This window comes from Trifolium pratense, linkage group LG2 (genome assembly GCF_020283565.1).
Source record: "Trifolium pratense cultivar HEN17-A07 linkage group LG2, ARS_RC_1.1, whole genome shotgun sequence".
Classification (NCBI taxonomy): domain Eukaryota; kingdom Viridiplantae; phylum Streptophyta; class Magnoliopsida; order Fabales; family Fabaceae; genus Trifolium; species Trifolium pratense.
In genome coordinates, this window is record NC_060060.1 from 73,498,028 (window position 1) to 73,642,206 (window position 144,179).

Sequence of the window (144,179 nt, forward strand, 5' to 3'; positions counted from 1 at the left end):
TCCATACATTGGGTATATGGGTTGTAGGGGCATCGGCTGAATCATCGGATGTACCATAGGCATCATAGGATACAGTTGTTGATTCATATTTCTGCTTGTGCTCTGTAATTCCATATGTGCAGGTGTCGTAACGGTAGCAGCGCGGTATCTCGGCGGATACGAAGTTTTGTTTTGCACACTTCTTTGAACATTGCAAGCTTCTTTTCTTTTCCTTTTCTGAAAAATCAACATAATTGGTTATATAATTATGCAATATTTAAACCAAAACCAAATCAGCAATTTGGCTTTCATAATATAATAACCAAATAACAAAAAATACAAATATAATACCTCAGCAATTTGGCTTACAAAATCAGAAATCGACACCGAGCACAAATCGACATTTGGTTCTGCCACTTGTTCTGTCGTTTGTTGTGTACCCTGCAAATTTAACAATATCAATTACAATGCTCGATAACCAGTAAAACATTATATAAAACTAACAAACAAATAATGATTTATTAAAATTACCGAACATCTCTTCGAATTAGGAGTTGTATTTTTGGTATTTGAACGGCGCCTGGCATATTTTGCGACATTCTTCTTTTTCTTTGGAGCACCTTTACACTTAACCATAACTGGATCGCCTACTGCTGACTTTTGTGTACCGATTGCATCATCATCTTTACTGCAATACTTTTTTTTCAGCTGCATCAGGTCTTCCATTATTTGTGCATAAACACCATCTTTTTTTGAAGCTTCTTTGCAGAACTCTGTTAAAACAGTACAATATGAACCAAAACGAGCTTCGGCAATCGTATTCAAATCAACATTATCATTAAAATTGTTGCTGTTCAAAAACTGAATTTTTGCATCCTTGGTCCATCGCGTCAAAACCAAATTTCTATAATCTCTCAAAGCCTGATCAAAGTTGTTCATAAATTCAAAAATGCATCCTTGCTTCCTGACATAACTCTTAATTATTGCATTAACAGCTTCGCACTGCGACGTAGTTCTTATACGTCCAAAAAAATTATCTCGTAGATATGCAGTAGCCCACAGTGACCTATTCTCGTACGTTTTGACTACCCAAGGATGTCCTTGCACTCCATTTTCTTTAATCATTTGTGACCAATACTCTTCAAATTCATCTATTGTAAAATTTGAGTACATGGCCTTTGAAAAACCGTCCAAAAAATTATTTCCGTTCTTCACATTCTCACCTGCATTCTTATTCAAATGCCAAGCACATAACCTATGGTTAGCATCGGGAAATATCTGTTTTATGGCCTCTCTCATTGCCCCATCCCCATCTGTTACCACCACTTTTGGTTGTTTACCATCCATGCATTCTAGGAAACACCTCAACACCCACTTATACGTCTCCGTCGTTTCATCTGACACCAATGCAGCACCAAAAATTACTGTTTGAGAGTGGTGGTTACACCCTGAAAATACAACCAACGGATAGTTGTACTTGTTCTTCTTGTAAGTCGTGTCAAATGCAAGCACATCACCAAAACAAAAATAGTCGGTCCTACTAATCCCATCAGCCCAAAAAAGAGTCTTCATTCTTCCATTAACGTTGTCTACAGCATACTCAGCATAAAGCATGGGATCACTAGACGACTTCATATTCAGGTAGTTTAAAGTTGCGGCAACATCACCATCTTTAATAACAGCACGCATTTTTTTATCAAAATAGTTGTACAAATCTTTCTTTGTAAAACCAACATCAGCATATCCACCCTTCTGTGCAACCATGTACCCCATTATATGACATGTTCTAATGCCACGTTTCTGAAGACCATCCACCTGAGCCTTATCTACTTCAGAAATTTTACGATATACGGGGTGTAAGTGCACAAACCTAGCTGGGGTTAATTCATGGTTATGAGTCTCTTCAAAAGCTGAAACTACATATCTATCCTTTTCAGCATTGTATTTCACACGAAGCCTGGCTCCACATTTAGTGCGGGTCAAACGTCTATGTTCTAATTTCCTATCTATCCTAACTAAGTGTCTCTTCTCTCTTACACCGCGTTTGTTGCATACAAACAGCTTCATTTTTATTACTTTATTACCTTCACTACCTCTTACCCTACTATCACCTTTCCTAACAGCAAAACCATTATACTTACCATAACGGTAATAAAAGTCATAAGCTTCATTAAGAGTGGCAAATTCCATAGAACGAATTTCTTCAGCAGTTATGGTATCAAACCTTATCTTCCTATTGCCTCCATCTGCATGTCCATCATCATTGCCATCATCAGCTGAATGATCGCCACCCACTGAACTTTGATCCATATTAGATACTGAATAACTTTCTTCATCGTCCAACTCCTCGTCCCATGAATCACGTTCACTTGAATGAATGGAATCAACATCAACATCAGCAGACTCATCATAGTTTTCCATTGTTATCCTGAATTAAAACAAGATGTCACCTGAAATTCTGGTATCACTAGAATGATGTTACCGAAGATGTCCCAACAACCACTTTATGAATAATGTTGTTTCTATTGTTGGCACATCTTACATAACATATAAAATACTGACAGAAAATAAATAAAGTGCACAAGTAATTGTTAACCCAGTTCAGCCAACTGCCTACTCTGGGGGATACCAATCCAGGAAGGAAATCCACTAATAGCTCTAGTTACTAAGACCTCCAGCAAACCCTAGGATTTACGCCTTAAACTAAGACCTCCAGCAAACCCCTGGTTTACGCCTTATAACCTCGACACTACTCATGCAACTTCTGCCTAGGAACTCCTAGACATGAGATCCCATCTCACTTCCACTCACACAACACAACCTGTGTTGTTTAAACAATGTTGGGAATGATGTGGCGACAACTTGCCAAGACAACACTTCACTTTTGCTTAAAAGCTTCAAGTGAATCACACACGGTACACTCCGTACTTCAAAGCTTAGGAGTCACCTTAAAATAATAAACTACTTCTTAACTCGTGTTATAGAATCCACAAGCAAGAATTACAATCAAACAATAAAAGACTCAACAAAGACTCAATATATGTAACTAATATTTTTCAATAAGATACCTAGTCTTGAGCTTGGTCTTCGTATATATAATAATTAGGCACGCTCCTCTTTCTTCACAAATGCTCAGACGCTCCTTGAGAATCATAAAGGATGATCTGATACTTTTTCAATCTTCATTAAGGATATATCAAGACTTTCCAAAAGTGTTTAAAGGACTTTATAAGATAGGATAAGTCATCCAGCTATTCCATTAAGTTTGTCTTATCCTTAAAGCTCCTGATCAGATCAAATCTCCATTGAGCGTGCTCTTTAAGTGGATTTCCATATATAGCATATGCTCTCATAAATGCGCGAGATTTCCTTGAATAAATATGATGTTGTAACATGTTTTCCAACATCTTGTTAGTATATTTGTTTTAGCAAAATTAAGCCAATTCAAATATCCAACAATCTCCCCCTTTGGCAATTTTTGGCTAAAACAATTTCAGGCCATTACCTTTGAGAGATATAAAAAGCGCAATCCTTCAAATCACCATGATCACACAAAAGAAGGAATGTTAGAGCATCATTTAAACAAAATTTCACATAGGTGAAAAATATATGCATCAGAGGCAGCAGCAGCGGAGTTATCATCAAATAGCCTCGAGCAAAATAAAACGTGGTTTTAGAGCAAATGATTACTCATATATCATATGTCATATGTCATCAAAGATGTTGTGACATATGGGAGCACATCTTCTAGCACATGTTCGTCCAATCAGGGCGGCATCCATTCAGCAGCAAACTCCCCCTGAATTCATCAGCTTGTGCATCATCAGGGTAAAATTTTACTCCCCCTGAATACTTGCTTACTGCTACTTAAAAACATGTCATCACAAAAGACACAACAACATGTAGCAGAAACAAACCAATCAAACTACTACTCCCCCTTTTTAGCCACAAAATGTGCCAAAACAGGAAAGTAAAGTATCCAAAGTGCAGAATTTAAACAAAGTACAGACCATGCACTCAGAAGGTGCTAAAATCCAGGGCACAAAACACCCACAAACCAAATAACAAAGTACAGTAAAACATTAAAAAGATTACAAAATCATTCATCATCACTGCTATCAGAGTCTTCATCCTCATCTGTAGCAGTAGCATAACCTTCATCCTCATCTGCATTGTTTTGTTCACCTGTAGCAGCCACATTTGCACTAGCTTTCACAGGTACCTCATCAGCTTCCAATCCTTCAATCATCTGCAAGAACACTTTCTTCCTTTCCTCAAGCTCAGCCTGCTGTTTATCTATTTCCTGACATTGAACCTTTAAACCAGCAATAATCTCCTTTTTGGTCATAACACCAGCTCCAGCAGCAGATGTCCCAACATGATCAGTAACATTGTGATTACCAAAAAGCTTATGATGAAAAGTAAAACCAGATTCTCTCTTCTTTGGTGTGTCAGTCACAACCTTGATGTCTGGATATTGGGCCAAGATAATTCCACATAGCAAAGATGGAAATGCTATTGGCATCTTCACAGCAGTTGATCTAATATGCTTAATGGTTTGATCAAAAATAAAGGTCCCATAGTCATAGTCAAACTTGGTTCCTACAGCATATATAAATCTACCCAGGTTTGTAGCAACATTGGTTGCATGCTTGGTTGGCACCCAATTTGTTGACCCTATCCTATTGAGGATGGCATATTTGACATTCAATTTACTAGTGGGTATCAGCTTCTTTGTGGGCCAGACCTTAACCTTACCAGCAGTTATTTCAGCACTCACAACATCATTAGCAACCTCTAATTCAGCCTTAGGTTCTACAGATCTTCCTAAGTAATTATTGATCACTACAGGAGAAAAATTGATACATTTACCTCTGACAAAAACTTTGTGGTAGTCCTTGCTCAGTGGGTTATCACATTCTTCAGGGATGTTCACAAGAAACTCTTTCACCAGCAGCTCATAGCAGGGACTGAAGTCACAGACTGTCTTCATCAGACCAGCTTCCTTGATGTAGTCAAAGATGTCTTGACATTTTAGAGCATCTTTGGCCAATTCCCTTTCAACCGCCAGCCTCCTCTGGTAGATGTAATCCCATCTCAGTGCAAAGGCAGCACGGTGGAATGAAATGTTATCACATGGGGCTTCTTCAACACCTTGAGGAGCCTTCTTTGCAATAGACTTCTTAGGGTTGGGAGATGAGATTATGGTGACATCTTCAGCAGCATCATAATCTGAGTCACTGGATGACTCCTTCTTCCTCTTCAATGTATCCTTTTTCTTGCCAGGAGGGGAGAGAACCTTGCTCCAACCTTTGACTGGTCCAACACCTTTTGTTTTCACTCTTGGTGCAGGAGTTTTGCTTGCAGTGGCCACATCCTTCCCTGTACAGCTTCTCAACCTTTTTGTTATACCACCAGCAGTCTTGGTGGTGACATAATCATCAACATCTACTACATCTCTTTCTTTCTCTTTCTCAGCTTCTGCTTGCTTGTCAGCTTCAACCTCTTGCCTTTCTGTGGGTATTGACTGGTTGCTTTCTTCAGACTGAGTGTCCTTTTCATCATCAGAGGTACTCTCATCAGCAGTTCCAGTTTCTTCATCTGTGAACTCAGATGTTGTGACAGTTGTCTCAACATCTTTTTCAGCAGCAGTTTCCTTCACAGGTTTTTTCTCAGCAGTTGCAGTTTCAACTTCTTCATTCACATTCAAGGATGTTTCAACATCCTCCATGACAACTTCTTCAGTAACAACAGGGGTTGATTTTTCAGCCACCATCTCAGCAATTGTTGGTGATTTATTAGCAGTTTCTGTTTCAACCTCTGTAGGAGTATCTTCCATCTCAGTTTCAACAGGAATAGAATTAAGATCTCTCTTTTCAGCTTCAGATCCCAAATTTTCTTGACTAGGGTTACCAGCAATTGAAATAAGTGTTTCAACAACTTCAGACACAGATTTAGGGTTCTGAGATTCTACTTCAGTTGTTTTCTCGGATGTGTTAACATTCGATTCAAAAACCAAATCAGACATAGAAAGAGCAAACTTAGATTTATAATCCCTTCTATTCCTTTTAGAAGTTCCTTTCTCAGATTTATTATCAGATGGAGAGATAGCATCACTTACTTTTGAAGTTTTCTTCTTTTCAACCGATTTTCCCTTCCCTTTCTTCTCAGCAACACTTGATTGAACTTTGGGTTTGGAAGCACGAACAGTTGTAACCGGTACAGCATCCTTGATGATTTTTGAGGGTTCGATCTTTGCTTTTGATCGAGTAGAACGACCGGACTTTGTAGTTTGGGAAGATTCAGACATGTTTGGATGATGATTTTTGAGTTTTAGGAAGTTGAATGGATGAAAGTTGAAGTTGGAAGTGGAAGAATAGGGTTCACGATAAAAAATTAGGATTTGAGTGGAAGTGTATTGATAGCGTGTACAGACACATTTAAGGGAAGTTTGTAATGATTTCCCTAAATTAGCGTGCATTGATTGATGGGAGAGAAAACAGTTTCCTTTTGCACGCCTCAACTGCTGTAACTGCTATGCTTCTTCATGCAGGAAAATTCCCAATTTGCCCCTTAAAAATTCAAATTGATTAGCATCAAGCGCCTTTGTAAAAATGTCAGCTAGCTGTTCACTTGTACCAATGTGCTTAAGTTCCACACAATTTTCTTCAACAAGGTCTCTAATGAAATGATGCCTGATGTCTATATGTTTGGTTCTTGAGTGTTGAACTGGATTTTTTGATATATTAATTGCACTCAAGTTGTCACAATATAATGTCATAACATCTTGGTCAACATTATATTCTTTCAGCATCTGTTTCATCCACATCAACTGTGAACAACTGCTACTTGCAGCTATGTATTCAACCTCTGCAGTGGATAGAGACACACAATTCTGCTTCTTGCTGAACCATGAGATCAAGTTGTCACCCAAAAAGAAGCATCCTCCTGAGGTACTCTTTCTATCATCAGCACTTCCAGCCCAATCTGCATCACAATACCCTACCAAAGTAGAATTCTTTGTCTGGGAGTACAGAATCCCATAATCACTGGTGCCCTTTATATACTTCATAATCCTTTTGACTTGTACAAGATGGCTCATCTTTGGCTTGGCTTGATATCTTGCACAAACACCCACAGCAAAGGTGATGTCTGGTCTACTAGCTGTAAGATACAAGAGACTGCCAATCATGCTCCTGTATAGGCTTTGGTCAACATCAATGCCATTCTCATCTTTGGTTAGCTTCAGATGTGTAGCAGCTGGAGTTCTCTTGTGTGCTGCAGTGTCCATTCCAAACTTCTTGATCATATTCTTCGCATACTTGCTTTGAGAAACAAATATGGTGTCTTCCATTTGTTTGACTTGCAGACCAAGGAAATATGTCAGCTCACCTACCAAACTCATTTCAAACTCTGATTGCATTTGTTGTACAAAATGTTGCACCATCTTTTCAGACATTCCACCAAATACTATGTCATCAACATAAATCTGGGCAATCATCAGCTTCTCTTCTTGTTCTTTAACAAACAAGGTTTTGTCATGGCCTCCTTTTCTGTATCCTTGACTAACAAGAAAATTTGTCAGCCTTTTGTACCAGGCCCTTGGAGCCTGTTTCAGTCCATAAAGAGCCTTCTTTAACTTGTACACATGATCAGGATTGGTAGGATCTACAAAACCTTTTGGCTGCTCCACATAGACTTCTTCATGTAAGTACCCATTTAGAAAGGCACTCTTGACATCCATTTGGTACAGCTTAAATTTAAAGATACATGCTATACCAAGAAGTAGCCTAATAGATTCCAGTCTTGCAACTGGCGCAAATGTTTCATCAAAGTCAAGTCCTTCAACCTGAGTGTACCCTTGAGCCACTAACCTTGCCTTGTTTCTTGTTACAACACCATTTTCATCTGACTTGTTCTTGAACACCCATTTTGTGCCTATGACATTAACACCATTGGGTCTAGGAACAAGATCCCACACATCACTTCTTCTAAACTGAGTTAATTCATCTTGCATGGCTTCTATCCAAAACTCATCAGTGAGAGCCTCTTTTACATTTTTAGGCTCAACTTTTGAAACAAAACATGAATTAGTAACCACTTCATTAGTCCTTCTTGTAGCAATTCCCTGGTTAGGATTCCCTATGATGAGATCCTTGGGATGGTTCTTCTGTATTCTTATTGAAGGAACTTTACTCACAGAACGAGGTGTAGGAATGGTTGATTCATCATCTGAATCTGATTCCTTTTCTGCTACAGCTTCTTCAGATGTTGGCAAAGTTGTTGCAACATCATCTTCAGTGTCAGATGTTTTAGTAGATGTCAAATCATCTATCACAACATTGATAGATTCTACTATTACCTTGGTTCTCTGGTTGTAAACTCTATAGGCCCTGCTGTTTGTTGAATATCCAAGAAACAACCCTTCTTCACTTTTAGGATCCATTTTTCTTCTGTGCTCTCTATCAGATAGGATATAGCACTTACTTCCAAACACATGAAAGTGTTTGACAGTTGGTTTTCTGCCTTTCCACAGTTCATATAGTGTAGTAGAAGTTCCAGTTCTGAGTGTGACACGATTGTGAATATAACAAGAAGTATGCATAGCCTCAGCCCAGAATTGATATGGAAGATGTTTTGCATGCAACATCACTCTGGCTGACTCTTGTATTGTCCTGTTCTTCCTCTCAACAACACCATTTTGTTGAGGTGTGATTGGAGCTGAGAATTCATGCTTGATTCCTTCAGAGATGCAGAATTCAAGAAAGCTTGCATTCTCAAACTCTTTACCATGATCACTTCGTATCCTAACAATAGCAGAGTTCTTTTCTCTTTGGAGTTGAAGACAACGTTCTTTGAATGCATCAAAACTTTCAGATTTGTCTTTTAGAAATTCAATCCATGTGAACCTTGAAAAGTCATCTACCATGACAAACGCGTACCTTTTTCCTCCAAGGCTCTCCACTTGCATTGGCCCCATCAGGTCTATGTGCAGTAATTCTAGAACCCTTGTTGTGGTAAGATGTTGCAACTTTGGATGCGACATCTTTGTCTGCTTCCCTATTTGACATTCTCCACATATACTTCCTTCCTCTATTTTGAGCTTTGGAAGTCCTCTGATAGCCTATTTAGCTATTGCCTTCTTCATGCCTTTGAGGTGCAAGTGGCCAAGTTTTTGGTGCCACAACTTTACCTCATCTTCTTTGCTAATAAGACATGTTGATACATCTTCTTCTTTAGGGATCCAGAGATAGCAGTTGTCTCTTGACCTTACTCCTTTCATCAACAGCTCTCCTTGCTCACTTGTAACTAGACATTCTGCTTTTGTGAAGTTAACTTTCATGCCTTGATCACAAAGTTGGCTTATGCTGATAAGATTTGCTTTAAGCCCTTTTACAAGCAGCACATTATCTAGCTTTGGTAAGCCATGGTTTGCAAGTTTACCAACTCCCTTGATCTCTCCTTTGGCTCCATCTCCAAAGGTCACAAAGCTGGTAGCTGATGCACCTAAAAATATGCTATTTATTTAGTTAATTTACTATTATATTTTAATTATTTTTATTTTGATTCCGAAGTTTTATATTATGAATTGTTACTTATTTCTCGTATTTTAAATAAACAGATAAAAATTGCACGAGTTGAAGAAAGGAGCGAAAACGGACCAAAAAGAAGCAAAACCGGACAAAAAGGCCACACACGTGCAACCAATTGGGCCACACGTGTGCAGCCCACTCAAAAGCAATTCAAGCCTGCCAGCACAAACAAAGTGGCGCCTGCCACAAGGAACCAAAGTGGCGCCTGCCACTTTTCCATCATGACCGTCCCTCAAAATTCAATCGGACGGTGACGCGTGTTGTGAAATTAGTCCCACATCGGGCAGATTTCAACAGTAGTGCTTTGTATTTTAGTATAAATAGGTCCCTTTTCTCCACTTTCTAGACACACAACTTTGTAAGAATTAACTTGTAAAACGAGAATATAACTCGTATAGTTAGTTGGAAAGAATTCTTAAGCCTTTGCGGGAATTCTTTCTAAAGTTGAATATTATTTTCTTTTGTGCTGACGTTATTCCTTGCAGCTTTTATCCAGGTTTCTATTTTATTTTCTTTCTTTTATTTTTCTTTATTGTTTTTATTTATTTATGCTTTATTTATTTATTTGCTTTATGTTTTTATTTCCCGCTTATTTATTTATTTCGTCTTTAGTTTTAGTTTTAGTTATGTCTAGCTAATTTAATATTGCTAGGATGTGTGATTAGTAGCTAGTAGGGTTTCGATAGTTAGTTCGCGCGCTAGTTTCTTTTAAGTTTTCTTTAAGCAGTTTTTATTTTTTAATTGACTATAATTTGTCACGAGAGTGAGAATTAATTAAAGTAGGATCAACATAGAACGCCACTTAGGATTAGAGTCGATAATTATTTCTAATTCGGAAGAACGCCCACTTAGGATTAGAAGTAATTTAATTATATTTGGTTTTCAAAAAGTACTTTATTAGCGGATGTGAGACGAGAGTTTAGCATCACCTTTATAATCTACAACATTAGTCAAGATTCGCGATAGCTGAGATTAGTGTTTTTAAACCAATATAATTCGAAAACTTAATTGTTTACACCACTAAATATCTAGAAGTAATGCAACTACTTTGTAAAGTATTTTATTAATTTCATGATGAGAGTTGTGAGAGCTGGAAGTGAGAACGGCTTTCGCCTGGAGCATCGACTTTATTAAAATACGACAACTAGGTGGTGTAGTAATTTTACTTAGCACGAAAACTACTTTGATAAGTATTTTATAATTTCATGATGAGAGTTGTGAGAGCTGGAAGTGAGAACGGCTTTCGCCTGGAGCATCGCTTTTATTAAAATACGACAATTAGATGCGGTAGTAATTTTACTTAGCGCGAATTAAATATCGAACCCTGTGAAGCAACTAAGAGCTCATCCTAGCAATACGCTTTATTATTCTAAAAACCCAAAAAAATATTTTCTTTTGTTTTATTTAAAAATTCTACTACTATTTACTATTTAGCCTTAGATTTACAACGTAACATTAGATAACGGTAGGTCGACTATTGGTCTCTGTGGGATCGATAATCTTTTAAAACTACACGCGGCAAGGCTGTATACTTGCAGCGCATCAAGTTTTTGGCGCCGTTGCCGGGGACCAATTTAGTCGATATCGTAACTCCAATGTTGCACCGTAGAGACTAAGGCACTTTTATTTTAAAATTTTTAAAATGGATTACTCATATTTCCTCTACGACCACCACCCCCATTATTATGAGGAACCACAAAATCAATATAAATTCAATCTCGAAATATTAATGGAGGATTTCATTGAGACTCAAACACTCTCTAGGCTAGAATCTATGATGGAAAGGTTTGTGGAAACACAAACTCGCATAAATAAAGAAGTAAATGAAGCTTTCATGAAGATAAACACCAAGGTCGAGTCCCTCGAGGCCGATAGCAAGGCAATAGAGACTCAAATCTCTTTGCTTGCACAAGCATCTCTAGGATCGTTCACTAAGAGTCATATAGACGTCATAACAATTAATGAAAGTCAAAATAAAAATCCTAAAGAGAGTGATAATGAAATCAATGAGAAATCTAATGAGAAAAGAATAGAGATTGCGAAAATTCCACCGACACCGCCTCAAGAGGAGGTTGTCAAAGAGGTAGAGAAGGAATCAACTTACATTCTCCCTCCCCCTTACAATCCACCGACCCCTTTCACCCAAAGGCTTGTGGAAGCCAAGGTAGAATTCCAATCTAAAAGGGATGTAGAAGAGTTGAAAAACATAAACACTAATGCCCCTTTGTATGAAATCCCGTATAAAAAGAGAAATTTAGAGGACAATAGGAAAATTATTAGTGTTAAAAAGGGGAGAGTAGACTTTGAGGTGGCGAATGAAGAAACTAAACTCAGACCCGAAAAACTAATAATAAAAATTGATCCAGAACCACCACCACACGTTCAGACCTCTGAATCTCCCTATAGGAAAAAGAAAATAAAGAGTGAAGGGTATGGGAGATGGGTTGACAAATGGCGATGGAAACCAAAATTAATTAGGAGTTTAATCGGAGATTCAAGAAAACACCCTTAGTGCTTACATTTCTGAACAGTCGAGCCAACGACGTTAAACAAAAGCGCTACGTGGGAGGCAACCCATGACTTTTAATCACTTTCTTTTATTTTTGCTTTCTTTTTCTTTTAGTTATTTCCCTATTTTTCCGTGTGATTTTATTTCTGCATATTTTAGTATTTTCATTCAGACGTTTTCTTTTCCATTTCAATACGTTCTTAAATATTTTCATTAGTATTTATTTTAGTCATTATTGCGAAATTATTTTCAAAGATTTTTAATTATTTTCGTAACCGTCTATTAGTCGATTAGTATATGCACTTATAAATGTTTATTTATTTGGTCAAATGTGCATTCAATCAAAAGAGTAGTCTTTGGTCAAAAAGCCTTTCATGAGCAAACAAAAACACAACTCCCCACACTCTTACAAGAGCATGGTTCACGCCACGCATATGATTCCCTAGGGAAGATGTTTTTGTTTTCATTCATTTTGGAAGAACATGGCATGCAAATTTGATTCACTTACCAATTTTCTTTTACCTTACATGCAATCAATGAAATTAAATTGGTAGGACCTTATGTTTTTCAAAGAGATTCTTTCTTTTTGACTATAAATACATGCCTTGCAAACACAAACTATCTCACCATTTTCATTACTTTCTTTCATAAGCTTTACATCTCTATTTTTTTCAAAAATAAAAAAAAAAAAAAAAAAAAATCACAAAATGGATTATGAGTTAGTTTTTAGAAGAAACTCCAATCAAGCTCAAACTTATGAAATCTTGAGAAGAAGGGAAATTCAAGCCACAAGATACGCCGACGAATCTATTTTAAGAAAATTAGGATTGTTAGAAAGTGTGAATTATTTGCTTGACAATTTAAATCTTAGACACTTCTTATCTCAACATAATCCCGTCTATCCTAAATTAACTCTCGAATTCCTTAGCTCTTTAATTGTTAATCCCGTTCCCGAAACTAGGAGTTCTCTTGGCACTATTTACTTTAGAATGTTTAATGTTGAGTATGAATTTTCTTTTAATGATATGGCTGACCTTTTACGTTTCCCCCATGGCAATGGAGTTAAATGTGAGGTCCGTGATGATGAACAATGGAAAAAAACATTTAGCTTATTTTGGAGAGCTATCGCCGATCAACAAATTGATAGTCATGAAGGGAACGCGGCCTCATCTATCCATAATCCGGCGTTACGTTATTTTCGCCACCTTTTGGCAAACACTATTTTTGGCCGTGCTAATTTTAGCAAAGTCAACTCTAAAGAATTGTTTTATATGTTTGCCGTCTTTAAAGAATTAAGAATTAACACCGCCCCCTTTTTCTTTTCACATATGCTTTCACAAGTTAATTCGAGGCGAAATGGTGTTATAATTTTTGGAGGCTTAATCACGACCATAGCTAAAGCCATAGGACTAGGACCTCGATTAGAAAATTTAGACCATACTCCACCCCGTTTTATCAATGAAGATATGATGAAGAGTATGAATTTAGTGAGGCTAAGGGAAGATGGTAGATATGATTTAATGATTAACAACCGTGTTTTCTCTAATATCACCCTTCCTAACACATGGCTTACGGATGTACGTAATGAAAGGAATCTTCGCTATACTAATAATTCTGTGCCTAATAGAGCTCCCACGCACATTTCTCCAAATGTTGCCGCTGGTGGGGGCGCAAGCATTGTTCCACCTGCACACACTACACATTTTTCTAACACTTTTGCAGGTAGTTCCTCCTCATCAAGACAAAGCTCCATCGATGATGTACTCCATGAGATACGCGCCCAAAATGCATTAAATCAAGAGCGCGATGGATTATTCTATGCCATGCATCAACAACAAGAGGAGATGATGGAACGAATGACATTCATGCAAGCCCAGCAAGACGAAATTCTTCAAAACCAACATGAGATGCAGGGCTATTATCATAGGTGGGAGAGCTCCGAAGAGCACCGTCAACAACAGCTCGACAATGTCATACAAGAGCTAGGCGGTTTGAGGTTTCAGTTCAACAATTTCCAAAATTATCAACATCCTCCCTCATGATCTCTCCACCAGGTTTTGTGCTCCAAAGCTACACTTGAGTCTCAACAGTGAGGACACAGTTGGATTTAAGTTTAGGGGAGTATTCTACCATCCTTACTTTATTTCTCAGTTATTTTATTTTTTAGTACAATTTCCCTTTTCGCAAATAAAATAATAGCACTATTTTTGGGTAAATTTTAAATTTTTCCTTTCCTTGAATCAATAAAAAAAATTTTCCAAAGACTTAGGACAATAGCTCACTTAGAAAGTATATAGGTTAAGTAAAGACGAGAGGCTAAGTTAAGGAAATTAGGGAATTTCACAACAAAATCGGTATTTTTCCAACACCCAGAAGTCTCCCTAGTATAGATATCAATTTGAATAACCATTGTGCCAAAATCTCCTGATTTAAATTTGTGGAATCCTTTAGTAGTTTATCTATCCAGTCGGACACCATCTATAAAGTCACACATTAAGTAGGTTTGTCGATGAATATAAGCGAATCATCTAAGCAAATTCTTAAGGTCATACTGTGGTAATACGGTTAAACCTTAAAGAAAAAAATATATAAGGTCATACTGTGGTAATACGGTTAAACCTTCGAAAAAAATATATTTATATGATTGCTAATACAAAAATTTGTATCATCAAAATTTGTATCATCAAGCTATTTGCGAGTTGAAAAAGATGAACAAAGACGCTAACCGGCTTCCTTACCATGTGTGTGACATAGATAAAGGGTCTTAATGTGACTGTCTAGAATGAAAAAGGATGAAACAAAGGAGAAGACTTAGATTTTAGTACAACGGCATGATCCAAATTCGATATGTATAAGAGGGAGAACTTTGTGTGTCGTTGAAATACCCTTCTTGATTGTGTAAAGAACCTAACTAATTAATCTTAGCCGATCTAAATTTCTGACCACGTATGAGTACTTGTGATGTTATTTTTCTCTGAGTCTGTGTGTGTGAGTTGCTTCGCATTTCAAATGTTTTCTATATGCAAGCTAAATTGCTTGAGGACAAGCAATGGTTCAAGTTTAGGGGAGTTTGATGCACCTAAAAATATGCTATTTATTTAGTTAATTTACTATTATATTTTAATTATTTTTATTTTGATTCCGAAGTTTTATATTATGAATTGTTACTTATTTCTCGTATTTTAAATAAACAAATAAAAATTGCACGAGTTGAAGAAAGGAGCGAAAACGGACCAAAAAGAAGCAAAACCGGACAAAAAGGCCACACACGTGCAACCAATTGGGCCACACGTGTGCAGCCCACTCAAAAGCAATTCAAGCCTGCCAGCACAAACAAAGTGGCGCCTGCCACAAGGAACCAAAGTGGCGCCTGCCACTTTTCCATCATGACCGTCCCTCAAAATTCAATCGGACGGTGACGCGTGTTGTGAAATTAGTCCCACATCGGGCAGATTTCAACAGTAGTGCTTTGTATTTTAGTATAAATAGGTCCCTTTTCTCCACTTTCTAGACACACAACTTTGTAAGAATTAACTTGTAAAACGAGAATATAACTCGTATAGTTAGTTGGAAAGAATTCTTAAGCCTTTGCGGGAATTCTTTCTAAAGTTGAATATTATTTTCTTTTGTGCTGACGTTATTCCTTGCAGCTTTTATCCAGGTTTCTATTTTATTTTCTTTCTTTTATTTTTCTTTATTGTTTTTATTTATTTATGCTTTATTTATTTATTTGCTTTATGTTTTTATTTCCCGCGCCACTTGAGATTTCTACTAGATAGTAAAAACTGAACATTGATTCTAATTCGGAAGAACGCCCACTTAGGATTAGAGTCGATAATTATTTCTAATTCGGAAGAACGCCCACTTAGGATTAGAAGTAATTTAATTATATTTGGTTTTCAAAAAGTACTTTATTAGCGGATGTGAGACGAGAGTTTAGCATCACCTTTATAATCTACAACATTAGTCAAGATTCGCGATAGCTGAGATTAGTGTTTTTAAACCAATATAATTCGAAAACTTAATTGTTTACACCACTAAATATCTAGAAGTAATGCAACTACTTTGTAAAGTATTTTATTAATTTCATGATGAGAGTTGTGAGAGCTGGAAGTGAGAACGGCTTTCGCCTGGAGCATCGACTTTATTAAAATACGACAACTAGGTGGTGTAGTAATTTTACTTAGCACGAAAACTACTTTGATAAGTATTTTATAATTTCATGATGAGAGTTGTGAGAGCTGGAAGTGAGAACGGCTTTCGCCTGGAGCATCGCTTTTATTAAAATACGACAATTAGATGCGGTAGTAATTTTAGTTAGCGCGAATTAAATATCGAAACCTGTGAAGCAACTAAGAGCTCATCCTAGCAATACGCTTTATTATTCTAAAAACCCAATAAAATATTTTCTTTTGTTTTATTTAAAAATTCTACTACTATTTACTATTTAGCCTTAGATTTACAACGTAACATTAGATAACGGTAGGTCGACTATTGGTCTCTGTGGGATCGATAATCTTTTAAAACTACACGCGGCAAGGCTGTATACTTGCAGCGCATCAGTAGCATATGACTTCAAGTCTTCAAGATAGTGTTCAACACCTGTCATGTGTCTAGAACAGCCACTATCAAAGTACCATGTTTCTCTTGAAGAAGCTCTCAAGGATGTATGAGCTATTAGACCTGTGATCTTCTTCTTTTCTCTCCATTCCTGTCTTGTTGTAACATTAGGAAAGACAGGAGTATAGAATTCTTGATGAACTCTCCTTGGATATCCGTGCAGCCTATAGCAGAAAGGCCTAATATGTCCTTTCCTTCCACAATGATGACATGTCCAGTTATAGAATCTGGGCACAGGTTGTTCCATAAGATGTTGCAACAATCCTCCTGACACAAACGTGTTGTTGATTGGAGTATGTATAGTGGCATTGTTGAACTTCATCTGTTGCTTTACTCTTTCATGTTCAAAACCAATGGGCTTAGGTTTCCCGTAGTTTTGTCTTTGTAACATCTCTTCAAAGGCATCAGTACCTTTGGTCATCATTTTAGCCACTTTTGTGACTTGATCCAAGTCAGCATTTAACTTGGTCACTTCTTCACCTTGTTTAGCAACTTTACACAGGAGGTTAGACTTCTCCATTTCCAACTGTCGAATTTGACTACTCTGATCTTCAACCTTAATGTTGAGATTATTAATGTTCATGAGTAAATCATTTCTCTCAGCTTGTAGTTTGCCATTGATCTTCTTTTGTTTCTCCAATGCTTTGCAGACTTCTATACTTCTATTATGAAGATCTTTGTAAGTAGCAGCTAGTTCCTCATAAGTTACCTCCTCATCACATGATTCTGAGTCAGATACACAAACTCCTGTTAAAGCATTAACAAATTTGGCAGATTCTTCCTCCTCTGAATCTGTATCAGACCATGAAACCACAAGACTTTTCTTTTTCCTTTTTAGAAAGGTTGGACATTCAGGTCTGATATGGCCAAAACCTTCACATTCATGACATCTAACTCCTCTTTCATCTTCATTTGCCTTTTTCTGAGAACTGGACTGTTTGTTGTTGTTGAATCGACCATTTGGCTTGGACCTTTGATCTACTTTCTTCATCAACTTGTTGAATTGTCTCCCTAGCATAGCCATAGACTCAGCTAAGCTTTCTTCTCCTTCAGATTCAACTTGTAAGTCATTAGCAGTGCTTTTTGAGGAAAAAGCTAGATTCTTATCTTTCTTTTCATTTCTCCTGTTCAAGCCAATTTCATAGGTCTGAAGTGATCCTATGAGTTCATCTAAGTTTAGGCTGGAGAGATCATGAGTCTCCTCAATGGCTGTCACCTTCATATCAAATCTTTTAGGCAAAGATCTGAGTATTTTTCCAACTAACTCCTCATCTGAGATAGGTTTTCCAAGCGCATCAAATGAATTTGCGAAATCAAGCACATTCATTTGAAAGTCATGAATGGTTTCTTCCTCCTTCATTCTGAGATTCTCAAAATTAATTTTGAGCATCTGAAGCTTAGATAGCTTCACTTTTGATGTTCCTTCATGAGCCTTTCTCAGAATTTCCCAGGCATGCTTAGCAGTAATACATCTCTTTACAAGCCTGAACATGTTAGCATCCACACCATTGAAAATTGCATACAAGGCTTTGGAGTTGCCAAGTGCCAGATCATCCTCATCTTTTGTCCATTCATCATGTGGCTTCTTAACATCAGTTTTATTGCCATCTTTGTCAAGAACCATTGGTGGTTCCCATCCACGTAACACAGCCTTCCATGTCCTGCTGTCAATTGATTTTATGAAAGCCTCCATACGAGATTTCCAATAATCATAGTTCTCAGGACCTGTCAGTAAAGGGGGTTTAGACACTGACCCTCCTTCTTTATTCATTGTACCAGAAAGTACTCTCCCTGGAGCTCACCCAAAATAACAGAACAGGGTGCCTGCTCTGATGCCAATTGAAATTCTGGTATCACTAGAATGATGTTACCGAAGATGTCTCAACAACCACTTTATGAATAATGTTGTTTCTATTGTTGGCACATCTTACATAACATATAAAATACTGACAGAAAATAAATAAAGTGCACAAGTAATTGTTAACCCAGTTCAGCCAACTGCCTACTCTGGGGGATACCAATCCAGGAAGGAAATCCACTAATAGCTCTAGTTACTAAGACCTCCAGCAAACCCTAGGATTTACGCCTTAAACTAAGACCTCCAGCAAACCCCTGGTTTACGCCTTATAACCTCGACACTACTCATGCAACTTCTGCCTAGGAACTCCTAGACATGAGATCCCATCTCACTTCCACTCACACAACACAACCTGTGTTGTTTAAACAATGTTGGGAATGATGTGGCGACAACTTGCCAAGACAACACTTCACTTTTGCTTAAAAGCTTCAAGTGAATCACACACGGTACACTCCGTACTTCAAAGCTTAGGAGTCACCTTAAAATAATAAACTACTTCTTAACTCGTGTTATAGAATCCACAAGCAAGAATTACAATCAAACAATAAAAGACTCAACAAAGACTCAATATGTGTAACTAATATTTTTCAATGAGATACCTAGTCTTGAGCTTGGTCTTCGTATATATAATAATTAGGCACGCTCCTCTTTCTTCACAAATGCTCAGACGCTCCTTGAGAATCATAAAGGATGATCTGATACTTTTTCAATCTTCATTAAGGATATATCAAGACTTTCCAAAAGTGTTTAAAGGACTTTATAAGATAGGATAAGTCATCCAGCTATTCCATTAAGTTTGTCTTATCCTTAAAGCTCCTGATCAGATCAAATCTCCATTGAGCGTGCTCTTTAAGTGGATTTCCATATATAGCAGATGCTCTCATAAATGCGCGAGATTTCCTTGAATAAATATGATGTTGTAACATGTTTTCCAACATCTTGTTAGTATATTTGTTTTAGCAAAATTAAGCCAATTCAAATATCCAACATCACCAAACAAAACTCAGCTCAGCATCAATTACAAAACCACCATATTACCTAAACACTAAAATCAAAAGGTATCTAACCTAATTCCCAAATTAATTTACGAGTTCCACTAGAAAACCCTAATTCACAAATTGAAATCAAATTTAACAAACCCAAATTAAAATTTGATATCATTATATCTTAATACCTAATTACAAATAAAGTTGTAAATCGTTTACCTTAATACGAGACGAGCATCTGATTTTTGAATGTCGAACTCGAACTTCGTTCAACAATGGTGGAGGAGCATCTGGTGAACGATAGAGTCTAAGATAAATGAGGTTGGGTGGTGAGAAAAAAAGATGTTGATGAACGATGAAACGACGAAGTTGAAGAAATCACTTCGTTCAACAATGGTGGACGAAGAACAAACAGGTTGGCTGGTGAATGGGGAAATACGAACAATGAAACAACAGATATTGTGATTTGATTATTTGATTTGATTATTTGGGAATTATGATTAATAAAACAATATTAAGTTTGGGGTAATTTTGTAAGTTTTAATTTGGTAGGGACTTATTTGCAACATGAAGATGTATGGTAAGCCTTTCTACACCATATAATCCTATGTGGCAATTGACTAATTCAACTGTTTCATTAATTGGCCACAGTGGCGACTTCTTTCAATAAGTCAGTTTTTTGACTTCTTCCTAGAATTCTCCCCAAAATATATTCAACACTCACTTTTTCACTCCATATCATTTTCTCTTTCTTCCACCTAATCATTCAACACACATTCAACTTTTACCCTCTCCAATGGTTTTTCTATTCAACACCCTACCCCACCACTTTCTCTACCCCACCACTTTCTATTTCATATATATTCTTATTTAAATTTAAATTTTTGTTTTTATGATTAAATAAAATTATAATTATCGATTAAAATTAAATTAAAATAATTAACACTTAACGATTTATTTTTTAGTTTTTGTAATAAAAACAAAATTTATTTAATGAAATTATACGATACAAATCATCTTAACTTAATTTAAAATACAACACACAAGTAACGTAATTAGTACGATACAAATATTTTGAAATGCAATACAACACACAAGCAACATAATTAGTACGATACAAATAATTTAAAATGCGATAAACACACGAGCAGCAACGTAATAATTAGTACAATACAATAATCTTCAATCACGTCCCATTCCAAACTTTGTCCATATGTGCTTTACTAAATCTGCTTGCAAATCTTGATGACCTTTTGGATCACGGAACTCGGATCTAGCACGCACATGATTTGCAAAAGCGGGTAACACCTCGGTCGAGTATGGTTGCGGTGCACTAGATCCACTTTCCTCAGATTGCTCAAAATCGGTCCAACGTTGAGCATATGAGTCTCGTTCATCCTCAACAATCATATTATGTAATATGATGCATGATCTCATTATGATACCCAAATCGGCTATGTCCCACAAGCGAGCTGGTTCAAGGATGATTTTAAATCGAGCTTGAAGAACTCCAAATGCACGTTCGATGTCCTTCCGATATCCCTCCTGATATTTTGCAAATAACTTATCGGGTTCACTTTGAGGAAGTCTAATCGATTTGACGAAAGTTGGATAAGAAGGGTAGATACCATCAGCTAGATAGTATGTCATATTATAGGGACGCTGATTCACAAAGAAATTAACAGTAGGAGCATTTCACAAAGAAATTAACAGTAGGAGCAATTTGACCCCAATATGTTTCACCTTTCTGGTTTCTCCCGACAACACTGCTTGTTCCAAATTTGATCCACCCACTAATTAGCACCAAATTTTGTTCAGTGTTCCATGATGGTTGCTGGTTTTTCTTGCTCTTGGGTGTTGAATCTTCATTAGCAATAGTTATTTGTGTTGAAAATTCGGGAAAGTTAGGTGTACCGCCACTCGGAAAATTTTCATTAACCATCTGCATGTAACTATTAAACGGGGGTGTTTGAGATGGATTTCTCAGCATAAATCCATAATATGGATGAAAGTTTGTAACAAAGGATGATTGGTTGAAATTTGGTGTTAAACCAAAATTAGGTATGTTTTGAGGATGTTGGTTGAAAAATTGATTTGAATTTTGATAATTGTTGGGATTTTGATAATTGTTGGGGTTTTGATAATTGTTGGAATTTTGAGAATTGTTGGGATAATTAGAAGAATTGTTGGGATCCATTTCACTAAAAAAAAAAAATTAAAACTTCAAAAGAAAGACTAATTAGAAAGATAATAATAGATTAAGATAGTGAAAAACTTGGTTTTTTTTTCTGAGTCCAAATGAAATAAACCAAGTCTCTATTTGTTGCCTCATTATTATATTTGCATCATTGTAATTAATGGCTTAATTAATCTTTTGGTCCCTTAAAGACATTTTAGGTTTCACAATGGTCCCTTAAAGAAAAAAAGGTCCGGATTGGTCCCTTAAAGACACATCAGTTTCTCAATTGGTCCTTTCCGTCAATTTTTTACAAAAAAACGTTAGTTTTAGTTGACTGGATTATGGATGCCATTAAGTGTAAGTGGTCTACCAAAAACCTTATTAATTTTTAAAATTTTAACCATTGGAATTTTTTGTTATATTTGGAGTTAAAATTTAACGGAAATGACCAATATGGCAAACATATATGTCTTTAAGGGACCAATCCGGGCCTTTTTTTCTTTAAAGGACCAATCCGAGCCTTTTTTTTCTTTAAGGGACCATTATGAAACCTAAAATGTCTTTAAGGGACCAATAGACTAATTAAGTCGTAATTAATCAATTATAGAACTTAATCATGTAAATTTTTTCAATTTAATTACTATTGAATGAGATTAGCTGTATAGGAAAGGAAGGGACAAAAATTCCTTCCTAAAAAGCAAAAGGGAGAAGAATGAAGGGCAGGCATCATGAGTTGGGAAATTGGAATTTGGTAAACGAATAGATTTCACAATGATCGCATCGCACCACAGTGAATAAGAAGAGTAATCAACTTAAAAATTATTTTTAATCAAAGTTTTTTTTATGAAATTTCACATATTTAATTTTTGTTGAAAAAACCGTGAACACACAAAGTAAATTCTTTTTGACTTTTTTACTTCATCCATTTAAGGGCTGAAATCTGCCGGATCAATTCAATTTAATTAATAATTTATTTATCAGTCTTAATTCTTAAAGATGAAGGTTGACATTATTCAGAAAATCAATCAAATTTATAATACAAAATTTTACTATAAAAAATTCGAAAAGCCAAACCGTGTTGTTCTCAAGTCTCAACCAATACAACTTTTCATAACCAGCCAACAGCTTAACCAAAAGCCATTCTCGAAGGAAGAAGTAAAAGAAAAGGTGCGATCTCTGTGTGAAAGTCAAAACTGGCATTCTTTTTCTTTTTCTTTCTCACTCAATATCTCAACAACAGCACAAAAATGGACCCCACATAAGATACGCTTTGGTCCTGTCTCATTATCAACACTGTTGTTAACGTTATTAAACAAAAACAGTGACATAGGAAGCGACAATTGGAGGTGGGATAATCCTCTGTGTTCGATTTTTTGCTTAAAAAAACAAACAAAATCACTCACATTTTGATTCTCCGTATCTCTCTCTTTCCCTTTTTCTCATTCTCCTTTATTTATATACTTTACCATTTTCTTCATATCTTTCACCATACCAACCATTTCTCTTTTCAACTTCATCTCTTCTTCTTTTTTTTACTTCCTTTTCTTCTTCTCATGGCTACCACCGGTGATGTTGGTGTTGTTGGTGAGTTACACGTCCTTGCTGTGGATGATAGTTTTGTTGATCGTAAAGTTATTGAAAGGTTGCTCAAATTCACTTCTTGCAAAGGTAATACAATAAAGATCACAAATTTTACAACCCTTTTGATTTTTTGTATGGATTTTGGGTTCACTTGGATTCGATTCTGAGTTTCTGGTGGTTATTGGAAATTGGGTTTTTTTTTTTTTTTTTGCAGTGACTGTGGTAGAGAGTGGAACTAGAGCTTTACAGTATCTGGGATTGGATGGTGATACGAGTTCCATTGGTTTTGATGTAAGCAGGTTTTATAATTTTGTTTTAATTTTTTTGAGGTATTTTTCAGTTTTGGTGTATGGTGCTTATGTTGTTGTTTTGATTGATATGGTTATAGGGTGTGAAGGTTAATATGATAATGACAGATTATTCCATGCCTGGGATGACAGGATATGAATTACTTAAGAAGATTAAGGTATCAATGAATTCTTCTTGTTATGTTTTGTGTTTCTTTTTAGAGATTAAGATGAATTTTCCTGATTAAATTGTAGTTGATGAAATTTGATTTTGTTATTGATCTTTACTTATTTCTGTTGATTTCAGCAGGAATCATCTGTTTTTAGAGAGATTCCAGTGGTGGTTATGTCCTCTGAGAATATCTTAACCCGAATCGATAGGTAAGATCTTGATCAGATTAACAATCTCTTTCCATTTAGTATTGCTTTTTAGCTGAGATTTTGAGCTTGATCTGTTGGTTATATTTGCATATTGGATGATATGTTTGTTGATTAGGTTAGTCTATGTAGTTCTTTTATTTTAAGCCTTTGGTTTTTCTGTTGAACACGTGTATTTTTTTGGGCATGAATTCCATCTAGACTTGAAATTCACTTGTGAAATATGTGTGGGATTTGTGTGATTAGATTATAATTAGATCCCTCATGTTTTTGCCTATTCTAGGTTGGTTCTGGCAATTTTCTAGATGTACATACTCAACCACCAAATTCAAAAATAGCCATGGTGAGTGGATCATAGATTCATAATCATAATACTCAAATTATATTAGGGAATCACTTATTATTATGTCAAAGATCTCGAGATCTCAATAGTTAATTAGGTCTAGGCTGGCAATGAATGGAGATTATAACTGCAAATATTGCATTAAACCTTTCTTAATGATTTGCAATATGAAGTTAAGAGTTTTGTAGATCTAAATGGAATCAATCAATCTTACCAATTTAATTAACCTAGATATTGACCTCAAGTGGTTAACGAGCTCCCCCTAGGGTGAATTGTTCGGGAGAACCCAAGTTTGATTCCTGGTGGGAACAATTCTTTGTCAGACTTTACTTATATATCGCAGTCGAACTATGGATTACTAGGGCCCTTAGTCATTAAACATCCTAATCTCTTCACTTCTCTCACCAACACATGACCAAAATCTTTTCACTAAAATTATAGGCTATCAACAATCTTGCAAAATCTTTCTATTTATGGACAGAATCAACCCATCAAATCAATAATATCATCATATTAGACACATGGGAAGAACATGTTACTTTTATCTTGCAATTGTGGCTACAATAATAATTGAAGCGTGATGAAATCCAATTTCCTTTAAAGACCTTGTTGGCATGACAGCATTATTGTAAATATTATAATTGCCACACAATTATTCACTTTATCAACAACTTCTATAGTGCTTCCATTTATGCCTGAAATTATTGGCAAACACCATTGTTAAAATCTAGCATAGTCTTCACCTTGCAAATTTGATGATCCATGAATGGAAGTTTCTTACTTATTTCCTTGCTTGTTCATTTTTATTGATCGTCGACTTTTGATGATTGGCAGTTGTTTGGAGGAAGGAGCAGAGGAGTTTCTATTGAAACCTGTCAAGTTATCAGACGTGAAACGCTTAACAGATTTCATCATGAGTGGTGAAGGGAAGAAAGTTGGAGGAAAAAGATCTCAAAAAAGAAACCGGTCAGATGATTGCATTTCATCTCTATCAACGACATGCTCAACCGTTTCTCATCCATGCGATCTATCATCACTATCACCGTCTGCTATGTCATCAAAGAAATCTAGACTATGACTATTGATTCATTAAGAAGTGCCCTTTATGTCTCCATTTTTGCTGAACTATATTGTTCATATCACGATGTAATTTGTGTTTTTATACTAAATATTGCTGACAATGAGTATAGGATTAGGACTAAGGAAGAGGATCTCAGAAATCACTTGCTTTTGTTTGTAAAGAAGAAATTTATTATTAGAAAAATTAACAAAATCATCCATTTTGCCGGGTCTACTTTTGTGTTTACTCTGGATCTGATTAATTATTTTCAGTAACATTTAAAATGATGTTAAAGTTTTGAATCCCTACTTATTAGATTATTGCTTCTTATTTTGTTTTTTTGTCTTTTTTGTGCATATGAATGAATTATGGTTGTTGCCATTGATCAATGATCATCCTAACTAGCATTCCAATCTCTTAAATCAATGTTTGGATAAGTTGTGGCAAACGGCTTAACTGATGAGGCTGCGTCTATGTTTGGTATTACGGTGGATACGCCAGAGTTATGATGAGTAACTGTGATTTCACAGAAGCTATAACTTTTGAAAAATTACGGTAGATCGTCGTGATTATGACGTACTTACCAAAGATAGGCCGCAACTAAGTCCAATGATTTTTGGTTACAATTTGAGTCAAACTTGTTCATAGTACAACAAAGTGTATAGTCAAAGCAGGTTTCATTTGAAAAGGTCAGAGACACGTTCAAATAATTTTGATCAAAGAATGCTTGTCCATCATGTTTACAGCGTAAGGCTCTATTTTGTAAAAATAAGCTATAAAATTAAAGTGTTTGACAAATTTAGTTGTTGTAGGTACAAAATGACAAAAATACATGATTAGTGGGTAATGTTTTTTTTTTTTTTTGTAAGTGTTAGTGGGTAGTTATTATAATTTTTAAAAAATAAATAAATAAAATTAAATATGGAATAAAATGAAAAATCTATAAGCTATAAGCTCATACGCTACTTGAAATAGCATCTCAAAAAACGCTATAAGCTAGTTAGAGAAGCTTGTTACCAAACACTTCACATTTTTTTCAAACAAACTTATAAGCTAGTTTAATAAGCTATAAGCTAGTTTATTGGACATACCAAATAGTGCCTAAATCATGCAACAATGATTAAGTCAAATAACAAATTGTTTAAAGTCAAACTAAGTTGATAAAGTTTACTCCATTTCTTAATACTATCATAATTCACACGAGTAACCAATTAGATAACTTGCCATCAACGAATATTATTATTTTCATATTTTTTGATTGCTTGCATTGGATATATTGATTTATTAGTTATGAATAATAACTAAAAAACCATGTGTCAATTAATTGACTGTTACTTAAAGCAGCAAGTTGGTTACAAAAATCTAAGGGCTGAACTTTTCTCCACCGGGTGCATGTGCATTTTAGATGACATATTTTGCTAATCCAACGTGTACGACCGCTGTAAATAATTTTTCGAGTCTTGTGAGACTCAAATGAGCGGCTTACGAGTTTTAATTCTAGTGTATATCCAAGCTCAGGTTCAAACCAACTTTGATTAAGCTAGTAGAGACTCATATTGTCTCATTCAAACACTCTTCTACCATTTTCGTTGATTATGTTATCCGATGTAAATAATAAAACAGTTTAGTTGGTAGAGAGACATTGCATTCATATGTAGGGAAGTTTGAACCCTAATACATCCACTTTTTTTTTGACAATAACACCCTAGTACATCCACTTATTTACTTTAAAAGGTGAAATTCTAGTGACTAGGACTCTGTTTGGCAAGATTTAGCTATAAGCTAGCTTATAGCTGATAGCTGAAAAGCTACGTGATTGAAATTAAAGTGTTTGGTAAAAATTACTCCCTCCGTTTCAAATCACTTGACTTTTTAGAATTTTTTTTTAAAATTACTTGTCTTTTTGATAATTTATGTTATATTTTGTCAATTATACCCTCCTTATTTTAAATCTTTTTGTATTTTTTTTACTAAACTTCTTTGTATAATTTGTTTAAAAAAAATTGATACATAACGTATTAAATTTATTGGAAAGAGAAAGTGCGTGCAAAAAAAAAAAAAATTGGTGAATTAAAATAAGGATATAATAGGAAAATAAGGTGCGAAAATACACTTTCTTAATTTCTTGTTTTTTTCTTTCTAAAAAGTCAAGTAATTTGAAACGGATGGAGATGGAGTAGCTTTTTAAATGATTGATAAATATAAAAAAAAAATATGACATAAAATATAGTGAGTAGTTTTCTTCTTTAGTGGGTAGTTTTTTAGTTTTTTTTTTTTTTGGTAAGAGAGTTTTTTAGTTTTTTATTTATAAAAAATAATAAAATTAGAAGTTAGAATGGAAAAAACCGTAATAAGCTATAAGCTATAAGTTCAAATGCTACTTGAAATAACATCTCAGAGAAAACTATAAACTAATGGGAAAAACTTTTTACCAAACACATTTATTTTTTTGGACAAACTTATAAGCTACTCCAATAAGCTATAAGCTAGCTTATTAGACTTACCAAACAACCCTAAGCTATTAAAAAAAAAAAAAAAAAACAGTTTAGCTAACAAAGTTATAGAATGCTCTTTAATCATGCCAAACGGCAGCTTGCAAAGCAAGTCCAAAAAAAGAAACAGTTTAGCACTTTAGCTAACAAAATTATAGAATGCTCTTTAGAATGGACCAATTCATGAATTGGTGCATAATGGACAAATGATGACAAACCGTTGGATTAGGTGAACACAAGAATCTTGTGATGTACTGTCTATATAAAATAATATTCTCTTATTTTTATCTCTCCCATGTTCACTGTCTCATATTTTCCTGTTTCAACAACATCAATTTACGGCCATGGAAACTCAAACACCGTTCAACAAAACAACATAAGAAATCCCAAAACAAAAATCTTTAGCCTAAAAAGAGAAGAAACTTATCTTCCATCATGGTAACATGCATGAAAAAATAGACAGAAAAATCATAAAAAAAAAAAAAAAAAAAAAACTTAAGATCTACCATTTCATAGATATTGGAGGATGGCAAAGAAGATAAACATCAAATATACCCAGAATAGTGAAAGAAAAAAAATGCATTTTTAGGACTTATAATGAAAGGATTTGAGAATTTGTGAAGTGGGTCATCAACTCAACAAGTACAATTTCTTAACATGTTATTACACAAAAATTGAAGATTTTTTTTTAATAAAATTAAAGGTTTGAGGTGAAGTTGAAGCAACCCAAGAAATGGAGGGTTGAGGAAGATTTTTTTATTTATATATTCAAAGGGTTGAAGAAGATGATTGTTTGTGTGGGAAAGAAGTATCTGAGGAAGAAAAGCTAATAATCAAGTGCAGAGGGAGTATTGTAGTAGTGTGTAGATCAGATTAATCCAATAGTAAAAATAAATTTGTCCATGATGGACCAATAGTTATATGAGTCTACTAGACACTTACTCGTGCGATGCACGGATCTTATGCGCTAATTTATACCATAACGTCAAAACATTATTTGTATAAGTAGTAAATTTAAAATTGAAACAACGGGTATTATCAAAATAATAGTAACAATAGAAGTTATCTAAATGTGATATAGATGTTAAATATGTGTTTATACATTTAAAAAACTTATTTATACATCACATTTGAAGTTACTTTGGTATCTTCTTCGTTAACATTGGTTAGCAATATCTTTAACTCAATCTTTAAAATAACTCTGGAAATGACAACATATAACTGAAAACAATTGATATTGAAACATAAGTTTTTTATTTTTATATTATAAATAAATCTCATTGAAAGATTCTGCATTGGATAAACTACTTCATTATCGAATTTGACATTTGTATTAATTTGAAACTTATTGGAGTCTTCATTATCCCTTACGAAAAAACTACATCATTATCAAATTTGAAATTTAAATTAATTTGAAACTTATTGGAGCAAAGGTAAACCAACTTAACTGATCATACTCAAATATCGAATATGATAAAAATCATAAAGGGAATAACAACCATTAGTAAATTTTATTTTACTAACATTAGGAAGTAGTCCTGACAATCGACCAACTTCTTATATGGGAATGGATTCTCTCAAGTGTAATTTACACTTGAGAGAATAAAGTGTGGTTTGTTACCATTGATCAAGAGAGAGAAACATATAAAAATTTAGAGAAAATGAATTTAAATGGTGTTAGATTACACTTTATTCTCTCAAGTGTAAATCACATTTGAGAGAATCCATTCCCTTCTTGTATACACAAAGATTGGACAAAAAATTATTAACAAAAATATTAATTATTTTGAAAAAAAAAACAAAATACACAAAATAATAAAATGAACAAAAAAAAACCCAAAACAACAACAACAACAATAAAAATAATAATAATAATAATAATAATAATAATTACAATTAGTACCTATTCTGGGCCGAGCATAGATGCTCGAGCACCAAAGGATGTCGAACAAATATAACCCGAGCTAACCTATCACGAAGAGTTCGCGAGCCTTGCTCGATTCACCAACGGTCTGATACTCCCGCGTATCGTAACGGCCGTAAACAGGAATGATGAGCATTTACTGCACATCAAGGCCTCCAAGCCGTTTTTCGGCAGCCACTTGATGGTCATTAATGCCATCAAGGGCCTTGGCCCTGCGCTGGGGGCTATATATATGTGATGCCACTCCATTCACAAGGTACGTATTATTTTAGCACAAGAAAACCTTCACTTCACCTCACTGACTTGAGCGTCGGAGTGTCTGTAGGTACACAACCCCTCTCCGTTTCAACAGGGGCTTTATCAACATCAACGCCGACGCGGTCGCATTTCTGATCCGGTAAGATCAGTACCCCACATTAAATATATATAAGTGGATGATGTGGCTAAATAAAAGGTTTTCATTGGTTTGTGGATTAGGGTTTAGATAGGCAATTCCACAACTATCTAGGATTTATATATATAGATATTATACGGAACCCTTCATTGATAATTTAAGTGTCCTATGTGAACCTTTGTAAACAATAACATTAATATATTGCATCAAGGGGTGTGCATGGTTTAAAAACCATACCAAATCATATTTATGGTTTTGGTTTAGATCTAAAACCATTTTAATGAAAAATTGGTTATTTTTTGCAAAACTACTTTGGATGTGGTTCATAACCAGTTCAGAACTAATTTATAATCGGTTTATAATAAAAATTAGGTTACTCATTTATAACCGGTTTATCTTAAAATTTATTTTTTTAAAAAATGCATTATTATAACTTTTAATTCATATATATTTAAACTTTTTTTTTACAATAATTAAGCCAATTTTTTTTAATTGATTAAAAGAACATATTTAATAATTATTGTTTATTAAAAAAATATAATTTTTCTTTAATTTATGAATTATTGGTTTATAATCAACCGATAAAAGTTTTTTTTTCTAAGCCCAAATATATTTCAAACTAAGCCCAGAAAATCATATTTTTTTAAACCCAAAATAATTAAAATGCAGATTTTTTTTTTAAGAATAAAACCATCAAAAATCTTATTTTTATAATTATTTTAAAAATAAAAAATTTTTGTTAAATAAAAAAATAATTAAATATTAATCAGAAGTCCGCTGTCGATCGCCGGAAAATCATCGTTCGCCGTGTACCCACCAGAGCTCCGCCGCTCCGGCCGCCGGTGGTCCGGCGTTGACCAATTCCCTCCACCACCTTATTAATTATTTATTTATTAAATTATATAATTAATTGAATTTGGAAAATTGGTTTTTTTTAAACAAAAAAACTATTCGGCTTTTTCCTTATTGGGCCTCAATTTAGAAACCAATTTTAAACCAATTATAAAAAAATGGATATGGTTTATAATTGGTTTTTTTGTATTGGATTGGTGTGGATTTTTTTTAAAATGGATTTAGTTATTAATTTTAGATATGGTTTGGTTAATGATGTGGTTAAGGATACTTGGATTTTTTTCACACTCCTAATTGCATCTACCAAAAGAGAAAAGGACAATAACAACATGAAACCAAGATCTGCATTTCCAAACCATTTTTAGTCTGTTGTAGTACACAATAAATAAACGGTTTAACATTACTAGTAAAAGACATATATGCTAACTAATGTTTTTTTTTTATTACAATGAGTTGAGAATCGAACACAGAACTTATAGCGTACTATCCAAACCCCTCATCACTAAACCAAACTTAGTGGCTTGCTAACCGATGGTTTTAAGACTCAAATTTCTATTATAATAATTTCTTATAATATAAAAGTACTATGTGACATTTTTAATAAAAACTTATCAACTCTTCAATACTACTAGTACTCTTGATGTTACAAATTGATGTTAACCATATATTATCCATTAATAAAATCAGTATTTGATCACTTAAAAAGCTTAAGAAGCCAACAACCTTTCCTCAATGCAACAGCTGGAGCAACATTGTCACCTCATAAGTTACCATAAAGACGGCATATAAGAGATACTATACTTAGTATTGTAGAGAAAACCAACATTGATAAGACCATCATTTTTTATTTTTAAGCTAAACATCAATTATTGGCTTCTTAATTAACAATTGCATTAAAAATTGAGACGGACGGCTCAACCATTATATCCACCATCAACAAATCAAAACATTTGTCACTCACCATTTCTTGTTTCATAAGTTATTAAAATTGTTAAAACATTGATTCATCTGTTTTTTAGTCAAGTTAAGTCCTTTTTTGGCAAAGATTATTAATTTAATATTGGAAATAATAACTCATACCTCACCCCAAACTGATAAACTTTGATACATATTAAATCGAGTTTAACCCATCATTATAAAACTGACTTGTAAATTCTCATTCTTTATAAACTAATTTTATTCATTATCTCTTTTCGATGTGCGACTTAAGTTTTTTTCGATAAAATATGATTATTTCATTTATTTCCATTGTTTATTACTTCTTGGCTCTTTTCAATTTATGGTCTGAACATAACTTACAAGGCAACATTTCAAATTAGACCAATATTTGGTTAAGTTTTTAATATAAGCTCACCATCCAAAATTCTATGACCCCTTGCATAATTTCTTTGGGCATCAATTTGGAATTGCCATTTAATTCCAATTAATTTGTGTTTCTACTCACATCACATGGCACCAATAGACAACTACCTTATTGAATTTGTCATCAACCATTGTCACTACATTCAAAAACCATACACTAAATAAGTTATACACTTTGGAGTGCAATATTATTCTTGTCACATTTATATTCTTAAAAAAAAAAATCTCCATTACCCTTTTGTGAATTATTTTCAATGTCAGCTATTATTGCAATGGCTGTGTTTGCCACAGCTCTAGCTATGTTACTCATTGCAGGAATTTTCCTTTACTTCTACCACAAATTTGTTCTTGCTAGATTCAAAAGTAGAAGAAACAAAGTTACTACTAGAGGTTTTGTTCATGAGATGAACCATTATGAAGATATAAAAAGATTTGGTGGTAATGTGAAAGGACTAATTGTTGAAGAAAATGGTGTTGATGTTATTTATATGATGGATAAAGAAAGTAGACAAATGATATCTAGATTTCCAAATTGTATGTTCAATCCTAGTTTTGAAGAAGATGAAGAAGAAAAAGAAAAGATAATAGATGTTTTGGTTCATAGGTCTAAAGTATCTAATCCTCATGAGATTCCATTTGCATGTGAATCTCCACTTCCACTTCCACCACTACAAAAATCTTCATCAATGAATCTTGAAAAGAAGATTCACATGAGTTATTATAATCAGCCACTACTTTCTCTTCCTCTTTCTCCTCCTCCACCACCACCTCCACCACCGGCTCCTGCAAAGAAAGAAATTCCGAAGGCACCACTTCGTCTACCGCTACCACCTGGTCCACCTCCACTTCCAAAGTCTAAAGGTTTTATTTCAACCATGAAACCACCAGCAAGACCTAAAGGAAAAGCAAATATGAAAGAGGGTATTGTAGGAGAGAGTTCAAGAGATAAAAGTGGTGGCCAAACAAGGCTCAAGCCTTTACATTGGGATAAGGTTGCAGCTGATGTTGATCATTCAACTGTGTGGGATCAGATCAATGATGGATCTTTTAGGTAATATATCTTCTTCCTTCATGTTAATTTTGACTAGTGTCTGTTTTTTCATCACTCTATATATATATTGTCAACTTCATTGAAATTTGCATTTGAGTCTCAAGCAGCAAATGTTTCTAAGTTGTGTAATGTTTTGTGTGTGCTTGAACATCTTCATTCTTTGAGCTAGCTTTCGAGAATGAGATTCGAGCATATTTAACATGGCATCGGTAGGTCTAAAGTCTGTCCAAAAAAACAAAAAATTGAACCGAACTGTGATGAGAAGTTCACCAAACTAAATCCAGTTCGTTAACTTTCTGTAACTGTTCAATTCTTTTCGTTGCAGTTCAGTTTTTGTTTCTTTTTAAGAGTCCTAATATCAGTTATAATAATAATTTGATACAGCTTTGGTACTTAAATATACAATTCAGTTTTCCGTAAAGGTAATTCTAGTTCGGTTTAGAAAACACAGACTCGGTGCACCAAACCTTTATACCAGTTCGGTTCAGCTTTCTCTCTTGAATCGAACTATGAACAGTCCTAGATATCATACCTAGATTTGAAAACCTAGTCAAACAGTATTGGGGTTACATTTGAGTCTCACATTGTCAATGTTCTTAAGCTGTTAAATGATTATAAGTGTGCTTAGACACACTCATATTTCGGAGTAAGATCTAAGGAAGGACAATTTACAAACTTTACAATTTCCAATTTCTTTTTACAGGTTTGATGATGAACTCATGGAATCGCTCTTTGGATATTCAAACACCTATCATAGAACCCAAGAAAGAAACAGGTCTCTTTCCAGTTTGTCCAAGTCCAATTCCAACACACAAACTCAAATATTCATCCTTGAGCCAAGAAAATCTCAAAACACTGCAATTGTGCTGAGATCACTAGCAGTTTCTCGGTGCGAAATATTGGATGCAGTACTTGATGGTCAAGGACTCAGTGTTGAGACACTTGAAAAACTCACTAAAATAGCTCCCTCTCAAGAAGAAGCATCCAAAATTGTCCAATTCATTGGCAACCCAAATAACCTTGCAGAAGCCGAGTCTTTCCTATACTACATCCTTAAAGCAGTTCCAACATCATTCAACCATTTGAAAGCAATGCTTTTCAGATCGAATTACGATAGCGAAATTCTTCGGCTTAAAGAACACTTACACACACTTGACTTGGGTTGCAAGGAACTGAAAACTAGTAGTCTATTCTTGAAACTCCTTGAAGCAATTCTCAAAACTGGTAACAGAATGAATGCTGGAACTTCAAGAGGTAATGCACAAGGTTTCAACTTGAGTGCTCTTACAAAACTTTCTGATGTAAAAAGCACAAATGGAAAAACTAGTTTACTTCACTTCATAGTTGAACAAGTAGTTCATTCAGAGGGGAAAAGAAAAGCTATCTATGAAAAATACAATGATGAAAGTGAAAAAGAATATATAATCCTTGGTTTACAAGTGCTAAGTGGTCTAAGTAATGAATTATCAGAAGCAAAAAAAGCAGCTAGCATGCACTATAATAGTTTCATCACAATGTGTTCAACTCTTAGTTCTCATGTTAATGAAATTAGACACATTATAACATGTTGTGGAAACACTAAAGGTGGATTTATCAATGAGATGAAAGGGTTTCTAGAGTTATGTGAGGAAGAACTTAAGGTGGTGAAAGAGGATCAAACAAGGATCATGGAACTTGTGAAGAAAACAAATGAGTACTATCTAGCAGGAACATCTAAAGACAATATGTCTAATCCTTTTCATTTGTTTGTTATTGTAAAAGATTTTGTTGACAAGGTAGGTCAAACTTGTATTGAACTAAAAAAGAAGGTAGAAAAGAAGAATGTAGGAATGGATTCTGTATCAACAACACCACCTTTGTCTCCATCAAAGAAGGTGCCACTGAGATTTCGTAGCATTGATTTCAATTTTCTGTCAAATAAGTTAGAGTTAGAGTCTACATTTTCCAGCCAGTCAGAAGATGACTTCTGAAGCTTGATTTTGCATTTGTATCTCTTTGATTTATGCAAAAAGTTGGCTATTTTAGTTCCTTCTTTAATAATATACTTGTTATGTAAAATATGTAACTTGGACAAACTTTAAGGTGCACATAAATTATTAGTGTATATCCGTTGTGTTATTGGAACATCAAAATATTGACACAGTATGTAACACTGTATTTGTTTTATCTTTAATTTTTGCCATTTAAATTGTGTGTCATAAACGCCACCTAAATTTTTGTCTTAACCCTTTTATATCTTGAACTAATTTGAGGATCAGTCTATGCAGGTAATATAGACTTACTCTATGTATCAGAAACTAAAATGTAGAGTTGCTCTATAACCTTATTTTAGTTTTTTTTTTTTTTCTTATACAAAGTCATCACATAAACAACAAAATAATATTCCTAGAAGATAGTTGCTCTCACTAAAAAACACACTACCGAAAGATATCTTATGGTAAGATTTGTACTATCGGGAGATATCTCCCTATCTCCCATGGAGGAGATATGGGGGGATTCTGATCAATTTAGGGGGTGACGAACAACCATCTTTCTAGAAATATCTTCCATGGGCCCAGGCCCAATCAGAAAGTGTGAAGGTATGGGTTTGAACCTCACAGCCCACATTCCACAAACCCAATAGCACTTGCAGACACTTCCATCATTTTCTTATTCATTTTTTATTATTGTACGGTCTCCATTTAATAAAACAAGTGGCCAATCAGGTTATAGTTTTGAGTCAACTGCTCAAAGTCTTCATAAACAATAATCTCAACAATATTATAAAAAAGGCACTGTATTCACCTTGGTTAGCACCTAAACATTGTCATTAACCATACTTTCCAAAGACCAAAGAAACAAAGGAGTTGAGAAGCAAGAAGAAGAAGAAGAAGAAGAAGAACTGAGACACACACACACATGGCTGCATCAAAAGGTGGAAGTGAAATCATGAAGTTGAGTGCAGACCGAATTGAGAAGTCACTTGCTGCATCCTTGAAGGTTCATAAGACACCAGAGAAGCCTTACCTTCTTGAAAAGAACAGTAGAAGCAACCCAAAAGAAGTTATCATCAGTTTTCCAGCATCAGGTGCTTTCAAAGATTGGTTTTCCAAAACTACCTTTGGTGAAACCGAAATAGATCTTAAACTATTTCCATCACTTAGAAGCATTGGTAACAATATACCTGCTTTGGTTAATAAATTCTTTCTCCAAAGATTCCAAGAGCTTTTGGAAAAGTCATCACTTAAAACTGAGGTATTTATTACACACACCTCTATCTTACCATGTACTATGATGATCTAGTTATGCATAATTCACTTTTCTGTTTTCTTTCCATTTACTGCATACTTACTGTTCAATTTGTGGGATTTTAGATGAAAGGATGAGAGAAAATAATGAGAATATAATTTAAATCATATACATATCTTAACATATATTACAAGATATTTTCTATATTCTAACACATACTACCTAACTTTTGTAACCAAAAAAAACATACTACCTAACTTTCCTATTTGTTATTGCTAAAAATAACCAAAATAACTGTTATTGTATCCAAATAGTTTGCGACTCAATTAGGCAATGTTTTTGTTCTAACATCGTTCATGAATCAAATGAGTCTGAAAATTAAATTGGTTAAATAAATAATTGGCTTGAACTGTATATAGTTAAATTTGTTTGATTCATAAATTGGTTCGATTTATTACACCACCATAGTCAAAGATCACATGGATTTCTTAAAAAGGTAATAAATGTTTTTATTCAGAGTTCGAATGAATATGCAAAGTGAACAAGTAGTCATATTTTGCGTACCAAAATATCATTAAGCTCATGCTATTATTCTAAACGTATCTGTTGGATAATAGTCTATAGGATTTATGTTATTGGACTCATAACAGGAGTTCCACATAGAATGAGAGATGCCTTAGAAGTATGATTATAAGCGGGGGCAATCCTCCAAGCCGGTTTTGTAAGGTCGAGTTAAACCCAACCCAAAATCCGTTGGGCCACCTACTATCATATTTTTACTACTGGGTCACTCACCATTTATATCAACACACCAAACCCAATAGTGTAGCCGTGTGGGTGTGCGGGGTGTTTTAAGAGAGTCCCACATTTGATGAGAGATGACCTGAAAATATGTTTATCAGCGGGGCAATTATCACCTTACAAACCGGTTTAAGGTTGAATTAGACACAACCCAAAATTCTAAGAATATCATTCAATGACACAAGTTCTCAAACAGAATAAAATGACAAGTAATGGAAATAATTTACAAAATACAAATTAAATGAGGCTAACAGAAATGCGGCTAACAGCTTTTTTTAATATGTGTGTAATTTGTTATACTTGCTTATAAATGAGTCTGAAAGGACTAGTTTATTTATTTAAGGAAAGAATATATATTTCAATGAATATGCAGGTGGATGATGCAATGAATAAGAAGAAGCAAATAGTGTTTGCAGGACACTCATCTGGTGGACCAGAGGCAATTCTGGCAACCCTTTGGACCATGGAACACTACCTAACTCCAAAATCTCGTGGTGGTATCCATCCCCTATGTATTACTTTTGGTTCTCCTTTAGTTGGAAATCACATATTTTCCCATGCTACAAGGAGAGAAAATTGGTCTGAATACTTCTTCCAATTTGTGTTGAGATATGACATAGTGCCAAGAATCCTCCTCGCTCCTCTATCTTCTCTTGACCAAGGCTTTGAAGCAGTTTCAGAGATCATAGATCCCAAAAACAGATCATTCATGAGCGAATCGAGTCTCAAAAGAATCGCTTCACCTTCAGTTTTCTACTTTGAAGTGATGTCAAATGCTGCAACTGTCACTAGACATGCTGCTTGCAAGCTAATGGGAACAACAGAAGCAACACTTGAAACACTTGCAAATTTTGTTCCTTTGAGTCCTTACAGACCCTTTGGAACTTACATTTTCAGCACTACAAGTGGAAATGAAGGAAAGCAAATTGTCATGAAAAACCCTGATGCAATTCTGCAGGTCATGTTTTTCTCTGCTCAATTAAGCTCTGAAGAAGAAACTGCTCAAGTTTCCTTTGAAAGTCTGCGACAACATTTAACTTATGGCATTGAACTGCAAAAAAACTTAGGATTACAGAATTTTGTGTTATTGGACCAACTAGAGAAGATTCCTTTGTCTGAGCATACTACTCCCGGCAGCGACATTGCAACCATTAACATAGCCTTAAATGATCTTGGACTGGTGTGTAACATTTTTATCCTTCCCTATTTTTCTCAAGTTTAAAGATTAAAAAAACTTAAGCATGCATTCAATCATATTTGTGATTCCTTTTATATTAATTACTCATAAATGGTTAACCAGTCTCTGATAGCATATTAGTACATAATCAGATATAATCGAACGGATGCATAAGATTAGTTTATACTATCTGTAATAACCATTAAACTCATTTTTCTCCTACCATACATAATACATGAGAAAGCGGACATAGACAAATATGTTATTATACCATGTTATCTGCATAACATTATTATGTATTGGTTGGACCTAAAATTTTGAAAAAATGGAATTAATCTACTATACTATACTTATGAGGCCAAATGATAAAACTCTAGTAATTAACATTAGTAGCAGCAAAGAATATGGAGAGTATATGATATGATATTTATGTGATAATGAATTGTTGTAAATAATTTTAGAGTACAAGAGCAAGACTATGCATTCAAGCAGCTGCAGCATTAGAGGAACGAAAAAGGATCAACGAGAAAAGTATAGAAGGGAAGAAAAAGTTTATGGATGAAAAGATGAATGCACTGGCGAGTTACAGAGAAACACGGGGGCATCAGAAAAAGGGTTACTATGATGCGTTTAAGGATCAACTAGACGCCCAAGATTTCCATGCAAATGTGTGGAGGCTAGAACTTGCAGGAGTATGGGATGAGATAATCGAAAAGCTATTAAATGATGAACTACCAGATGAATTTGAAGTGAATGAAGAATGGATTGATATAGGAACAAAGTTTAGAAGACTAGTTGAGCCTTTGGACATTGCTAATTACTATCGACATTCGAGGAACAGCAATGGACGTGCTTATATGGATAAAGGAGGAAGGCCAAAAAGGTATAGGTATACACAGAGATGGTTGGAACATGCTAAGCCTGAGAGGAGGGGAAGAGAAAATGTTTATTCGGAATCTTGTTTTTGGGCTGAGGTGGAGGATCTTTGTTATAAGTCTTCTAAAGATGATAAGGAAAATTTTGAAGATGTTAAAGAAAAAGTTTTGGAGTTGGAGAAACAGATGAAAAAGTGGAATGAGGATGATGAAATTGGTAAGGATGTGTTTTTGGAGGATTCTACATTTGTTAAGTGGTGGAAAAAACTGCCAATACAGCATAGGCAAGAATCATGCATTAAGAATCTTGTTGAAGTGTGATACTATATCATTGCAGTGGACCTATTTCTTTAGCAGAGTCACATATTTGTCTTGTTTTGTAATAAACATATTACTTGGATTTAGGTGTAAGGTAGTCAACTTGAATCTTGCACTTTGTTTGGTTTTGTAATAAGGATGATTTTCTTTTCTATATTTTGGTCCAAAGAACAAACGGTGTTATAGACCTGCATATATATATATATATATATATATATATATATATATATATATATATACAACTATAATTTCTTTTCATTTGGCTCAAATTTTATTTTACTATTCAAGTCTTCTTTTCCTTTAACAAATTTGCAAATCCTTCTGAAAGTTTGTGAGGAAAAAACAGAGTAAATTTATCTCTATCTATACTATCTCTGTGTGTTTTTGGTAACTATACTATCTAAGTTTCATATTAAAATCTGTTTACCTAATAACGCTTAGATGAAATACTACAGGTCTCTTCTAACTTAACTAAGGCCGTGAGTTCGATCCCTGGCTTGGCCATGCAGCAGCCTTAAAACTCTTAAAAAGAGTCTACGGCTCATTTAAATCCCACAAGAATCGAAATATCAGTCACTCCAATTGCATGCACAGAATAGCCGGTTTACAACACAACACAAAGATATTAAATCTGTTTCTTTTTTATACTGTCTCAGTAAATTCTATACAATACTAGTATCTAAGTTTCATATAAAAACAGAGTAAGTGTTGTTGGTTACTTTTGACAAGTGACAAAGTTATGCCATTGCAATTATATTGAAACCATAGCCACTCTTTTGTCTTTGTTAGGAGTAAAAGACATGACAGGAGCGGGATTCAGTGATTTTGGTGCGGAAAAGGCAGATGACTTTGAGTGAATACAATGTAGTACCAAATTCTACCACTTGTGTTGTGTTGTTCCTTTTTTGTAAATTAAAATGAAAGCGCAGAAACAAAAAACGCAGAAACCTTTGGAAAATTAAAACGTGGCACACCCAGTGGCGGAGATGCCACCCGGCATGCCCTGGCACGTGCCCGGGCTGCCCCACCCCAATTTTTTTTTTTTTAAAAAAAATTAATAAAAGAAACAAGAGAAAAAGAAGTAACCAGTTTGCGTTTCTCCTTCTCTCCGTTTCATTCATTCCTTTCGCCATCGACCACCGCAGCACCGCTCTCAAATCCGCTCTCAAATCTCTCTATTTCTCATTCTCTCAGTCTCAGGCCGCTCTCCGCCGCCGCTCTCAGCCTCTCTCTCTCGCAGTCGCAGCGCAGACAGGTAAAGTAAGCAACCCTAAAATTGAGAAATTGCATAAAATACTTAGAAATTGGTATTCCAATTATTATTCTATGTCTAACTTGATGATATTAATCATTATCCTTTGATGTTGGGTTGTAGTATGAGAAAAAATATGATTCCTGTTTTAGGTTATTTAGAAAAAATTGGGATTTCAATCAAGGTCTAAACTTGGTGGATTTGTTAAGAATTATCCACAAGTTTTGCATGCTAGTGTTATTGTTGAGCTTGCTCCTGTTATTAAGTTTCTTAGAGGGCTTGATGTGGAGAAGATGATATTGGGTTTGTGTTGCAAAAATCTCCTGAACTTTAGGCTATGCGCTATGCTCCTGTTATTAATTAAGTCAATATATTTGCAAAAATATTCTTAGCTTGAAGGTACTATGAGTACTTCAGTAGCTTATCTTGTTAGTATTGGTGTTAGTCCTAGAGATATTGGTCCAATGGTTACACAGTATCTGTGATAATGTTGTTTCTTTTTCTGCATTTTCTCAGCAGTATCCTAACTAAAATTGTTTTAAAATTGTTATTTTGTGCATTATCAGTTTGGCTAAATTTTGTATCATTTAATTTCAGAGATGAGGAGGTTTTTGGTTCATTCTTCAATTCAATATATTTAGCCATTTTAAAAAAAAAAAATTCATCTCTCTTATTTGATTATGTTTTGCTGGTTTTTTCTTATTTGACGCGCCAAAAAAATATTGCGGTTAAAATTGTGCCCAGGCTCCAATATAATCCTGGCTCCGCCACTGGGCACACCTTAGGATTGATCAGACGGTCTATAAAATTTTAAGGCAGGGGGAGACTTTCGCGGATTAAACTCGGACAATCTGTATTCTTTCTTTTGTTCGACCCATTCTAACTTCTCACCGTTCCGCCGCCTTGTGCTGCCGTTGTCCTCTCGGCGCTAGTATTCAGTTCACCACGGCTATTGTCCCCTTCGCCGTCATCTTTTACAATGGTAGAACTTGATTGCTATTTCCCTTAATGCTCAGTTGAAATGCATAGGTTTGTTTGTTGAGTTTTGCTGCTGTTACTGGTTTTGTTTTATTTTCTGTTTTGATGTTCCTGTCATGTTTAGCCTTGAAGAATTGTGATTCTCAGATCTGGTCTAGAATTAAAGAAGAATTGAAATAGGAAGACAGTGGTAACAGTGGTGATCGGAACAACGACAAACGACGGCGGCGAGTAAAAAGCATACATATTTTTCTCTTACATGTGGCATGATCACGAGCGTTCAATCGATCGGACGGACTTGATTGGGCCAAAGGCAGCTGCCTTTCCCGCCCAAAAATCACACAATCCCTGTCCCAACCCCTAACGTGTCAATCTACCAGCTTCTCTTTTTAACTCTTTCCTGGTAAACCCAAAACATCTTCATCTTCATCTTCATCTTCTCATCCCTCTCAAAATCCCAAAAACTATGAATCGTGTATTATCATCATCATTTTACAAACACTGTAACAGAGCAATTCACCAAACCATACCAAAGCACCGAAACGAAACCCAACTCCAAACCGCCGGTCCGGTAGCTTCTCTCATAAAATCCCGCTCCGTCATACGATTCCGAGGACCCGACACCGTCAAATTCCTTCAGGGACTATTAACCAACGATATACGCAAATTTGGTGAACCTATTGGCGATAAAACTGCCAATTTTCCTACACCCAATGTTCCCACTACTTCTGTTACTCCTATCTATGCTGCCTTGTTAACACCTCAAGGTAGATTCCTCTACGACCTCTTTCTCTATAAACCGCCAAACTCTGATACTAAACTTGATACTACCGGTACTGGACCTGCTTCTGATCCGAATCAACCCTTTGAATTGTTTGCTGATGTTGATGCTTCTGTTTTGGATGAATTGTTGGCAACGTTTACCAAGTGAGTTAGTGTCACTGCTTTTTTCATTCACTTCTGTTTATTTATTTCTTCTGTATCATTTCATCATGATTTTAGTGTTTATTTATTTGCATTTCTATTTGATTTGGGTAATTTTTAATTAGGTGGTGGATAGATAGATAGAGATCATTAGTATTATATACCCGAACTTATAATTCTTGCATTTACTTTCATTTAGCTTAAGCTAGTCTAGTAGCATTCATAAATCCTAGGTAACAATACTGATATTGTTATTTGGACAGCTTCATCTCGGTTCAAACCCGAGACCTTAGTGATATTTGCCACTTTGTCTACCGACAAAAAAATCAGTCTAGTTGTAGTAACTCGTGTTGAACAACATCACTCTTTAGAGAGTGCGTTGCATGTTAATTTACTAAGTTGTTATGTATCATTTCATGATCATTTTAATTTGCATTTCTATTTGATTTAGGTCATTTTTTATTAGGTGGTGGATAGATAGAGATCATTGGCATTATATACCTTAACTTAGAATACTTGCATTTGCCTTCGGGCCCGATTGGTTCGAGGTAGAGGGGAGGGGAGGGGAGGGGAGGTGACAAAAAAATATTTCTTTTTATTAAATCATTTTTTCAAAAAAAAAAAAAAAAACGTTTTTTATTCTTGAAAAAAAGAAACAAAATTTAAAAACAAATTTTTTAAAAATGTTCCCTCACAATTTAAAATGTTCTATGAATTTAAAATATTCCTTTTGCCAATTTAAAACGTTTTTTTAACCAATCAAATCTCTCTAATGATTGAGATTTTTTGTTTTTAATTTTTTTTTTCAAGAATAAAAAACTTTTTTTTTAAAAAAAAAGATTTAATAAAAATAAATATTTTTTTTGTCAAGATTACCCCCCTCACCTCCCCCTCCATCTACCTCGAACCAATCGAGCCCATTTACCTTAAGCTAGTCTAGTAGTGTAGCTAAACTGGCAATACCAATACCAACATTGTTAAGTTAGACACTCACGGTGTTAGTTTTGGTGGTATTTGTCACTTTGTCTACAGACCGTAAAAACCAGTCTAGTAGTAGTAACTTGTTGAATAACATCATTCTTTAGAGAGTGTGTTGCATGTTAATTTAGTAAGTAGATAAGTTCCAACCTAGAACCTTTTTTAATGTCCCTAACTCACCATCTGTTTGGATATATATCACATGTTATTTAAATTAAGGCGGTGATAACAAGATGCAGAGCAATAACACAATTTTCTTGTTAGGAATTAGTAATAGAAAATAGATTGGTAAATAGAGTTATTAGTAACAATGATAGATTAATAAGTAGATTGGTTGATATATTGTTGACTATTTCCTCAGCTTTGTAGGCAGCACCTTCCCTTACTCTTACTCTTTTTGTTTCTCTTATTTATGAGATTTGCTTGTGGAGACTTTAAAGTTATTAGTGCTGCAGGTACCGGTTGAGGTCGAAGGTTGAAATTGATAATGTTGCTAGCGAATTCTCATGTTGGCAGCGTTATGGTTCTGGCCCTTCTGCCAATTCCTCGGATGTAGAAGAACCAGAAGCAGCGTCTGTTGGGTGGGGAGCTGGTGAGGATGGTGCTGCAATGTCGTCCTCTAGTGAGGGTAATCTTGGATGGCAATGGTTTAAGGATCCCAGATTGGCCTGTCTTGGTTTCAGAGGGATCTTTCCATCAAATATCATTCGTTAGTATCAGCCCCTTTGCTGGCTAATTAGATATTTTGGCTGTAATTTTTTATAAATAATTTGGTCTTACTAACTCGTTTGTGTTTCAGCACCTCTAATTGAGGCTGACAAAGAGACTGATGAACAGAATTACCTTATGTGGAGAATAGAGAAGGGAGTAGCAGAAGGATCAATTGAGATTCCAAAAGGTTCATAATTCCCTTACTTTTAACAAACTTATTCTAAGAAGAGTGAGTACTTCTGAGGATGAAAATCTTGATTTATTTATCGTGTTCAGGTGAAGCAATGCCACTTGAGTATAATCTAGTTGGCCTTAATGCAATCAGCTTTGACAAAGGTTGCTATGTCGGGCAGGAACTCATAGCACGTACACACCACAGAGGGGTGATTCGGAAGCGATTAGTTCCTCTAAGGTTTCAAGATAATGATGGGAAAGGTAATTAGTAGTAGTTGTCTTCTTTAGTATTATGATATCTATTGCCCAACTTTATATAATGATGAATGAACTCTGAGCCTTTCGTTTCTGCTATTCTAGAAGTCATAGACAAAGTCATTCCTGGCTCCGAAGTAGTAAACAGAGAATCTGGGAAAAAAGCTGGTTTAGTGACTACTGCTCTGGGATGTCGTGGGTTGGGGCTCTTGCGGCTGGAGGAAGCTTTAAAAGGTTCCACTGCTTTGTCCATTCAAGGACAAGAGGATGTGAAGGTTGTCGCTAGTAAACCAGATTGGTGGCCTTCTGATTGGCTTCAAGATCTTCAACAGCACACTGCTTTTGCATAGGATGCTCAATCTCATTCAAAAGACAAGTATCTTTTAACAAGTAAGTGGATAAGGAAACTGTGACGGCGACGGTAGTGGATTTTCTTGCTGAGTGAGTTATGGAAACGACAGTTAAGTCATATTTCCTCCTTAGAAACCTTAATGTAGAACAATTTTGTTTTCGTTAGAAAAGAATCATTATGTATTTTATTATAAATTTGTACAAAGCCCTGCCGTCAAATTCATTTTGCTTGATGAGTAGTATAAGCTGGAAAAATATAACCAGTGTAAACTTAATGGCACAGAGAGACCATTTGTACCAGATGAATAATGAAAGGCTAGAAAGTTTGGATATCTATGTTCCTAATATCAATGTAGTAGACAGACTTGTTACTTTATCAAAAAAATAAAAAGCAGTAGATTTTTTATTTTAAGCTGCTATATTTATAGGAGGAGTGCTAGCAACACACTCCAATAACAAACACACTCTAACACACTCTCTTTTATTGGTTAAAATTTATATGGGTCCCATAAAAGTTATATGGGTCCACATTTTTTTATGGGACTCATGTGAATTTCAACCAATAAAAGAGAGTATGTTGGAGTGTGTTTGTTAAAGAGTGTGTTGCTAGCATTATTCATATTTATAGTTGTTAGGGAAATATCATTGATCCTTAGTGACTTTAAGAACAAAATGTAAAATCAACTGCATTGTCTGCCATCTATGATGGAAATATCGTGTATGATAATACTATCATTGGAGTAGCTCAGTTAATTACAAGGCATCACTTTTGTTGTAATTAACTTAACCGTCTGAATAGTTATAGTTTTGTTCCATCAGTTCCATCAAAAGAGGCATCTTGTTGTATCATTATAATAATTCATAATTCATTCTGACTCTATATATGAATATGAAAGAGAGTTTCTTTCTCTTGATGTATTTTTCACATATCAAACATGGGGGATTCTAGTGTGGGTAAGTGGATGATGTCTCCCACCGGTGAAGAACTAATTTTCCACCACTAGATGTGTTGGAAATACAATGAATGGTGTGGATGATTTACAGGGAAATTGTTGCTACGGTGTATTAGTAGGTTTTTTTAAAATTTATCTTTTCTTTTATACTTTTATGAATGATTTGATTGAAGTTAATAATTATTTTTTGGAATTTGATATTACTTTCCCTGTGAATTATTTTAAGAGTGTGTTTGGATGAGGGAATTTTTTGGGGTAAAGTAATGTTTTGAGGGAATTCAAATGATTTGAGATGAATTTCATTGTTTGGATGAAAATTTGAAGAATTTTCAAAATGATTGAAATTTATGAAGTATTTTGTTCAAGTTTAATTTAGAGAATTTCAAAATTACATCTAAAACCAAATAATTTGAAATTCTTTCTTCTTCATAAACTTTTAAAAATTACTAATTGATCGTAAAACCTAAAATTAGCCGAAAAACTTAAAATCTACGATAAACGCTAAATCGGCCGAAAATCCAAAAATCGGCAGAAAAAACCTAAAATCGGCCAAAAGCCCCAAAAATCGACTATAAACACTAAAAACGGCCGAAAACTCAAAAAATTGGCAGAAAAACCTAAAATCGGCCAAAATTTAAAAAATCGTCAATAAACCCTAAAATCGGCTGAAAATCCAAAAAATAGGCCGAAAAACCAAAAATCGACCGAAAACCCAAAAAATCGGCCGAAAACCTAAAATCGGCCAAAATCGAAAAAATTGACTATAAACCCTAAAATCGGCCGGAAACCCGAAAAATCGGCAAAAAAAACCTAAAATCGGCCAAAATTAAAAAATCGACTATAAACCCTAAAATCGGCCGAAAATCCAAAAAATCGGCCGAAAAACCAAAAATTGACCGAAAACCCAAAAAATCGGCTGAAACCCTAAAATCGGCCAAAATCCAAAAAATCGACTATAAACCCTAAAATCGGCCGGAAACCCGAAAAATCGGCAAAAAAACCTAAAATCGACTATAAATCCTAAAATCGGCCGAAAACCAAAAAAATCGGCCGAAAAAACCAAAAATCGACCGAAAACCCAAAATCGGCCAACATCCAAAAAATCGGCCGAAGAATCTAAAATCGTCCCTAAACCCAAAAAACTCAATTTTTTCGGATTATCGGCCGATTTTATGGTTTTCGGCCGATTTTAGGTTTTTCGGCCGATTTTATGGTTTATAGTCGATTTTAGGTTTTCAGCCGATTTATGGTTTTTGACCGATTTTTTCGGTTTTTCGGCCAATTTTTGGGTTTAGGATCGATTTTATTAAAATAAATAAAATTAAATGAAGGAAATTCAATTACATTACCCAAACAAAGAAGTTTACAATTGATGGAATTTCAACACTTTATCCAAACACTGGAATTTGAAAATCAAGGGAATTCAATTGAATCAATTGAATTGCTTAGTATTTAAAATCCCTTGAATTTCTAGAATCCCTCATCCAAACACACTCTAAGTTTTTAAAATCAAAATATATATAAAGAAACTGTATTAATTTCAAAACTTGATGCACCTTTATTATTGTAATTGTAAGGGTTAAAAAAAAACCAATTTTATTTTTACGACAATGTAATGATAATAATAACAAGCAACATATTCTTCAAAAAAAAAAAAAAACAAGCAGCATAAATTTGAAAACCGTCGTCACTGAAACTATGTTTCGTCACTATTAGAAGCACTTAGTGCGTCTGTTGGTTATACGTCGGGAAACTCGAAACGCGAGTTTACCACACCCAAAACGCGATTTCCGCGTCTGATTATTTTGGCGGTGGAGAACGGCAAACGCGAGTTCCGCCCCTTTATGACAGTTTGCACTATAATTTTGGCTTTATTTTATTTTAGAGTTGTTATGGCATGAATCATTTTTGACATTTTTGGGCAAAGGAAAGCAGGATGTGCCATGGCTGCTGCTCCTGCATTTTTTGGTATGTGCTACAGTAACATCTCCAAGGTTAGAGCTGATACTAGGATGGGCTCTATATTGTGGGTTAAAACAGATTAAGAGATGGGCTCCAAAACCAAAGTCCAAAGGCCCATTGTATCTTTTTTATGTTTTTTTGCATAAGAAATTACAAGTATAATTGATTATGCATTTTAATCTAAAAGAACATAAATAATTAAACTTAACAATACACTATAACTATCGTAAAAAAAAACACTAATTTTTTGGGTTTAATATGTTTTTAGTCCCTACATTTTGTCATATAGTCAAGAATAGTCCCTACATTTTTCTTATACAATGCAAAAAAAATTCTACACTTTTTTTTTGGGGTCCTTAACTACTTGTGTGTTTGACTACAATGCAACTTGGCGCCTATTATGCTTATGTAATTTTATTTTTTTTACATTTGCTGGGCTTCTTGCTGTTTGTTGGTCTTTTCTGGGCTTTTTGCTGTTTAATGGCCTTTGCTGACCTTTTCTGGGCTTTTTTGTTGTTTGTTGGGTTTAAGGTACAATGAAATGTTTATTGTAATTTTGGTTGCATCGCATGTTTAACCCACAATGGCTAAGCAATATATATTAGTATTGGTAATATAATATCATTGGACCTTTGTTAATCACATAATTTGCTTCAAACTGTCAACGACCACAAATACATACATTGATCGAACTGGAATAATAAGCCAATTGGAACATCCAATGGATTCGTACGTAGCTTATCTCTGATTTTCGCTTCTTTGTAATACACTTACTTAACTTTTTTTTTTTTTTACAACAATACACTTACTTAACTTTTTTTTTTAAAGACAAAGAACGATCATTATATCTTCTATTGTAACAATGGTAACAAAAAAATGGATTTGTGTTGAACCTGAACCATGAAATTCTATCTCAGCGTAAATATATCAAATTCTTCTTATTCAAAAATAACTCGGCAGAATTTGCTATTTTATTTTCTGCTTTTACACAAATAACTTGCTACCATGAAATGCTGCTTGTACACCATTTCCAACATAAGAGAAACATGGTAACAAAGAAATAGATTTGTGTTGAACTTGAACCTGAATATGAATATTATTTTTTCCGTTCGGGGCGCCAAGATAGGCCTCGTGCTTCCATAACATTTCCGGCCCTTGAAAGTCCCACAATCATTGTGGTATAGGTGTAAGTATTGGGTTTTAACCCTTTTTCCTGCATTTCTTGCCAAAATACGAAGGCTTTATTAAACTTTCTAATCACACAAAGACCATTTATCATAATGCTGCAAGTCATTCCATTAACTTAATCATTTATATAAATAAATAAATACAACCTCAGTGAATAACAACAATCAACAGGCTAATCACAGTTTCAAAATAGATAAATAAATTCACCAAATAACCACAAGCAACAAGCTTGGTTTGTTACAAAACATAGTACCTTACACAACATAGATAACCATTAATACTTTAGTTCACTAACGATCATGAAGTAACACAAAATGAAACCAAAGTCAACAACGTAAATTTTACAACACATTAACTAAGTCAGATTGAGGCAAATAAATTGCATGAAAACATGTCCAGCACCTGAAATAAAATCAAACGCAGTAATATAAGCTACAACACGACAAAAACATTGCACAAAAAAAAGTTTAATGTAATGTACTAAAAGTTAAGGGCGCCAAACTTACTAGTATCATATTCAAAACCATCATATGAAGCACCCCATACACTTTCAATTCTGTCTTCCCATTACCTACAAAAAATTATTCCCATTTGTCAAATATTGAATGAATAACTAACTAGACATACTGAAAAAGAATTAAAAAATACGTGTCAACTTACAGTTTGATTAAGTAAGTCAGACATGCCTTGTGTACCAACAGTAGTGGTCAATGGTGATTGGATATGTATGAGTTTTAATATCTAATAATAATTACAATATTATATTCTCAATTAATAATTACCAAAGAGAAAAAACCGGAACAACCTCTAATAGCAGGTAAAAATCACTCTTCACGGGTGTGAGATATGTTTCACTCTGTCACCCTAGAATCTGCCCAACACCAAATGCTAAAGTAAAAAGAGTGACTATACAAATAGGCAACCAGTGCATCAAATACTAGTGCAGACCATGCAGCATAACGGCATAATCATGCATAAAAAACCTACTCTATCAGCAGAGTTAAAAACACAGCATAACAGAAGGCTATATAAACAGTATAACGCTCTGGAAATATTAGCTTTCGACCCACACAAAACTAATCAGCTACATACATTATTACTCGAAGGCACTGGAAGCGGAATGAGCTTCAGAATTTTAAGTTTTAGTGCTTCTATACTGTAAGGTACACAAGGGTAGTCAAAGGTTAGACAAAATGTACAGCATAGGTACTGAAGACGTGCCTCGAAAGAGCTATCATGGGCACGGCAAGTGACATGGCAGCTAACAAGGCTCAGTCTAGCGTGGGAGAGTGAAGTAGGTCTCCCACCATGGGTGACTTTGTTTTAACCATAGATTCAATTATGTCATACCATAATATTCTACACCACTCACACTATATCACATATTCTCTACTTTCACAATTGTTTCTCTCTCCACCGTCTCTATCACACTCACAAAATCCATCACAACACACTCATTGGCACCTTCACCACATCACAACAATATTTGACAGCAGCAAGCAAGAATAAACTTACTAAATCTTTAAATATATTTTCAATAAGAACACCATTCAAAACTCAAAAGTCAAGAACATCACCATCTCCAACAAAGATCCAACAAAGAACACACTACTTCCTGGAATTTTTTATATTTTTCAAACAATGAAGAAGGGGAACAACATGATAGTTAATTGAAATTAAAGATTTAATCTTACTATAATTTGTGTGATAAAGATTCAAGCTTCAATAATTTAAGAAAGAAAAAATCACTACTTCCTGGAATTTTTTATTTTTTCAAACAATGATAGTTCAATCTTGACAAGTAAGAATTGAAATTAAAGATTTAATCTTACTATAATTTATGTTATAAAGATTCAAGCTTCAATAATTTAAGAAAGAAAAAATGAAGGTATGTGTTCAAATTTTCATTTTGTGTATCAACCACTCCAATGTTTGAAACCACATAATAAGTGTAACAATTCCCTGCGAAACCATCAATATGTGATCTCCATCGGGAGGCTCGGGGGGTGGTGTAGGAACGGAAGATGCCCGTGTCCCTTGGAACTCCCCGTGTTTCAATTGAAAATTGTGATCCGGTGGTTTTGGCGGTGGCGACATTAAGTTGTTCTAAACAGCTGCATTATTAGGTGGTTCAGGTGGTAGCAGAGGGTTCGATGCTGCAGCAACTGGTGTGGTGGTTTAGGTAGTGGTGTCTCATACCATTCTGTGAAAGTTGTAAGGCTTGTAAGGTCTGACTGAACCTGCTTCCCATTCCAGCCATTAACTCTAGCCACAGAGCCTAGAATTAAGCTAGTCCAAGAGGGCGGAGGCTAGGGTGAGGGAGCCTCTCATATAGCTCACGGGTGAACTACCAAAAGATTGAATCTGGACCATTCGTTGGTGAAAATGCATGATACATACGCCACACTGTATCAATGTCCCTCTCTTCTCTCTCTACCTTTACCTTGACATTTTTCTCAATATTCATTAATGTTCTTTCCTAATACACCTAATACAATGTTTCAGAATTCAGATGCTTCCCCTAATGTTCTTTCCTTCATTTCTCTATTAATCTCACTATCACTTTTTTTTCTTCATTCAAATTCTAACACTTTCTACATCCTCTCAAGATCAATTTTTTAAAAATTTATTTTAAAGTTTTTTAATTGAATTGAAGGCTTTTGAAGCTGAAGTTTCTAAAAATTCATGATAATCAATGGAGTTTCAAGTCTTAAATCTATGTTCCATCACCTTGGAAATTTCAAGAATGGTCAATCACCACTTCAGAGGAATCAATAGAAGTTATGGAAAAGGTTGAAATTGACGAAAAAGTAGAGTCATAACAAATCAAAAAAATACAAAGAATAAAAAGAAATCATGAACAATAATCAGGAAATGGAAAAAATACGAAGTAAAATAAAATCCAGGTTAACAAGAGCATGGAGAAGAAAGGGAAAAATATGGTATAAAAACTTACACTAAAATATATAGACCTCTAAATCTAACAGCCATTAAGAGTTGCCACTGGTGAGAGATATGATAGGCTCTCTCACCCTAGCATGAGCCGTCCAAGAGAGAACACATTGCTCACACATTTCAGCAAACACTTGGTGGGCAAAATTGAGTAAACCAGATTGTGCATAAAATTGTATTTGAGAATTCCAACAATGTAAGTTTTAAAGGGTCATTGCATATAAATTTTAGAGTGAAGACTCATTTTGATCCTCACAAATTTTTTACCGGACAATTTAGTCGTTAACAAAAATAAAATCCAAATTTTTTATAGGGTCATGCTAACTAGTGCCCCCGGGGCACTAGTTAAGGATACAAAAAAAGCAATTTTTGCATTGGAAATTACACTTTTTATACTTTACAAACATTGACTACACAAGTTTCAATGTAATTTTACTATAATTAGTATCCTTAACTAGTGCCCCGGGGGCACTAGTTAGCATTTTCCTTTTTTATATAAACAATTCTCCAAATAATATGTAGTTATATGACAAGAAAATTTTAAAATTTTGATTGAATGTTACTATTTAAAATACTATCAAAATTAAAACATAATAGCAACATTCACTTACTTCCCCTGAAGCTACGTTCACAAACAATGGATTTTGACTGTTTGGTCTACCCTCCATGACTCAAAGCCTACATATTTAACAGACATAGCAAATGTTTAACCATCCCTCTATGAAAATCTTTATGAATTTGAGGCGGATTCTAGCGTGAATAGTCGACAAAAAATGAAGGATTTAAGGGAAATAATTAAGCCGGATAAACTTACCTCAAAGAACCTTCCGTTGTCTTCACTTTGCTCTGCTTCTCGATCGATCCAAACCAGTTGTCTTTGCTCGTTTGATTTGCTACAATGAAAGTATGAATGTTGATTTGCTACAATGGAAGGATTTGAAAATTTGAGGTAAAGAAGGGTTTGTCAACTTGTTTAGCCAATTCAATGTCCTCGTCCACACCAACTTGTTAGATCTTAAATATGTTAATTTTATTTAGTTCAATGGTTATGGACTGGAGGAAGGAGCAATGCGGTGGATCCTGCGGTGGGGGGAAGGAAGAAGATGGAAGGATTTGTTAGGTGAGAAAGTATTTGTTTTTGTTAACAATAATAATTAAAATATTATATTCTCAATTCTCAATTAATAATTAATAATTACTTAAAAAAAAAAAAAAAAAAAACAGGAGCAACCTTTGATAGCCGGTAAAAATACTCTCTCACCAGTGAGAGATATGTTACTCACACCCACGCTAGCATCCGCCATCAAACATGGCATCTAGTGCTGAAACTTCTTGGGACTTTTATCATCTTCCATTCTGTTTTGGCTCTGCAAACTCTGCATCAATGGCAGGTTCCTTCACTACACCAGAAGAATATCAACAAGTTTCAGGCAAATCTGCAATGCTACAGTACAGGCATATCTATAGGAGGTAGCAATCAAATTTCACTACCACATTTATGTCTTAGTAACATTCGCCTTTATTAAAATGTCACCAAATTACCAATGAGTTTTAAATTGAATCTATTGTTTATAGTTGAAGCTAGGGTGACAGGTACTATTACTTATGGGCAAAAGTTATTATCCATAAGCCAAATCTTTATGGATGGTACATAAGTTAATCCCAGCCATCAGATTCATCTTCATCATCGCACTGTTCATAACACTATTCATCGCACTGTTCATCATCATCATCATCGCGCTGTTCATCTTCTTCTTCTTGATCACTGTTCATCTTCTTCACGAAAACGAAACAGTGAAACGCGATCTTCTTCTTCTTTTTCCAATTTCGAACGCGATCTGGAAAATCGAAATCGAAAAATCAAATCTATTTCGATTTCGATTTGATTTGATTCATCTTCGCGAAAAATCAACTCCGATTTCGAACGCGATCTGATTCATCTTCGTTAAAAAATCAATTCTGATTTCGATTTGATTTTCCCTTTCGATTTCGATTTTCCCTTTCGATTTGATTTTCCCTATTTTTCGAAGAAGAAGATGAACAGTGATTTGAGTTCCAGATGCCAAAACCATTAAGTACATCTAATGGTTTTACAGTATGACGCTCTGAAACCATTTTTTCTGTGGAATGGTTTCACATTAAATGTACTAATCGTCAAAACCATTAATTGGTTTCAAGATGTTATACACTGAAACCATTTGTCTAGTTAAATGGTTTCATACTGTTATACACTGAAACCATTATTCTAGTTAAATGGTTTCATAGCGTTATACACTGAAACCATTAGTCTAGTTAAATGGTTTCATAGCGTTATACACTGAAACTATTATTTTAGTTAAATGGTTTCATATGGGCATTAGTGCTAAGATGTTATACACTGAAACCATTGTTATTAAGTAAAACATCACATAACCATTTTACAAAACCATGCTACATAAAGCAAAAAATCATATAAAGCAATTAGGGTTAGTTTAGTTGAAAAAAATTTAGATAGTATGCATGAGATATTGGATTCGATCATTTTTTTATTGTAAAGAAAAATCGATATATATATATATATATATATATAATTAATGTATGAAATTTTATTTATATTGTGATTATGATTGATAAAACTTAAAATTAAATTGTATGTTTGACAAGTATGCTTTATATATACATGAACCATTCGTTATTATGTTGGGCTTCGAGGGGGTGTATGACGAAAATTAATTAAAAATGGATTTTTATAATATATACTTCAAAGGAACAAAAGTTATTATTTAATTGGAAACGGGAGGCGCGCTAGAAATTTGAGGGGGTGCGCTAGAAGTTTGGAGGAGGGAAAAAAATTGGGGGCGCGCTAGAAATCTAGGGGAGGAAAAAAAAATTGGGGGCTCACAAGAAATCTAGGAGAAAAAGGAAAAAAAAACTGGGGGTGCGCTAAACAAAAGAGGGGCGCAAGTAATGAGGTAGAATATGGGGGGCGTGCGAGTAATGGATTGCCTAATTTTGGGCTTGGGCTGACCTTTGGTTGACTTTTGGTGTATGAAGCAAATATGATGGGTGTAGGAAGCAAGTTTATGCATGGTGCATAAGTTTGGGCTTATGCACCATAACCACACCCAGCTATGTTGTTGGCTTGTTGCATAAATGTGAAAATGATTATATTCTCAATAAAAATCACAACAAATGTAGATCAGTGCGTCGTCTGGCTCACAATTTAATTATTTGAATTCCTAATAATTTACGGGAATCTTATTAGCACGAAGGCTAATAGTATCAAGAGTGGAGCAACCTCATCTACTAATAATTCATAATGATCATATGATATTCTTAATATTAACTAATTAAGGGTTCTTCCATTAATATTGGATTCTATTAGCACAAGGCTAAAAACACTTGAGTGATTATATTATTCTCAAAATTGTAATTCATGTTATTTATTGTTAATTAACAAGAATAAACCAGTATTATCCTACATGGTTTTCCTTACCAGAGCTTTATAGGGGATTCTAGAGTTAATGAGTTAGGTCTAAGTTATTTATACCTAACCTTGTGTAGAAAAAAGATTCAGATTGTGTAGAAATTTTCAATACTAAAACATTTCCAAAACAAAAACATTCAGACGTACTAATAGTGGTTCTAATTTTTTAGATTGCCTACTAAAGACCGGTGTTTTAAAAAACCGGACCGGACCGGCCGATCGAACCGTGAACCGGAGGTGGTTCGGTCTGGTTTAAACGTTGGATCGGATAAGCTGTTAGGCCGGTGGGAACCGCTCAAAACCGGAAAAACCGGTGAACCGGCCGGTTCCCCAAACCGCCGGTTCGATTGCACGCGTTGATAAAACCATTCCTTTTTCGCTAAAAAACAACAAAAGGAGATTTTTTCTAACAATTACTGATTTTTTCTCGCTAAAAAAACTTTTCAATTGAGCCAAATCGATGATGAAACAGATCAGAGGGGTGAGAAAGAGGAGAAGAGGATGATGTAGATCGGAGGAGGAGAAAACAATAATTGAATTCAGATCTTAAAAGAGGAACTTAATATCAAAAGATGAAAAAATGATGAATAGATCTAAATCTTGAAATTATAAATGGTTTAATGATCATATCCTACCTTGTTTTCTTAGAGATGTGGGGAGTATTTTTTAAACAAAAAAAAGAAAAAGAAAGAAATGTTTGAAGCTGCATGTGAGGCACCGGGAGTAACATAGGTGCGGCCAACCCTAGTAGCAGTAATAACTACAAAAGATGCTATTTTTTTCATAGTATACGGTTATTCATTTTTATTTTGGACTAGAAATATTGATTGGGCTATATTAATTTTGGTAAGTTTATTATTAGGCCCAATGAAGAAACACCATTCCTTTTTTTTTTTTGTCAATCGACCGAGTTAATAATGGTATAATTTTATTATAGAGACCGGTTCATTTCATCGGTTTAATTCGATTTATCGTGCGGTTCAACCAGTGACTCAGTGGTTTGACCAATGGACCAATGAACCAGTGTCGTGCTGGTTCGATGTCCGATCCGGTTTTTAAAATACTGCTAAAGACAACTTGGTCAGTCATGGTTCCCCAAATTAGCTTTTATGCACATTCAACATTTTAAATCTCTCATCCGACTTTGTAAAGACTTTTAAAGGTGTTCTTCAGGCTATTTGATTATCTTGTGCTTGGGTGATTTGTAATGAAGGAAATAATAGAATTTTCAATCAACAATTTTCCACTCTTGCTCAGGTGGTTGATCGGATAAAGATTCTCGTTTGGCGGTGGTTGAAATTTGAATTTTTTGTCACTGGCACGAAAGTTAAATAAACTGAACTGCTGAAACCTCAACCTAGAAATTGAATTTTTCCAAATTTCTTTTGTAGAATCTTCTATTTCAATATATAGAATAAATATGTTGATCCACTATCCACTATGTGGATATTGAATTTTTTTGTCTCTGGTATAAAATTGCGAAAGTTCAATAAACCAAAACTACTGAAACCTCAGCTTGAAATTGATTTTTTTTTTTATAGGTGGGCATGTCACTTTGTTTGAGTGCATATTTTGTCTAATCTTTTGTATCAAATTAGTTGTTTCTTGGCAATTTTTGACACATCTTTTATCAGAATAGCTTTCTTTTCTTTTCTAGTTTAAAGACTTGTGCATTCGCACGGGTCCATTGACTTGTATTCGATATTTAAGTTTGTCATTATATTAAGATAAGATAGAAAAATTATTATATAATAGTATTTTTTTTATAAGTGTTACTATATAATATTGTTAAAATATAAGTGAAACAATTGTGTTATTTCTTGTAAAACTTACTAAATGAATAAATTTGATTATAATTATCAATGACAAATATTTATCCAATTTTTTATGTGTTAATGACAAATAATGGTCCCGTGTATATTTTTTAGGGTAAATGCCTGTTTCCCCCCTGCAAAATTAGGGATTTTTCGTATACTCCCTGCGCGGATTTTTTTTCCTGTTTACTCCCTGCAATTTTTTTTTTTTTCATTTTGCCCCCTAGATGGACAAGTGGACATCTGACTGTGCATCTTTGCTGACGTGACATGCATACGTGGAAATGCATTAAATTTATATTTATTTTTAAAAATCCACGTCAGTTAATTTTTTTTTTGTTAAAAAAGTAAATTATTTTTTTGAAAAAAAATTCTTAAAACTTTAATTTTTTTTACTGCCAAAAAAAATTCAAAAAATAATAATTTTTAAAAAAGCAAAATTCTTAAAACATTATTATTCTTTTTTTAAGATTTTTATAAAATAATAAAAAATAAATATAACAAATAAATTTTAAAAATAATAAACTTATTTTTAAAAATTTACTTTCTATTCTTTTTACAAATTCATAAAAATTTAGTATTAATTTTTTTCTAGTCAAAAAATATTATTAAAGAAAACATAATAATAAAGTTTTAAGAGTTTTTTTTATAAAAGAAATTTTTTTTAGAGTAAAAAAAGTTATTAAAAAAAACATAATAATAAAGTTTTAAGAGTTTTTTTATAAAAAAAATTATTACTCTTTTTGACGGTAAAAAAATATTATTAAAAATAATAATAATAAATTTTAAGAATTTTTTTAAAAATTATTATTATTATTTTAATTATTTTTTTTTGAAAAAATATTAACTGACGTGGATTTTTAAAAATAAATATAAAATTAGTGTATTTTCACGTGTACATGTCACGTCAGCAAAGATGCACAGTCAGATGCCCGCTTGTCCATCTATGGGGCAAAATGAAAAAATCTTGACATTGCAAGGGGTAAACAAAAAAAAAATCGGGCAGAGGGTAAACGAAAAATCCCTAATTTTGCAGGGGGTAAGTAAGCATTTATCCTATTTTTTAATCAAAAATTAAAGTTTAGAGTAATTTAGTAAATTTGATAGTAATAATAAGAAGATAAGGTAAATTTGATTAACTATTTTAAAAGTCTCTTAAAAAGGAACAGATGGAGTACTGTGTCAGGCTTTTCATGGGATTTTAAAAGACTTTTTTATGACAAAAAAATCTTGAGGTATTCAATCAAGACTTTTAAAAAAGTTAAATAAATCTTGTGGTATTCAATCAAGACAAATAAGATTTTTTTTTCAGGACAACAAAATCTGTTGGTATTCAATTGAGATTTGTTCCTACTTTTAAAATGTCCATTGATATTCAAAAGTCTACCGATTTTGATGGATTCTTGTTTGGAATGGATTTTGAGAGACTTTTTAGTTGAAAATACACTTGACAGACTTTTTCAACAATCTCACCAAAAGCCTTGAGACATTTTTGAACTCTCCAAGACTTTTTACTTTCATCTGTATAAAATTTCTTCTTCTTCTTCTTCTTTATTACTTTCACAGTTCATCATCACTGCACCCGATTTTTTCTTCTTTTCTTTGTTCACTTTTTCAACAATCTCCCCAAAAGCCTTGAGAATTTTTCAAACTCTTCAAGACTTTTTACTTTCATTATCATTATACTGGTTTTCTTCTTCTTTACCTATCAAATATGTTTTTTTGCAAAAAAATATTTTAACAAATTCTACATCTTTTTTACAAAGTTTTGATTAATTACAACAGCAAACAAATTTTTTTCGTCACCCATTCATCTGCTTCTATTTTCCATCAATGGTGGTGGTGATAACCTTTTTATCGGTGATTAGAAACATATACGTAAAAATGTACCAAAAAATAAAGAAACATATACGTAAAAAAAATGTAAGGTTTTTTTTTAAATCTTTGGATTCCCAAAAAAAAAAATTTTATTAAAATTTATTGATTCTTTTAAAATTTTCCTAATATACAAAAGTTTCCTAATATATAAAGTGTTATGAAATCTTGATTGTAAAAAAGTCTTTTGAAAAAATCTCTCAAAATCCATTCAAATCATGTGTTAAAAATCTTGATTGTAAAAAAGTCTTTAAAATCTCACAAAATCAATATAGTCCAACAAAATCTCATAAAATCATCAAGACTTTTTTTGCCAAAATTGTCTCACAAAATCTCAATCCAATACACCCTCCTTATTAAATAACATAAAACCTAATCTTTTACAAGTAAAAGGAATGTATTTTGATGATGTGGCACTCTACAAGAAAAATTTACAATCTCTATTAAAAAACCTTTTCATCATCTCCTTTAATTAAATCATTTTAATTTTAATTATCAATATATCAAATTATCAAGTTTACAATCTCTATTAAAAAACCTTTTCATCATCTCCTTTGATTAAATCATTTTAATTTTAATTATCTTTAATTAAATCATTTTAATTTTAATTATCTTTAATTAAATCATTTTAATTTTAATTATCAATATATATCAAATTATCACTATATAACTTCTTAAAAGGGACCAACTAACTAAAATGAAAAATTATTAAATTAAAATGGACCAACTAATATATAAGATTTATATAACCACAAAATATTCATGACTATTGGAATTCTTTCAATACTAATACTAATAAAAAAAAGGAATCATTATATTTCAAGCAAGTGAGTCACTTTGATATTCCAAACCTCTTTGATCAATCTCTTAAAGAGCTGAATTTAATTATAAAATAAATGTGTGTCTCTCTTCATTGCAAGTTAATTGGTTCCTAAATGAATTAAAAGGGACCAATATAACCACAAAATATATTCTTTCAATACTAAGAAAAAAAAAAGTGGTATGTGCTATGTATTATGATAGGTTTTTCTTTCAAATTCTAGAGCTAGAAAGTGGTATGAGCTAGAAAAACACTTTACTATAAAATGAGAAAGTTTAGTAACTAATAGGTTCACTCTCACTCTTTATAACCACCACCCCACATTCTTTTTCTACTTATTATTTCTAAATCTTAATAATTGATATTTTCACTCAATCTTTGAGCGTATTTCTACCATGGTGCTATGTATTGATATCCAACAATATTCATTTGTACTAATGTTTAGTTTTTGTTCTTCATGTGTAGGTTGAAAGAAATAATTTTTCACTACAATAGAATGTTAATGGATGAAAAGGCCGGTATACTCAATTACTCTTATCAAATTATATTGTTCATTTAAAAGTTATCTTTAAAATATATTTTTTATCATAACAATGATTGTAAGTAAACAATCTTATTTTTCTCATTTATTTATTGATATTGGTTGTTCATTTGTTATCGAGAACATAGAACGTTATATTATTTTAGTCTACTTACTCTAGATCCATGTGATAGAACCAGAGGAAGAAAAAGGTATTTACTAATTTATAAATTTTTTGTTTGAGTCATCGTTTACTTTCTCCAAAATAACTCTTAGGTACGTATTCTTCAACTTTTAATAATGTCTTATGTTCTTTTCTTACTTTCCATGTATGCCTTCACTAATTTATTGATTTCTATGGCAGAATATTGACTAAAGTATCTATTGATTTTCATCATCCTTACGAGAAATTTGTAAAACAAATAGTCACTCATATAAGAATATTTTATCATCTATTGTATATTCAGTTTCACCCTTTTATTATTTATCCATTTTGTATTTCATATTCTTCATATATGTTAATCCATATTTTTTATGGTTGGATATCTATTATATTGATCGGCCAAATTATATCTTGAATTGTTTTACTTGACATAACATCTTTTACTATTAAAAGGAAGCTTGAATTGTTTTTAGGCCTTCTTTGTGATGATGTGGCACCTCTAAGAGAATTTCTTACAAAAGAATATATCAATAATGAAAAATGAAAAATTTAATTAAAAGTGACCAACTAATATTATAAGACCTACAAATTTATATCTCGGTTATGGTTTAGAGACATAAATGATACTATGACCATCAAATTCTCATGATTGTTGGAATTCTAAAATGAAATTCTCACAAGAAGATATATCAACAAACAATGATGTATTCTTATATTATTTGTCTCAGCTTTCTACTAAATTTGGACTTATAATGATAAATGATAGTATATAATGTAATTGAGAAAAAACTGAATTGCGCCATATTGACATTTTTGCGTCCAACTTTACTAAAAAAATTTCTGATAAAAAAAAAATAAAAAAATCTTCCTTAGAGATTTTTTTAATAATATGCAATTTTACTAAAGTTATTGTATAACTATGAATATAATTTTATATTTGATACCGGACTTTTTAGAAAAGAGAATTGATAAATATGAGAACAATAACATGTTTATTATTGGTCCATAGAAGAAAAAATAATTGAAATCAGTTATGAGATTTATTTTATGCTTATTTAATTGCAAATAATTTGAAACACCAATTAATAGTGTGACTTTTGATTATCTGCAAAAGAAACAGCACACTAAAATGAAAAGAATTAAACTTTATGTGTTATTGTGGTTTTTGCATAAAGAGATCTAATTTCTTATGCTATAAATTAACATTTGCATAGTTAATTTGTAAAAATATAATGCAATGATAACTAAACACTCATTACAATTAAATCTTATGACTGTTGGAATGCTTCTCAATGTAACCATGATCCTTATATAACTAATATCTATTCACATGTATTACATACTTTTTGTTTAGTCATGCTCTCTCATTTTTTGTATTTAAATTATTTTGTATGTTTTCTATGTATAGATATTTTAGCAAATTATTATGTCTATATATATGAATGTTATTCTATTTTCAATATCCATTTTTCATCTTTTTAAGGACTGAAGTTTAAAGATTGCTTTATGCAATAAATGTGGTCATTGCAGTGTGATGATTGTGGAGCACGTCCATTTGATCGGAAGTTTTCCTTCTATTTAAACCATGGATTTGGTATGTTTTGTAAAAAAAAAAAAATGTATGTCTCAACTACACGTGTAGCTTTGATTCCTCCATTGCACCCGGGGATACGTAGGAGCAAGATTCAACATCTTGTCAAGCACACTAATAAAAAAAACTAATTTTTTTTCCCTCTTGTAAATAACTCCGATAATTAAAAAAAACAAGCAAATAAATTAAAACACTCTCTCTAACTCTAAAAAAGACGGACTCGCACTTGGGCGATGATATCCGCTCGAGAAAAAATAATTTAACGCACACGGGCGTGAAAATAATGTTTGATGGGTTGAAATTGATTTTATTGTTTTTTAAGAGAATGACGATTATCCGGACTACGAGTCATACATCAAGAGTCCAGAAAACCGGGAAGTGGGGTAGTCATACGTCAATCCACTCCTTTTTCATTCGTTTATTATTTTTATCATGTTTTTTATTATTTTTTTATTTTTGAGTTTGAATTAAATAAAATAAAACAAATTACTTAAATAAATAAATAAAGTATTCACAGGGGGTGCAGAAGGTAAACAGGGGGGGTCAGAAAACAACAGAAACAAATAATTTTAATAATTTGACATTTAACAATTTTTATTAATTTCTTATAATCCTATTCTTTTTTAAAATAATTTTAATGAGTGTTTTGCATAGTAGTTAATATTAGAGATAAATAAAAGTAAATTCTTTTATTTGTTGAATTCTTTTATATATATATATATATATATATATATATATATATATATATATATATATATATATATATATATATATATATAGAGAGAGAGAGAGAGAGAGAGTCAGGATCCGTTGACACCAACTAGTTTGACACCAAATGTTACACCTCTCAATAACGTTTTAACCGATATAAATTTTATAAAATCCACCGTTGGATTGAAAGTTTACATCATATAGATCATTTGTGTAAAATTTCAGACAAATCCAAAATCATTTGATATGCTATTGAGACACATAAAGATTAACGGCATTTAAAAAAATACAAAAACCGTTAATTTTGATGTATCTCAATAACATATCAAATGATTTTGGATTTATTTGAAATTTTACACAAATGATCTATATGATGTAAACTTTCAATCCAACGGTGGATTTTATAAAATTTATATCGGTTAAAACGTTATTGAGAGGTGTAACATTTGGTGTCAAACTAGTTGGTGTCAACGGATCCTGACTCATATATATATATATATATGGGGATGCTAATTTAGACCCAGTTGGGTCTAAATTAGCAAAGTGCACCTTTTCAGTTGGACCAAAATACCCATTCTTTTTAATTAATTAACCAAATTACCATCAATGGACGAGGCTCCAGTGTCGCGCGCGTACCGCAGGACCATGGTTAGAGGCCGTTGATTTCCATCAGACAGCCAAGATCTGATCTCATCAAGACTGTCTGATCAATCAGACAACCCAGATCATCAGAATCCATCAGATTCCAGCGAGTGCACCACACTGGATTACACCCTGGAGAGAGAAGAATCTTTTTTTTTTGAACAAGCCAAAATGAGATATATATATATATATATATATATATATATATATATATATATATATATATATATATATATATATATATATATATATATAAATAGTCTATTAGCACAAGACGTGCCAAAAAGACTAAACAAGGTTACAACTGAAGTCCAAAAAACAGGAACCAAAAGAAACTAAACAAGGCCCAAGCAGAGCAAAGGACTAGACCACCACCTATGGCAGTTCAAAGCTAAAGTACAACTCGTCACTTTCAACCACCTATAAGAAAACGTCTTGATCTTGTCCAACATATGATGTATCGTGTTTGCTGAGCCCTTGAACAAGCGATGATTTCTTTCAGTCCACACAACCCAAACACAAGCAAGCCATATGAGCTGCATAAAAGAACGGCGTGCTCGAGAACCACCTGCTGAGTCTGTAAACCGAACAAAGTGATCTGAAAGAGTCTGAGCAGTCACCACAGAAGAGCCAATCCAGGAGCTGACAAGAGACCAAAGGGGGCCAAAGAAGCTGCAAGAGAGGAACAAGTGGAGAGAGAAGAATCTACTTTTTAAAAGCAGGACACGTGTCGCTGTCTGATTGGCTGGGCGTGATTTTTTTCCATTTAATACTTTGAACTCAATTATTTCGTTGTAAATTATTTTTTTATTTTTTTTTTATACCAAAATTCATAATTTTTTTTTCTCTACAAATAGAGACTTGGTTCGTTTGATTTGGACACAGAAAAAAAACCCAATTTTTCACTACCTTAATCTCATTTTTCACTACCTTACATCAACTCACTGAAATCATTCTACCAGGAAAATGGTTTCAGAGTACAAATCTCTGAAACCATTCTACCAGCTAAATGGTTTCAGAAGCAAACACAATTAATAAATTACTCACTGAAACCATTCTACCAGTAAAATAGTTTCAGAGTACAACTATGTGCAACCATTCTACAAGCTAAATGGTTTCAGAAGCAAATAACTAATAATCAACTTACTGAAACCATTCTACCAGCAAAATGGTTTCAGATTACAACTCTCTGAAACCATTGTACCAGATAAATGGTTTCAGAAGCAAACACAATTAATAAATTACTCATTGAAACCATTCTACCAGTAAAATGGTTTCAGAATACAACTATGTGCAACCATTCTACCAGTAAAATGGTTTCAGAAGCAAACATTAGTTTTTAATTACCGTTTTATCTCATTTCATTAACTAAAAATAGTTTCAGGTCTCCAAAAATTTCATAAAATATACCAAAAGTTCCAGAATATTATCTACTATTTTCCTGGTATAATGGTTTCAGTGAGTTGGTTGAGTGGTGCGTGTTAAATTACAACACACAAGTAACGTATTTAGTAGACAAAAAATGAGATTAAGGTAGTGAAAAATTGCATTTTTTTTTCGGTGTCCAAATCAAACGAACCAAGTCTCTATTTGTAGAAAAAAAAAATTATGAATTTTGGTATAAAAAAATAAAAATAAAAAATTAATTTACAACGAAATAATTGAGTTCAAAGTATTAAATGAACAAAAATCACGTCCAGCCAACCATTGTGTGACACGTGTCCTACTTTTAAAAAGCAAATTTTTCTCTCTCCAGGGTGTAATCCAGTGTGGCGCACGCGCTGGAATCTGATGGATCAGGATGATCTGGGCTGTCGGATTGATCAGACAGTCTTGATGAGATCAGATCTTGGCTGTCTGATGGAAATCAACGGTCTGTAACCATGGTCCTTCGGTACACGCGCGACACTGGATCCGCGTCTATTAATGGGTATTTTGGTTAATTAATTAAAAAGAATGGGTATTTTGGTCCAATTGAAAAGGTGCACCTTGCCGTTAATCTTTATGTGTCTCAATAGCATATCAAATGATTTTGGATTTGTCTGAAATTTTACACAAATGATCTATATGATGTAAACTTTCAATCCAACGGTGGATTTTATAAAATTTATATCGGTTAAAACGTTATTGAGAGGTGTAACATTTGGTGTCAAACTAGTTGGTGTCAACGGATCCTGTCTCTATATATATATATAATTGTAAAGCAAATTTTTTTTTGCTATGTGGCAGCCTAACAAAGCTTCTTTTTTTTTTTTTTTCTTTTTTCTAAGCAATAGTTGATGCTTATGTGTCATATATCATTACATTACATGCTTATGTATACTTTCTAAATGATGATGTGTCATTTTAAGAAACATGGTATGACATATGAAGTGAGGAGAACAAAATTAAATTGCTCATTTATGACTTCCAATGCTAACCGTAGTTTTCTCATTTTTTTTCTTAATTGTTCACTTAAGTATGCACTACAAGGATAATAAAAGGCCAAAGCAGTTACATTTCCATGAGGTATTGATAGTAGGAAATTTTCATGAGCAACGGCTGTATATTTCATCTTCCATACATTGAAATTAAAACACATTTTGGTGTCTTGAATGTATTAATTTAAAGGTTATTGTGTGTTTATATATAGTTACATTTCAAGCATTGGTCTTTTTGTTCATTATCAATTGCTTAGAATGTTCATACTATATGGTCGTTCTTTTATTTTTATTTTTTTGTACTTATTTTGAGTGTCAAGCATTTGACATGAAAAAACAATTCTAACATTATGCTTATATAAAATGAAAATTTATCTTCTATAAATTCTTGCTAGGACATGCATCATTGCTTGCATGATGCTTCATTATCTTCGTTTTCTCCTTTAATTTATGGATTAGTTGGTTCTTCTTCATTCTTTTCATTTTTATATTAAGCATGTATTCATCAATTGCCTAATAAAGAGTTTATTGTTTTCTTAGAATGTTACCCTCTTTTCTTTTTTTAATTTTGCTTTCAAGTTATCTGTATAACAATAAGAATTAAGAGGATTTTATATTATTTTGTGTGTGTTTGCAGATCTCAAATTCATTCTTGGTGTCTCAATCAACATTAGAAGAAAACAGGAAAAAACCAGGTAATTGAAGAAATATTGCACTTCATTTATTTTTTATATCTTGGGTTTTTTTTGTTTGTGTGTTTGCAGAACATAGATTCGTCCTTTGTGTCTCAATCAACATCGAAAAGACCTGTTGTGTCACGATGTCATGCCTTCTGGAATATTTTTAACGTGTGTATTTGATATTGGTCTATTCAATTTTCAAGGTTTTGTGCTTAATTTCTTTTAAAATACTTTTATGGATAGATTTGAATCTTTGAAATAGAATTAAGAGGATTTTATATTCTTTTGTGTGTGTTTGCAAATCTCAAATTCATTATTTGTGTCTCAATCAACATTAGAAGAAAACAGGAAAAAACGAGGTAATTGAATAAATATTGCACTTCGTTTATTTTTTATATCTTGGTTTTTTTTTTTGTGTATTTGCAGAACATAGATTCATCCTTTGTGTCTCAATCAACATCGGAAAGGCCTATTGTGTCACGATGTCATGCCTTTTGGAATATTTTTATCATGTGTGTTTGATATTGGTCTATTCAATTTTCATGGTTTTGTGCTTAATTTCTTTTAAAATATTTTTATGGATAGATTTGAATATCTGACTATCTTTGAAATACTTCTATGGTCTTTTTAGGATAATTGTTTAATTTTATATGATATTGAGTGGATTTGGTAATTTCATGTATACTTTAAGTATTTAATGGATATTTGTGTATAATTATATAAATGCAAAGTCATTGTAGAGTCATTGCATTCTTTTGAATAAGAAAAATTGTAAATTGCTTCGAGGAGAGTAAGAGTAAGCAGTTACACTATTTGATGCATTTGATTCATAATTTAAAGGAACTGAATCAATGGATTAGAAAGATAAAAAATGTCCAAAGATAAATTACATTTTAACAAGAGTTTATTCAAACCTTTCCGATGAGCAATGCTAAGCGTATTTTTGCCTCTATACTAAGATTAAAAAAAAAATCATATGATTGTACCAAGACGATCCACAAAAAATAAAAAATTCTTACATATAATTACAACGTCAAGATAAAGTATGATGTATTTCTTAAAGCTTATGCAAGCATTTCATTCATTTTTAGTTCATTTTTTTAAAGTCTCCTTTCACATGCTTAGTGAATTGATAATCTCATCATTTTGTTTCAGTGCTACTCATCATTTTAATAATGTCGTGACTTTATTTAAAATATATTTAGAGGGATTAAAAATATATATTTAACCTTATAAAATATTACTTACACATGCATGATAAAGTTGTTTTAAAAGCTCTTTTGAAAGCTCTTTATAACAACTTTATCATGCTCTACTTAATACCCACTCATGAATTTGATATTTAATTATTAAAATAGATGTATTTTTTAAAAAATAATTTTCTCCTACATACCTTTTGAATTTCCAACTACCTATCTATACATTAAAACAAACTACATTAATACTGATGTGGCAGCTCTAAAACATTAAAAAGCTTATGTGACAGCTCCAAAATTAACTTTTGATTATAACTTTTGTAAAATAACTTTTGATTATATTTTTCTATACAAAATTAACTACATTTTTTAGTTTGTGTGAAATGATTAAAACAACTTATAATTTGTGACGAAGGTAGTAATTTTTTTTTTTACTAAAAACAGTGTGATCATATTGAAAACTTTATAGTTCAAAGAGCAAATTTATATTTACCTCCCGATCTAAGACATGTATGTAAAGCCATCAGACCATACTATAGAAGTTATCATCATAAAATGTCTGAATGATATATTTGAAAGTTGTTTGATTTTGCTTTTTTATTTACATGATTTCATTTTTTTTAAACAAAAAATAATTTCATAACTAAAGATAGAAAAAAATTGTTGATAATAACTATTTATAATTGACTATTTTTATCTGTCTCTCTATATTATATAAATTGACGAAAATAAAATGTTTAAAAATATTTTAATTGTATTTTTAAAAAATAATATATTTATCAAAATTATTATTATTAATAAAATTTTCTTAAACATCATTCTAAAAAAACAATTTTTCTTAAATTATTTGAGTGATTTCATTTATTTAAAAAATAATAATAATTTCATAACTAAAGTTAGAATAAAATTTTGATAGTACCTATTTATAATTGACAATTTTTTTTCCTAAAACCTAAAAATATGTTAAAATAAACAACAAATAAATAATTTTTTGAAGAGTGAAATAATTGTCTATGTCAAAAGCAATTTTTTATCCATTTTTTTATATTATATATTCAATTGACGAAATAAAAATGTTTGAAAATATTTTAATTATATTTTTAAAAAAATATTTATCAGAATTGTTATTACTAATGAAATTTTCTTAAAAATCATTCTAATGAAGCCCGTGTAACGCACGGGTTGAAGAGTACATCTTTCAATATTTAGTTTAATATAAAATGCCTCTTTAAAGTATAAAAAAATTAATACTTCAAAATAATTTACGATTAATTAACATGTCATCTTATTCTTATAAATTAAAGGTCAAGACAAGTATCAACCACTTTTTCATATATAAAATAATAATGAGATTGAAGTATAATTAAGATAAAATCAAAAAATCAAAAAATACATTAAAATATAAATTACACTAATTTGATGATATATAAATCAAACACAGAAAAAATAAGATTAATAAAACAAATTTTTAATATAATACACTAATCGACTGCACTTCTATTAATTTCTATATACATCTGAATGACACATTGTCTGTGTTTAAAACAATTTTTATCTATCTATCTATCTATCTATATTATAGATTCACTTGAATGGAGAAAAAAATTAAAAATATTTTAAAAGTCACTTTTATAATCGAAGAATAATTCAACACATCTAAAAAAATTATCATTTTTAATACAATTTATTATAAAACACAACTTTTTTTAAAAAAACATTCTAATCAAACCCGTGCAACGCACGGGTTGAACACCTAGTTATATTTATAATTAGTATCAAAACTTAAGAAGTGAGAGCAGTATTTTAGAAGAAAAACAAAAGTAAATGGAAAAAAAAGTGAGATTTTATAGGCTTTTTATAGCAGTGCGGGTCTTATAGGCCCAATATAGTTTGATTTTAAAAGACCCGGTTTACCCATTAGTATTGTCGGTTTACCCCGTTTTTCCATTAGTATACCACCGGTTTAGCCCTAACGTTGGCGAGCGAGGGCCTGCGTGCGTGTTTTCTAGGGTCTTCCTTCAATTTCACTCTCGTCCCACACTTGTCCTCAATATATTATTGTGTGTGTGTGGAATTTGTGAAAGGTATATTCTGATTTGAAACGGTGCCGAATTGTTATTATTAGGGTTTTGATGGGTACAGAAAGGAAAAGAAAAGTGAGTTTATTCGACGTCGTTGACGACTCTGCTGCTTCTAAGATGGTGAAAACCAACGGCAACAGTCTCGTTAATCACTGGAATGGTAAACCTTACTCTCAAAGGTACTTCGATATTCTAGATAAGAGGAAAACCCTTCCCGTTTGGCACCAGAAAGATGATTTTTTGCAAGTTTTGAAGGATAATCAAACTTTGATTCTTGTTGGTGAAACTGGTAGTGGTAAAACCACTCAGGTATTGATTTTCTTTTTCACTCTGCATCTTATTTATTTATTTATTTATTTATTAATGAATAAACCATCAATTATTTAATCCTATCTATGTTAGCTCATTAGTGTTTATATACATTAAGAATAAGTTGTAGTGTCTAATGTATATGAAATCCCTTAATTTAGTCCCCAAAGTATATGAAATTATATAAACACTACCAAGGGCTGTGAAGTCATTACTTAACCATGTAGTGAATACCACTTGATGTTTTATGGGTAGGATTGGTTGTCTAAGTGTGTAGGTTGCTAATTTTATTGTTTTTGTTGTGTACCTTTGGGTGACAGATTCCTCAATTTGTTTTGGAAGCTGTTGATTTAGAGACCCCGGATAAACGCAAGAAGATGATGGTTGCATGCACTCAGCCTCGTAGAGTAGCTGCAATGTCTGTTTCACGCCGTGTCGCTGAAGAGATGGATGTCACTATTGGGGAAGAAGTTGGTTATAGCATCCGTTTTGAGGATTGTAGTAGTGCAAGGACAGTTTTGAAGTATGTTTTTATTTTGCTTGAAATTACTTTATGTATTTGAATTGTATTTGTAGCTTGTAATGCTGTTTTATATAACATTGTTTTCCCCACCTCTTTGATTCTCAAATGGAATGTGTTTTGCATCCCCACCGCAGGTATCTAACTGATGGTATGCTTTTGAGAGAAGCAATGACGGATCCACTTTTGGAGCGATACAAAGTAATTATTCTTGATGAGGCACACGAAAGGACTTTGGCTACTGATGTGCTATTTGGTCTTCTTAAGGAAGTTCTTAAAAACAGACCTGACTTGAAGTTGGTGGTTATGAGTGCAACGCTTGAAGCTGAAAAGTTTCAAGGATATTTTTTTGGTGCCCCACTTATGAAAGTTCCTGGAAGGTTACATCCAGTGGAAATTTTTTATACTCAGGAACCAGAAAGGGATTACATGGAGGCTGCTATTAGGACAGTGGTGCAGATTCACATGTGTGAACCTGCTGGAGACATACTTGTTTTTCTTACTGGAGAGGAGGAGATAGAAGATGCATGCCGCAGAATATCGAAAGAAGTTGCAAATTTGGGTGACCAGGTGGGCCCTGTGAAAGCAGTACCATTGTATTCTACTCTTCCCCCAGCAATGCAGCAGAAGATTTTTGAGCCAGCTCCACCTCCAGTTAAGGAGGGAGGCCCCCCTGGAAGGAAGATTGTGGTATCAACAAACATAGCAGAAACTTCGTTGACAATTGATGGTATTGTCTATGTTATTGACCCTGGATTTGCTAAGCAGAAGGTTTATAACCCTCGAGTTCGTGTTGAGTCTTTGTTGGTGTCTCCGATATCAAAGGCTAGTGCACATCAGAGATCTGGGCGTGCTGGAAGAACTCAACCGGGGAAATGCTTTAGACTTTATACCGAAAGAAGTTTCAATAATGATCTTCAGCCTCAGACCTATCCTGAAATTTTGAGATCTAATCTTGCCAACACAGTTCTTACATTGAAGAAACTGGGTATAGATGATTTAGTGCATTTTGACTTCATGGACCCTCCTGCCCCTGAAACCTTAATGCGTGCTTTGGAAGTGTTGAATTACTTGGGTGCACTGGATGATGAAGGTAACTTAACAAAGCTGGGTGAAATTATGAGCGAGTTTCCGTTGGACCCTCAGATGTCAAAGATGCTTGTTGTTAGTCCCGAATTCAACTGTTCAAATGAGATTCTTTCAATTTCTGCCATGCTATCAGGTATGACTCTCTTTTCTTTACTTTTTATTATTATTGCTTTGTGTCTGTCCAGAGTCCCGCCATAATAGTTGAGTTGGGATTCATTTGAAATGAATGTATGGCATCTGTTCATGTGCACTGGTAATGCAATGCACATGATGGGGATGTTTGACTGCTTACATGTGTGCCCAGTTGCACATGAATGTGGTTAGTGTAGTGTGTCCTGTTAGGTAGTCATCAGCAACTGTGTTCTCTGGATTTCATGCCCCCGGTTGGCATGTACCATAGGATTCTAAGTAAGTGCTGATGCAGATAGTTGCAGTTTCTCAGTTATTCTCTCATGAAGAAAATGGTGTGCTCTCGCCTCTATGCATCTGCTGACCTTCCGTGGACCTCGTCTGTGATAATCAATTTCTTTCTTTAGTACCCAATTGCTTTATCCGGCCTAGGGAGGCAGCAAAAGCTGCGGATGAAGCGAAGGCTAGGTTTGCACACATTGATGGAGATCATCTCACGCTCTTGAATGTATACCACGCCTACAAGCAAAACAGTAAGTGCATATTTCTGCTGACCTTTTTCATTTTATTCTCAATATCTTGCTGTTTATTTTTTTCCTGATGTTGAAGTTCATTAAATGTATGTTAATGGCTTTTCAGATGAGGATGCTTCTTGGTGCTACGACAACTTCATTAATAACAGGGCACTCAAATCAGCTGATAATGTTCGACAACAGCTTGTTCGTATCATGGCTCGGTTTAACTTGAAGTTATGCAGCACAGACTTCAATAGTCGCGACTACTACATCAACATAAGAAAGTCAATGCTAGCAGGATATTTCATGCAGGTGGCTCATCTTGAGCGGACAGGACACTACTTGACAGTGAAAGACAACCAGGTTTGCTAAAATTATTTTATGTACCTTTACTTTTCATTTTGTATTGCCAAAATAGCTATTGTCTAGGCTGAAGGATTGCAATCAAATTTATGGTTCTGCTCTTGTGTAGGTGGTAAACTTGCATCCATCAAATTGCCTGGATCACAAGCCCGAGTGGGTTATCTATAATGAATATGTTCTTACCAGTCGGAATTATATACGTACTGTGACAGATATACGCGGTGAATGGTGAGTTTATATTTTGTAAGTTGTAATAGTCTTGAGCTGGCAAAATGCTTTTTACAAGCCTTGACTAGGAAAGAAAACTTGAAATCGTTTTGAAATAATTTAAGTCTTAGAGCTTCTTACAGAAGGTTAAATCAGTTTTATACCTCAAGTTTTTTCCTCTTCTAACTTTTCCACAAGTAACTATATACATTTTTCATTTTCTTTTTTGTTAAGTTAGAAATAATACATTGTTCAGTTAAGCTAAGCTACATGCTATTGAAGTGGACAATAGTTTATAAACCTAAATTACTAAATATCTTGCTGTGCACGTGAAAGAAAATTCCTCTCATCAATGAATAACATTTGAAAATATGAAGTACATAGATGCAGACACAATTCGTTGAATGCCACTTATCTTGTCGTTGACCTTGTGATTCTATTTTTTGTTGATGTTATTGAGATGTATTTAATTCGATGATCATTTGTTATTTGACAGGTTAGTTGATATAGCACCACATTACTATGATCTGTCTAATTTCCCACAATGTGAAGCAAAGCGTGTTCTTGAAAAGCTTTACAAGAAACGAGAGAAAGAAAAGGATGAAGCCCGGATTCGTAAATGAAGGAAGCCTTACCATACCTTTTCTGCCTTTGGATTGAAATTTGATGTTTCATCTCCTGCAAGTTGACATCATAATATCGTCATGGGAATGTTCACTATACTACTTCCTTATTTCCTTTGAAGGACATGCTGATTGTCAGTAATTTTAGTGAAAGAATTGGCAGAGTTCCTTGTACCACTAGAGTAGTAACATTTTATATTCCTAGACCTTGTTCTGTTGTACCTTACGGATTTATTTATCGAGGTCAAATTTGTTTTTCGGGATGCGATTGTTATATTTAGCAAGCGTCTGGAATATACGATTTTGTTTTGAAGTAATGTCAACTGGTAATGCTTTACTCCAATATTCTGGCATGTCATCTTTTTGGCATGTTGTTCTGTTTGTTGCACTCCCCTCTTATTTATGAATTGCCAAAAGTAAAATTACTTCTTTTTTGAAACCCTTGCTGAAATTTGTGCAAGTTCTAAATTGAATCATGCGTGTTTATTCTTTATTTGATTTGATGGAACCAGTTTTTAAAGTGATCAAATCTACATAAATTTTATTGAACCAATCTCGGCATCATAAGCAAATTGCAATAACAAAGTTGGTGTGTCACTGGCCATCAAACATGATTGAAAGCCATCAAATTGGGTATGCATTTTATAGTTTAACAATGTCTTTCACTAATGAGGTTGTGACAGCATCAACTAAGCTTGTGAATAACTTATACTTGCCTTTACAGAAGTTTGAGATACCTCTCCTGCAAAAATAGTTGTTTAGATTAGCCTTTACTGATTATTAACTTTGTAACTGTCACTCTAAAATGTTTGATATGAAACTGCAAGTTGAGTTTGAATCAATTTGCGTAGTTTGCAAAAGTAACCTATTTTGATAGTAGCTTTTTTTTACCTCAGGCGCTCTGAATTATATAAAATGTTTGCTTTTAAATGATAGCTATTATAGTCACTCATGAATTTTTTCTGACAATGAGTAAAAACAAGTTATGTCATCTTTTTAGCATGTTCTATTTTCTGCTCACACACACACACACACACACACACACACACACACACACACACACACACACTCCACTCACAAGAGAGCAATCAATATTTTCCTGAGTAAGTATGTAATAGAGAAGGATGTTGAAGAGCTGAGAAGAAGGAGTGGAGAAGATAAAGAACTGTTATGATATAAAGGAGAGGGAAAAATAGAAAGAAAGATTCATTATATTGAATTGAATGAATTCTAATACAAGTTCATGATCCTTATATAGTGTAGATTAGGATCCATGATAAGCTAGTGTATATCTAACATATGCTAACTTATACTACAAGTTAGTTACAAAACTAAACTAACTATTTACATTTGTCTCCATTTCATCATTCCTTTGATCATTCTTATTGATACTTAACATCCTCCCACAGGCTGATGCTTGGTAGATATCAAGCAATCCAAGCTTGGACATGAAATGATTGAACTTGGGCACTGGCAGAACTTTTGTTAGGAAATCTGCTAATTGATCTTGTGTGGATATGGGAAGCAGTCTCATTAATCCATTTTGTACCTTTTCCCTAACAATGTGACAGTCTATCTCTATATGTTTAGTTCTTTCATGAAAGACTGGATTTGAAGCTATATGCAATGCACTTTGATTATCACAAAACAAGACTGGCTGCTTAACACATTCTATCTGCAAGTCTTTCAGTAGGTATAGAAGCCAAGTCAATTCACAAGTTGCTGATGAGAGTGCTCTATATTCTGCTTCAGAGGAAGATTTTGAAATAGTGGACTGTTTCTTTGCCTTCCATGATACGAGAGATGAACCAAGAAAGAAACAATAACCACTTGTAGATCTTCTTGTATCTAAACATCCAGCCCAATCTGCATCTGAGTATCCAAGTAACTGCATATCTGAATTTCTGCGAAAGATAAGGCCTCTTCCTGGATTATGTTTGAGGTATCTAATAACCCTACATGCTGCTTTGTAGTGAGTTACAGTTGGATTATGTAAAAATTGACTCAACTGTTGAGTAGCAAATGTGATATCTGGTCTGGTGTTGGTGAGGTACAATAGTTTTCCAACAAGTCTTCTATACAAACTTATGTCCTCAAATGGTTTACCATTATCTTGATGTAGTTTGATGGATGGATCTAATGGTGTAGAAGCAGGTTTAGATCCAAGCAAACCAGAATCATGAAGCAAATCCAGGCAATACTTTCTCTGAGATATACTTATCCCTTCTTTGGAATGAGCAACTTCCAAACCAAGGAAATATTTTACCACACCTAAATCCTTAATTTTGAAATTGTTGTCCAAGATAGTTTTGATTCTAGTGATCTCTTGTATATCAGTGCCAGTCAAAATCACATCATCAACATATATTAACAATGCAGTAAAATGACTTTGTTGATTGATGGTAAATAGAGAGTAGTCAGATGTGGACTGTGTATATCCCTCCTTGACTAACAAGGATGTGAGTTTCTCATACCATTTACGACTAGCCTGTTTCAAACCATACAAACTCTTGAGCAACTTGCATACTTGATTAGGCTTTGCACACTGAACACCATCTGGAATTTTCATATACACATTTTCTTGCAAGTCTCCATGCAAGAAAACATTGTTGACATCAAGTTGGTGTACAAGCCAGCTCTTAATAGATGCAATAGCAAGTAACATTCTAACAGTTGTAAGCTTGGCTACTGATGAGAAAGTATCAAAGAAGTCTAAACCTTCTATTTGATTGTAACCTTTAGCTACAAGTCTGGCCTTATATCTTTCAACAGTTCCATCAGATTTATGCTTAATTTTGTATACTCACTTACTGCCAATAGGTTTGATATTGGGTGGTAAGTCAACAATTTTCCAAGTGCCAGTACGAGCTAAGGCCTCTAGTTCAGAATTCATAGCCTGAATCCAGTGTTCTGACTTGCAAGCTTCACTATAGGTTTTAAGTTCTGTGTGTTGTGTGAGAGACAAAGTGTAGACACTACGTGAAGAAGACAGTTGATCTAAAGAATGAAATGAGGGGATAGGATAGAGAGTACCTGAAGATGAAGATTGCAATGATTCACCTGATGAATTGCACACAAAGTCAGACAGATAAGTAGGCTTATGTTTCACTCTTGCTGGTCTAACAATTGGTGGTGGAGTGGGAGATGAATCATTTTGATGAGAGAGTGATGGGAGGGAAGGAGATGGTATATCAGTAGGGTTAGTAGCATTATTGTTGTGGTCAGTTGGTAGTGTGGTTAAGTCATGGGCAGGGTTAGGTGTAGGAATGTCAGAAGGTGTAGAATCAAAGGTGGAATGGTAATGCCAATGAATAGGTGAATTGTTTGTAGTGTATGGTAAAATGTGATCAAAATGAGTGACATTTCTGGAAATGAAAATGGTTTTAGAATCCAGATCAAATAGAATAGATCCTTTGACCCCTTGCTTGTAGCCTAAGAAAACACACTTTCTACCTCTTGGTGACAGTTTAGATCTATTGATGTTTAAAGTAGATGCATATGCAAGAGAGCCAAAAACTTTTAATTCACGTAAATTTGGTAAAGATTGATGAAGCATTTCATATGGAGATTTATGTTGAAGAACAGGAGTAGGAATTCTATTCATGATGTAAGTAGCATGTAAAACTGCATAGGACCAAAAAGTTTTAGGCAAATTTGAATGGTACAGTAGAGCTCTAGCAATGTTTAAAATGTGCTGATGCTTTCTCTCTACTCTACCATTCTACTGTGGAGACTCAACACAACTAGTTTGATGTAAAATACTTTTAGAGGAGTAAAAATCATTCATAAGAAACTCAGGACCATTATCTGATCTCACTATTTTGACTTGATGATTATGTTGAGTATGAATCATTTTTATCAAATTTACAACATGATTTCTTGTCTCAGCTTTTGATTTCATTAAAACAATCCAAGTGTATTTGTTATAATCATCTACAGCAATAAGAAAATAAGAATGATGATGAAAAGACTTTATTGAAATAGGACCCCAAATATCAAAGTGGATTATATCATAAGCATGAGTTGCTTTATTAAAGCTAGTACTATATGGTAGTTTCTTGTGCTTAGCAAGGTGACAAATGTCACATATTCCATTTGGATCTGCTATTACATAGGGAAATTTATTTTGTAAGCTAGCTAATCTAAGGTGGGAAGGGTGTCCTAATCTGAAATGCCAAAGGGATGACTTAGGGATAAATTTGTGGTTAGATCCATCAATGGATGCCACATGAGCTACTTTATCTGTAAGCTTGAGGTGATACAATCCATCATGTTCCTCGGCTGAACCAATCATCTTCAAATTCTTCTTGTCATGAATAGTACAATGTGAATTAGTAAAATTGACTACATAGTGAGGTGACTGACACAATTTTGAAACTGTAATCAAATTAATGGAGAAATTTGGAACATATATAACATCAGTAATGACAAATTGTGTTGAAAACTGAACAATACCAGAAAATTTTGCAATGGCAAAATTACCATTAGGAAGAGTAATATTGATAGGATTAATTTCAATATATGATTGAAACCAAGATAAAGAGTTGCATATGTGGTGACTAGCACCTGAATCAATGATCCAAGTACTAAGAACACATGCATTATGAGAGGTGGGAGATATACCTTTGTGAATCACTGATGTATGATCAGTGATCATAGAAGAACCAACCTTAACTGAACTTGCAGAGGCAGAAGTAGAAGCAAGATTAGAATTCTGAAGCAGTGACATTAGCTTATCATACTGCTCCTGAGAAATTGAAGGAGGAGTAGCTGCAACAGGCTCAGATGAGGCTCCCTCAGTTGCAGCATGAGCAGATGCAAAATTCTTCATATGTGGTGGAACACCATTTTTCTTGAAGCAATTCTCAACAAAATGATTATCCTTGCCACAATCAGTGCAATTACGAGGAGGCTTGGAACCAGAAGCAACTTTGCTTGACTTAGCTGCATTAACAAGAATCTTAGATTCATCAGGTTCAGTGAAGTTACCTTGGCGTTCATGTTGAATCACCATGTGAAAGACCTTGTTGATTGGAGGAAGAGGATCAATGAGCAAGATCTGTGACTTCACAGTAGAAAAATTGTCATTCAAACCAGTAATGAAACGAATTGTTTGCAGAAGAGTGTGATTCCTGCGTGCAGAACGCATAGCCTCACAAGTACATCTTTGACGACAAGTGCATGAAGGAAAAGGGAGATATAGCTCCAATTCTTCCCAAAGTACTCTGAGATCAGAGTAGAAATCAATAACAGAACGATTTTCTTGCTTCAAAGCATGAATTTCTTGTTGCAATTCAGAAATTCGAATCAAGTCACCTTGAGAGAAGCGTTCACGAAGATCATTCCAAATGTCAATGGTGTTTTCAAGGAAAACAACAGATTGAGCAATTGAAGGTGAAACTGAATTCAAGATCCATGAAGAAATCAATTGATTGCAACGGTGCCACGCACGAAAAGCAGGATCAAAATCATCTTCAGGCATAGGAAGAGAACCATCAACAAACTTGAGCTTCATCTTAGCACCTAACGCACGTTTCATCGAACGCGCCCAAGATTAGTAGTTAGAACCGGTGAGGAGTGGAGTAACTACAACAGAAGTAGGTCCATCACCAGGATGAACGAAATAGGGAGATGAATTATCAAGAACAGGATCTGGAGCGTTGCGAGGAGGCATGATTCCGTCGGAGAAGATGATCGGAAACAGATAACAGAAAACGGTTACGACAGCGGAAAAACGGTTACGGTGGATCTTAAGGCGGTTGATATCATGTTATGATATAAAGGAGAGGGAAAAATAGAAAGAAAGATTCATTATATTGAATTGAATGAATTCTAATACAAGTTCATGATCCTTATATAGTGTAGATTAGGATCCATGATAAGCTGGTGTATATCTAACATATGCTAACTTATACTACAAGTTAGTTACAAAACTAAACTAACTATTTACATTTGTCTCCATTTCATCATTCCTTTGATCATTCCTTTGATCATTCTTATTGATACTTAACAAGAACAATTTTCTTTGAAAGCATCAACACTCAGTAGTGAGTAATAGGAGAGTTTGAAATTGAGGTATACATTTTATCATTCATTATATTTTCTCTTTCTTAAAATTTATATCCAGCGATAATTTGAAATAATCTTCCATTGCAATGCCTCAAAATTAAGTTCCATTCGGGAAATGTCATGGGAGACTCTGGACAGCTTTCCTTGCCTTAGCAAAGAGCATATATGGACCGTATGCATCCGTTGATATTTTAGAGAATGAGCTATATGTCACTTCTAGTTGTCAAAGGGTAAGGTTTGGAACCCTAAGAGCGGATTCCATAGATGCCTAAGAGGGGTAATTCAGCATTTGAAAACAAGCCATTCTAGAACAACCGAGGGCATGTCCCCAGGCGGATGCCAGAGCTGCTCCTTCTGTGCATCTTCCTTATTTAGCAGTTGGAACTCATCGACAATCCCCTCCCTTGATTTTTACTTTTTAGCAATGTTATAAAAATCGGACCGATCGGTTCGACCGGTTCGGCCGTGAACCGGACACAGCACCGGTCCGGAACAAGTACCAGAACCGCTAGTCCATTAAACCGGGATAAACCCGCTTTGAACCGGTCTGAACCGGCAAACCGGAAAAACCAGCCGGTTCTCTTCTAAATAAAAAAAAACTGGAATTTCAAAAAAAAAAAAAATCTTTTCTATTTTCAAACTAGGGTAGAGTTATTCTTTTCACGGGAACATAAGTGCCAAACAGAAACATGAAAATGCCACTGTTATTTGTTATAAGAAAAAGAAGAAGAAGAAAAAAATACACGGATGAATTTGAGAAATTAAGGAATAAATCTATTATAGTCACACAATAGTTTTTTATTTCTTGATGGTCATACATAAGAAAGGAATGAAACAGATCTGAGTAAGAGAAAAAAAGAAGAAACAAGAAAATAAGAAGAAAAAGAAAGAAATTACGTGAGAGAATAAGATAGAAAGTGGAGTGGGGGCTGCTCACTAATAGGAAGAGAGGATATTTCAATTCTAGGGTTTAGCTTATAATTGGGCTTTTGGGTCAATACAACTTGATAAAATAATGGCCCAATATATTATAAAATAAAACTAACTTTTTTTTTTAAGAGCTAACTTTCTTTTTTACTATGTAAAAAAAAAATCAAATTATTGAGTCTAAAATTATTATTTATTCTTCAACATTATATTTATTTTTAATTAATCGGTTCAATAACGGTTTAATAGCGGTTCAACCAATTGAACCGATTGAACAATGAACCGAAGCTCTCACTGGTTCGATCTTCGGTCCGATTTTTAAAACATTGCTTTTTAGTCACCAAATCCAGAATATCTCTCTCCTTGCTTTTTCTTCCACTTTTTACAGAGTATTTTTTTTCTTTTCTCTACTTTTTTGTTTTAGTTATTGTTTCCCTGTTACATTTTGGACAGTTTGGATTTAGCTTATTTTTTAGCTTATTAAAATAGTTTATGCAAATAAATAAAGTTTTATGTTAATTTATAAGTTTTTATTAACAAAAATTGTATCTTTATGAGTCATTTTCTCATAAACTATCTTGAAAAAATAATAATATTGCATAAAAGCTTATTTATTTGTATAAATTGTTTCGCATAAGCTCAAAAATAAGTTAATTCAAACGGATCATTTGTGTATGGCCCTGCACTATTTTTTAATAATTTGAGAATATTTACTTAACGATTCATTTCTTTAAGATTGTTTACGGTTTATTTATGGTAAGCTGCCGTTTCTTGATAATCTAAAAGTATTTATCACAATAACATACAATGTAACTAAATTTTCATACAGTACCCACAACTTTGTTATTGTTGAATAATGAGTAAACAGTCCCTTTCGTTAAAAGTGTCACTCGTCGTCACAGTAATCCTCAAATCAATGAAAAACATTTAAAAGTCTCTGAATCGAAACTCCATTAGTCAAAATCATCCCTAAGGTTATCTCTCCATTTATTTTAGGTGATGTGTCCCAAAGTTTGACTCATTGATCGACATGTGGCATTATTTTATTCAATTTTAAAAGCCACTTAAGCAAGGACCAAATTGACACTCAAAATCAAATATTTATAAATAAAAAATACAATAAAATATTAGAAAAACTAAAAATTCAACCAAAATCAATAAACTCATCTCCAATCTCTCTGGCCACAGTTCATCTATCAAAACATTAATTTTTTTAAAAAATAAAAACAAATTCATACAAAATCCCCCTCTCACCTTAAAATCTTCATGGGAAGCAAAAACCATTTTTCCAGATCTGAAGAAAAAAAGGAACACCATTTCCATTGTTATGCAAGAGGTGATTGTGTATCAAATCAACTCAATAAACTATTAATTCTACCAATTTTCTTAAATATTAACAAATAATTTTGTTCAGTTATCCAACCAACGTCTCATATTCACTATTTTTTACAAAACAAAGAAAAACGTTTCAACCAAACCATGAGGACGGAGCCTCTATCTTTCACTACGAATCTGGGCACAATCTGTGGTTGAAGGGAGATAGCTTCTGGGTCGTTGGATTCGAGTATAGATAGAACAACCACATGAAAGATGTTAATTGTTAACCGGAGAGGTAGTCGACAGTGATAGAAATGTCGATGATGGTGACCAGCTGGAGATAATGGAGGAGGTGTTGACACTCATTCACTTCAATCTCATTCTCTATCTCCTTCATTTATGATTTTTTTTTAGTGATGATGATGATGAAAGGAAGGGTTGGGTTTGAAGATGATGAAATAGTATTTCCATGTTGTTGTGCTGTTGTTAAATTTTTTTAGGGATAGATTTTGTTTTTCTAAGTTAGCAGATTCCAATTTTGAAGATGAGAATGATTTCCCTTCCAAATTTGAAGGTGAGAGATTTGAGCATGAGTTTGTTTAAGTTGTTATATTTAATTTATGTTTTCTTTTTTTAATTAATGTTTTTTGAACAAGTTTTTTTTTTTTTTTGAAAACTTGGTATCCGGCCTTAGGACCGACTAATCCAACGGGACCAATCTCACCGCCCACTTGCGGGGGCCCCATTTAAAGCCAGAGTTTTTTTTGCTCTGTATGGACTTAGCCCACCGAAATTGGCACCAGTGGGAATCGAACCTAAGACCTTGAGAGGAGCATACTCCAAGGGCCCAAGCCAACACCACTCGACCAACCCCAAGTGGGTTTGAACAAGTTTTTTTAATTAATGTTAATTAAAATAAAAGTTAAAATAGACTTGACTTCATTAGTAAAATGGTCCCTTAAAGACATTTTTGGTTTCATATTGGTCCCTTAAAGAAAAAAAGGTATGAATAGGTCCCTTAAAGAAAAAAAAGTCTGAATAGGTCCCTTAAAGACATATCCGTTAATCAGTTTGGTCTTATTCGGACCTTTTTTTAGGGACCAAACTGATTAACGGAGATGTCTTTAAGGGACCTATTCAGACTTTTTTTTCTTTAAGGGACCTATTCATACCTTTTTTTCTTTAAGGGACCAATATGAAACCAAAAATGTCTTTAAGGGACCATTTTACTAATTAAGCCTAAAAAAATCCAACAAAACATCAAAATATCCCGGTCAAAATGCCACATCAGCACATTATAAGACACATCATCAGAGGTTAACGGTTGTTTGACGTTTTGGACTAAACTGACTAACGAACTTTACATTCATGGAGTTTTTTTAAACTTTCGTTAATTCAGGGACTTGTTTGACAACAAATGACACTTTCAAGGATTAATGTGGTAGTTTACTCGTTGAATAATACCTCTAAATTATCATAGAATAGTGTAGATAAAGAAAATCCTTTATCTATTTGGTGTTGTCCTCGTCATTGTCATTTTTTTTAGTATTATTGTATTGTTTCTGTATTTTATTGTTTTATTTTCACGTTTCTTTTGGCAGATTCATTTTTGCTATTGTTTCAATTTTTTACCTTTTATTTTTAATTATTTTTCTATTTTCTTCATTCTATTTTTCTTATAGTTTGATCTATTTGCTGACATTTATTTTTACTTTTGTGAAGAAACTCATTATCCTTGTAGGATAACTCAATTGGGGTTTTGGCTAAATGGAAGAGTTGGTGCACCACTTAACGAATACGAATTTTATAAAACAAAATGATTAATAGTTTATGAATTTTTATTGAATATCGTTAATCTTGGTCGGTCTCTATAATATATCAAATGATTTTCAATATTTTTAAAATTTGTATGGATAATCTATATGATATAAACTTTCAATCCAATGATAAATTTTGTAAAGATCATATTTATTACAGGATTATTGATAAGTGGCGCGCTTTGCACCACTTAAGAAAACACTTGTGCATCTTAGCCTTCACCCTCAATAGTAGCTATTAGGGATATAAATTGTTCAATTGATAGTTACTATGGACATAATTGGAGAGTTAAAGTTCGAATACCGTATTTCTTACTTCTCCATATTATAATGTGACTCTAAATACTAAATTAGTATAAAAAAGAAAAATAACTTCAAATTTCTAAAAGTTAAAAATAATGCAGCTCCCAGTTTAATTCTAAGTTATGTTTTTTTTTTGAATTTTTTTTTCTCTTCCCATTCCTTGTATTTCTTTTCTACCTCTCGGGTTTCCATTTTTTGTCTTTGGATAAATATTTTGGAACGCGTTTTTCGAATTTTTTTTGTCTTGGAAAAAAACTTCAAAATGTATTTTCTGAATTTATACTAGAAAAACTACGTAAGAGCATTCACAACAATGTTTTAAAAATCGGACCGGACCGGCCGGTTCGACCGGTTCGCCCGGGAACCGGGCCTAGTACCGGTCCGGTCAACATCACAGAACCGCTAGTCCGTAAAACCGTTAAAAAACCGGTATGAACAGGTCTGAACCGGTGAAAACCGGAAGAACCGGTCCCGGTTTTACAAAACCGGCCGGTCCAGATTTTTTATTAAAAAAACTATTTTTTTTTTCTTTTCAGTATTTAAAACGTACCTTTTTTTTTTTACTTTCCGTTTTTTTTTGACATATTTACAATTATGCAGCAATTATTTCAAATGGTTGTGTTGTTGATTTTTAGTTGGAAGTATCCATATCAATTAAAATTGCAATAGTTGTGATTTTGATTTGAAAAAACACAGATCTTTTACTTCTTTTCTTTTTTCTCAGTTAAATACAAGTTTATTTTTATTCTCTATTTTTGCAAAACTTGCAATTGTAACAATATCTAAATCCTCTTTCCCTTAATACACTATTATCAACTTAAGAACAACAACAGATCTGTGTATTTGAAAAAGTAGAAAAAGAGGTTGGTATTTACGAAGAAAGAAGGAGAGGTAGAGATGAGTTTGAGAAGAATGAAAATAGATCTGTGCATTTGAAAAGGAACCTTGGTTTGCTTAATTTAGAGAAATTGAAGTTAAAGAAGGTAAAGAATGAAAATAATAATATTGTGTGGCTGCTGCTTTTCTGATGTGAGATTAGAGAGATTAAGAATTAGGGTTACTCAACTTATGAGTGATATATATATATATATATATTAAGCATATTGGGCTAGAGTATTGGGCTTCTAAAGTTTTGCTAAAAAATAAGTATTGGGCCTTTAAAAATAATATATTGAGATGTAATGTAATTTTTTTTACTCATATATATTCTTAATAAGTATATATTTATTTTTAGTCAAAAAAAAAGTATATATTTATTTATTTATTTATTATACGGTTCAACCGATTTAATAACGGTTCAACCGATTGAACCGATTGAACCATGAACCGGTGATCTCAACGGTTCGATCTCCGGTCCGGTTTTTAAAACATTGATTCACAATGAAGCTCTTCATTTTTTAGTATTTAGGGTTTCTCGTGTACACACTACTCATTTATAATTTTTTAATAATAATATTAATAAACACTAGATCGCTCTAACCTAATAATATTGCCCGGGTGCGGGTACGGTACCGGTATCCGATACGGGTACCGGTACGGGGTACGTTATTTTTAGAAACATTAAGGTACGAGTACGTCCCTATAATTTTTTTTAATATAATTATATATATCAAATAATAAAATTATATTATTAAAACAAATAATTAAACATAAACAATATCACATCACACTTTAAAAGTAATTTAAATTGTTCGAAACATCAAAATATGAAATTAAAAAACAATTAGCTCAAAATGAGTCAATTATTTCCCTCTTCATCATCATTAAAAAGACTACCAATTTCAAAAATATCAACTATATATTAAATAAATTTCATTCATTTCTACAAATATCCCACATTTTTGTTGCACTTTCATTATAAGTATTACTATTTCTCTTTCTCAAGAGAAGACAAAGATTGGTATGAATAAAAACTAGATCTTCATCTCTCTTTGAATTGAGCCTATTCATTTTCAATGAATGAGTGAATAATTTCAGCGGCTACTTTGTTATTGTTTTTTAGTAATAGTTGCTACTTTTATATTATAAACAAATAAAAAACCTAAATCTTCGTATAAAAAAATTAATAAAAGAAAAAGGAGAAAGAAAAACTGTTTTTTTGGATTGGTGTACCACGCATGTACCACGCGGTACCCATTGCAAAAAACAAAAAATTAGGTATGGCGACAGTACGTACCGGGAGAATACCATACGCGTACTGGTAGCCGATATCGGTACTTTGTCTAAAATAGAATACTCATGCAACATAGACTAACAAATAACTATTAAAAAGTTCTAGATGTGTTTCGATAATAACATATTACACCAATAACTTTTTGTAAATGAGTCCCAAAAAAATTGCTAGGTACCTATTAGTTGCCGGTTGCCATGCTTAAAAACTAGTACTAGGTACTAACTATTACAGTCGGTCTAAGGATAAGGTTGTGAATAAAATATTTATTTAGTTTCTAAGAAGCATTCTCAGCATATGTCAAAGTCAAACAAAAACAATCACTCTAAAAAAAGAAGATACACATCACAACAACTATTAGAAAAAGCATACTGAAACTGAAATCTGAATAGAATGCAAGGCCAACACAATTTGGCTGAGAGACCTATACTAAATTTTTGACAATAAAATGTAAATAGTGTGTTTGTTAAAAAAACTATGTAAATAGTGTGTCAAATCTCACACACAAAAATATATTTTAGAGAATGTCTTCATAGTATATCTGTTTGTAAATTTGAGCATCCAATGTTGTTTAGGTCTGTACTCTATGGACCGCATTTTTGTTGGTTGGTCCATGTTTTAATAGGTTTATCCATTTTTTCTTTATTTATTTATTTATTTATTTATTTATTTATTTTTTTCTTCAAGTGGTTCGAGCTCTTTCCGATCGCAGTTGCGAGGATTGAACCGTGGTCCTCCCTATCAAGTTCAGCGTCAATCACCGCTGAACAAACTAACGATTGATTCTTATTTTATTTTTAGATAAATCACTATTCTTATAATAATCCAGCTAACAACAAACTGTTCTTGACAATTCAATTTACTTACATTCCGACTATTTATATTCATCATAATTTTGATACAAGCGTTACTAAATTATTGTTTTTTGTCAAATTTTCTGGTGGCTATAAAATTCACCTTAAATGTGAATAAGTGGAGTGTCCCATATTTGAATTTGGCTCCTGCACATGCCAATAAATTAGTGCGATGCCTCTACCAACTGAGTTAAGATTACGAGAACACGTTAATAAATTAGTATATATTTATAATTATTGAACAATAATTTTGTAATAAAGAAATTGTATAAATTTTAAATACATACCAAATTTCAACATGGTCGAGATATATGCATCGCACGGGTACACGTACTAGTTATATTATAGATACTAGGGGTAAACCCGTGCGTTGCACGGGTTCGATTAAATATATAATTAAAATATTTTTATAAATGAAAAATAATAATTGTTATAAATATAATAATATCATATAGTTAAATGATAGATATTAAAATAGTATATTTAGCTCCTCTTCGATGTATTATTGGTCAAAAAAGAATAAGAAAATATGAGACATAAGAGCAATTTAAAGTTCGCTTATAGATATGTCGTAAAATAAATTATAACCTTTAACTTCTAAACTTTTGCATAGGTCATATACATTCAAATTATTTCAAATGTAGTTGAGACATACATTTTTTTTTTTACAAAACATACCAAATCCATGGTTTAAATAGAATGAAAACTTCCGATCAAATGGACGTGCTCCACAATCATCACACTGCAATGACCACATTTATTGCATAAAGCAATCTTTAAACTTCAGTCCTTAAAAAGATGAAAAATGGATATTGAAAATAGAATAACATTCATATATATAGACATAATTTGCTAAAATATCTATACATAGAAAACATACAAAATAATTTAAATACAAAAAATGAGAGAGCATGACTAAACAAAAAGTATGTGATACATGTGAATAGATATTAGTTATATAAGGATCATGGTTACATTGAGAAGCATTCCAACAGTCATAAGATTTAATTGTAATGAGTGTTTAGTTATCATTGCATTATATTTTTACAAATTAACTATGCAAATGTTAATTTATAGCATAAGAAATTAGATCTCTTTATGCAAAAACCACAATAACACATGAAGTTTAATTCTTTTCATTTTAGTGTGCTGTTTCTTTTGCAGATAATCAAAAGTCACACTATTAATTGATGTTTCCAATTATTTGCAATTAAGCATAAAATAAATCTCATAACTGATTTCAATTATTCTTTCTTCTATGGACCAATAATAAACATGTTATTGTTCTCGTATTTATCAATTCTCTTTTCTAAAAAGTCCGGTATCAAATATGAAATTATATTCATAGTTATACAATAACTTTAGTAAAATTGCATATTATTAAAAAAAAAATCTAAAGAAGATTTTTTTTTTTTATCAGAGAATTTTTTAGTAAAGTTGGACGCAAAAATGTCAATATGGCGCAATTCAGTTTTTTCTCAATTACATTATATACTATCATTTATCATTATAAGTCCAAATTTAGTAGAAAGCTGAGACAAATAATATAAGAATACATCATTGTTTGTTGATATATCTTCTTGTGAGAATTTCATTTTAGAATTCCAACAATCATGAGAATTTGATGGTCATAGTATCATTTATGTCTCTCTCTAAACCATAACCGAGATATAAATTTGTAGGTCTTATAATATTAGTTGGTCACTTTTAATTAAATTTTTCATTTTTCATTATTGATATATTCTTTTGTAAGAAATTCTCTTAGAGGTGCCACATCATCACAAAGAAGGCCTAAAAGCAATTCAAGCTTCCTTTTAATAAAAGATAAAAGATAAAAGATGTTATGTCAATTTTCAAGATATAATTTGGCCGATCAATATAATAGATATCCAACCATAAAAAATATGGATTAACATATATGAATAATATGAAATACAAAATGGATAAATAATAAAAGGGTGAAACTGAATATACAATAGATGATAAGATATTCTTATATGAGTGACTATTTGTTTTACAAATTTCTCGTAAGGATGCATGAAAATCAATAGATACTTTAGTCAATATTCTGCCATAGAAATCAATAAATTAGTGAAGGCATACATGGAAAGTAAGAAAAGAACATAAGACATTATTAAAAGTTGAAGAATACGTACCTAAGAGTTATTTTGGAGAAAGTAAATGATGACTCAAACAAAAAATTTATAAATTAGTAAATACCTTTTCCTTCCTCTGGTTCTATCACATGGATCTGAAGTAAGTAGACTAAAATAATATAACGTTCTATGTTCTCGATAACAAATGAACAACCAATATCAATAAATAAATGAGAAAAATAAGATTGTTTACTTACAATCATTGTTATGATAAAAAATATATTTTAAAGATAACTTTTAAATGAACAATATAATTTGATAAGAGTAATTGAGTATACCGGCTTTTTCATCCATTAACATTCTATTGTAGTGAAAAATTATTTCTTTCAACCTACACATGAAGAACAAAAACTAAACATTAGTACAAATGAATATTGTTGGATATCAATACATAGCACCATGGTAGAAATACACTCAAAGATTGAGTGAAAATATCAATTATTAAGATTTAGAAATAATAAGTAGAAAAAGAATGTGGGGTGGTGGTTATAAAGAGTGAGAGTGAACCTATTAGTCACTAAACTTTCTCATTTTATAGTAAAGTGTTTTTCTAGCTCATACCACTTTCTAGCTCTAGAATTTGAAAGAAAAATCTATCATAATACATAGCACATACCACTTTTTTTTTCTTTCTTAGTATTGAAAGAATATATTTTGTGGTTATATTGGTCCCTTTTAATTCATTTAGGAACCAATTAACTTGCAATGAAGAGAGACAGACGTTTTTTTTTATTAAATTCAGCTCTTTAAGGGATTGATCAAAGAGGTTTGGAATATCAAAGTGACTTACTTGCTTGAAATATAATGATTCCTTTTTTTTATTAGTATTAGTATTGAAAGAATTCCAATAGTCATGAATATTTTGTGGTTATATAAATCTTATATATTAGTTGGTCCATTTTAATTTAATAATTTTTCATTTTAGTTAGTTGGTCCCTTTTAAGAAGTTATATAGTGATAATTTGATATATTGATAATTAAAATTAAAATGATTTAATTAAAGATAATTAAAATTAAAATGATTTAATCAAAGGAGATGATGAAAAAGTTTTTTAATAGAGATTGTAAACTTGATAATTTGATATATTGATAATTAAAATTAAAATGATTTAATTAAAGGAGATGATGAAAATGTTTTTTAATAGAGATTGTAAACTTTTCTTGTAGAGTGCCACATCATCAAAATACTTGATTGTGAGCAACTCAACATTCCTTTTACTTGTAAAAGATTATAGATGATGCTCAAAATAAATTTTAAGGTATCTAAGATAAGGTTGTGGAAAGCCACTAACTTACATTTTCACCATTTGCATTAGTTAGTCATTTTCACTAGTTTTGTCACTAACACCGTTTGAAGTATATATGTGTCGGTGTGTCCAAGAGTCCACGTGTATGTCCACATATGCAAATTGTCTGTCATGTGACAAAATTGACAGAAAAGACTAACTAATGCAAATGGTAGAAATGTAACGAACCAAATTGATATTTTTCAAATGCAAGAGACCAACTAAGATTCATTTTCAATCTAATGGTCCAAATTGATACTTTTTTATGGACGATTCATATGATATAAATTTTCAATCAACGATAAATTTTGTAAAATTCGTATTCGATAGATCACTTGTATACGATGAACCAAGGTGGTACATAGTAGCATTAACATGTCTTCCTAGTATAATTGAGCATCCAATGTTGTTTAGGTGCGTACTCTATGGACCACATTTTTGTTGGTTGGTGTAACGACCGAAATTTATTATTCACTATGTAAGTGTTTAATTATTTGGTGACGTGGTTTTTAAGTGAGATAGTAACTTTAAGTTATTTATCGATGATTTTAGTTAACGCGCGAGTTAGTGAGAGTTAACGCGAGTTGGGCCAAGCTATTGGGCTTGAGGCCCAATGGGCCTTGGACTTAGGGTGGGGGGGGGCGCTATATGAAGCCCATTAGAGAGAGAATGTCTCATTCTTTCTTGTTTTTGTGGAGAGTTAGAGAGAAGGGAGAGCAAGAGGAGCTAGGGCAAGAGCTTGAAGGAGAGATTCGATGAGCAATCTTCGTGAGTTCGTCGATTTAAGGTAAGAGAGTAGATTTCATATTCGTGGGTGACTCGAGGAAGGGGAGAATGTCGATTTCTCCTCACCCGAACTTCCTCCACCCCATTTTCGTTTTAGTTGTGAATGAATTTTCTTAATGGAAATCAATTCTAAGGTTCATAACATGTTTAATATGCTCTTATCATGATGTATGAACGAATTTAATGGTTAAAAACGAAGTTTATGAATGATTAAACTCGAGAACTTTGTGTTTCTTGAGAGTTTTGAGTAAAAGTGTTAAATCTTTACTTTTTCGTAGTAAAATTAGTAGATCGGTGAAATGAACCGTCCTTTTGTGTTTAGATATGTTTGTTGCACTTGAATACAAACTCATTTGGGGTTTATAACATGAAAAATGGGATTTTTGGGTGATTTGAAGCGAAAATCGCATGTTTTGAGCATTCCTGACAGGAGGTCTTCGCTACGGCTCGCTACAGCTCGCCATGAGCATGAGTTCCACTGGTGTGGTTCGCTACGGCTCGCTAGGCCTTCGCTCAGCGAACAGGGCAGGTTCGCTACGGCTCGCTAAGCCTTCGCTCAGCGAACAACACTGTGACAACAACTTTTTGATAATCGTTTTAAGTGCATTTTGGCACTTGTAACATGTGATTAGGGTATTCTAACATACAATTAGGTGTCTATAACCATGATTAATTGTATTGTGATGAATTGTTGATTATATTTGTGTAATATAATTGTTGTTGATGATGTTTGTTTAAATATGAAAGAAGTATATTAAGGTGTTAATCAACTTAATAAAGACGAATATTAGAGTATGTTATTCTAATAAAGAAGTATATCGAATTATGTTATTCGATAAAGACGTATATTAAGGTATAGTGTTATCTTAATAAAGACGAAATGTCGGATAGTGTTCCACATTATAAATGACGAGCAAATTGCTAATTGTGTGAGTGTGAATTCATGAATTACATACATGCATTCATGAATTGTTGATGTATATTGGATATTCCAATAAAGACGGATATCAGATTATATTTATCCGATAAAGACGAATATTAGAGGTGGGATACTCTAATAAAGACGATGGTACCACATGCATTAAATATGTCTAGGGGACATAGCATGAAGATTGTGGCATTAGATTGCATTAGGATATGTGTACATTATTTGATATTTGATATGTGACACATATGTTTGGAGTTTGTGATAATTGTCTATGTGTGTTAGACTTGATGTATGTGTTGATTGTCCGATGATTTTTAAATGTAATTGGCTTCAATATCTTGTGAATTATGATTGATATTTGGTTATAACCTTTCGTAGCTTATAATTGAATGAGATTAATGATTTATGCTTACAAGTGAAGTGTGAGAACAATTAGGTTGTAACTCCTAATTAGACGTGATAAATGAAGAATATGCATGATATATGAATATGCATGAATGATGGTGATGTATATGTATAATGTATGATTATGCATGTTTTTATGAAGAAGTGTTTAAGTACCATTTACTTACACTTGTATATTTTGAGTATGTTGTCTAACTCTCTTTTATGTGTTATGTGCTGGACCGTTGGGGGTTCAGATTTACAGGTTTTGTGGTATTCGATGTCGAGTCGTTTGTGAAGCTCTGCTCTGATTGTGACACAGGGAAAATGGTTGTATTTAGACTATAGAGTCTTTATAACTTTTGATATTTATTTGTAAAAACTGTATCTTTCGATAAATAAGATTATTTTGTATAAACATTGTTTTTACTAATTAATTACATTAGTATTATTTTGATTGAAGAGTGTAATGCTCGAACCATGACTTTTATAATAATAAACTTTGATTTTCCGCCGCGTATTTTGAAAAAGATTTATAAAGGTAGAATTACTTAAATAATGGGTTTGAGTATTACAGTTGGTCCATGTTATAATAGGTTATCCATTTTTTTCTTTTCTTAATTTATTTTTAGAAAAATTATTATTTATAGTCTTTAAAAATGTATTTTGCTGGTAGTAAAAAAAAAAGTATTTTGCTGACACAATAATATCAAAATAACAAAGATGTCCACAAATAATTTTTTTATTTCTCCCCCTATCGTCAAATATGTTTTTAAATAGTTAATTTAATCTCCAAATATATTTTATGTTAGATAGTTTAACCACAAATTCATAGACGTAAAAAAGACACTTTTCTATTTATTAAAAATAGCGAATGTCTGATAGCTTATAATTTATAATTAATGACTAATAACTGGTAAGCTATCAAAACAAACTTATAACCTATTGCCAAAAAAAATATATGTATTAAAATTTTAAATAACATTTGAAAAATAAGTTATAAGCTCCCCAAAATAAGCAATAAGTTATTTTGGAAAAACTATTTTCAAACATGTATTTTTTAATCAAATGATCTTATATGTCTTCCTTCCCCAACTAAAAATTTACAATTTTTTTCTTTCATTATTTTTGGACTTTATTCAAATGGAACTAAACCGAATCCTTGGACTGGTCCGTCATTTCCGTTACGCACCCCAAGAGGCACTTCGTGCGCAGTCACCAACACTTGCACTTACCCATCACAAGCGTGCGAACTGTACCTCGTTCTTCACAACACCCCGGATTAAATCTCACCCGTCCATATAATCCCACTAATAAAATCACCGGTTCACAATTCCACACCGCACTGAAACGCACCGTAGGGAACAATAACTCCACTTAATGCAATTAAATCACATCACACCTTTTAATAGTGAGATGAGAGCGTTGACACAGCACAACAACACATCACAACACCATCATTCTGAAGAAGCTCAGTAAGTAAGTACTGTGCGGTTTTTTGGTACTATTTTCTCTCTATGTAAAATTAGGGTTTCTTTATTTCTCAGATATTGTTACAAACTTTTATTTTTCAGCCGTTTCATTTCAAGGTCACTAAACTCATAACTGAAATTTTGTTTTGTTTTGTTTATTTTTTTGCGAAAATGGATTTTTATGTTTTTGTGTGGTTTTCTTGTTATGCATGCTACATTACTGTTCTGTGTTCTGATTTTTGTGAAAGATTCATTTTGTTTTAGCTTCGTTCTACTGTTGGATGAATTTCTTTCATCTTTTTCCATGAAAATGAAATTTTACCATTTTACCCTTTTTTTTAATCTGGGTTTGTGAGGTTGTTGTTGTTGCTGCATGCATGTGTCTGACTTCGATCTTGCAATTTTTGCTGTTTATTTGGAAGAAAAATGATTTGTGAGGTGGTTGTTTTTGCTGTTTATTGTAGGTTTTTTTTTTTTTTTTTTGTGATTTTTTAACTGTTTTGGCTACTCGTTACACTGTACTGGTTGTTGTTTAGCATATGGGGTGTTTTACTTTTGTTTTTATTTATTTTTTATTAGTTGATTTTTTGTTGTTGCAGTGCTGGTTTTCTGTTTTTGTTTGGTACTGTGTTTGAGTAGTGGTGACCGTACTTTGCATATCTGAGTAGTGGTTTGGTTTCAGTAATTTACCATATACGGATAAAACGTTTGTACTTCCTTGTTTGTGTAATTTACCTACTTTCTGATTTTGGTTATGTCTTTTGCTATTCCATTTTCTTCTAGATTAGTACTGATTGGTTTAACATGTTTTTAGGGTTTTGGTATTTACCCAAAATAGGGGGATTTTCCCATAATTTGATTTGGTGAGGTTGTTGTTGAAAGGCCATTCTTTGATATTTTCAAGTGCATTCTTAATATTGAATGTTTACACTTGTTACTTTATCACAGTACAAGAGCATTTACCTGTTTTTTGTTGCAATCTTGGTATTCTAGAGTCATGAAACTAGTTATATTATATACGTATTTGTTTTTCCCTTTTGGGCTCATGTGATTTTAACTGGTGGACGTGTTTTAGCTGTATATGTTTCCTGTTTTCCTGATTTTCCCTTGTGGCATTTTATCTATAGGATATGGATTCGTTTGACGCTGACACAAATGGAAATGGGACAAATGGAAATGGGACGGAGGAGTCTTTGCCTCCGCCACCTCCAGTTGTCCCCTCAGATGTGGTACCTCTCAAAGCAGAGGAGGTGATCCCAGCCCCTCCTGAACCTGTGAAGAAAAAAATTACCCGACTTCCAATAGCCAGACGTGGTCTGGGATCAAAAGGAAATAAGATACCTCTTTTAACTAATCACTTCAATGTTAATATTGGTAACAATGATGGATTTTTTTTCCAGTACAGTGTATGTCCCTCACATCTCTTGTGATTTGGCATTGTATGTATTTATGTTTGTGTTTAAGCTCCTTACTCATACTTAACTTTTTTCTTCTGTTGGTATGTAATAGGTGTCTTTTGCTTATGAAGATGGAAGCCCTGTGGAAGCTAAGGGTGTCGGAAGGAAGATAATGGATAGGGTGCAGGAGACATATGCTTCTGACTTGAATGGCAAGCAATTTGCTTATGACGGGGAGAAAAGTCTGTTTACTATCGGCTCTCTTCCTCAAAACAAACTTGAGTTTGAAATTGTTCTAGAGGATGTTACATCTAACAGGTAGAAATTCTCATCATAGGGTTGTTGTGCTGGCCCTTGAATTAGTTTTCATATATTATTGTTTCAGCTGTATTAATTTTCTTCTTCTTTCATTTTTGTAGAAATAATGGCAATCGTAGTCCTGATGCTAATGGGGACAATGAGAGTGACAAAAAGAGGGTGCGACGCCCGTACCATGCAAAGACATTTAAAGTTGAGATTAGCTTTGCTACTAAAGTTCCTATGTATGCCATTGCCAATGCATTACGCGGACAGGAAACGGAGAATTTCCAAGAAGCTGTTAGAGTTCTTGATATCATATTGAGGCAACATGCTGCCAAGCAGTAAGTGATTTTTTTAAATATCCTGCTATAACTATTGTGATTTTTTCATTTTTGTATATATGTATATGTTGCATTATAACACTTCGACATTTTTAACTTTACACTGTCTGTTACAGGGGCTGCCTACTTGTGCGCCAGAATTTCTTCCACAATGATCCCAAGAATTTTGCTGATGTGGGGGGTGGTGTTCTAGGCTGTAGAGGATTCCATTCAAGTTTTAGAGCTACACAAAGCGGGCTATCTCTTAACATAGGTTCAATCTTTATCCCATATTCAACCTTCTTATTTATAGCATTGCTTGTTATCTAACTTTCCACAATCTTCAAAATTATCTAGATGTCTCAACTACTATGATAATTCAACCTGGCCCTGTGGTGGATTTCTTAATTTCCAATCAAAATGTGAGAGATCCTTTTGGTCTTGACTGGACAAAGGTACGCTAATTTGCTTAATACAGTTTAACATCATTCATTGACCTTGTCTGATCTTTTACTTGCTTCCTTAAACAGGCCAAAAGGACACTAAAAAATCTGAGGGTTAAAACTCATCCATCCAATCAAGAGTTTAAAATTTGTGGACTCAGTGAAGTCCCATGCAAAGAGCTTACGTATTTCTTTTCTTTCCCTTCAATTTTGATATTGTTGGTTTTTTGTATGTGCTGCATTATAGTTGCAGGTTTTTTTACATGATGAGAATTCAGTTTTCTTATAAAGATTTTTATTTTGCAGTTTTACTTTGAAGAAAAGGGATGGGGATGGTACTGAAGAAATGACTGTTTTGGACTATTTTACTAATGTCCGGAAGATAGATCTGCGCTACTCTGCTGATCTTCCATGTATTAATGTTGGCAGGCCTAAGCGACCGACATATTTCCCGATTGAGGTGAATTTCAGTTTTACACTTCTGTCATGTATTTTATTTTTTTCACAGCGATCTTAATTGCATGTTTTCTTGTTAACACTCCCTTTGTTCATCTTCACTCTTATAGCTGTGTGAATTGGTATCGTTACAACGATATACAAAAGCTCTGTCTACCCTTCAAAGGGCGTCCTTGGTGGAGAAATCCAGACAGAAGCCAAAAGAGAGGATGACAATTTTGTCGGATGTAAGTTTTCTTGCCTAGTTTTAAGTGATATTGGCATCCATACATCATGGCTTAAGGGATCTAACTAGTATTTTTGTTCAAGGCGCTTAAAACCAGCAACTATGGTGCTGAACCTCTGCTACGAAGTTGTGGAATTTCTATAAGCACAGGCTTTACTCAAGTGGAGGGACGTGTTTTGCCTGCTCCCAGGGTATATTTTTTATTAGTCGTCAACCGGTCATGACAGTGCTTATTTATGTGTTATGCTTGGAAACTGATTATTAAATCTTAATTTCAATAGTTGAAGTTTGGAAATGGTGAAGATTTCAATCCAAGAAACGGAAGATGGAACTTCAACAACAAGGTATTCATTTCATTTCTCACACGAGAACACCTGTTATATGACCCAGCTAAAGACAATACTGACTCAGGTTATAATTTCTAATCACTTAAATGCTTCTCCAGAAATTTGTGCAGCCTACAAAGATAGAGAAATGGGCCGTGGCTAACTTTTCTGCACGATGTGATGTGCGAGGACTTGTGAGGGATATCATTAGAATTGGAAATATGAAAGGAATTGTAAGTTCTACTATTGCATATTATTAACTGGCGCATGAATGTTCTAGTTTAACTAAATTGTTTCTTCTTTAACCTTTGCAGATGATTGACCCACCTTTTGATGTGTTCGAAGAAAATCCTCAGTTTAGACGTGCCCCACCAATGGTTAGAGTGGAGAAGATGTTTGAGGATATTCAGTCTAAACTTCCTGGGGCTCCTCAGTTCCTTCTCTGTTTGCTTCCTGATCGAAAAAACTGTGATATTTATGGTTAGTGATTTGATGTTATTGTATCTTATGTATATGCCAAAGCAATTTTCCATTGCACTAGATGAAAATTATTCTTTGTCATACAAGGTCCATGGAAAAAGAAGAATCTTGCTGATTATGGAATCGTTAATCAGTGCATGTGTCCTCTAAGAGTCAATGATCAGTATCTGGGCAATATTATGTTGAAGATCAATGCCAAGGTATATAGTTACAGTTTTGTATTACGGTCAAAATTTTTGGGTTACACTCTACATGTAGATATATTGTTTGTAGTATCATTGCCATATCTGAACTCTTCCCCCACTTCTTGAATAAGACCGGTTTGATTTTCATTGTCTTTTCAATTATATCAGGACATTTTATGTATATAATTTATTTATTGTCCTGCAGCTTGGTGGGTTGAACTCATTGTTGGGTGTTGAAAGTACTCCTTCTCTTCCTATTGTTTCCAAAGCACCCACTCTCATTCTAGGAATGGATGTATCACATGGCTCACCAGGGCAGACTGATATTCCTTCAATTGCGGCTGTAAGTGATATTAGGGTTTTGTGTGTTCTCGGTGAATATAGTTTGTTTGTGGAATGCATGCAATGGAGTTGAGTCTTGTGGATATCTAATTGTTTCCTGTGCAATAACATGCATGCTTAATGCTAATCATGCACTTGTAGGTTGTTAGCTCTAGACAGTGGCCTCTGATTTCAAAATATAGAGCTTGTGTCCGCACACAGTCTGCAAAAGTTGAAATGATAGATAATTTGTTCAAGAAAGTATCAGATACCGAGGATGAAGGCATCATAAGGTAATTTTATTTATACATGACTGTTTAATAACCATTAAGGTTTTCTCTCTCATAGCTGGCGCTTGATTATCAGACCATACTCTATTTTGGGGCATTTCTTTTGTCCTTTTAAAGCATCTATCTTAAGCTTCGATTGACAGTTGTATTTTCAAAGACAATTTTCTTCCCTGATGGTGTATATATATATTAAAGGACTGTTTAGCCTGATGTTTTCATCAACTGCAGGGAACTCTTACTCGATTTCTATAATAGTTCTGGCAAGAGAAAACCAGATAACATTATCATTTTCAGGTATGTTTTCTGTAAGCACATTGCTGCTGTTGATTGTTTTCAATTTGGTTGTTTTAAGTGTAAATGTTTAAAAGAAATTAATTTGATTTGATACTGATGAATTATTATTATTGTGATTTCCAATGTGGTTTATCGTTACTATTATCTTTTTTGACAAAGATACTATTATCTTGTTTGTTTATGTATTGATTTTCCGCAAAACCACATCTGGTTTTGTTCAAACATGCTTATATTATTCTGAATGCTCATATTCTTTTCTGATGGACCTGAACATGGTGTTTTTTATTTTTATCAATAGGGACGGTGTTAGCGAATCCCAATTCAATCAAGTCCTGAATATCGAACTTGACCAGATCATCGAGGTTCATTAGCTGTTCAAGTATATGCTATTTACATAGTATACATTTCAGTTATAAGGACTAATATTTACTTTGAACTTAATAGGCGTGCAAATTTCTTGATGAAAAATGGAACCCCAAATTTGTGGTCATTGTTGCTCAGAAGAACCACCACACAAGATTCTTCCAGACCAATTCTCCTGACAATGTCCCACCTGGCAAGTGTTTTGAGAATATTCAGATAGATCATGGTATTTTTTTACACACTTTTTATTGTTTTTATTAACATGTTGCTTTACAGGAACTGTTATTGATAACAAAATATGTCATCCAAGAAATTATGATTTCTACCTCTGTGCTCATGCTGGGATGATAGTGAGTATCCATTTCCCTAAATAATTTTGTTGATATAGCTTGTATTATTTTTCTAATATTCATTATAATTGTGGCTTATGTCGATATCATGTATGTTTTTGGTCTAAATTGTGCACGAGTTCTGTTTTAGTTCTCCTTTTTTTGTACATTTGAAGTTCCACCGGTATGTTGCTGGTAAAGAAAAGGTGCTGTTTTCTTTTTTCTGTTTGAAGATCTACTAGTAGGGAACAATTGTTCCTCCTTTTGGAAAAAAAAAGCTGATGTTTACTTGCCTCTAAATCTAGTAACAATGAAATGTTGTTTTGGAACAATCTTAAACCTCATGACAGTTATACCTATATCATCTTGGTTTGTTGTTTCAGAATGTTTCATTTCCATCATACGTTCTTGCATTTTTTTTAGCTGGATTTACTTTATGTTGCATTGAAATGCCATGACACATGGATGAAATTAATCTTCTATTACATCTTGGTTATTGGTATAAGAATTCATTTCATTTTTCCCCTTTTAATTATTGTTCTCAGGGCACCAGCAGGCCTACTCACTACCATGTGCTGCTTGATGAGATTGGTTTCTCCCCTGATGAACTTCAGGAGCTTGTTCATTCTCTATCATATGTGTAAGTGGAACTTTGGATCTATTTGATTGCATTAGACTGATATTTTAATGATTTATTTAAGATCAATCTAAGTTAATTATTTGTGATATCACAGTTACCAGAGGAGCACCACAGCTATTTCAGTTGGTAAGTTCTTACACAGCATTTATTTATCTGGATAGATTGGTATTGCTATCTTCTAATTCATGATTGAAAGTTGAAACTTAACTACAAATTATATTTTTCTTTCTCTGCAGTTGCACCTATATGCTATGCACACTTGGCTGCAACTCAGTTGGGACAGTTCATGAAATTCGAGGATAAATCTGAGACATCCTCAAGCCATGGTGGGCTAAGTGCTGCAGGAGCTGTACCTGTCCCTCAGCTCCCAAAATTGCAGGACAACGTAGCAAACTCTATGTTTTTCTGCTGAGGCTTATAAGCCTGCTTCTCTGGAGACAAATGATGACAGAATTATGTGTATATATAACTTCCAACCGAACTTATGAACCTAGTTAAATCGTGTGAACTTGATTTTGAAGACTAGGCTTGTGAACCTTGCTATTTATATGTGAAAGCTTTCACATATCTCTAGCCTTTTTATATGTTTTGCGATAGCCGTAGGCTTGTGAACCGTGCTATTTATATGTGAAAGCTTTCAGCAAAAGCTTTCACATATCTCTAGCCTTTTATATGTTTTGTGATAGCCGTAGGCTTGTGTTTATGGTGTTCTACCTATGACTTCATGTTGCTATATATAATGTTATTGTTATGGATTTTAAGTTAATGTTGGAGTTGCAATATTTAATGTTTATGGGGTGTGTTGCGTAGAATTGATCCTCAAAATCATGCACATTAACAAATGAGCCGAGTTTACTTATAAAAATCAAGGACTTGGCTTGTGATGGTAGGTAGAGGGGATTTTGTGCTAATAGCATTCCTTGTTTTCTTATAAGTGAGTACTCACATTTTCAAGTCCCACCTATTGCATCTTTCTATTTCTTTTTATTAGGGGTCTTTTGCTCAAGGGTGTCCCGGGGTACTTAAGCATACCTAAAAAGAAAATAAATAAAAAAATTTATATTGAAAAGACCGGTTTTTGTATTTTTGAGGCTTTGAATGTACGTATTTTGAAACAAAATTTATATTTTAACATGCTTAACTAGTGATATTTTAACATGCTTAACTAGTGTATGGGGGCTTTGCTTAGTAATCAAAGCTGATGTTTTTAATTACTCTTAAAATAAAATATGATTTAGTTTTGTTTAATCATTTTACTAAACAAGACTTTCATTATCATTGAAATTATATAATATAAATCTATTTGCTTTTTAGTAGCTAAATATAAATCTGTTTGATATCTTGAGTTATAAATAGTTAGTAATAAAATTCTTAATTAGTGTAAATCAATGATTGTATAAAAATTAAGAACAATTGTACTACAAGCTTTCATTCATTACTCACGGAATTAGAATATTAGAATTTACTAACTCTGCATAGTAAATATAAGTAATTAAAAAACATACATTAATATGCTTCTTCATAGTTTTTGGACTACTGAAAATGCTTACAACTAGTGACGGAGCCAGAAATCTTGAATATATATGATTTTTAATTTGTAGCCTTAAATATATATGATTTTTTCTACATTGTCCTTTGATAATTTGAGCGTATTTAGCCAAGAAAACAAGTCATATTAATTTGATTAAATAAAATTTGGTTAAAAGTTAATTGTGGATATCACATGTATATTTATTTATGTGACTTGTTCTTATTGGTTGGTGGATAAATACCCTCAAATTATCAAAAGAAATATTCTCTACACCTGATATCTTTGGGAAATATCGAAAGATTTTTTCATTTTAAATCTCAATAAAAACATATCTCTATGTAACTAAAGAATCAGTTAACCATTACCCTATTTTGCATCTCATTCTTTAGGAAGCATTTCAAAATCAAATCCCAATTTTTTTTCCATGTATGGATCCAATTTTATGCTTCTACATTCATCAAGTGCATGAGAATTAGAAGAATTAGAAGTTGATGGGTGTTTTGAACCTGACTTTCTTTTGAATTTTTTTTCTTCATTATTTGTTGTTAAATAAAAAATGAAAAAAAACCCACAATTAAAACTATGTTTAAATCATACACTACAAATGCTCAAACAACTTAATCACATACCACTAAAAAACAAAGACAGAGGCACCAACTATCATGAGAACCTTCTACATGTACCCAACAACCCATCAAACATGCAAAAGAATAAAAGAAAAAAAGGGATTTAAATTTGCTACACTAATATTAACTCTAAAAAAAATCATATGTTCCATATAAAAAAATCAATATTGTGCTAATGAGTTTAACTTTTAGACTCTCATAACAACTTTATATTGGTGTGTTTTGGTTAAAGTGTGAACATAACATATACATGTTAGTATTAGTATGACAATATATGCTCTATATAAAAAAATTCTTAAAAAGTTTGTGGAGGCATGTGCCCACACGACTTAGTATGTGCCTCCGTCCTTGCTTACACCACACCAAAGTAGAGAAATAACAACGCCTCTTTTAACAAGTTTATTTTCAAAAGCGTTGTTAAGAAAAACATGGAGTCAGTAGACAACGTTTTTAGATAGGGAAAAGCTAAAAAGCACGACAAAAAATTTCGTCAAAACCGCACGAATTAGTTGTTTGTTGTAATTTGAGTTATCTTTCAATTTTGATTTCATTTATGATGATCAATTTTGTGTTACATACGTGTTTGTTTATGATAATCTCATTCACTTTTCTCTTGAGGTGGTGCTTTTTCCAAATCACTCTCACTTGTCAGTTGACAGTGAATGCATGTTGCAACACATAAGTCTAAGATATTACCACACTTTTCTGAGTGTTTATTTTAGTTTGGTTTACGTTTTAAGTATTTTAAATGATTATAAGCTAGCTAGCACCCACTCACACATACAATTAAATGAGAATTCAGCTTGTCGTGCACGGTTCGTGTGTAGCTTCCTCCTCTTTGGCCAATCTACAATGAGTTACAGAAGGTCAGAGTTACCTTTAACATAAATTGTACGGCAAGTAATTTTTGGCATTGATTTCAAATTTAATCCTAAAACCCTCAGCTTTAAATTTTTTAAGGATTGAGATGAATATTAATCATCAATAAACTGGATCCAAAACTCCCTTGCCACATTTGCTAGTAGTTAGTATGCATTATGAAGGACCCAGTCATGCTTTGGCTTTGTCTTAGAAACTGCATTGAAATTGAGCTCTACTGACTCTTCTTCATTTGAATGGAATTAGAGCTTTACCTTTTTTAGTCTTAAGCTCATTATCAGCAGCTGAGCTCTCATTCCTAATAGACAATGTAACAAAGGAATTAGAAATAGAACAGGCATAATCAGTTCCACGGAAAAAATATTTGACCAATATCGATGTGGTAAATTACTCTTAGCAGGAAATTTAAATACACATGATGATACTTGTTAAGAGTCTCACATCGGTTGAGAGATGGTCTGACTAAGTGTTTATATACTAGAGGCAATCCTCTCCTTACAAGCCGGTTTTGTAAGGATGAGTTAGGTCCAATACTCATTTCTAAGAATACTATTAATCCTACATTATCTTACTCAAACCAACATGAATACTACTGCAGTGAACATGCCTGCAAGTAGGAATGAATGGATCATGCAGAATATGCGTAATTTCAGTACTTACAAACTATGCGTAATTGTTCTTCTAACTCCTTGCACTTCGCCAAAGCTGCTTCATGAGATCTCTTTTCATCTTGGGAGTATTAACATCAAAGAAATACCACAAATCAAGCCTACAAAAAAAAAAAAAAACTACAAAATTAGAAAGGTTGAAAACACTATGTTAAAATTCCATAAATTGTCAATCCAACAAACCAAACCCCTAACTATTATCTAAAGTTGGGTTAGCTATCAACCAAAAGAAAATGTTTTTCATATTTCCACTTTGTTCAGTTCAATGATATTAATTCCCTCAACAAACTTTCTACAACTTGAATATGCTATTCTTAACCTTCTCTTCTTCAATAGATTGTTGGTGACCATCCGAATGAAGATATCGTTCCTAGAACTGTCTCAGCAGCTCCTTTCCAACGTATATGCACTCCATAATCCGCCTGCCATGAAGATTACAACAAATGTTTCTGATTTGCATATTCATTCAAATTGGTTTTTCTAAAAACAAACAAAACATGTTTTGAGATACATTAGAGTATTAAAACATCAAATTTAAAACATCAATTAAACTTCATAGTTATAATTATAAGTCTTCTCTTCACATCCATAAACAATTATCACAACAAAAACAAAACTAAAGATGCAATTTGATTTTAGAACAGAAAAATAAAAATTCTAAATCAATTAATGGCCGAATTGAAGGCAATAAAGAGATGATTTGCTTGTGTATCAGTGGCATACACATTCAAGCATTGCATTTGTCCAGCCACAAAACAAAAGAGTAAACCAAAACATCATACCACAAAGGAGATAACCATGAATAAGAGTAAACCAAAACAAAAGAGATAACCATGAATAAATTCTAAGCAAACATTTTTATAATTAGAATACATGTAAGTGTAACTCACAAATAAAGGAATTGACACAATGCTGGTTTTGATTGTTACTTTTCTCTTGGTTTCACACTCTTCCAATTTTTCCATCCATTTCTCAACCTGAAACGGTAAAATATGTCAAATTTAAAATAGCTGGATATAATTATTAAAAAAATACTCACTACAACACAAGCTAGTATATGATATAATAACATTTGCATACATTATTATGAAAATTATGCTTCTGAAACAATTGTATACATAAATCATGAATATCTGCTGTTGCGTTTTAAGTCATGGATCAAAGTGAACCACACATTTATTTACTTGTTTCCATTAATGTTAAACAGGAAGTGAAATCACTTGATTTAAGGTAAATAGTTGCTTTTATATGTATATTCATGCAAAGTCCAAACTCTCTGATTTGAGTTTGCAGGAGCGAAATATGGAAGGAATGGGTGTATATATATATATATATATATATATATATATATATATATATATATATATATATATATATATATATAGGGATGATTATAGCAAAATATGAAAACTCAAAACTCACTTTCACTTCTCATTTATCTAATTTCCACTCTTTCCTCTTATAAGGATCATAATGTAAGAGATGCAAGAAGAGAAACTACCTCTTATAACAGACAATCAATACCTTCAATTCAAAATCCACCCTTTATTTGCAAAAAGCACAATCTTAGCAAATGTTAAAAAATAAATCATCAAATAATCTAGAAAATCCAAATCTTACAATCTATATCCTTTTCATTCTAAAAACCAAAAAGAGAGTTAAAAGCTGAAATTTAAAATGAACCTTTTTCTAAGTAATTTCTACATAAACCCCCGGTTGACCAAAACCTTCAAAGATACGAAGAAAAACTTCATCAGATAATTTGAATGAGAGAGAGAGAGAGAGAGAGAGAGAGAGAGAGAGAGAGAGAGAGAGAGAAAATGGTAAAAACTGAATTTGTGTCCTCCATAAGGCTCTATAAAGTCTCATTATTGAATCCAAGTAGTATCTTTTCAAGTCATGTTAAATGTCAATTTTACTTTTCTGGTTCAAATTCTGCATTTGCAGTATGACTGATATATCTACAGCATTTGTATCCTGGATGATTTTGCCATTTTAAACAAGATCATACAAAAACTTTTCAAAACTCTTCAGTGGAAGGAATTTAAGGGGCAAGTATCATGATTTATAACAGTTCTACATTTGACTACCCCAATGAGTACCTGATTTTGCTTTTAAATTTTTCAAGTACACAAGGTTTTGTCACTAGAATAGCTCTAACGTTTAAAGACTTCCCCTTTAAATTCTAACTAGACTCTGACCCCCAAAGCCCGGCCAACACAGCAGTGCCAATAAGCTCACTGAGCCATCAAAATCTTACAGAATTTGCAAACATCTATTCTGATACAAAACTTCAAACAAATAAATAGAGAAATTTTTTTACTTGATTCCTAAAATCATCAAAGAATGCTAAACAAAAGTCCAAAACCATCATTTAATCATAGTTAACATCGAGAAGCTACCGGCAAGCAAGGCATAAAATCAATGAATTGCATTGCACTAAAGATTATACCATTAAGAAAACGGTCAAATGAGCAGATAGTATCCCATTGAATGCATATAACACAAGAAGTCATGTCTACCCCCAAAAAAAAAATTGTCTAAAGTTGCATTCATGATTATCAATTAATTAAGCAAAGATAGATAAACTAAAATATTGTCATTAATCTCTCCAACAAAAATCATATATTAAAGGACTAAATGAGTTTCTGGAAGCGGAAATCAACAATACAAAACCGACAATTCCACAGTCTAAAGTGCAAGCAGAATATCCAGCTATGAAGCAAAACAAAATAACAGCGGCAAAATCAACGGTAGCGACGAAGAGAAAGGGTATTGTTTCTCTTCCAGTTGGCCCTGCGGGATGGACGAGCTTTGTGGTGTCGATGCCCCTTGCCACGCAAACCTCTGTTTTCTTTCCCAGCAGAGGTGAGGCCACGAAGTTCCCTGTGATTGTGGACAGGATTGTTGAGCCAGTTGATTCTTGGGTCATTTCTTATAGCACTGTGTGCAACATCAACCAAAATGACCTCAAAATATTTGAAGGTGGAATCCTGCAATACAAAAAATAACGGGTTAGATACGCACCATCCAGGTTATCAAGAACAAGTTTAACTTGCAACAAGAACACACACGAAAACTAACCTCATTGACCCAGTAGGAGTTGAGAACCCTGAGTCCACCAAGCTTACGTCCAGCACGCTCCTCAGCAACTGACCTTTTACTCCTCTGAAACTTGAGTTGGGTAACTCCCTGGTTGGTTGGTTTACCATAAACAATACCCTTGGAAACTGGCCTCTTTCGGCCACCTCTACGGACGCGAACACGGTAAATAACATATCCCTAAAATGATATAACAAATACAGATAGATCAGCAGTCATGCTCACATCATAACAAATATTGTAAATCAGAACATGTTCAACACCGATAGCTATAAATAACCAAATGCACAATAAATCAACAAAAAAACCAAACATAACATGACTAAGTCATCAATGCAAGAGTTTACTTAATAGAATAAACAAATGTGATCGGAATCAAATTTATAAGCAAATTTTGGGGAATTATAAATCACAACACATTGGGATAGTTTCACAATTTGTTTATTTTCCATTTTCACATGGAAAAACATATTAAGGAGATTAATTAAATTAAAAAAAAAAAAAAAAAAAACTTTATCATGGTAAACATACATAAACTAACTTGAACTTCATAAAAAAAAAAAAAAAGACTAATATCATCCCTAAATTATTGAATGCAAAAATCACTTTTAAAACGAAGAAATCAATATTGAATCAACAATAATATAAAACGATTGATTGAATAATATTTGACCTGTTTGGCCTTGTAACCCAAACGGCGAGCTTTGTCAGGACGAGTAGGCCTGGTGAGACGAACAATGGAAGATTGTTGACGATACTCCCAGCACCTAACACGCTGCACGAATCCCATCACATCTGATTGTTTCTTGCGCCATAACTCGGAAACATACTTGTATGCACCTATTCATAAACAAATTATATTTCAATCATCATTTTCATAATCAATTTATCATAGAAAGTAAAATCTAATTTCTAAACACAAAAACGAGAAAGAAAATGGAATCAAATTGAGAGAAGGGTTACCCATTTTTGCTTGATAGGAGGGAGAGTGAAGCGCAGCACACACAAGAGGTTTTGTTTTTAGGGTTTCTGAATGTATATGTAGGACGAAAAAGGTTTGTTTATACAGTTTATAACTTCACACGATGGGTTATATTTTGGGCCGACCCAGTTTCCATCTGCACCTTTCTGTTTTCTATACACACCTTCCTAATGTTTTTATTTTGTTTTGTTTTTATAAAATGATATGTTATTAGCGGTACTATTATAAAAAAATTATTATTTTTTTATATCTGAATAATTTTTAATAAGAAAAAATTAATATATTATACACAAAAGCATAATCTATTGAAATTTGGAATTTTTTTTTTATTTTTACGGTAATTGAAATTTGAAACATTTTACGGTAATTTTGAATTCATCAGATTAAAATTTGGTAATCAAAATGTTAATTTTTACTCACCAGAACGTTCTAGATAAAATATTAAAAAAAAACCTTAATAAGGTGCAAGTGATATTATGTGAGTATGATTAGGTATGAAGCACGGACACTTCTATAATTAGGCGTGTTGCGGTGTCGAACACGTGTCGGTATCCGACATTCGTATGATACTTTTTTGACACGTGTTGGACCGCTCAAATAGGTGTCCAAACAAATTATTTTTTCCTTTACTTTGACACTCCTAAGGTTGATGTTCGATACCTGTAAAACACTCATGCAACACATGTCGGACAAGTGTCCTAAAAAAATATATTTTTCTTTGTTTCTACTTCTCTTAGAAACATATAAGACATCTACAAGGGTTATAAATATGTCAAAACAACAACACAACAAATAGAGATTAAAGAGATTTTTTTTTGAAATGGAGATATTAAAGAGATTACATTTTGATTGCAATATTTTCAGCTTTATCAATAGTAGATAGATAAATAAAGGTTAAATACTAACGTATCTTGTTTTAAAACTTTTTCTTAATTAAATAACTTGTTCAACTTTGATGTATATGTATATATTTTGATTCTCAATTTGGATTTTTTATAAATATGTAGAGGTGTCGGTATCCTATATTTTTTACATTAGCAGTGTCGATGTGTCCGTATCGTGTTGACGTATCCGTGTGAGAGTGTGTGCTTCATAGGTGATGAGTGAATAACAACCATATGAAAAGGGATAAGAAAATCACACACAAAATTTATACCGGTTCATCCAATGCAAGCTAATTCAGTCCTCACAGTCTGTGAGATTTTTCACTATGGTGCTCAACACATAACGTTCTACTTGGTACTATCTTTCTTGATCACTTCTGGATCAGGTGCAATCTGTGTATTAATGTCTCGGTAGGCTTACAACTTGTTTTCTTTCGTTCAAAAAGACTTGAGAATGATACAATGAGTATAATGATTTGTTTGGGATCAAATGGTTTCTCAACTCGTGTTTGAGATGTATGTGAAAAGCAAACTCAAAATATTTATCATCTACAAATATAGTGAGGAGCTTGGAGATTGCTTTGTATTTTTGCTTGAACAAGTGATTTGATGTTTTCTATTTGCAAACTTTTAATTTGAATATGGAGAGCTTACTTCTATTTATAGGAGTTGGGGGGAAAAGCTTGGTTATCAAAGACATATCCATTAAGACAAAATGTCTTTATGCCTTTGGTCATTGAAGTAATCAAACCAGATCATTTTGGTTAATGCAGAACATTCATGAGCACCTGCTATGAGTATTTCTTCATCCAAAACGTTCTTGTGCTTTAAGCTTTGCATGGATGATATCTATTGCAAGCTATAAAGTGGACAGCTAAGTGCAAGCTGTATATTTTTATTCGTTGAGACATGACACATCCTTGAATTGCGTGATTTCTAGAAGATCTTCTTTCGGGTCATTCTGGTTGCATGTGTATTATGTCCATATCGTTTTAGATGAGACTTTGCTTAAGATTTGATCATTTTAATTTCTTCAAGGTCTTTAATGATTGAGAATCTTTATTGGAAGAAAAGCTCATGTGATGAATTCTTTAATGTTTTGCAGGCTTGTTTCAAATATGGAAACCTCAATTTCATGCTATTTTTTGTGAGACAAAAATAACCCCATGTTATTATCATTTACTTCAAGATTTTAAGTTGGTACTACATAAAGTTGAGCTGTCAAATAACCGATTATCCCAAAACCTTAAGGTGTTAGGATAGAGTCATATCAATGGTTTTATATTATTTCTAACACGCCCCCTCACGCAAGAGTCCACTTGGGCTTGAAGCGTGGATAATGCATAGGCCCACCTATCATATGCTTAAATTCCACTTTTTAATTAGAAAGTGAGGGGAGCGGGGATCGAACTCTAGACCACTTAGTCATAGAGGCTCTGATACCATGACAAATAACCGATTATCCCAAAACCTTAAGGTGTTAGGATAGAGTCATATCAATGGTTTTATATTATTTCTAACAAGAGCTTTGTCTTTCTGCCTTTGTATGATTCAAGTTCCTTGCAGATTAAGGCTTCGTAGTTGCATGTGTATGTGTTGTGCAAAGACATCCGTCTAGAACGTTCTCGTTGAAACATCTATATCTATATTATTCTAGCTAGTTGAAACAATTCTCACAATAGACATGAGTATATAACAAGACCAGAATCATGATTAAATTGAATTAATATGTTTGTTATATTTAAAACATCAAATTAGAATTTTCTCCTCAACAATACTTCCCAGCCTTCAACTTGTTCAATCTCAACACGTGCAAACATGTGTTAATTGAATTTGATGTCAAAGTGATAGTGGATATGATTCACGGTGGCTATATAAATATTTTGTATTTATAATCTTTATTTGTATACATCATTTACATTCTCAATGATCTTATTATGAACCTTGAATTACATTATGTTGGTGACGACACGAATAAATGTGTAAACCTTATGGGACATCGAGCTCATTCTACTTCTTTCAACTTAGAAGTGATGAAATTTTCTTTTCCATATTTTATAGCCAGTGACAAATCCAGCAGCTTATCACACTGGGGGTCGAAAAATAGTAAAATAATAAAAATGAATTAATGTAGATTTTTCTATTACACTTGTCCATGTAATTTTTTTAATGTTATTATATGTATGAAGTTCTTGTTTATTGGTGACTGATGACTAATCGCCTCCGAGAAATATGTGGGGAACAAAAAATAAGTTCTTCCCCTCAATCGAATTTTGTTCATACGCAAGAGTCAAATATGAACTTTTGATCAGTTACTTAAGAAACCCAAAACTCTTACCACTCGAAACAACTAAGTTTTTGTTTATTAAAAGGCTATATTTTTAATAATTCAACGCTTATAATTGTTCGACAATATAAATTTGTAAATACATATCAATTAAATTCTTATTTATATAATGTAAATGATAAATAATAGATATATTTACAAATTATAATATACTATAATGATATATGATATGATATAATATTATATTATAATATATATATATATATATATATATATATATATATATATATATATATATATATATATATATATATATATATGTAAATGAGGGGGAGGGGGGCCTTGGCCACTGCTTGCCCCCCTCTAGGTCTGTCCCTATTTATAGCATGATCTGCCACTGCCAAACTTATTCGTAGTGAGTAGTTTCCCTCCAAAGTGGTGTTTGCACTACTCACCCTCTATGGCTATTGGCGCTATAAATATGGAACACGATCAAAACGCCTAACCGTTGACTCCTGCTGTCTTTTGACCAAGTCTACGGTCTTTAAGATCACGATAGATCTCGGTAGGTTTGAGAATATTCAACTTCTTCTTGCTTGATTGTATTTATATTCGACTGATAAGCTATAAGATGAGGTTCATTCTGCTACCCCCTTGATCGCATGTCTTATCGATTTCGGCAAACATATAACTTTTTTTTGATATCCAAAGAGACAAACATAAACTTGTTTTGAAGTGTAAACAATAATGTATATAAATATTTTCTTTTATACTCATTATATAATTTGGATATGTAAAATGTTAAAATTATCATGTTATGAGGGTTTTTTTCTTAAATTTTTCATTTTTATAAATTTTTAATAAAAATACAACAAAACTACATTTTTTGCTTTTTTTAATATTTGTTGCACGCCCCGATATTCGGGCTGTGAGTGGAGAAAAGATGTGTTGTATTTTTGTTCAACTTTTTTGTGTTTATAGAACACACCTCCAGATAAAATCCACTACTTTAATAGCGGACCGAAGAATTTTGATAATTTTATATGTCTAGTGAGAAAATTGGCAGGGGTTAAAAAATTTTTTTTGATAACATGTAGGCAATTTCACATTGTACTCTATGGAAGTTTTTACTTGCTACCCGCACCGCACCTGACATTATGTTCTAATTCCCAATTTACCCATTAGAACAAAACGTAGTATAGAAGAATCTTAAACATTCTCGAATCTTGACTCAAATCAAGCACTCCGGCGGTGGTTATCGTCCTCGACTTCACCGGAGAATGCAAACAGCCTGAGCTAAACTAATCAGTCGTTTTCCGGTAAAATTTGCAGATCGCCACCCTCCTCGCCGCCAGTGAGTTCTTGGAACAAACAACTACTCTCCAATTTTATATTATGTTTTCTTCAATTTATTATTTTGTGCTTGATTCTTCGTTGTTGCATGTTCTTTATTCTCTTGCATTTTTTGTATGGCAGTGTCGATCGAGGAGCTGAAATCTGTTATGGAAGAACATTTTGATCTTATGTCAGATCTTGTTCAGAAAATTTCTTCTGAACTTAGTTCTAACCTTCGTCCTGCTTACGATAACTTTTTGGGTTTTTTTCATGCCATTGATTGGAAGGTACTACTATCTCTCCAATTTTGCAACTTTGTTTTTTACTATTTTTTTTATTGCTTCATTAATTACTACTGTATTGAATTGAATGTGGTGTTTTCAATTATTGATTTATTTTGGTGTGTGAGAAATTAAGTGAAGAAACTGCTGTGATGTTTTTTGCTTTTTTGGACTGTTTGTAATACTACCCTTCATTGGTTAAATACAACAAGTTCTATCTTGATTCGATACTAAATTGAACTCAATTTACTTTTTGGAGATGAATCTTATCTTGAATCCCGATTCCTTCTAATAAATAACTGCCGAAACTTAGTGCAGTCAACCACTTTTATTCTGTCATTTGATATGACTTGAATCTTCAAATATTTTGAGGTTCCTATATGATATATCAAGTTATAATTTTGTTATATCACTTGCTTTTTTAGTTACAATTAACATTTTTATTAGCAATGTATCTTACGATTCACGATTTGAAGAAGAGGTCTTTCCATCCCCTATTTAAAATTCAATATGATACCATTTTCTTGGATACTGTTTTCTGATATACTGAAGATAGGAGGAAAAAGTTTTATGACGTGGTAACATAATTTTACTTGTGGAGTGAGCATATGTAGTCTGTAGATGATATCATGGGATTTTTCAATTATTCTAAACAGAAGGTAATTGGATGCATTATTATTTAGTTGCCAATTGGATGTCATCACTACGACTTTCTTGCCATTGGAATGATGAATTGTCTTATGGATTTTAACCTTATACTGTTGCTATGGAAAAAACCTATTCCACCACACTATCTAAAGTCATTAAAATGTGATTTATATTTTTTTTTTGTCAATTCAATGGAAATTGATCAACGGAAGAGAGTTTATGTTTGCTTTCATATTTATATGGATATCACTATGCATAGATATTAGATAATATGGTTTTATGGATCATTTTACTTTTGGTGTTTTGAATTATTATATTATTATTCAATCTTTACCATTTTGTCCGGTTATTTGAACACTGCAGACCTACTAATATTGCCTTGATTTTTTTGTTTTGTTTCAGGAACCCTGGCTACTGGGATTGTTAACATTCCATGTTGTATTGCTGCTTGTAACTATCATCTCTAGGAGGAATACCAACTTTCAGATGTTCTTGTTCCTTTTGACGTGTATGTAGCATCTCTCTTTATTTTATGGATTTTTTTTAATAAACTATAAAGGCTTAATTAAACCTCTCTATTACTTTTGATGTATCTCACTTCACTCTTGTTTCAAGTTGTTACCTTCCCCTATGATAATAAACTTACAACCTTGCCTTTGATTTTCTGTTGTGGGTGAAATGCTGAATGGCGATGATGTGAAATTGAAAAAAAATATTATGTACTCTAATCTGTCTGGTTTCCAGCTTTATGCCAACAAATTCAGCTTTTTTGAAACATACCCAAAATTATAGTAAAAGAGTGGATATCTGGTCATGCTAACTCGTTGAAACAAACTACATCTTTTTGCAGAGTGAAGCATTTAGTTTGCGAAATTCTCCAATTTATGTATACCAGTACTTCTTTTAGGGCTAATTCTAATGTGACCATGCATATCTTGCACGGTACACAACCTTTCTCAACCATTTGATAGTAAGGTTTCACTAAATTTATCATAGACTCATCACACTGGTTTTACTCTTCATCCACCTCTTTTGGGACTTAATGACTTCCCCTCTCCTCTTACACCTTATTCCTCTTCTTCGTCGCAACTTCACAAATCCAATATCTGTTGTGTTGTGTCTACATAAATCTAATATATGATATCTTCCATCTCAATGTGAGTATCATCATTAACCCCATAAATTAAAACATTATCAAACCAAAAACAAAACAAGAATATAAGCAAAATTAAAAAAAATAATTGAAATAATTGTACAAAATCTGCAACTAAAGTAATAAATAAGGAATTAAGGGAGGAGAAAGACCAGTTACTTCATAAAGTGACATCCGGCCACCCGTCATGTACGGCGGCATCCCATCCTGCAGTTGACTTGCCTCCAACCTGTCTACCATGATAGTCTTCCTTCATACTGCCGAGGAAATGTCAGAGTGCTCCGCTGCCAATGCTCCGCCACGGCCATGGCAGTCATAGCGGATGCCTTGCCACCGTCCACCGTCGCCACATATGGCAGATTGCATTATTATTTTCATTTTTCATGAAACTCTATCTTTCACCCTTCATAGCTTTACCTCTCTTGGTGTGTGGCAGATCAGGTAACAAGATCAACAGAAAAGGGTATTTGGTTGCAATGTATTGGCTGAATCACGGTGGCAGAGAGTTGTTTGTTGGTTCTACAGAAATGGGTGAAGACAAAATAGATAGCTTGCGCACATTAGAAATAGCCTTTTAGAATGAGAATTTTCATGATATGATCTTTGCCACTGATCATGCAATGGAGATACAAAATAATCAGCTAGTTAGATAGCTAGTTAGAGGACATATGATAGGATATATAAATAATAGGGAAGAATATAGGGTTTTGGATTTTGGAGTGGAAAGTTGAATACCTAGGGTCCGGGTGTAGAGAAGATATAACATATCCATTGTGCATTCATGTATCTCAAGTCTAAACTAAACTGATATGTCTGGTAGTGTAGAGAAGGATAGCTACTTAGAGCTTAGCAACACTCCAGGGAGTAGAAGAATTTTCAGAGAGAAGAGATTGATTTAATTCATTGATACTTTTCCTTACGATCAAACTTGGCTATATAGCCATGAGTTTGTTACGTCAGTTGCCTCTAGGCAAAAGATCCGCAAAACTAGGACAAAATAAAGGAAATAATCATTGGAAATGATTAACAAATTATTGCAACAGAACTTAGAAGCTAATAGAACAAATCAGAATTCAGCTACCAAGTGTAAATGCCACTTTGACATCTCATAATCATCCAACCATTTGGGAGGTCTCCTCACCTGTGGCCCAATTGCTCTTTGGGCTTGTCCAGGGTTAAAGCTATATCTGGCCCAATTCCTTCTTGCACCTCCGTATCATGGTTACATCTCTAGCATATAAATAATAGGGGAGAATAGAAGGTTTTGGATTTTGGAGTGGAAATTTTAATATCTAGGGTGTATAGAAGATATACGTATTTCCATGGTGAATTCTTGCATCTCAAGTCTAAAACTTGTATCAGACTGATATGCCTGATCATTTTCCATGCACATGTTTTTATTGTTCACATCTCTTAATCCTGCAGTCTATTTTATATTTGTGAAGTTCTTTAATCTTTATTATTGAATAATTAATGTAACTTGTCTTGGAAATTGTTTTGATGCAGTGGCTGGTGTATATCTTGCTGAGAGACTGAATAGTTTTTTGGGGGGAAATTGGAAAAACTTCTCTAGTCAAAACTATTTTGATCCGAGTGGAGTATTTATGTCGGTTCTTTGGTCTGGACCTCTTCTTGCATTGGCTATGATAATCCTGGTTAGTATTTTCTCTTATGACACAACCATCTTAGTAATGGTCATCTTTTCATATTTAATTGACTTGAAGTAACTTGTCACTTTCTGCAGATCAATACACTCTTCTCTCTGTGTTACTTGATTGTTAAGTGGAAAAGAGCTGAACTAAGACATCGTGCAAGGGCTGCTCGTAGTAAACAAGAATAATTGATCTAGTGGGATTTTGATGCATTAAATGTAGTCACATTTTGATGTATTAAGTATGGATTTTGTGTCAATCAGGTGAACCATACAAAAGAGTTTTGTCTTTCTTTTTTCCTTATATACAAAGTTTTTTATTGATAGCTCATTATCCACTTATGTTAATCAATAGGAGTTTTCCTGCATAATTTTTCATTCATGCAACACTTCCAAAACCAAGGATGACTAATATTATCACGGTGACATTTAGCATGGTCAAGTACTAAATTTCTCCACCATGGTCAAGTTGATTTTTGACCATTAGATCAGCTAAAGAATACATTTCTATCATAGTCTATCAACACGTGATCTAACCACCCATCTTCCTCCTTGTCCCCACCTCTACCACCAAACTCAACACCCACCCATCGGACCTTGTCACTCCAGCCACCTACTCAAGAAAAAAAAAAATGGATTTGTGTTCCTCCTCGCGAGCTCTCTCTATTGACATTCTTCTTGTATTTTTTTGGCACCTTCGTTGGAGATCCGCCACCGTCACACCACCACCGATGAGAGCTCAACATCTGATGCTCCAATGGTTTCAAGTTCTTTTGTACAAGTTTCCCTCTATTTTCAGATCTTCCTATTGTTCGATGGAAATTAAATGGTTTTTTATTTTATTTTATTTTATGGCAGAAACTAAATGGATTATATTCATTTTGTTAAACGTGAATGATTTCAGCCCATTAATTAGTTCTTGAAAGCATTAAACTACCGACGATCACTATTATAAGCAAAAAACTACTTTTTAGGTTCATTGAAAAAATAATTGAAAAAGTAATGTATGTGGTTTATATTATTGACTAGATACATTATTTTTTGAATGAATCTAAAAAGTGATTTTTTAGTAGGGAGTAATAAAAATGAATAAATTTATTGAGCAGAAAGAAATTTATTATTGAGGTAGATGGAAACGGAGTCGGAAAGGTAGTAGAGTGTAGATGTGATAGATTGTAAGTATAATCAATATTCCAAACACACTCTAGGGGTTCATCTAACATTTTATTTTTTAGGCAAAGGGGTTCATTTTATTTAGATGTTTTCTCTTCCGACCCCGTGTTTCTTTTATACCTCTTGAATTTCCAATTTTGTTATTGCAAAAAAATTCGGTTTCTAGAAACCGATTTTTTTTGCCTTGAAAAACAATTTCGGTTTTTATAAACCGAAATTTACTCTGAATTTGCACTAGAAAAAATTTGATTTCTGCGAACCAAATTTTTCTGCAAGGGCAAAATTGGAATATTGAGGGATATAAAAAAATCACGGGGGATCGGAAGAGAAAACATCTTTTATTTATTATTTTTATAATCAAAGGGGGGTTCATCTAACATGGATCCAAAGGAAATGGGCCAATGATAGAACACACATTTTAGCCGTTAGATTTAAAAGAAAATACTAATTTTATTTCAATTTTGAAATTCAAAATGAAAATTGATCAAATTCAACATGATGGACCACACATTTTAAGAAATACAAAGAATTTTTCTTTTTTTAAGAGTATGTTTGGTTCATCAGAGAAGGAGGGGAGATGAGAAATTTTAATAGAGGGGAAGGGAGGGGAGGGAAGGGAAGGGGAGATTTTTAATTATATATATGTTTGGTTCAAACGAGAGAACGGGGAGGGGAGAAATTTTAATACATATGTGTTTGGTTCAGCGGGGAGGGAAGAGATTTTAATATTAATTTACTTTTTTATCTTTATAATCTTGAAATAGTCTTATAAATTAAACTATATGTTTATAATAATCTCTTAATATTTATGATCCATCTAACCGGAAAAAAAATTAAAGTTTTAAATTATTTACATGTATAAATATATAAAAAGAATTTATTGATATTTTATTAACATAGAATATGATATAACTATATAAAGTCACTCCCTATGGAAAAAAACGTAATAATATTAAAATAATAGAAGAAACAAAATATAATAATAAATGAAATAATAGTATATGGAACATGTACCCAAAAATATAAAAATATAACAATAGTACCCAACATGAAATTCAAGATTTTTACCTCGACTTAATAATATATGTTTTTTTATTTTTTTTTTGAAGAAACCAAAATGAGATATATTAACATAAACAGCCTCCCCAGCACAAGACGTACCGAGGAAGACTATATCAGTTTACAAAAATGAGAAATTTGAGGAAAAAACAACCCCTCAAACATGAAAAATTCTCATTTTTATAACGACCGTTACATACGTATCGGTTGTTATAAAAAAATGAGATCTTTGAGAAAAACACTCTCCTACCATGAAAGTTTCAAGATTTTAAAAGTAGAATCCACTACTTAATAGCGGACGGGGAGTGTTTTGGTAATTTTGTAGGGCGATCGAGAAAAATAGTAGGATGGCAAAAGAAAATTCCGAAAGAGTTTGAGGGCACATCCGGTCGGCTAAAAAATTATTGAAATCCATTTTTGCGGGCCCAAATAATGATAAAAAAGGATTAGTTACACGATTTCGATAATTTGAAATACAATATATTTCTATTAGATGTTTGTGTAAAATTGGTTTATACTAACTATGGTACTTTATATCATTTAAACTTAAAAATAAAAATCTATTAATCAAACATAGTATGTTTTTAAACAAAATTATTATTTTTTTAAAAAAAGAGAAAAATAAATGTGCACGGATAATGTAAAACAATTTTACATTGTCCCTAATGTAAAAATATAATGGATTCATTTGAATTTTATTTTTGGTGGATGGCCCAATATCACTGAGCGCGAGAGAGTGTGTTAAGAAGACTCACATTAGTTGCTAGATGACCTGAATATGTGTTTATAAAGTAGATGCAATCATCACATTTCAAGTCAGTTTTGTAAGGTTGAATTAGACCCAATACACAATTATAAGAGGCGAAAACTAAACGGGCTCGTAACAAATTTATAAAAGATCAAGATTGATTTGCACTCAAAAGTTAAATGAGAAACTGTGAAGTGATATATACGAAAATAAATTCAGTACAATCAAACTACACAGTCATTGCATATAGAATCCAATGATGATCATGCACTTAATAGTTAATATTTTAAATTCAGATTTTGGTTAACTTTTTAAATATAAAATGGAATTTTAAATCTGATCGTCCGATTTAGTATTGAACGGTGCAGATATAATCGAATGCAGTGCAGTTAAAAAACAGTGACTACACTCAAACATTTTCTTGATACGTAGAACTTTTCCATAGTCTATATCTATCTATATATATAAATCCTAGTTAGTTGTCCAATTGTCTATCTAAACTCTAATCCACAAACTAATGAAAATCTTTCATTTAGCCACATCATCTACTTACATCCATATAATATGTGGTACTAATTGTAATTATTATTACTATTATTATTATTATTATTATTATTATTATTATTATTATTTTGGGTTATTATTCATTTTATTATTTTGTGTATTTTATTGTTTTTTTCTTTTCAAAATAACCCTTTTGCTAATAATCTTTTCTCCAATTTTCGTGTATATAAGGAGTTGGTCGATTGTCAGGACTACTTACTAATGTTAGTAAAAAAATAGATAAAATAAAATTTACTAATGGTTGGTATGCTCTGCATGATTTTTATCATATTCGATTTTGAGTACGGGTTAAGTTGGTTTATCTTTTCTCAAATAAGTATCAAATTAATATAAATGACAAATTCGATAATGAAGTAATTTATCCAACTCAGAATCTTCCAATGAGATTAATAATATATATATATATATATATATATATATATATATATATATATATATATATATATATATATATATATATAATTCAACATCAATTATTTTCCATGATCAATTATATGTTGTTATTTTCGGAGTTATTTTAAAGAATGAGTTAAAGATATTATTAACCAATGTTGATGAAGAAGCTACCAAGGTAACTTCAAATGTGATGTATAAATAAGTTTTTTAAATGTATAAATACATATTTAACATCTACACACATTTAGATAACTTATATTGTTACTATTATTTTGATAATACCTATTATTTCAATTTTAAATTTATTACTTATACAAATAATTTTTTGACGTTATACTGTAAAATATCACATAAGACACAAAATATGTGTACAAAAAAAAAAAAAAATGTGAATGCAAACCATGCTCCACATCTCACTATCACACTACCATCCAATTGTCCCGTGATCACACATCTATTTGGTTGACTGGTTGAGAACCATAGACATACTGTAAGGGTTATGCTAACTAGTATTTTTGGATCATAAATTAAACAAATCAAAATAAATAAATTTTATATTAAATATAATATTGTTTATATTTTTAAAAATAAAATACATAAATTTTAAGATTTTTTATTAATACTCTCGAATATTCGTTAGTATTTTAATTTTGAAATGGATGAATTATTTTCTCTTCACAATGTCTACACGTTTTAAAACGGGCAATACAAATAATTAATATTGGTGATTTTTTTGTTGAGAGTGAAAATTAAATTTTTTAACTTCTTCCTATCAAACTCTCTTATTCATTCATCCACTCGGCCACCAAATCTTCTATGATTTTCATATTGTAGTTTTTGCACCCGCTATCTTATTTTTTTAACAAAAAGAAGGTTGTTGAATAATAGGCCACTCCTTAACAAGGACTTTTAATCAGTTCAAAAATCAGTTTTCTTTTTGCACCTCCTACCATTTCTATGCTCCCGTAAAATGACTAAAATATTATCTCTCACTGCTTGGGTAGCGAACACTAAAATTGGCCAAAAACCATAAAAACGACTACAAACACTAAAATTGGCCAAAATCCATATAAACGACCCTAAAATAAGCCAAAAACCATAAAAACGACTACGAACACTAAAATTGGCCATAACCCATAAAAACGACTACAAACACTTAAATTGGCAAAAACTAAAGAACGACCCTAAAATAGGCCAAAAACATTAAAACCACTACAAACACTAAAATTGGCCAAAATCCCAAATATCGACCCTAAAATATGCCAAAAACCATAAAAACGACTACAAACAATAAAATAGGCCAAAAAACATAAAAACGACTACAAACACTAAAATTCGCTAAAAACCATAAAAACGACTACAAACACTAAAATTGGCCAAAAACTATATAAACGACCCTAAAATAGGTCAAAAACCATAAAAACGACTACAATCACTAAAATTGGCCAAAAATTTATTAAACGACCCTAAAATAGGCTAAAAACCATAAAAACAACTACAAACACCAAAATTGGCCAAAAACCATATAAACGACCTAAAATAGGCCAAAAACCATAAAAAACGACTACAAACACTAAAATTGGCCAAAAACCATAAAAACGACTACAAACACTAAAATTGGCCAAAATCCATATAAACGACCCTAAAATAGGCCAAAAACCATAAAAACAACTACGAACACTAAAATTGACCATAACCCATAAAAACGACTACAAACACTTAAATTTGCCAAAAACTAAAGAACGACCCTAAAATAGGCCAAAAACATTAAAAACCACTACAAACACTAAAATTGGCCAAAAACTATATAAACGACCTAAAATAGGCCAAAAACCATAAAAATGACTACAAACACTAAAATTGGCCAAAAACAATAAAAACGACTACAAAAACTAAAATTGGCCAAAAACCATATAAACGACCTAAAATAGGCCAAAAAGCATAAACACGACTACAAACACTAAAATTGGCAAAAAACTATATAAACGACCCTAAAATAGGTCAAAAACATTAAAAACCACTACAAACACTAAAATAGGCCAAAAACCATAAAAATGACTACAAACACAAAAATTGGCCAAAAACCATATAAACGACCTAAAATAGGACAAAAACCATAAAAACAACTACAAACACCAAAATTGGCCAAAAACCATATAAACGACCTAAAATAGGCCAAAAACCATAAAAAACGACTACAAACACTAAAATTGGCCAAAAACAATAAAAACGACTACAAAAACTAAAATTGGCCAAAAACCATATAAACGACCTAAAATAGGCCAAAAACATTAAAAAACCACTACAAACATAAAAACGACTAAAAACACTTAAATTGGCCAAAAATCATAAAAACGACTACAAACACAAAAATTGACCAAAAACCATATAAACGACCTAAAATAGGCCAAAAACCATAAAAACAACTACAAACACCAAAATTGGCCAAAAACCATATAAACGACCTAAAATAGGCCAAAAACCATAAAAAACGACTACAACACACTAAAATTGGCCAAAAACCTTAAAAAACGACCTAAAATAGGCCAAAATCAAATAAACGAAAATTGGCCATAACCCATAAAAACGACTACAAACACTTAAATTGGCCAAAAACTAAAGAACATCCCTAAAATAGGCCAAAAACATTAAAAACCACTACAAACACTAAAATTGGCCAAAAACCATATAAACGACCTAAAATAGGCCAAAAACCATAAAAACAACTACAAACACCAAAATTGGCCAAAAACCATATAAACGACCTAAAATAGGCCAAAAACCATAAAAATAAACGACTACAAACAATAAAATTGGCCAAAAACCATATAAACGACCTAAAATAGGCCAAAATAAAAAAAACGACTACGAACACTAAAATTGACCATAACCCATAAAAACGACTACAAACACTTAAATTGGCCAAAAACTAAAGAACGACCCTAATATAGGCCAAAAACATTAAAAACCACTACAAACACTAAAATTGACCAAAATCCCAAATATCGACACTAAAATATGCCCAAAACCATAAAAACGACTAAAAACCAAGGTTATCAGAACCGGACCGGTCATCGAACCGGTGAGCTTATCGGTTCAAGGTTCAACTGGTCAGATCGGGGTTCAACCGGGTCGGGCCGTTTTTAATTAAATTAATTTTTTTAATTAATATACAACTATAAATGTATAAATTAAAAATAAAATAAAATTGGCATACATGACTATTTTTAGTTGTGTTAATATTTTTTAGTTTAATTAGTTCTTATACATTTATGGCCCAAGCCCACTTATCATAACCCTAAAATGCTACTATAAAAGTGATGAGCTAATTGTGAAACAATAGTCAGCCGCCACCCTCTCTTTGTTTCTCTCTCTCATCTTCAATTTCTTTGATTGGTAGAAGATGATGCTAATCTTTCATATTCTTCTTCTTCTCTGCTTGTCTGTTACTACTTTTTTTTTTTTTTTATCAATTCTTCTTCTTTTAGTAATATATACATGTGAATGAGTATTCATCTCTTTGAACTCATGAGAAACTCAATCTTGATTTTTTCTTTTCTGTATAGAGTTCAAAAAGTTCAATTAAAAAGACCAAAACTCAATCTTCATTCCTATGTAAAGGCAAAAAAATTTAACAGAACAAGTTTGATCTTTCCAAGTTTCAATCTTTGTGGCAAGGTTGAAAGAGGGTGGAGATGTTACGCTTACTGAAAACAAAAGAAACATCAGATCTAAAAATAAAAAAATAAAACAGTGTATTTTGCCCTGATATTAAAAATAAAAAAAATAAAAAACTCCAAAACTGCTGAATCGCCCCGGCCGGTTCACCGGTTTGTTCCGGTTCGAAACCGGTTCGAACGGTTTTTTGCCGGTCCATCTGATGTCCGGTTTTGAGGCATAACCGAACCGGCTTTATGCCCGGTTCACGGTCCGACCGGTCCAACCGGTCCAACCGGCCGGTCCGGTCCAGTTCTGATAACCTTGCTAAAAACACAAAAATTGGCCAAAAACCATAAAAATGACTACAAACACTAAAATTGGCCAAAAATCATTAAAACGACTACAAACATCAAAATTGGCCAAAAACCATATAAACGACCTAAAATAGGCCAAAAAACATAAACACGACTACAAACACAAAAATTGGCCAAAAACCATATAAACGACCTAAAATAGGCCAAAAAACATAAAAATGACTACAAACACTAAAATAGGCCAAAAACCATAAAAACGACTACAAACACTAAAATTGGCCAAAATCCATATAAACGACCCTAAAATAGGCCAAAAACCATAAAAATGACTACGAACACTAAAATTGGCGATAACCCATAAAAACGACTACAAACACTTAAATTGGCCAAAAACTAAAGAACGACCCTAAAATAGGCCAAAAAGATTAAAAACCGCTACAAACAAAATTGGCCAAAATCCCAAATATCGACCCTAAAATATGCCAAAAACCATAAAAACGACTACAAAACAATAAAATAGGCCAAAAAGCATGTTGGATATTTGAATTGGCTTAATTTTGCTAAAACAAATATACTAATAAGATGTTGGATAACATGTTACAACATCATATTTATTCAAGGAAATCTCGCGCATTTATGAGAGCATCTGCTATATATGGAAATCCACTTAAAGAGCACGCTCAATGGAGATTTGATCTGATCAGGTATTTTAAGGATAAGATAAGACTTAATGGTACAACGGTATGATCACAATTATCCTATAAAGTCCTTAAACACTTTTGGAAAGTTTCTATACATTCTTGATGAAGATCAAAAGAGAATCAGATCACCTTTTATGAGCTACAAGGAGCGTCCTATCAGTAATGAAGAAAGAGGAGCGTGCTAGATCATTATATATACGAAGACCAAGCTCAAGACTATGTATCTCATTTTGAAAAATATTAGTTCACATATTGAGTCTTTGTTGAGTCTTTTATTGTTTGATTGTAATTCTTGCTTGTGGATTCTATAACACGAGTTAAGAAGTAAGTTTATTATTTTAAGGTGACTCCTAAGCTTTGAAGTACGGAGTTTACCATGTGTGATTCACTTGAAGCTTTTAAGCAAGAGTGAAGTGTTGTCTTGACAAGTTGTCACCACATCTTTCCAAACATTGTATAATCAACACAGGTTGTGTTGTGTGAGTGGAAGTGAGATGGGATCTCATGTCTAGGAGTTCCTAGGCAGAAGTTGCATGAGTAGTGTCGAGGTTATAAGGCGTAAACCAGGGGTTTGCTGGAGGTCTTAGTGTAAGGCGTAAATCCTAGGGTTTGCTGGAGGTCTTAGTAACTAGAGCTATTAGTGGATTTCCTTCCTGGATTGGTATCCCCCAGAGTAGGCAGTTGGCTGAACTGGGTTAACAATTACTTGTGCACTCTATTTATTTTCTGTCAGTATTTTATATGTTATGTAAGATGTGCCAACAATAGAAACAACATTATTCATAAAGTAGTTGTTGGAACATCTTCGGTAACATCATTCTAGTGATACCAGAATTTCAATTGGCATCAGAGCAGGCACCCTGTTCTGTTATTTTTGGGTGAGCTCCAGGGAGAGTACTTTCTGGTACAATGGATAAAGAAGGAGGGTCAGTGTCTAAACCCCCCCTACTGACAGGTCCTGAGAACTATGATTATTGGAAATCTAAAATGGAGGCTTTCATAAAATCAATTGACAGCAGGACATGGAAGGCTGTGTTACGTGGATGGGAACCACCAATGGTTCTTGACAAAGATGGCAATAAAACTGATGTCAAGAAGCCAAATGATGAATGGACTAAAGATGAGGATGATCTGGCACTTGGCAACTCCAAAGCCTTGTATGCTATTTTTAATGGTGTGGATGCAAACATGTTCAGGCTTGTTAAGAGATGTATTACTGCTAAGCATGCCTGGGAAGTTCTGAGAAAAGCTCATGAAGGAACATCAAAAGTTAAGCTATCTAAACTTCAGATGCTCAAAACCAATTTTGAGAATCTCAGAATGAAGGAGGAAGAAACCATTCATGACTTTCAGATGAATGTGCTTGATTTTGCAAATTCGTTTGATGCACTTGGAAAACCTATCTCAGATGAGGAGCTAGTTGGAAAAATACTCAGATCTTTGCCTAAAAGATTTGATATGAAGGTGACAGCTATTGAGGAGGCTCATGATCTTTCAAGTCTAAATTTAGATGAACTCATAGGATCACTTCAGACCTATGAAATTGGCCTAAACAGAAGAAATGAAAAGAAAGATAAGAATCTAGCCTTTGCTTCAAAAAGTACTGCTGATGACTTACAAATTGAATCTGAAGGTGAAGAAAGCTTGGCTGAATCTATGGCTATGCTTGGAAGACAGTTCAACAAGTTGATGAAAAAAGTGGATCAAAGGCACAAGCCAAATGGTCGACTCAACAACAACAAACAGTCCAGCTTTCAGAAAAAGACAAATGAAGATGAAAGAGGAGTGAAATGCCATGAATGTGAAGGTTTTGGACATATCAGACCTGAATGTCCAACCTTTCTAAAAAGACAAAAGAAAGGTCTTGTGGTTTCATGGTCTGATACAGATTCAGAGGAGGAAGAATCTGCCAAATTTGTTAATGCCTTAACAGGAGTTTGTGAATCTGACTCAGAATCATGTGATGAGGAGGTAACATATGAGGAACTAGCTGCTACTTATAAAGATCTTCATACTAGAAGTATAGAAGTTTGCAAAGCATTAGAGAAACAAAAGAAGATCAATGGTAAACTACAAGTTGAGAAAAATGACTTACTCATAAACATTGATAATCTCAATGCTAAGGTTGAAGATCAGAATAGTCAAATTCAACAGCTGGAAATGGAGAAGACTAACCTCCTGTGTAAAGTTGCTGAACAGAATGAAGAAGTAACCAAATTAAATGCTGATTTAGATCAAGTCACTAAAGTGGCTAAAATGATGACCAAAGGTACTGATGCCTTTGAGGAAATGTTACAGAGACAAAACTATGGGAAACCTAAGCCCATTGGTTTCGAACATGAAAGAGTAAAGCAGCAGATGAAGTTCAACAATGCTACTATACATACTCCAATCAGCAGCACGTTTGTGTCAGGAGGATTGTCGCAACATCTGATAGGACATTCTATGCCCAGGTTCTATAACTGGACATGTCATCATTGTGGCAGGAAATGACACATTAGGCCTTTCTGCTATAGGCTGCACGGATATCCAAGGAGAGTTCATCAAGAATTCTATACTCCTGTCTTCCCTAATGTTACGACAAGACAAGAATGGAGAGAAAAGAAGAAGATCACAGGTCTAATAGCCCATACATCCTTGAGAGCTTCTTCAAGAGAAACCTGGTACTTTGATAGTGGCTGCTCTAGACACATGACAGGTGTTGAACATTATCTTGAAGACTTGAAGTCATATGCTACCAGTTTTGTAACCTTTGGAGATGGAGCTAAAGGGGAGATCAAGGGAGTTGGCAAACTTGCAAACCATGGCTTACCAAAGCTAGATAATGTGCTGCTTGTAAAAGGGCTTAAAGCAAATCTAATCAGCATAAGCCAACTTTGTGATCAAGGCATGAAAGTTAACTTCACGAAAGCTGAATGTCTAGTTACAAATAAGCAAGGAGAGTTGTTAATGAAAGGAGTAAGGTCAAGAGACAACTGCTATCTCTGGATTCCTAAAGAAGAAGATGTAGCAACATGTCATATTAGCAAAGAAGATGAGGTAAAGTTGTGGCACCAAAAACTTGGCCACCTGCACCTTAAAGGCATGAAGAAGGCAATAGCTAAAGAGGCTATCAGAGGACTTCCAAAGCTCAAAATAGAAGAAGGAAGTATATGTGGAGAATGTCAAATAGGGAAGCAGACAAAGATGTCGCATCCAAAGTTGCAACATCTGACCACAACAAGGGTTCTAGAATTACTGCACATAGACTTGATGGGGCCAATGCAAGTAGAGAGCCTTGGAGGAAAAAGGTATGCATTTGTCATGGTAGATGATTTTTCAAGGTTCACATGGATTGAATTTCTAAAAGACAAATCTGAAAGTTTTGATGCATTCAAAGAACTTTGTCTTCAACTCCAAAGAGAAAAGAACTCTGCTATTGTTAGAATACGAAGTGATCATGGTAAAGAGTTTGAGAATGCAAGCTTTCTTGAATTCTGCATCTCTGAAGGAATCAAGCATGAATTCTCAGCTCCAATCACACCTCAACAAAATGGTGTTGTTGAGAGGAAGAACAGGACTATACAAGAGTCAGCCAAAGTGATGTTGCATGCAAAACATCTTCCATATCAATTCTGGGCTGAGGCTATGCATACTGCTTGTTATATTCACAATCGTGTCACACTCAGAACTGGAACTTCTACTACACTATATGAACTGTGGAAAGGCAGAAAACCAACTGTCAAACACTTTCATGTGTTTGGAAGTAAGTGCTATATCCTATCTGATAGAGAGCACAGAAGAAAAATGGATCCTAAAAGTGAAGAAGGATTGTTTCTTGGGTACTCAACAAACAGCAGGGCTTACAGAGTTTACAACCAGAGAACTAAGGTAATAGTAGAATCTATCAATGTTGTGATAGATGATTTGACATCTACTAAAACATCTGATACTGAAGATGATGTTGCAACAACTTTGCCAACATCTGAAGAAGTTGTAGCAGAAAAAGAATCAGATTCAGATGATGAATCAACCATTTCTACACCTCGTCCAGTAAGTAAAGTTCCTTCAATAAGAATCCAGAAGAATCATCCCAAGGATCTCATCATAGGAAATCCTAACCAAGGAATTGCTACAAGAAGGACTAATGAAGTGGTTACTAATTCATGTTTTGTTTCAAAAGTTGAACCTAAAAATGTAAAAGAGGCCCTCACTGATGAGTTCTGGATAGAAGCCATGCAAGATGAATTAACTCAGTTTAGAAGAAGTGATGTGTGGGATCTTGTTCCTAGACCCAATGGTGTTAATGTCATAGGCACAAAATGGGTGTACAAGAACAAGTCAGATGAAAATGGTGTTGTAACAAGAAACAAGGCAAGGTTAGTAGCTCAAGGGTACACTCAGGTTGAAGGGCTTGATTTTGATGAAACATTTGCGCCTGTTGCAAGACTAGAATCTATTAGGCTACTTCTTGGTATAGCATGCATCTTCAAATTTAAGCTGTACCAAATGGATGTCAAGAGTGCCTTCCTAAATGGGTATCTACATGAAGAAGTTTATGTGGAGCAGCCAAAAGGTTTTGTAGATCCTGCTCATCCTGATCATGTGTACAAGCTGAAGAAGGCTCTTTATGGACTGAAACAGGCTCCAAGGGCCTGGTATGAAAGGCTGACAAATTTTCTTGTTAGTCAAGGATACAGAAAAGGAGGCCATGACAAAACCTTGTTTGTTAAAGAGCAAGAAGAGAAGTTGATGATTGCCCAGATTTATGTTGATGACATAGTATTTGGTGGAATGTCTGAAAAGATGGTGCAACATTTTGTACAACAAATGCAATCAGAGTTTGAAATGAGTTTGGTAGGTGAGCTGACATATTTTCTTGGTCTGCAAGTAAAACAAATGGAAGACACCATATTTGTCTCTCAAAGCAAGTATGCGAAGAACATGATCAAAAAATTTGGAATGGACACTGCAGCACACAAGAGAACACCAGCTGCTACTCATCTAAAGCTAACCAAAGATGAAAATGGCATTGATGTTGATCAAAGCCTATACGGGAGCATGATTGGCAGTCTATTGTATCTTACAGCTAGTAGACCAGACATCACCTTTGCTGTGGGTGTTTGTGCAAGATATCAAGCCAAGCCAAAGATGAGCCATCTTGTCCAAGTCAAAAGGATTCTAAAGTATATAAAGGGCACCAGTGATTATGGAATTCTGTACTCCCAGACAAAGAATTCAACTTTGATAGGGTATTGTGATGCAGATTGGGCTGGAAGTGCTGATGATAGAAAGAGTACCTCAGGAGGATGTTTCTTTTTGGGTGATAATTTAATCTCATGGTTCAGCAAGAAGCAGAATTGTGTGTCTCTATCCACTGCAGAGGCTGAATACATAGCTGCAGGTAGCAGTTGTTCACAGTTGATGTGGATGAAACAGATGCTGAAAGAATATAATGTTGACCAAGATGTCATGACATTATATTGCGACAACTTGAGTGCAATCAATATATCAAAGAATCCAGTTCAACACTCAAGAACCAAACACATAGACATCAGGCATCATTTCATAAGAGACCTTGTTGAAGACAATTGTGTGGAACTCAAGCACATTAGTACAAGTGAACAGCTAGCTGACATTTTTACAAAGGCGCTTGATGCTAATCAGTTTGAATTTTTAAGGGGCAAATTGGGAATTTGCCTGCATGAAGATGCATAGCAGTTACAGCAGTTGAGGCGTGCAAAAGGAAACCGTTTTCTCTCCCATCATTCAATGCACGCTAATTTAGGGAAATCATTACAAACTTCCCTTAAATGTGTCTGTACACGCAATCAATACACTTTCATTAAAAACCTAATTTTTGATCGTGAACCCTATTCAACTGCTTCTCACCACAACCTTCATCCATTCAACTTCTCAAACTTCAAAAACCTTCATTCAAACATGTCTGAATCATCACAAACTACAAAGTCTGGCCGTTCTACTCGATCAAAGGCAAAGATCGATTCCTCGAAGATCATCAAGGACGCCGTCCCTGTTACGACTGTTCGTGCTTCCAAACCCAAAGCTCAAACAAATGTCGCTGAGAAGAAAGGAAAAGAAAAATCTGTTGAGAAAAAGGAAGAAATCGTCAAAGTAAGTGATGCTATCTCTCCTTTGGGTAATAAATCTAGTAAAGGAAGTTCTAAAAGAAAAAGAAGGGATTACAAATCTAAGTTTTCTCTGTCTATGTCTGATTTGGTGTTTGATTCGAATGTTAACACATCCGAGAAAGCAACCGAAGCAGAATCTCAGAACCCTAAATCTGTCTCTGAAGTTGTTGAAACACTTATTTCAATTGCTGGTAACCCTAATCAAGATAATTTGGGATCTGATGCTGAGAAGAGAGATCTGAATAATATGCCTGTTGATACTGAGATGGAAGACACTCCTACAGAGGTTGAGCCTAATATTGCTGAGAAATCACCAACAATTGCTGAGATGGTGGCTGAAAAATCAACCCCTGTTGTTACTGAAGAAGTTGTTATGAAGGATGTTGAAACATCCTTGAATAAGAATGAAGAAGTTGAAACTGCAACTGCTGAGGAAGAACCTGTGAAGGAAACTGTTGCTGAAAAGGATGTTGAGACAACTGCCACAACATCTGAGTCCACAGATGAAGAAACTGGAACTGCTGATGAGGATACTTCTGATAATGAAGGGGACACTCAATCTGAAGAAAGTAACCAGTCCATCCCTACAGATGAGCAAGAGGTTGAAGCTGACAAGCCTGCAGAACCTGAGAAAGAAAAAGAGAAAGATGTTGTTGATGTTGATGATTATGTCACCACCAAGACTGCTGAAAAATCAACTGGTGGTATAACAAAGAGATTGAGAAGCTGTACAGGGAAGGCTGTGGCCACTGCAAGCAAGACTCCTGCACCAAGAGTGAAAACAAAAGGTGTTGGACCAGTCAAAGGTTGGAGCAAAGTTCTCTCTCCTCCTGCCAAGAAGAAGGAGACACTGAAGAGAAAAAAGGAGTCATCCAGTGACTCAGATTATGATGCTGCTGAAGATGTTGCTAACATCTCATCTGCCAACCCTAAGAAGACTACTGTGAAGAAGGCTCCACAAGGTGTTGAAGAAGCCCCCTGTGACAACATTTCCTTCCATCGTGCTGCTTTTGCACTGAGATGGGACTATATTTACCAAAGGAGATTGGCTGTTGAAAGAGAACTGACCAAAGATGCTCTCAAATGTCAAGACATCTTTGACTACATCAAGGGAGCTGGTCTGATGAAGACAGTCTGTGACTTCAGTCCCTGTTATGAGCTGCTTGTGAAAGAATTTCTGGTGAACATCCCTGAAGAATGTGATAACCCACTGAGCAAGGACTACCACAAAGTTTTTGTCAGAGGTAAATGTATCAATTTTTCTCCTGTTGTGATTAATAATTACTTAGGAAGATCTATAGAACCTAAGGCTGAATTAGAGGTTGCTAATGATGTTGTGAGTGCTGAGATAACTGGTGGTAAGGTTAAGGTCTGGCCTACAAAGAAGCTAATTCCCACGAGTAAATTGAATGTTAAGTATGCCATCCTCAATAGGATAGGGTCAACAAATTGGGTGCCAACCAAGCATGCAACCAATGTTGCTACAAACCTGGGTAGATTTATATATGTTGTAGGAACCAAGTTTGACTATGACTATGGGACCTTTATTTTTGATCAAACCATTAAGCATATTAGATCAACAGCTGTGAAGATGCCAATAGCATTTCCATCTTTGCTATGTGGAATTATCTTGGACCAATATCCAGACATTAAGGTTGTGACTGACACTCCCAAGAAAAGGGAATCTGGTTTTACTTTCCATCACAAGCTTTTTGGTAATCACAATGTTACTGATCATGTTGGGACATCTGCTGCTGGAGCTGGTGTTATGACCAAAAGGGAAATTATTGCTGGTTTGAAGGTTCAATGTCAGGACATTGATAAACAGCAGGCTGAGCTTGAGGAAAGGAAGAATGTGTTCCTGAAGATGATTGAAGGATTGGAAGCTGATGAGGTACCTGTGAAAGCTAGTGCAAATGTGGCTGCTACAGGTGATCAAAACAATGCAGATGAGGATGAAGGTTATGCTACTGCTACAGATGAGGATGAAGCCTCTGACAGTAGTGATGATGAATGATTTTGTAATCTGTTTAATGTTTTACTGAACTTTGTTATTTGGTTTGTGGGTTATTTGTGCCCTGGATTTTAGCACCTTCTGAGTGCATGGTCTGTATTTTTAATTCTGCACTTTGGATACTTAACTTTCCTGTTTTGGCACATTTTGTGGCTAAAAAGGGGGAGTAGTACTTTGTTTTGTTTGTTTCTGCTACATGTTGCTGTGTCTTTTGTTATGACATGTTTTTAAGTAGCAGTAAGCAAGTATTCAGGGGGAGTAAAATTTTTACCCTGCGATGATGCACAAGCTGATGAAGTCAGGGGGAGTTTGCTACTGAATGGATGCTGCCCTGATTGGACGAACATGTGCTAGAAGATGTGCTCCCATATGTCACAACACCTTTGATGACATATGATATATGTTTTGCTCTGATACCACGTTTTATTTTGCTCGAGGCAATTTGATGATAACTCCGCTGCTACTGCCTCTGATGCATATATTTTCACCTATGTGAAATTTTGTTTAAATGATGCTCTAATATTCCTTCTTTTGTGTGACCATGGTGATTTGAAGGATTGCGCTTTTCATATCTCTCAAAGGTAATGGCCTGAAATTGTTTTAGCCAAAAATTGCCAAAGGGGGAGATTGTTGGATATTTGAATTGGCTTAATTTTGCTAAAACAAATATACTAATAAGATGTTGCATAACATGTTACAACATCATATTTATTCAAGGAAATCTCGCGCATTTATGAGAGCATCTGCTATATATGGAAATCCACTTAAAGAGCACGCTCAATGGAGATTTGATCTTATCAGGTATTTTAAGGATAAGATAAGACTTAATGGTACAACGGTATGATCACAATTATCCTATAAAGTCCTTAAACACTTTTGGAAAGTTTCTATACATTCTTGATGAAGATCAAAAGAGAATCAGATCACCTTTTATGAGCTACAAGGAGCGTCCTATCAGTAATGAAGAAAGAGGAGCGTGCTAGATCATTATATATACGAAGACCAAGCTCAAGACTATGTATCTCATTTTGAAAAATATTAGTTCACATATTGAGTCTTTGTTGAGTCTTTTATTGTTTGATTGTAATTCTTGCTTGTGGATTCTATAACACGAGTTAAGAAGTAAGTTTATTATTTTAAGGTGACTCCTAAGCTTTGAAGTACGGAGTTTACCATGTGTGATTCACTTGAAGCTTTTAAGCAAGAGTGAAGTGTTGTCTTGACAAGTTGTCACCACATCTTTCCAAACATTGTATAATCAACACAGGTTGTGTTGTGTGAGTGGAAGTGAGATGGGATCTCATGTCTAGGAGTTCCTAGGCAGAAGTTGCATGAGTAGTGTCGAGGTTATAAGGCGTAAACCAGGGGTTTGCTGGAGGTCTTAGTGTAAGGCGTAAATCCTAGGGTTTGCTGGAGGTCTTAGTAACTAGAGCTATTAGTGGATTTCCTTCCTGGATTGGTATCCCCCAGAGTAGGCAGTTGGCTGAACTGGGTTAACAATTACTTGTGCACTCTATTTATTTTCTGTCAGTATTTTATATGTTATGTAAGATGTGCCAACAATAGAAACAACATTATTCATAAAGTAGTTGTTGGAACATCTTCGGTAACATCATTCTAGTGATACCAGAATTTCAAAGCATAAAAACGACTACAAACACTAAAATTGGCCAAAAACCATATAAACGACCTAAAATAGGCCAAAAACCATAAAAATGACTACAAACACTAAAATTGGCCAAAAACAATAAAAACGACTACAAAAACTAAAATTGGCCAAAAACCATATAAACGACCTAAAATAGGCCAAAAACATTAAAAAACCACTACAAACATAAAAACGACTAAAAACACTTAAATTGGCCAAAAATCATAAAAACGACTACAAACACAAAAATTGACCAAAAACCATATAAACGACCTAAAATAGGCCAAAAACCATAAAAACAACTACAAACACCAAAATTGGCCAAAAACCATATAAACGACCTAAAATAGGCCAAAAACCATAAAAAACGACTACAACACACTAAAATTGGCCAAAAACCTTAAAAAACGACCTAAAATAAGCCAAAATCAAATAAACGACTACGAACACTAAAATTGGCCATAACCCATAAAAACGACTACAAACACTTAAATTGGCCAAAAACTAAAGAACATCCCTAAAATAGGCCAAAAACATTAAAAACCACTACAAACACTAAAATTGGCCAAAAACCATATAAACGACCTAAAATAGGCCAAAAACCATAAAAACAACTACAAATACCAAAATTGGCCAAAAACCATATAAACGACCTAAAATAGGCCAAAATAAAAAAAACGACTACGAACACTAAAATTGACCATAACCCATAAAAACGACTACAAACACTTAAATTGGCCAAAAACTAAAGAACGACCCTAATATAGGCCAAAAACATTAAAAACCACTACAAACACTAAAATTGACCAAAATCCCAAATATCGACACTAAAATATGCCAAAAACCATAAAAACGACTAAAAACCAAGGTTATCAGAAGGATAGCTACTTAGAGCTTAGCAACACTCCAGGGAGTAGAAGAATTTTCAGAGAGAAGAGATTGATTTAATTCATTGATACTTTTCCTTACGATCAAACTTGGCTATATAGCCATGAGTTTGTTACGTCAGTTGCCTCTAGGCAAAAGATCCGCAAAACTAGGACAAAATAAAGGAAATAATCATTGGAAATGATTAACAAATTATTGCAACAGAACTTAGAAGCTAATAGAACAAATCAGAATTCAGCTACCAAGTGTAAATGCCACTTTGACATCTCATAATCATCCAACCATTTGGGAGGTCTCCTCACCTGTGGCCCAATTGCTCTTTGGGCTTGTCCAGGGTTAAAGCTATATCTGGCCCAATTCCTTCTTGCACCTCCGTATCATGGTTACATCTCTAGCATATAAATAATAGGGGAGAATAGAAGGTTTTGGATTTTGGAGTGGAAATTTTAATATCTAGGGTGTATAGAAGATATACGTATTTCCATGGTGAATTCTTGCATCTCAAGTCTAAAACTTGTATCAGACTGATATGCCTGATCATTTTCCATGCACATGTTTTTATTGTTCACATCTCTTAATCCTGCAGTCTATTTTATATTTGTGAAGTTCTTTAATCTTTATTATTGAATAATTAATGTAACTTGTCTTGGAAATTGTTTTGATGCAGTGGCTGGTGTATATCTTGCTGAGAGACTGAATAGTTTTTTGGGGGGAAATTGGAAAAACTTCTCTAGTCAAAACTATTTTGATCCGAGTGGAGTATTTATGTCGGTTCTTTGGTCTGGACCTCTTCTTGCATTGGCTATGATAATCCTGGTTAGTATTTTCTCTTATGACACAACCATCTTAGTAATGGTCATCTTTTCATATTTAATTGACTTGAAGTAACTTGTCACTTTCTGCAGATCAATACACTCTTCTCTCTGTGTTACTTGATTGTTAAGTGGAAAAGAGCTGAACTAAGACATCGTGCAAGGGCTGCTCGTAGTAAACAAGAATAATTGATCTAGTGGGATTTTGATGCATTAAATGTAGTCACATTTTGATGTATTAAGTATGGATTTTGTGTCAATCAGGTGAACCATACAAAAGAGTTTTGTCTTTCTTTTTTCCTTATATACAAAGTTTTTTATTGATAGCTCATTATCCACTTATGTTAATCAATAGGAGTTTTCCTGCATAATTTTTCATTCATGCAACACTTCCAAAACCAAGGATGACTAATATTATCACGGTGACATTTAGCATGGTCAAGTACTAAATTTCTCCACCATGGTCAAGTTGATTTTTGACCATTAGATCAGCTAAAGAATACATTTCTATCATAGTCTATCAACACGTGATCTAACCACCCATCTTCCTCCTTGTCCCCACCTCTACCACCAAACTCAACACCCACCCATCGGACCTTGTCACTCCAGCCACCTACTCAAGAAAAAAAAAAATGGATTTGTGTTCCTCCTCGCGAGCTCTCTCTATTGACATTCTTCTTGTATTTTTTTGGCACCTTCGTTGGAGATCCGCCACCGTCACACCACCACCGATGAGAGCTCAACATCTGATGCTCCAATGGTTTCAAGTTCTTTTGTACAAGTTTCCCTCTATTTTCAGATCTTCCTATTGTTCGATGGAAATTAAATGGTTTTTTATTTTATTTTATTTTATGGCAGAAACTAAATGGATTATATTCATTTTGTTAAACGTGAATGATTTCAGCCCATTAATTAGTTCTTGAAAGCATTAAACTACCGACGATCACTATTATAAGCAAAAAACTACTTTTTAGGTTCATTGAAAAAATAATTGAAAAAGTAATGTATGTGGTTTATATTATTGACTAGATACATTATTTTTTGAATGAATCTAAAAAGTGATTTTTTAGTAGGGAGTAATAAAAATGAATAAATTTATTGAGCAGAAAGAAATTTATTATTGAGGTAGATGGAAACGGAGTCGGAAAGGTAGTAGAGTGTAGATGTGATAGATTGTAAGTATAATCAATATTCCAAACACACTCTAGGGGTTCATCTAACATTTTATTTTTTAGGCAAAGGGGTTCATTTTATTTAGATGTTTTCTCTTCCGACCCCGTGTTTCTTTTATACCTCTTGAATTTCCAATTTTGTTATTGCAAAAAAATTCGGTTTCTAGAAACCGATTTTTTTTGCCTTGAAAAACAATTTCGGTTTTTATAAACCGAAATTTACTCTGAATTTGCACTAGAAAAAATTTGATTTCTGCGAACCAAATTTTTCTGCAAGGGCAAAATTGGAATATTGAGGGATATAAAAAAATCACGGGGGATCGGAAGAGAAAACATCTTTTATTTATTATTTTTATAATCAAAGGGGGGTTCATCTAACATGGATCCAAAGGAAATGGGCCAATGATAGAACACACATTTTAGCCGTTAGATTTAAAAGAAAATACTAATTTTATTTCAATTTTGAAATTCAAAATGAAAATTGATCAAATTCAACATGATGGACCACACATTTTAAGAAATACAAAGAATTTTTCTTTTTTTAAGAGTATGTTTGGTTCATCAAAGAAGGAGGGGAGATGAGAAATTTTAATAGAGGGGAAGGGAGGGGAGGGAAGGGAAGGGGAGATTTTTAATTATATATATGTTTGGTTCAAACGAGAGAACGGGGAGGGGAGAAATTTTAATACATATGTGTTTGGTTCAGCGGGGAGGGAAGAGATTTTAATATTAATTTACTTTTTTATCTTTATAATCTTGAAATAGTCTTATAAATTAAACTATATGTTTATAATAATCTCTTAATATTTATGATCCATCTAACCGGAAAAAAAATTAAAGTTTTAAATTATTTACATGTATAAATATATAAAAAGAATTTATTGATATTTTATTAACATACAATATGATATAACTATATAAAGTCACTCCCTATGGAAAAAAACGTAATAATATTAAAATAATAGAAGAAACAAAATATAATAATAAATGAAATAATAGTATATGGAACATGTACCCAAAAATATAAAAATATAACAATAGTACCCAACATGAAATTCAAGATTTTTACCTCGACTTAATAATATATGTTTTTTTATTTTTTTTTTGAAGAAACCAAAATGAGATATATTAACATAAACAGCCTCCCCAGCACAAGACGTACCGAGGAAGACTATATCAGTTTACAAAAATGAGAAATTTGAGGAAAAAACAACCCCTCAAACATGAAAAATTCTCAAATAATGATAAAAAAAGATTAGTTACATTTGAAATTTGAAATCCATTTTTGCGGGCCCAAATAATGATAAAAAAAGATTAGTTACACGATTTCGATAATTTGAAATACAATATATTTCTATTAGATGTTTGTGTAAAATTGGTTTATACTAACTATGGTACTTTATATCATTTAAACTTAAAAATAAAAATCTATTAATCAAACATAGTATGTTTTTAAACAAAATTATTATTTTTTTAAAAAAAGAGAAAAATAAATGTGCACGGATAATGTAAAACAATTTTACATTGTCCCTAATGTAAAAATATAATGGATTCATTTGAATTTTATTTTTGGTGGATGGCCCAATATCACTGAGCGCGAGAGAGTGTGTTAAGAAGACTCACATTAGTTGCTAGATGACCTGAATATGTGTTTATAAAGTAGATGCAATCATCACATTTCAAGTCAGTTTTGTAAGGTTGAGTTAGACCCAATACACAATTATAAGAGGCGAAAACTAAACGGGCTCGTAACAAATTTATAAAAGATCAAGATTGATTTGCACTCAAAAGTTAAATGAGAAACTGTGAAGTGATATATACGAAAATAAATCCAGTACAATCAAACTACACAGTCATTGCATATAGAATCCAATGATGATCATGCACTTAATAGTTAATATTTTAAATTCAGATTTTGGTTAACTTTTTAAATATAAAATGGAATTTTAAATCTGATCGTCCGATTTAGTATTGAACGGTGCAGATATAATCGAATGCAGTGCAGTTAAAAAACAGTGACTACACTCAAACATTTTCTTGATACGTAGAACTTTTCCATAGTCTATATCTATCTATATATATAAATCCTAGTTAGTTGTCCAATTGTCTATCTAAACTCTAATCCACAAACTAATGAAAATCTTTCATTTAGCCACATCATCTACTTACATCCATATAATATGTGGTACTAATTGTAATTATTATTATTATTATTATTATTATTATTTTGGGTTATTATTCATTTTATTATTTTGTGTATTTTATTGTTTTTTTCTTTTCAAAATAACCCTTTTGCTAATAATCTTTTCTCCAATTTTCGTGTATATAAGGAGTTGGTCGATTGTCAGGACTACTTACTAATGTTAGTAAAAAAATAGATAAAATAAAATTTACTAATGGTTGGTATGCTCTGCATGATTTTTATCATATTCGATTTTGAGTACGGGTTAAGTTGGTTTATCTTTTCTCAAATAAGTATCAAATTAATATAAATGACAAATTCGATAATGAAGTAATTTATCCAACTCAGAATCTTCCAATGAGATTAATAATATATATATATATATATATATATATATATATATATATATATATATATATATATATATATATATATAATTCAACATCAATTATTTTCCATGATCAATTATATGTTGTTATTTTCGGAGTTATTTTAAAGAATGAGTTAAAGATATTATTAACCAATGTTGATGAAGAAGCTACCAAGGTAACTTCAAATGTGATGTATAAATAAGTTTTTTAAATGTATAAATACATATTTAACATCTACACACATTTAGATAACTTATATTGTTACTATTATTTTGATAATACCTATTATTTCAATTTTAAATTTATTACTTATACAAATAATTTTTTGACGTTATACTGTAAAATATCACATAAGACACAAAATATGTGTACAAAAAAAAAAAAAAATGTGAATGCAAACCATGCTCCACATCTCACTATCACACTACCATCCAATTGTCCCGTGATCACACATCTATTTGGTTGACTGGTTGAGAACCATAGACATACTGTAAGGGTTATGCTAACTAGTATTTTTGGATCATAAATTAAACAAATCAAAATAAATAAATTTTATATTAAATATAATATTGTTTATATTTTTAAAAATAAAATACATAAATTTTAAGATTTTTTATTAATACTCTCGAATATTCGTTAGTATTTTAATTTTGAAATGGATGAATTATTTTCTCTTCACAATGTCTACACGTTTTAAAACGGGCAATACAAATAATTAATATTGGTGATTTTTTTGTTGAGAGTGAAAATTAAATTTTTTAACTTCTTCCTATCAAACTCTCTTATTCATTCATCCACTCGGCCACCAAATCTTCTATGATTTTCATATTGTAGTTTTTGCACCCGCTATCTTATTTTTTTAACAAAAAGAAGGTTGTTGAATAATAGGCCACTCCTTAACAAGGACTTTTAATCAGTTCAAAAATCAGTTTTCTTTTTGCACCTCCTACCATTTCTATGCTCCCGTAAAATGACTAAAATATTATCTCTCACTGCTTGGGTAGCGAACACTAAAATTGGCCAAAAACCATAAAACGACTACAAACACTAAAATTGGCCAAAATCCATATAAACGACCCTAAAATAAGCCAAAAACCATAAAAACGACTACGAACACTAAAATTGGCCATAACCCATAAAAACGACTACAAACACTTAAATTGGCCAAAAACTAAAGAACGACCGTAAAATAGGCCAAAAACATTAAAACCACTACAAACACTAAAATTGGCCAAAATCCCAAATATCGACCCTAAAATATGCCAAAAACCATAAAAACGACTACAAACAATAAAATAGGCCAAAAAACATAAAAACGACTACAAACACTAAAATTCGCTAAAAACCATAAAAACGACTACAAACACTAAAATTGGCCAAAAACTATATAAACGACCCTAAAATAGGTCAAAAACCATAAAAACGACTACAATCACTAAAATTGGCCAAAAATTTATTAAACGACCCTAAAATAGGCTAAAAACCATAAAAACAACTACAAACACCAAAATTGGCCAAAAACCATATAAACGACCTAAAATAGGCCAAAAACCATAAAAAAACGACTACAAACACTAAAATTGGCCAAAAACCATAAAAACGACTACAAACACTAAAATTGGCCAAAATCCATATAAACGACCCTAAAATAGGCCAAAAACCATAAAAACAACTACGAACACTAAAATTGACCATAACCCATAAAAACGACTACAAACACTTAAATTTGCCAAAAACTAAAGAACGACCCTAAAATAGGCCAAAAACATTAAAAACCACTACAAACACTAAAAATGGCCAAAAACTATATAAACGACCTAAAATAGGCCAAAAACCATAAAAATGACTACAAACACTAAAATTGGCCAAAAACAATAAAAACGACTACAAAAACTAAAATTGGCCAAAAACCATATAAACGACCTAAAATAGGCCAAAAAGCATAAACACGACTACAAACACTAAAATTGGCAAAAAACTATATAAACGACCCTAAAATAGGCCAAAAACATTAAAAACCACTACAAACACTAAAATAGGCCAAAAACCATAAAAATGACTACAAACACAAAAATTGGCCAAAAACCATATAAACGACCTAAAATAGGACAAAAACCATAAAAACAACTACAAACACCAAAATTGGCCAAAAACCATAAAAAACGATTACAGACACTAAGGGTCTGTTTGGTAAAAATAAGCTATAAGCTAGCTGATAGCTGAAAAGCTAGCTTATAGCTGATAGCTGAAAAACTAGCTAATTGAAATTAAAGTGTTTGGTAAAATAGTTTTTAAAGTGGTTAATAAATATAAAATGACATAATTGTTAGTGGGTAGTTTATTTTTTAGAGTGGGTAGTTATTAAATTAAAGGGTAAAAATGGAATAAAGTATAAAAAGCTATAAGCTATAAGCTCAAACGCTACTTGAAATAGCATCTGAAAAAAAGCTATAAGCTAAAAAAAGCTTGTTACCAAACACCTCTAATTTTTTGAAACAAGCTTATAAGCTCATATAATAAGCTATAAGCTAGCTTATTTGTGTTACCAAACACACCCTAAAATTGGCCAAAAACCATATAAATGACCCTAAAATATGCCAAAATAAAAAAAACGACTACGAACACTAAAATTGGCCAAAAACCATATAAACGACCCTAAAATATGCCAAAATAAAAAAAACGACTACGAACACTAAAATTGGCCATAACCCATAAAAACGACTACAAACACTTAAATTGGCCAAAAACTAAAGAACGACCCTAAAATTGGTCAAAAACTATATAAACGACCCTAAAATATGCCAAAAACAATAAAAACGACTACAATCACTAAAATTGACCAAAAACTTATTAAACGACCCTAAAATAGGCTAAAAACCATAAAAATAACTACAAACACCAAAATTGGCCAAAAACCATATAAACGGCCTAAAATAGGCCAAAAACCATAAAAAAAAACGACTACAAACACTAAAATTGGCCAAATATCATATAAACGACCTAAAATAGGCCAAAATCAAATAAACGACTACGAACACTAAAATTGGCCACAACACATAAAAACGACTACCAACACTTAAATTGGCCAAAAACTAAAGAACGACCCTAAAATAGGCCAAAACATTAAAAACCACTACAAACACTAAAATTGGCTAAAATCCTAAATATCGACCCTGAAATATGTCAAAAACCATAAAAACGACTACAAACAATAAAATAGG

At 33.2% G+C, this 144,179-nt stretch overlaps 11 protein-coding genes and 3 long non-coding RNA genes across 37 annotated transcripts; 9 read left to right on the plus strand and 5 right to left on the minus strand.

Moving 5' to 3' along the window:
- Positions 1 to 12,780: 12,780 nt before the first annotated feature.
- On the plus strand, positions 12,781 to 14,561 carry LOC123911285. The gene is made up of 2 exons (XM_045962672.1): positions 12,781 to 14,008; positions 14,136 to 14,561. The coding sequence occupies exons 1-2, from the start codon at positions 12,789 to 12,791 to the stop codon at positions 14,275 to 14,277; spliced, it is 1,362 nt and encodes a 453-aa protein (XP_045818628.1). The 5' UTR covers positions 12,781 to 12,788; the 3' UTR covers positions 14,278 to 14,561.
- Positions 14,562 to 20,727: 6,166 nt separating this feature from the next.
- Positions 20,728 to 21,742, minus strand: LOC123905421. Its single transcript, XM_045955016.1, has 2 exons — positions 21,266 to 21,742; positions 20,728 to 21,234 (listed from the first exon to the last, which is right to left on the minus strand). Exons 1-2 carry the CDS (start codon positions 21,740 to 21,742, stop codon positions 20,728 to 20,730), a joined length of 984 nt encoding a protein of 327 aa, XP_045810972.1.
- A 1,071-nt stretch (positions 21,743 to 22,813) lies between these two features.
- On the plus strand, positions 22,814 to 25,607 carry LOC123911286 (two-component response regulator ARR5-like). 2 transcript variants are annotated; one of them, XM_045962674.1, is made up of 5 exons: positions 22,814 to 23,392; positions 23,520 to 23,596; positions 23,694 to 23,771; positions 23,900 to 23,973; positions 25,148 to 25,607. In XM_045962674.1, exons 1-5 carry the CDS (start codon positions 23,278 to 23,280, stop codon positions 25,389 to 25,391), a joined length of 588 nt encoding a protein of 195 aa, XP_045818630.1. In that variant the 5' UTR covers positions 22,814 to 23,277; the 3' UTR covers positions 25,392 to 25,607. The 2 variants fall into 2 exon arrangements, with proteins under 2 accessions (XP_045818630.1, XP_045818631.1); XM_045962675.1 differs by having other exon boundaries at positions 22,869 to 23,392; positions 23,903 to 23,973.
- Positions 25,608 to 32,056: 6,449 nt separating this feature from the next.
- LOC123911287 (formin-like protein 4) lies at positions 32,057 to 35,593 on the plus strand. Its single transcript, XM_045962676.1, has 2 exons — positions 32,057 to 33,448; positions 34,152 to 35,593. Exons 1-2 carry the CDS (start codon positions 32,652 to 32,654, stop codon positions 35,416 to 35,418), a joined length of 2,064 nt encoding a protein of 687 aa, XP_045818632.1. The 5' UTR covers positions 32,057 to 32,651; the 3' UTR covers positions 35,419 to 35,593.
- Positions 35,594 to 36,194: 601 nt separating this feature from the next.
- LOC123911288 (protein EDS1L-like) lies at positions 36,195 to 40,001 on the plus strand. Its single transcript, XM_045962677.1, has 3 exons — positions 36,195 to 36,682; positions 37,851 to 38,657; positions 39,116 to 40,001. The coding sequence occupies exons 1-3, from the start codon at positions 36,347 to 36,349 to the stop codon at positions 39,848 to 39,850; spliced, it is 1,878 nt and encodes a 625-aa protein (XP_045818633.1). The 5' UTR covers positions 36,195 to 36,346; the 3' UTR covers positions 39,851 to 40,001.
- A 793-nt stretch (positions 40,002 to 40,794) lies between these two features.
- On the plus strand, positions 40,795 to 45,882 carry LOC123911289 (putative transferase At4g12130, mitochondrial). 13 transcript variants are annotated; one of them, XM_045962680.1, is made up of 7 exons: positions 40,795 to 41,102; positions 41,844 to 42,128; positions 42,225 to 43,004; positions 44,435 to 44,688; positions 44,779 to 44,877; positions 44,967 to 45,125; positions 45,225 to 45,882. In XM_045962680.1, the coding sequence occupies exons 3-7, from the start codon at positions 42,544 to 42,546 to the stop codon at positions 45,467 to 45,469; spliced, it is 1,218 nt and encodes a 405-aa protein (XP_045818636.1). In that variant the 5' UTR covers positions 40,795 to 41,102; positions 41,844 to 42,128; positions 42,225 to 42,543; the 3' UTR covers positions 45,470 to 45,882. The 13 variants fall into 13 exon arrangements, with proteins under 13 accessions (XP_045818636.1, XP_045818634.1, XP_045818641.1 ...); XM_045962689.1 differs by having other exon boundaries at positions 40,887 to 41,102; positions 44,435 to 44,607; XM_045962681.1 differs by having other exon boundaries at positions 40,888 to 41,107.
- A 3,384-nt stretch (positions 45,883 to 49,266) lies between these two features.
- On the minus strand, positions 49,267 to 53,664 carry LOC123911292. 5 transcript variants are annotated; one of them, XR_006810447.1, is made up of 5 exons: positions 53,340 to 53,664; positions 53,137 to 53,203; positions 50,234 to 50,444; positions 50,080 to 50,144; positions 49,267 to 49,598 (listed from the first exon to the last, which is right to left on the minus strand). It is a non-coding gene; the product is annotated as an uncharacterized LOC123911292 (long non-coding RNA). The 5 variants fall into 5 exon arrangements; XR_006810446.1 differs by having other exon boundaries at positions 49,267 to 49,606; XR_006810443.1 differs by lacking the exon at positions 49,267 to 49,598 and adding an exon at positions 49,747 to 49,975.
- Positions 53,665 to 66,649: 12,985 nt separating this feature from the next.
- LOC123911293 lies at positions 66,650 to 67,869 on the plus strand. Its single transcript, XR_006810448.1, has 3 exons — positions 66,650 to 66,737; positions 67,185 to 67,242; positions 67,654 to 67,869. It is a non-coding gene; the product is annotated as an uncharacterized LOC123911293 (long non-coding RNA).
- Positions 67,870 to 70,310: 2,441 nt separating this feature from the next.
- LOC123911294 (probable pre-mRNA-splicing factor ATP-dependent RNA helicase DEAH2) lies at positions 70,311 to 74,647 on the plus strand. 3 transcript variants are annotated; one of them, XM_045962692.1, is made up of 7 exons: positions 70,311 to 70,813; positions 71,134 to 71,336; positions 71,471 to 72,555; positions 72,959 to 73,084; positions 73,191 to 73,429; positions 73,539 to 73,657; positions 74,133 to 74,647. In XM_045962692.1, exons 1-7 carry the CDS (start codon positions 70,556 to 70,558, stop codon positions 74,257 to 74,259), a joined length of 2,157 nt encoding a protein of 718 aa, XP_045818648.1. In that variant the 5' UTR covers positions 70,311 to 70,555; the 3' UTR covers positions 74,260 to 74,647. The 3 variants fall into 3 exon arrangements, with proteins under 3 accessions (XP_045818648.1, XP_045818649.1, XP_045818650.1); XM_045962693.1 differs by lacking the exons at positions 73,191 to 73,429; positions 73,539 to 73,657; positions 74,133 to 74,647 and having other exon boundaries at positions 70,353 to 70,813; positions 72,857 to 72,991; XM_045962694.1 differs by lacking the exons at positions 73,191 to 73,429; positions 73,539 to 73,657; positions 74,133 to 74,647 and having other exon boundaries at positions 70,353 to 70,813; positions 72,847 to 72,970.
- A 948-nt stretch (positions 74,648 to 75,595) lies between these two features.
- LOC123905422 (uncharacterized mitochondrial protein AtMg00810-like) lies at positions 75,596 to 76,924 on the minus strand. Its single transcript, XM_045955017.1, has one exon. The coding sequence runs from the start codon at positions 76,922 to 76,924 to the stop codon at positions 75,596 to 75,598; it is 1,329 nt and encodes a 442-aa protein (XP_045810973.1).
- A 17,501-nt stretch (positions 76,925 to 94,425) lies between these two features.
- On the plus strand, positions 94,426 to 101,864 carry LOC123911295 (protein argonaute 4-like). Of its 4 annotated transcripts, none has more exons than XM_045962697.1 (23): positions 94,426 to 94,735; positions 95,856 to 96,134; positions 96,238 to 96,443; positions 96,545 to 96,766; positions 96,883 to 97,019; positions 97,103 to 97,200; positions 97,276 to 97,373; positions 97,495 to 97,648; positions 97,755 to 97,871; positions 97,954 to 98,061; positions 98,152 to 98,214; positions 98,316 to 98,429; positions 98,511 to 98,676; positions 98,764 to 98,876; positions 99,067 to 99,204; positions 99,345 to 99,475; positions 99,701 to 99,766; positions 100,065 to 100,128; positions 100,211 to 100,322; positions 100,406 to 100,479; positions 101,004 to 101,098; positions 101,193 to 101,224; positions 101,335 to 101,864. In XM_045962697.1, exons 2-23 carry the CDS (start codon positions 95,859 to 95,861, stop codon positions 101,508 to 101,510), a joined length of 2,760 nt encoding a protein of 919 aa, XP_045818653.1. In that variant the 5' UTR covers positions 94,426 to 94,735; positions 95,856 to 95,858; the 3' UTR covers positions 101,511 to 101,864. The 4 variants fall into 4 exon arrangements, with proteins under 4 accessions (XP_045818653.1, XP_045818651.1, XP_045818652.1 ...); XM_045962695.1 differs by having other exon boundaries at positions 94,657 to 94,731; XM_045962696.1 differs by having other exon boundaries at positions 94,677 to 94,757.
- A 1,948-nt stretch (positions 101,865 to 103,812) lies between these two features.
- On the minus strand, positions 103,813 to 105,815 carry LOC123911297. Of its 2 annotated transcripts, XR_006810450.1 has the most exons (5): positions 105,693 to 105,815; positions 105,122 to 105,224; positions 104,795 to 104,903; positions 104,389 to 104,432; positions 103,813 to 104,102 (listed from the first exon to the last, which is right to left on the minus strand). It is a non-coding gene; the product is annotated as an uncharacterized LOC123911297 (long non-coding RNA). The 2 variants fall into 2 exon arrangements; XR_006810449.1 differs by lacking the exon at positions 103,813 to 104,102 and having other exon boundaries at positions 104,191 to 104,432; positions 105,693 to 105,811.
- A 1,567-nt stretch (positions 105,816 to 107,382) lies between these two features.
- Positions 107,383 to 108,975, minus strand: LOC123911298 (60S ribosomal protein L15-1). Its single transcript, XM_045962699.1, has 4 exons — positions 108,868 to 108,975; positions 108,578 to 108,744; positions 107,887 to 108,084; positions 107,383 to 107,795 (listed from the first exon to the last, which is right to left on the minus strand). The coding sequence occupies exons 1-4, from the start codon at positions 108,869 to 108,871 to the stop codon at positions 107,550 to 107,552; spliced, it is 615 nt and encodes a 204-aa protein (XP_045818655.1). The 5' UTR covers positions 108,872 to 108,975; the 3' UTR covers positions 107,383 to 107,549.
- Positions 108,976 to 113,179: 4,204 nt separating this feature from the next.
- On the plus strand, positions 113,180 to 117,451 carry LOC123911299 (transmembrane protein 18-like). Its single transcript, XM_045962700.1, has 5 exons — positions 113,180 to 113,411; positions 113,534 to 113,679; positions 114,724 to 114,829; positions 116,981 to 117,129; positions 117,219 to 117,451. Coding segments are annotated over exons 1-5 (498 nt in total). The 5' UTR covers positions 113,180 to 113,410; the 3' UTR covers positions 117,315 to 117,451.
- The last annotated feature ends 26,728 nt before the right edge of the window (positions 117,452 to 144,179 follow it).

Bases quoted from the DNA above. Each gene is read 5' to 3' on its own strand.
- LOC123911295 (XM_045962697.1), top strand. From the start codon at position 95,859: ATGGATTCGTTTGACGCTGACACAAATGGAAATGGGACAAATGGAAAT. The intron at 97,020-97,102 runs GTTCAATCTTTA...AAAATTATCTAG, and splicing joins CGGGCTATCTCTTAACATAG to ATGTCTCAACTACTATGATA. The intron at 99,767-100,064 runs GTATGTTTTCTG...TTTTATCAATAG, and splicing joins GATAACATTATCATTTTCAG to GGACGGTGTTAGCGAATCCC.
- LOC123911294 (XM_045962692.1), top strand. From the start codon at position 70,556: ATGGGTACAGAAAGGAAAAGAAAAGTGAGTTTATTCGACGTCGTTGAC. The intron at 73,085-73,190 runs GTAAGTGCATAT...ATGGCTTTTCAG, and splicing joins CCACGCCTACAAGCAAAACA to ATGAGGATGCTTCTTGGTGC. The intron at 73,658-74,132 runs GTGAGTTTATAT...GTTATTTGACAG, and splicing joins ACAGATATACGCGGTGAATG to GTTAGTTGATATAGCACCAC.
- LOC123911299 (XM_045962700.1), top strand. The intron at 113,680-114,723 runs GTACTACTATCT...GTTTTGTTTCAG, and splicing joins TTCATGCCATTGATTGGAAG to GAACCCTGGCTACTGGGATT. The intron at 114,830-116,980 runs GTATGTAGCATC...GTTTTGATGCAG, and splicing joins GTTCTTGTTCCTTTTGACGT to TGGCTGGTGTATATCTTGCT.
- LOC123911286 (XM_045962674.1), top strand. From the start codon at position 23,278: ATGGCTACCACCGGTGATGTTGGTGTTGTTGGTGAGTTACACGTCCTT. The intron at 23,597-23,693 runs GTAAGCAGGTTT...ATATGGTTATAG, and splicing joins CGAGTTCCATTGGTTTTGAT to GGTGTGAAGGTTAATATGAT. The intron at 23,772-23,899 runs GTATCAATGAAT...TGTTGATTTCAG, and splicing joins AATTACTTAAGAAGATTAAG to CAGGAATCATCTGTTTTTAG.
- LOC123911289 (XM_045962680.1), top strand. From the start codon at position 42,544: ATGAATCGTGTATTATCATCATCATTTTACAAACACTGTAACAGAGCA. The intron at 44,689-44,778 runs GTTAGTATCAGC...TTTGTGTTTCAG, and splicing joins CTTTCCATCAAATATCATTC to CACCTCTAATTGAGGCTGAC. The intron at 45,126-45,224 runs GTAATTAGTAGT...CTGCTATTCTAG, and splicing joins TCAAGATAATGATGGGAAAG to AAGTCATAGACAAAGTCATT.
- LOC123905422 (XM_045955017.1), bottom strand. From the start codon at position 76,924: ATGTTACTTGCTATTGCATCTATTAAGAGCTGGCTTGTACACCAACTT.
- LOC123905421 (XM_045955016.1), bottom strand. From the start codon at position 21,742: ATGGATCCCAACAATTCTTCTAATTATCCCAACAATTCTCAAAATTCC. The intron at 21,235-21,265 runs GCTCCTACTGTT...TTGTGAAATGCT, and splicing joins AAACATATTGGGGTCAAATT to CCTACTGTTAATTTCTTTGT.
- LOC123911285 (XM_045962672.1), top strand. From the start codon at position 12,789: ATGGATTATGAGTTAGTTTTTAGAAGAAACTCCAATCAAGCTCAAACT. The intron at 14,009-14,135 runs GTGGGAGAGCTC...TCTCTCCACCAG, and splicing joins ATGCAGGGCTATTATCATAG to GTTTTGTGCTCCAAAGCTAC.
- LOC123911298 (XM_045962699.1), bottom strand. The intron at 108,085-108,577 runs GTCAAATATTAT...ATATCATTTTAG, and splicing joins TGGGTTACAAGGCCAAACAG to GGATATGTTATTTACCGTGT. The intron at 107,796-107,886 runs GTTAGTTTTCGT...TTTGTATTGCAG, and splicing joins ACTCCTACTGGGTCAATGAG to GATTCCACCTTCAAATATTT.
- LOC123911287 (XM_045962676.1), top strand. From the start codon at position 32,652: ATGTCAGCTATTATTGCAATGGCTGTGTTTGCCACAGCTCTAGCTATG. The intron at 33,449-34,151 runs GTAATATATCTT...TTCTTTTTACAG, and splicing joins ATCAATGATGGATCTTTTAG to GTTTGATGATGAACTCATGG.
- LOC123911288 (XM_045962677.1), top strand. From the start codon at position 36,347: ATGGCTGCATCAAAAGGTGGAAGTGAAATCATGAAGTTGAGTGCAGAC. The intron at 36,683-37,850 runs GTATTTATTACA...ATGAATATGCAG, and splicing joins AGTCATCACTTAAAACTGAG to GTGGATGATGCAATGAATAA. The intron at 38,658-39,115 runs GTGTGTAACATT...AAATAATTTTAG, and splicing joins CCTTAAATGATCTTGGACTG to AGTACAAGAGCAAGACTATG.